Source organism: Sparus aurata, chromosome 5, assembly GCF_900880675.1.
Source record: "Sparus aurata chromosome 5, fSpaAur1.1, whole genome shotgun sequence".
NCBI lineage: Eukaryota > Metazoa > Chordata > Actinopteri > Spariformes > Sparidae > Sparus > Sparus aurata.
Window position 1 is genome coordinate 34754541 of NC_044191.1, and position 143274 is coordinate 34897814.

Sequence of the window (143274 nt, forward strand, 5' to 3'; positions counted from 1 at the left end):
AATGAAACTGGTTCTCTGCATTTAACCCCATCAAGGTGACTTATCTATGAGTGATGAGGGTCTTTAGACTGTTTCCAAGTATAGAATGTTTTCAGTTTTCAGTCACAGCTTTGTTCGAGTTTAACGGTTTAGGTTAAGGATTGGCTTTAGGATTGTGTGTTAGATTGGCCCCAAAACATAGCTATTTTATGAATTAGGAATTCTTACACATTCAAAGCTCCTTTTTGGTGTCACACAGGACACCAACAGCATTGATCACAAAGGAAACTGATAAAATCATCACTGTTTAAAGCTACAAGAGACGAGACACCAAATGCAGACATCCATCCAGGGTGAAGATCCAAGTTTTTGGAGAGATCCATTGTTGAGACGCTAGCTAACTGAGCTAACTGAGCTAACTAGACGTTGCGTGCACTTTTTCTTAAAGGGACAGTGTGTAATATATCAAGTATTTAGCGCCATCTAGCTGTGAGGTTCTACACTGCAACACTCCTTTGCTCACCGCTCCCGTTCTGAAGACGTTGGAGACGTTCCAGAAGCTACGGTGGCCCTGACGGACAAGAAACTCATTTTCAAAATATGGACTCTTTCCCAACAGCGTTGAGTATTTCTACTGATTAAAGTAATGAGGTAAAGATGTAGTTAGTTATTGTTATTGTTAGTGACGAGCGCTTTCGCTGAGCTCCCTCTCAGTTCCGCAGTCAAGCTAGCTCTGAGCGAAAACGCGTTTAGCCTTACTACATAGTACCACATAGTGCTTTGTGTCCCTCTCGGCAGTCCATAGTTTTTTTAAAACCTGAAAGACATGGCGGCCTCCATAGAGCTTGCCCGTGCTATGTATATTCAGATCAGGAGGATAAGTCAGATTGTTGGCAGAGGTAATTGTACACCGATGAGGACTTACTTATGAACGAAGACGTTGATTTGAGTTAATAGATTACTTAAATCGTGACGCACTGTCCCTTTAAGTAACCGGGTCGTGATTTCTGGACACTGCTGTTGAGTTTGTTGAACATTATATTAGAGAGAAGGCCGACATCTCTACGGATGATATTTTCAAGTCTCTGGACGGATTAATAACTACAGATAAGAAGAAACTTTCTTTTATTTTGGAACTTCTTTTAGTCGCTTGTTTTAATTCTAAACACTTCTCCTTCTATCCGCTCATTGCACAAAGGATCCGAACTGCCGAGGTCCTGAGCTCTGTTCTTATTAATGAAAAGCAGCTGAACTCAGTTAAATCAATCACGTTAATGAATCGTCGATTTTACACAAAACAACCTAATTTCAAGGGCAGATTTTGCCTTTTTTGCACAATAACGTTAGAAAAAGCTCTTTGAAACTGAGAGTGATAGAAGAACACTGCAGTGAGAGTCTTTGCTTTTTCTTTTTTTTTAAAAAAGAAAAATAATTACTAACCCTGTTAGAAGTTCTGCCCTCTATGAAAGTGATTATGAAAAGCAGAGATAACAGGGTTTCTGGGTGAGGTTGCCAGGAAATTACATGTGATGAATTATTTTATCTATTTCCACAGTTCAAGCACAGATTGAGGGACAGACTTCAACTCACAACTGATTTTGTACACAGAGAAACGTTTCCTCTGATGGAAGACGCCTTCTTCACAAATATACACGATGTGAGCACAAAGGATGTCAGTTGTGTCCATGTTGGAAGCAAACCAGTCAGATACACTGCAGAGGCACACGGCAAACACGTTTTAAGAGTGTGTGTGTGCTGTGTGTGTTTGCTTTGTGTGTGTGTGTGTGTGCAGTGTGTGTGCAGTGTGTGTGCTGTGTGTGTGTGCTGTTGGTGGTGAAGGGGGAATGCAAACTAAAGTGCTGCTGGTTAAATTTCAAAGAAAGGCTCATTTAAAAAGTAAGAGAAGCGTGTCTGAAATGGAAAGTCTCATTCTGATGCGTTTTATTTCTGATCATTTGAAAGTGTAAAACAGTTTCTAAACAAATGCCTTCACAGATTAGAGCTGAGAGGCCCCCTTGGCAGAATTTATTACCAAGGGCCCTCGTCAGCCTTCACCACTTCTTCGAGCTCTTATTAATTCAACACGCACCTTTTGAAGAGGGGATCAGGCCGATACAGGCGAGAGTTGGTGCCGCAGGCTCAGTGCTGACTCTGGATTCTGAAGTGGCAGCTGCAGGTTACAGCCTCCGTTACAGCACTCGCTGTTAGATTAATAACTAGCTTAGTGGCTGCTTTGCAAGAAAAACTGGAGCAACACAACACAAACAAGGCAATTTTGCAGCAGCTTTGGTCTGCAAATGAAAATTCTTCCAGGAGGCAAACACACGAAGAGGACAAGAGGCTAAATCAACTTCACTGTCTCCCAATTGTCTGACTCACGAGCAGCGCCAAAGATCTGAATTTGTATTGATCCACCAACAGCCCTGAAACCAGCCCGTCTATAATCAGCGGGCTATGAAACAGACAGGTTGTTTGTCTGTTCGTGTTTATGCACAGATCAGAATTTTCAGCAGCTCAAAACTCATAATGATCCTCTCCAAGATAATTGACTGCTTTAATATAATCACATCTAATTCGTCTGGTCCAAACAGCATACGTGAGTCCATTAAGATGCTAAAATATATCACATTCAATTAGAGGAACAGCAATTGATGCTTCCACTCTGCAGTGGAAGTACGTGTTTCCTTAAAGGAAGAGTTGGAAGTTTTGGGAAATATGGTCTCCAGAGTAAGACGTGGAGGTCCGTACCACTCACATGTTGGTACAGTGAATATGAAGCTGAATCAAGAGGCAGGTTAGCTTAGCATAACATCTGGAAACATGGGAAGCAACTTGTTTGTGTCTGCAACAGAATCAACCAGCACTTAAGTTCACTAATTAACACATGATATTGTTTTTCATTAAGGATGGACGTCTAAATGAGTTTCGTTTCTGGAGCTTCACAGCAAAACAACGTTGCAGCATTATCCTAAACAACCAAAGAAAAAAATCTCCAAAACTACATTAAAACGTTGCTGAATTATCTATTAGCACTTCCTGTTTGCAGTGAACCTGTGGATGTACAGACAACTACCACTGGATCACTGTGGTACTGAAGAAAACTTAAAAACAGGATTTTTCTTAGGCAGGTTCTGCACATGTGAGAAGCGTCTTTTTTTAGGATTTCTAAGCAGATTAATGGAGTCATCATCTCCTCCCTCCATGCTGATAGAAAGTCAGGTGACGTTTCAAAGTCCACAAAACATTTCTGGAGACTTGTTGAAAACAAAAAATGGAAAACAACCAAAAAGAAACATATAGAATGGCTGCATACAGCTCATCGGTTTAATCCAAGTCTCCAGAAGCCCTGAGATCCCAAATTAGCTTTTGTGCACCGATCTCACCGCCTGTAGAGCGCTGTGCTAATTTACTGCTAATGATATCATATCCTACAGCTACAGCTTCAAATTAAAAGCATCTACCTGGTGAAACAGGAGTTGGCTTTTATTTTGAAGTATGCTAATCACAGAAAATGCTTTGCAGTTGGTACTAAAGATGCGTCAGTCCAGATATCATCCAGCAAAGAATGAAGCATTCACTATCAGTTGAATATGTTTTTAATTGTAGTCATACGTTAAAAAAGTCATACATTGATCCAGCTACATGTGTCATAGAAAAAAAGCAGCAATAAAAATACAAATTCTGTGCTATTTACATTTTAAATACAGTTTTAGCATAATCAGTGTAAGAATGACTGAATCCTGAGATGATGATGTGTCGCAGTGCATCATGAAAGTCAGCCAGGTGAACATCGTGTGTCCTGAGCTGACGTGAGATTTAATGTGTTGAATACCAGCACCAGCACTCCCATTATTGTCCGATTTAATTCTATTGCACCATTTGTCACATACAAACTTTTACCAGCTTAGTCAACAGAATAAGGCGTTGGGACTGTATGTTTCTGTATGTTGTAGATTTATACGTTTAATGTGTATCCGAGCATGAAATCACTTGATATTTCTTACGAAGCATCAGGATGTTTTCCAGGTATTTAAAGCCAAAACACGACGTAGGAATGAGGATATAAATAAGAAGGTAACGTCTGCACACTCACTGCCACAGAGGTTTAATAAAGGTGCTTCGATTCCACTTGGATCAAACAGTTTCAGCTGTTTGAGCAATCTAACCTGATCAAGATCCAAGCCGGACTGAACATTAAACATAACGAACACATCGGTGGATTTACAGAAACGTACATTGCCAACACCTATTCTAGAGATTGGGTTGTACCACACGAGGCTGTTCTTTACAAAGAGTCTTGTTTTCTTCAGAAGGCGTAGTTTTATATAAAAGAAAAACACTATCAGGCGCTCTGACTGTAGTTACACAGGGTATCCGTATTCATGGTCATACTGGAGGGCAACAGATTTGTCCCCGACAGGAGAGGACATGTTACTCCCCCCTGTGTAGACGGCACTGCGACCCGACGCCCTGGCGTTGGGCATGTGGTTCCTCACGGAGCTGTACTGCACCCCGGGGTGGGTCCGGTACCCCATCACTGAACGGAAACTGGAGTTTCTGCTGGTGGGTCTGCTCTGTGGGGCCTGGGCGTCCTCCCTGAGGAAACAAGTCACACTCGTCTCAAACACATGCTTATTTCATGGATGTCAGAAAATCCTCTCCAGCTCTCAAACCTTATTATATACCTTATTTCATTGGCGACCTCCTTCTGATATTTGCGCTTGTGGCAGCAGCAGATGAGGAGCCAGATGAGGAGCAGGAGGAGGAGCAGCAGCAGGAGGGCGCCGATCACCGCTCCAGCTATGACACCCGCCTTGTTGGTAGCTGAAGGAGAGGACATGGCTCAGCTTTAATTCTTTGTAGTCATGAATTCCAGGTTTAAGAGGCTTACATGTGGTTTTACGACTCTCAGACTAGAGCAAATATTTGGCAAGGTAAGGTTCCTTTAGGGCAGAAAAGTGTTAAATACTTAAGAGTAAAAATGAGATGATAATATCACGGACTTACGGTTATATGCACGCAGTGCATATTTACACTGAGCTTTGCCGACAGCGTTTTTCGCCTCACAAACATAACTCCCAACGTTGCTGTCGGTGTGGTTCTTTATCAAAAGCTCCCCCGTCTGTGGGTCTTAATGAAAGAAGACAACGTTCAGTACAAATACGGCATCATGAATGTATAATAGAAAAGCCTTTTTGTCCGCCGAGTTGCTTCTTCACCTTGGACAGCAGTGGATGGTATTGAACCTCCGGTCTCTCTCATCCAGACATAGCTGAGAGGAGAGGATCCCTGAGAGGATTTGCAGCGGAGGGAGACCGGGCCACCCTTCTCCTCGCCTCCCTCCACCCAACACTTGGGCGCTGTCGGGGGAACTAGTGAAGAAAATAAATAAAAACAATTCTTAGAGTCACGCCTCAGTGGAGAGGGTGTGAAAGGAGAACAATCTCAATTTGGCTGCAGAGGAGGGTGTGTTCACCGACTGAGAGCAGAGCAGAGAGACTCTCTACATTCCATGTGAATGAGAGCAGCTTTTACAAGAAGAAGGAGACGGCTGTGAAAATGAACAGGTAAAACCGGTAGAAAAGTCTTCCTCACCCATCACTACCAGAGTGAGTTTTCTTGTGTCAACACCCGGCGCCTTCTTGACTTTACACTGGTATGTTGCTGTGTCTGAGACCCTCACATCAGAGATAGCGATGGAGGCATCGCCCAGCTTGGGGTCCCCTGTGAACTTCAGCCGGTTGGAGATGCTGGGATCGCCGTATCGGTGCGTCTGACCTCCAGTGAACGATAAGATCTGAGATGCAGAGATGGCGGTGAGTGATGTCACTTCGTCAAAGCAGGTTTTTCAACCAACAGAGCCCAGAGGGAAAAGATGTCCCCCTCTCTAACATGTTTATCAGGTCTGTCCTCAAACCTACCAGTGTGTCTTTCTGTGTCATGTCCGGGCTGACGTTGGACCACTCGATGTCTAGCTCTCCTGTATCTTCAGGGCTGGGTGTGTAGGTGCATGCAAGGTTCACCGTCTCCCCCCGGGCCTTCTGAGTAGTCTGTGGCCCCGAGGATGCCACCGTCATCGCTTCCGTCACATCTGAGGGGTTAGAAAAATTCAAATTTGTCTCACTCATCCGAGAATTCAGACACTAATTTACTTCTTTACTGAAGTAAAAGTACAAATACCACACTGTGACAATACTCCACCACAAGTCCTGCATTCAAAAAAGAATGATCAGCAAAAATGTGTTTGGATCAATACTACTGCTGCATTTAACTGCTTTATATACTGCTGGCTCATTTAATCGACAGCAATGCATCATATTCTGTAAGATCACGATGTGTTTGCAGCACAGCTGTTCTGTGACAACCACGTTTCTCTAAAAGGTTTTATGTCAGGAGAACAGCCTGTATTCAGCTAATCCAGGAGGCTTCTTAAGTCTTTATTTAGTTTAAAGGAGCGCTATATAACAATTTGTAGCAATTTGCAAGTAATAATCACTTTTTTATTGGCCATATGTGAGCGGATTATAAGGTGATGTGAAAATGAGACCTTCCCCGTCTCTCTCGGTTACTGCTGAGTGTGGGTTTCTTCGAGAAAAACTCGGGTCAGATCTTCAGCAATTTATCCCCTTTCTCAAGTGCCGCTAACGGAGACCAACAGCGGCTAACATTAGTTTAGATTCTGCAATTATAAACTAACGCTCGCCTTCCAACACCACACAGAAGTTCCACAGAGACCTTTTAATAAGGAGAGTTCACTCAACACATAATCCTTCAGTTCCTCACAAACATTCAAAAGCAATGAATCTGGAGATGCATGCCTTTCACTGGACACTGAGGCTGTAGAAGTAGAGAGCATAAAATGTAAATGCAGCCCGCCTCTCCCTCCCAATGCTTCAATTAAAGAAGCCTGGTTATTGGCCTCACACTTCTAAGTATGATGCAATAGTTGCCCGACTACCATCAGTTCTGGAAGCGCCCCTGCAGCGCCGTAGAGCAAGAAAACTCAGAAAAGACGGAGGGTGGTTGGACGGGTCACAACAACGTAGAGCTAGATATCAACGTTGAAACTTTTATGGCACAGACGGAATCCTGTCTTGTTATTCGATACCAAATTTGAATACCTGAGGAGTTAATCTCATCAGCGTCAGTACACAGATAAGCGTGCAGCATGCTGGTTGTGCCCAGATCTGATAGTGCTGGTGACCGGCTGCCTCGAGGCATGCAGGAAGAAGAATAGGTCACGCCCAGAGGCAGGGCTCACCACATGTATGTGTGATGTAATCTTGTGTAGAAAACAGATATCATTCAACAGTATCGGTCAGCAACCGTATCAAAGTAAACTTATTGAAAATGTTTACAATACCCAGCCCTGCACCCAGGAATCCTGAGTATGTCCAGGTGCCAGGATTTCATTTGTTTGCTTTTGTCACACAAGTAGGATAATTTATAAGATAATTTGTCATGTACAAGCCGTGACTGAACTAGATACAAATATTAGCGTTGGTATTTTAACTTCTTCTCTCTAACCGCACCACAACTGTTTTACGTCACGGCTAAAAGTCATTATGTGTGCAGTGTTTGTCCACAAGCTTTATTTTGAAAGTCTGACTGGACGTTGCATAGTTATTATTGCTAACTTGAGCCCTTCACCTGCAGAACTGACACTAGAGGGGTCGAGCGTCATAGTTGGAAGCTTAAGGCCACTGACCAAGCTCTCGTATTTGACACACCCACGATGGACAATTTACAAAAACAGGATTAAAATTAATGCTGCAAATCCATGAATATCGCCTCTTGGGGGTTGGGTGTGTTAAGCTAGTAGCGCTAATGTAGCCTGGAGCTGCTAACCACAGCAGAGATGAAGGGCGGCTCACTTCTTTCTGACTCCAGCCCACCAATTCTTTTTCTGTTTTCAGACTTGCAGTCTTCAGCCCCAAGCGACAATTTATCAGACTTCATGCAGCTCCCTCTGGAGCCACAAAACACTTTATACAAGTACTTGCACCAAGACCTGTAAACAGACTATGATGTGTAAAATTGGTGCAGTTCTCCAAAAAGTATACTCCTTGACTTAATGCACTTTGTCCACCACTGATTTCATCCTACAATCCTTCTCCCTCCGATTTTCATAATCATCCATCCGGACCAAAAGACAAACAGAAAGAAAAGACAGAACTCTCTCTCTCTCTCTCAAACACATTAATATCTTTTCCTCTTAATAACATTCAAGCTCTGGGCCGGAGCTGGTAAACAGTCTCCGAGAGGAGTAGGTGCTGATCTGAGACTAATTGGCCTCTTAAGCCAAACGGAGGAGGATTTAGAGCCGGAATAAAAGTGAAAGAGGTATTTTTGTGAAAATGAGTTACGTATTAATTTAAAAACTCTTGAGGCTCATTAGTTGTCAGGAATATATTAGTAAATGATGATGAAAACTGAATGGATGAGCAAACATGAAAAATGCACTTGACAAGTGGCAGTTAAAAGCTGCCTCTGAGTTGACACACACCCTGCTGACTCACTGTTTATGGCCACGGATTTTAATTAATGCTGATAGCTTGACGTTTGTAGAAGGAACACAACGCGATTATTATCATCACGTGAAAAGGCTTTTTTTTTCAACAAATCCATCCAATTTAGTTATTCTTGTAACGCTGTCATTCAATTTCTCTGCAGCAATCTGGAGCGAATTTCTTTTCACCATTTCCACATTAAGATGTTAAACATTCACTAAATATCTTAATGGAGCCTATTGATTCGAATCAGCCTCTCTTTTGACAGCACTCATCATTAAATTCACTATAGCACTCAGAAAGCACTTCAATTCCACTGCGACAAAACAAACATGTCGGAGGTTTTAATGAAAGCATTTAAATGGCAGATGTGATGTATTGAGTCCGACAAAACCTCAAATTAGTCACTCAAATGTTTACAACGCTAGAGCCCTCTTTGGATAAATGCTGCAAAGGGATGGTGTGTTTTTTATGAAGAGCGCAGTCACTAAGCTTTACACAAATAGCTGCAGTCATTCAAATCCTGAACTTCCTCGTCTGCACTTACAATAACAGCTCAGATATCACTTCCCGCTCAAAAAGGTGTCATTTGTATAAAATGGACAGAATTCAAAGGGTATCTGTGAAACTGTAGGTGGGCAGCATTAGCATTTTTCCTGCCTCTAAAAAGATACTCCCTTGCTATCTTTAGCTATCGTTCACAAGAAGGCTTTCATTGCAAGCTCGGAGGATGACGTAGAGAGTCGTTGTAGTCAAAGCGGCTCAGCAAACACTGCAGACTGGGACTGAACACAGTCTCCGAGACCGACGGACCTCAGGTTTGAGACGGGGGATACAGTATGGAGGCGATTTACAACAGCTCTGATGAGAAGTTTGGATTTTGACAGTCGGGGATGGGAGAGGCATGAAGCGGCAGAGGAGAGAGAGAGAGAGAGAGAGAGAGAGAGAGTGTCGGACATCAGCATTGGGTGAAAACGGCGTGTAGAGTTGGAATATTTTCACATCTTTCTCTGTGAACTGAGGATTTATTTGGACCAAACCAGGAGTGATTGTGGAGACAAACCAACACTGTTTGTGATTTGTTTTATTTTGCTTACGTCAAGTGTTTGTTACGATGAGTTAACGAGGCTATTAAGCGCTTCTTAGTTCAGAAAAAGAGAGAGACTTGACTTCAGATGGTTTGGTGAGGAAAATACTGTGAAAATATTTCCTTTCGTGACATTTTGTGAGTTTTCTAAAAAGTTGTTTTACTAAGTAGTGTCTCACTGCTTTTACATCTTCCAGCTGAAACTACAGAAGCCATCAGATTGTCACCTCTTGAGGTACAAAGTGGTATCACGAGACAAGAAAGACACAGAACATGGACATCTTCCACATAGCGTAACACTGTTCCCCTTCCCCTTCTATCTTCCCCTTTTGTGCTTATTAGTTTACATCTGTTCTGTATGTACAATGCTTGCTTTCCCTCTGCTGCATGCATTCAGTTTGACTGTACTTCTGTTTTGTGTTGTTTGTGTAATATAACAGACAGCTTAGATGGAGGCCAGGAACTAATTCCTCCACTGGGGACAATAAAGGCTGTCAGGGTCATACTTTTAAAAATGCACAAACCAGTTTGACCATGAACACGGGAAGAGAAAAAAAAAAGGAAACTATGAATGTTATGCAGTGCATCTTCCAGCCACCCTCATTATATGTACATGGTTGATTTATTGTCTGCAATGCAATTCATCTAGTGGTATTACTGCCGGATCATCAGCTAAGAGCATGTCAGACTGCCCAGCGTGTAGTATGAATCACAATCAGACCAGAAGAAAACACTTGTACTGTTAGACGTCATATATTCTCCACTCTCTGGGATCATAATATTGAAGCCTGCTTGTAAACACGACAGTCGGCGGATGAAAAAGGACATTCAGGAACATGTCAGTTGTATTTACTTCGGCTGCACAATCTCAAGAGAAGGAAAAAATATCAGACTCACCTGTATTGAGCTGAGTGGTTAACAGAAACAACAGAGCCACCTTTAGCCCCACTCTCCTGAACACAGGCTCCATTAAAAACCCTGAGAGAAACACACAGCGAGGAAATGATTCAGAGAACGTCGACTATCTTTGAACGCTTACATACTGTCTCTAATTTAATTTAATGGAAATGGAAAGACCTCAGCTGTACTCTTGTCCTCTACCTCTCTTTAACAGTTGTTGTTTATCTTAAATCGAATGTTCACCTTGGGACGACGAAAGAATTGCTGCTTATTTTTTATTTCTACCACTGAGGTCCAGAATGAATGTGGATATAAATGTAAACAAGCAGAGGCAAAGAAAGAAAAGCTCTCACTCTTCGGTACAATCAAACAGAGAGGAATCGAAGAGCTCTGACATACCTTAAAGTTAAAGAATAATCCAAAGTAAAAGTGCGTCCTCTCAGGCTCGGCAGTGCGTCAGGACTGCTGAGCTTATTTTGCTCTCAGGTGAAACTCAGCAGCAGTTACGATGACCACACCCACTCAGTCCATAGTGCACCTGCAGGCCACACCTAGAGCCAGACACATTTCAACACTTGTCAGAACACCTTCTTCTTTTCTTAGTTTCCGTTCAATTATTTAACATCATAATACACAAATAAGATTCAGAATCCAGGAAAAAGAGTTTGGTGTCAGTCGTGCTGTCGGCATTTGTTTTCTATGCAAAGATTTTTGGACAGTGGCTCATGACAGAGATTAATGATTACCAGAAACTGCTGAGTAGCTCAACAAATATGTTGCTGCACCACTTTTAAAAAGAGACCATATGTAAGACATGACGAGATATTTAGTTTAAAACATTCAGAAAAACAGAATGTGCAGAAACAACAATGTTGACATTATTTATTTACCTTTTCTTTTCTTCTTCTATTCGTACAGATCAACAGACCATTTACTTTATGCCCTTATAACAGTCATTTAAATGATCATATTCTTTTTCTTTATTCTCTCTTTAGATAGTACAGTATCAGGTGGTGTTCATATTTAAATAATGTTTTGAAACGTAAGAGTATGACAGAAGGGCATTTTACAAACACAGTTTGAGTTTCCTTACCTGCAAAACCCACCAGGACACGTGTTGGACGCCTGCAGGTAGGCAAGGTGAAGATAAAAATAAATAATTACCGTGAGAATCGACATCCAGCCTTTGATTATGATGATTCAAATGGAATGCTCATTTCAATAATTGTTTTTAATATTTATTCATATCTAGACTTGCAAAATTGGAACCGTACATCATCTGAATTCAAATTTCTCTTTTACTGAGCTCAGATGACCTTAATTTCCTTGTTGACTCAGCACAAAACATGATTTATTCAAACTCAACCGAAGCGATTAAAACTCACCGAAACAGGCTTGATTTATCTTTCCACAATCACCTCTGGTTTGGTCCTTCTTTCATTTAGTTTAACAACTGAAGTAGAGCTAGTACAGCTACAGTGCAGATTTTGGGTGTGAAAAACATCTTTTTTACTCGGTTTATAATCTCGGGGGCTTCGTGAGATTTGGTTTTCACCAGATGAGCTGTACGGAGGAAAACAAATCTCCAGCTACTTCAGGAGAAAGCTGCAACGTTTTTTTTTTACTGTGAAGCTCCAGAAATGTTTTGTGGACTACGAAACTTCCCCTGACTTTCCATCAGCATGGAGGGAGGAGAAATAGACGGAATTTTTCATTCTTGGGTGAACTCTTCTTTTATGTTTGAACAGGTCTTCCCCGACACACCCGTGCGACACACCTATAAAAACATTCTTGTTGTTGTTGACAGACGGTGGCACAGGACGTGTTGATTTGTACTTCGTTGCCAAGACAGTGACGGCGGTGCAAGCTGTGGAGCAACTACAGCATCTGTTGTGGTTCTCAGGCAGTAAATAAAGCCTTTATTAAATCATCAGTAATTTGAAACTGTGTGAGCTGCTGTATGTGAACCAGCCGACAGTATCACAGCTTCCTATCAGCTGTAAATGATTTACCAAAATGAAGAGTTATTACGGTTTATGTAATCCGTTCTAATGCACCAAGTCTCACTGTGGCTGATGATCCAAAAAATGAAAAGAAAGACATTTTCAATGAAGTTGGATGGGCAGCGAAATGACTCCATATTGATCGTATGAGAGTCTACAGTATGTGATGTGAGCACGGAGCATGACGCTGGCCATTAGGAAACTTAAGTGCTGGGTTAATGCAATCCTGCCAATAACGTTCATTAAGGAGATGAACAAATTAGTGACGCTCAGCATGAAACATGATCAGAAAGCAAATTTGAAATCCGCCCAAAACCCCCTTCTCTGTTGTTGCACGCTGTGTGTTTGCAAGCCGTACACCTGGGCTTCACGCAGCGACTGTGAGTGACACCTGATCTATAAAGCTGCGCAGGAAAGTGTTTGTGAGTGATCCTGAAAATGTCAGGGTGTGTGTGAAGCTATGCCGTGTGGCTGTTTAACCAGCAGGTGGTTAATTGCCCCACTCCCTCCCTCTAGTGATAGAGGAGGTTCTGGCACCGGAGCGCCGCGCTGAACAGACTGTGTGACAGGACAAGGCGGGACCAAAACAGCCAGCACCGGGACAGACCACCATTAACACTGCAGTAGAGAGAGTGTGAACAAGCATGATGAATACACTTGTGACCAGAGCGGCCTTTTTGTCACTCAGCGATTTCTTAATTATCCGACTTAACTTTGAGGGGAGGAAGCTAAACTCTCCTGCTATAAGGCAGGCACTTTCTCTAACCCTGTCTATTTTCCTAGAATTGGCAAAGGTAGTCTAATCACACCACAGGGTAGCAAACAAACCACCTTGACAGATGTCCAAATTACAAGTAAACAGCCGAGCATGGGAGGCAAACAAATGACCAAAGAAGGGAGGGGAGAGGCTCCAGAAAGGCTGGGCTTGCCAGCAGCCATACTGAAATAGCACAGCAGCGTGAGTCACGGCGTGTCAATGTCAGGGAGCCAGTTGGGCACATATATTCGTCTTTTTAAGGTGGAACACCACTGGGACAAGGATGGCGCTTCTGGCAGAGGGAGGCAGTCACTCAGCCCCTCAAAGAGCTACGTGAGCAGAATACAGCCAGCAACGCCATATTCATGACCCCTGATTCTCTGCAATTAAACGACCGCTCTGACAGTGAAATTGATTTTTTTGCCTCCTTTACAACAATCAGTTGTTATTCACAGATGTCCTGCCCATCATAAACACGCAGCCTGGATGTTGTTGCTTACAGCACACAGTAATGAGAACATATATGGCAAGTGTTGCCGGTCATCGTCCAGTTCTGACTGTTGTCTTGTTATACTGTGAAACTGGTAATATTAGTTTCTCTCTCCAAGCAGGGTGCATTTTTTCGGCTGCCGCTGCCCTGCATGCTTCCATGTGTCATGCTGCAGAATAAATAATAAAAAGGGGCAACCGCAAAGATTCCTCCCAGCTTCTATGATTCTTTATCTCAGTGAGTAACCCACTGGAGGAAAGGGCACATCTACCATCAAAGCATGCATGAGCGATGTTGGACACAGCAGGACAAAAATCTCATTTGGTTGCATCCCCTGTCTCATCCTCGAGTATTAATGACATTAAAACTCATGCACCTGAAGGCGGTATTATCATGACTGTACACAGGAATGCATGATATGGATTTTTTCAGTCGATACCGAAACAGATAAGTTATAATTCAACAGTTTTGTGCCTCAAAAAGAAGTTGATAACCTGTAGTTTATTCACACCTGAGGCAGAGAAAGGCTCAGATGTGGTGAGCAAAGATGGATGATTTAATATTTCTCATCTCTGATAAGATTTGTTGTTTTAAAACTTCTAGACTTTCTCCCTCCGCTCTGAGCTCCTGCAGAGAACATGTGGAGAATCGCTGACTTTAAGGTTCAAACAGCCACCGACTGTAGCAGAGGTTGTAAACGCGGTGCTTGTTAAGTCAATGAACGCCGTTTGGCTTCATATTACTGCTTCTATTAACGATGACATTTTTACCAGTGCTAGGGCTGCAAAATATTGGAAAATGCTAACACTGTAAAAAAAATAATAATAATAATTGCAATAAATATATATATTGGTATGTCAGAAAACACAGAACATTTCTGCAGATGACTTGAAGAGCTATATTGTGCCTCTGAGTGTGTGTTTTCCCTGAACTAATGTTGGATACAATTTTGAAAGTATTCAATTTTTTGGGGTAAACATTGAAGGTTTAGAGATCGATCAAAACTTTTGTGCATCTGTTGATTACCGTACTTGCTCCTGGCAGACAAAAAGAAAAGCTTTATTATCTCGGCTTGAATCATGTCTGATTTTAGTGGATCAGAACACATTGGGTGTGGAGTTAATCGGCATGGACGGATGTCCTGCAACAGATGAGCTGAGAGTTGTTTTTAGTCGAGCAGTTTGCTGAAAATGCCTTTACAACGTAGCAATGCATTTTATTAGGGACGCGTGATATGGATTTTTTTCAGCCGATAAAATAACCGATAACCTGACTCTCATAGCTGTGAGAAGATTTTCTCTTATTGTGTCGTGTTCTTCTTGTAAAAAAAGACGTGATGACGTGTATGTCTCATGTCTACAATGTGTGGCTCTACACAGCTGCAGCAGTTCGACGTTATGAGCATGACATCAGCGTGTTTGTTGTTCTTCTTCCCTGTTTTTACTGGCTGCTCACAAAACAACTCCAAAAAGTGAATACCACCACCTACTGTGTGGAGATGCTGCACTTGTTAAGTCATAAAACTATTAATTACCCATAACCGATAGCGTAAATTTTCCATTATTGGGACAATAATTTATCCGTCCAATATTTATCCTGCATCCCTACAGTGCAACTTATCAACTGCCAAGACTGCTTTACTTGACATTGCACTTCCTGCCATGTGAAATACTTGTGCCAAAAAATATCAATTCAACAATATCAGGCTGACATATATCATGCATCCTGTTTTCCTTTTTCTCCATTCACATAATTGACAGAGTATATAAGAGCAGACACAGACAAAAAGGGGGAGATTACCTCTAGCCCAAAAATACAACATCCCACACTGCGCAGGCTGAAATGTGTGACGGGTGAGCAGGGTCACTACATCCAACGGGCACCGAGGTCACAAATCATACTTTTTTGGTCCAGAAAATCACATCCACTGTGAATCTCTGTCCCAATGTGGACAATCATGGAGAGGGGTGTCGGTACATCTAACCAAGAATGTGTGCCAAAACCTTATCCTGCGCATGCAGAAAAAAGACTTCCTGAGGACGGAAATTAAAACAGATGCAAGAACCAGAAAAGCTTGAAGGTCCTGTTTCACTGACAGCAGGCTGCTTCTCATGACTGCTTCAACTTCTAACCTTCAAACATGAAAAGGCAGAAATTCTGCATATGAAATAGGAGAGTAAATGGGAATTTATCTTGTATTTAATACTCCATCCCTCCCTCGGTTCACAAGCTGCCCACCCACATATCCCCCTGCACACTCTCACACACACACACACAGAGCCTAGAGCAATATGAGCATGGTGGACCCCATAATCCAATAAGTTGTGCTTCTTGTGCTAAACCCAGTGAAGTCTGGCACACACAGAGAGTCCATGGAGAGTGCGGTCCCTTAAGCCTCGCTAGCAGGAGCGAGATGGAGACTGTATTCTCTGAAAAAGAACCGTCAGATCTCTCTCCCCCTCTCCGCTTCTACGATTGCTCAGATTCCCCACACACACACAGGGGAGTTGTGATGTAAAGATGTATTTAATGCCTTATTCTCTTTTTAGGACAATATGAATTAAGAGAAATATTCCTTTTCGTAACAGCCTGGTTCATCAAATACAAAGATGACTGCACTTTTATTGTCTGTTTTTTCGTCAGTCAATAAAAAAAACCCAAACAAACGTTCATTTGGAGAGGAATAATTTCTGCAGGACCGACGCTCAGTCGAATAAATTCGCATACGTTCTTGGCCAAGCTTGAAAGCAAACATAATAATTCATAGAGTAACGGCAATTTCCATCAAAACCCTCACAATAGTTTATGGGGGAAAATTTGCATTCTTTTGATGCTCTTTGTCTTTGTTGTCTGTCGCAGCAACAAATTAGTGAACTCTGTCGTAGTCACACAATTAAAGTGAACGCCGGGCAGTAACACTAACATGACACTGTGTTGCAAACAGGAGACACAGTCAGTTTAATTAAAGACAACACTCATGCTATCAGACAGTTAGGGAGGACACCCCATCCACTGTTGTCATAACAAGAAGCTGCATATCTGTACTCTCTTCTTAAATGTAACACAAACACACATTTAGGGAAAAAAGCTAACTCACTGTGGAGGTATAAAAACAAGTAACTTGGTCACTTGAGAGAAGAACATCATCAAGCTGTCTGTAGCTGACATTTTCATCAACGTATTGATCTGCTTCAGCTCCCACACCTTCTTTTTATTTGCTCCATTTCCAGGTTTGTCTCTCCTCCTCCTCCTCCTCCTCCTCCGCATGTTATTGCTGGCTTTAGAAAATAGAAGTATAAGTATTAGTCCTAATCGCTTCGCACAGCCTCGCAGGTTTGTGAGATTTTTTACTCCTTCGCACGTTCAAGGAAAGATCAAGGTTTCAGTTAAATTGATCACTCCGGTGAGATGGTTCACAGGTCTGGTGTTACCATCGAGTTATGTGATGAGCCAGTATCTCCCCGGCAGATTATCATGGCCGATATTCAGCATTTTCGATTATCCTTATCAGTGTTTTTGTGTTTGATTGCAGATAAAAAACATTTGAAAATGCAAAACTTTCTCTGCAGCAGCATCATTTCTCTTTCTTTGAGTCAACACTCAGCGGCCACAACGCTGTCTAATTGGTCACACGTCACAAGTACCAGCCAATCAATACTGAGTGATCGAACCTGCAAAGTAATTAGTGTCTAAAGTTAAGAGCAGAAGTAACAAGTAGCAGATAACTGAAATACTTCAGCAAAGTACTTGAGTAAACTGTATTCAAATTGTCACATTCATCACTGCTTATTCTAAATTTTGAGAAGATATTTATTTTTACTTACATATACATATACTGGTTCCACATAATATCCATCTCCTTGATTATTAATGATAAGCATTGGCCCTAAAATAAAAATAACTGTATCAGTCGATCCCTAATAGAGACACTCTACCTTTCTGCACATATTTGGATAAGCTGGACTCTCCCTGTCTTCATTCCATCCATGACTGAACATTTTTCATCCAACTATGTAATATTTATATATTTTGTTTGAAATATGAGCCAGAATAATTAAAGGGATATTCCGGTGTAAGTTTAATCCATGGTCTAACACACCGTGAAACTGTGTTAGACTCAGAAACGACCGCATGACAACAATACACTGCAATAAATGGGTCCAAATATAAAACCACCATCAAAAAGCCACAAATAATGCTCAGAACAGCACCAAACATTGGAAATTGGCTTCTTGGGTGGTGAGATTTGTTTATCTATTCCGACAAATCTGGCAATGATATCAAATGTTTGATGCCTCGAAATATGTGCTGGTACCCTGTTTGTACTGATGCTGAAGTTTGGTGCTGTTCTGAGAATTATTTGTGGCTTTTTGATGAGGATGCTAAAACTATGTTAGCTAGCGGTCTGCAAACTTGATTTCTTGAGAGGGAGTCTAACACAGTTTCACGGTGTGTTAGACTATGGATTAAACTTACACCGGAATATCCCTTTAACTTGTAACACCACAATAAGCCAATGTCACAGAAAACTGGACTGTAAAAGTGTAGCAGAGTTGGAGCAACATTAGCATGGAGTCACGTTTGTGTCACCTGGTGAATTTAAGTCCAAATTCACTCATCTTGGAGTTCTGTTCGGTCTCCACCAACTCCCAAAGGAAATACCCGGCTCTGTATCAGCTTAATGCTGCAACATATTCATCTTCATCTGTCTGCTTTTTATTTGTTTTTTGGAGCTTTATTACAGAAAACAGCTGCTCATTGCAGATGGAGTCGTGATTGACAAGACTGGATAAACTACACCAGAACAGTTAAAAGGGAATTTCGAATTATTTTTAAAACCTCTTTAAAAAACAGAGGAACTGCCAGCAAGAATACATTTCCAAAGTCACAGCTGAATATTTCACTGATTTTGACAGTCTAGATGAGACAACATCTGTAGCAGCTTACCTCTTGAGATTTCAAAGCAAGACTTCTCTTTGAACGAGACTTGTGTTCCTGGTTACAAAAACAATATTATTTAACAAAATGCTCTCCCTCTCTGAAGAAACTGCTTCAGCAACGTTGTCAGGCACGTAAAAAAAAAAACAACCTCAGCTCGTCAGCGACAAAAAAAAGCACTTTAAATGGACATACCTTTGACAGTTGTGCCAAAGGATTACGTTGAAGCCATTGCAGCTGTGCTGAGGTGATCTACTGGACCGATTCCAAAGCTTCTGGTGAGCATTAATCACTTACACACAATAACATGCAAATACAGGGTCCAGACTTAAAAATCCGGAGTTTCCCTTTAATGTGTCAGCCATTATTAAATCAAAACAATGAGCTGTAAGATACTAAAAGGCTTCATACAGCTGATGGGAATGAACTGCAGGTGATCATTCTCTCTGTGGCTTTGACATTGTGAGCGACCTTTCACATTAAACAAAATCATCTGATTCATTGTTTGTATAAAAATATTAATTAAACACATTATTATCCCGAGGCTAATCCTGACTGACTTTAAATCAAACTGCCAAGCCCAGACTATCTTGTTAAGAAGCAAGAATGAGCCCGAAGACATTAGAGTGACCTTACATAATACTCTGAAGGTCTGAAACTTCTCTCCCTCCCTCTCTCACACAGACACACTATCTCTCCAGATGAATGGCTGGTGTGGGTGGATTGGTCGCTCCGAACTGAACCGACTATTTGAACTGGAAAGAAAAGAGTTTTGACACAATTCTGGTAGGATAAAGAGAGAGAACTCGGACAGAAATACTTGATGCCTTTCATCTGTGATTCTGCTGAAGTGAACTGTGAACCTGAACCAGAGAAGTTCCCGCTTCCCTCCACTTAAGACGGACAGATGGTGAATAACACACAGCTCAGTAAGAACAAGGTGGGCAGGACCATCCCGTCTGTGTTAACTCCTCCACTGTTTGATGAATATTTAGAAACAATAGCACAAGTTTGGACAATAGGTGACACAAACAACAGAACTCTTTTTTAGTTTGCAAAATGTTCTTCTCAAAAGCACCATATACAAAATAACCACACAGATGCAGTGGCTGGTAGCTCCTTCACATTTCCTTTTATGTATTTAATGCTGATGTAGTATGATGACAGGTAATACATTCATCAACATTAGAGAAGAAAGTGCAGGTTTTGGATTAAGAGCCGTGGACTTTGAGACGATCACTGCCCACGGCATCCTTCAATCGTCCAACATGACCAGCAAGACAGCTCCACCAAACAATCCCAGGACATCTTTACAGAGACCTGTCTCCACCAAACAATCCCAGGACATCTTTACAGAGACCTGTCTCCACCACGTCCCAGGACATCTTTACAGAGACCTGTCTCCACAGCAACATCCCAGGACATCTTTACAGAGACCTGTCTCCACCACGTCCCAGGACATCTTTAACATCTTCACAGAGACCTGTCTCCACAGCAACATCCCAGGACATCTTTACAGAGACCTGTCTCCACCACGTCCCAGGACATCTTTAACATCTTCACAGAGACCTGTCTCCACAGCAACATCCCAGGACATCTTTACAGAGACCTGTCTCCACCTCAACGTCCCAGGACATCTTAACAGAGACCTGTCTCCACAGCAACATCCCAGAACATCTTCACAGAGACCTGTCTCCACCTCAACATCCCAGAACATCTTTACAGTGACCTGTCTCCACAGCAATATCCCAGAACATCTTTACAGAGACCTGTCTCCACCTCAACATCCCAGAACATCTTTATAGAGACCTGTCTCCACCAAACAATCCCAGGACATCTTTACAGAGACCTGTCTCCACCAAACAATCCCAAAACATCTTTACAGAGACCTGTCTCCACCTCAACATCCCAGAACATCTTTACAGAGACCTGTCTCCACCTCAACATCCCAGGACATCTTCACAGAGACCTGTCTCCACCTCAACGTCCCAGGACATCTTTACAGAGACCTGTCTCCACCTCAACGTCCCAGGACATCTTTACAGAGACCTGTCTCCACAGCAACATCCCAGAACATCTTCACAGAGACCTGTCTCCACCTCAACGTCCCAGGACATCTTTACAGAGACCTGTCTCCACCTCAACGTCCCAGGACATCTTCACAGAGACCTGTCTCCACCTCAACGTCCCAGGACATCTTTACAGAGACCTGTCTCCACAGCAACATCCCAGAACATCTTCACAGAGACCTGTCTCCACCTCAACATCCCAGAACATCTTCACAGAGACCTGTCTCCACAGCAACATCCCAGGACATCTTTAGAGATGTGCGATATTACAATATATATCGTAGTGCGATATAAAAATGTTTACCCTAGGATATAACCCTCTGTCGTTTATATCGTAATTTTAACATGTAGGCTACTTTTAGCTACATGTTTATCACTGTTGCTACACTAACATTAACATACACTACGGTTGTGATTTAATACAGCGTGTAAAGCACAACCCAACGTCGGAATGACCGTTGGATATCCAAATTTTGAGTTCAAAACAAGTTTATTGTATGAAGGCAAATGTAACTGCAGATACTGCTTTGTGGTAGCATTTTTACGTCACCCACAAGGACTCGATTACGGCAGCAGTCACTCGGGAGTAATCAGAGGCAAAGCAGCATGGCGGAAACAGAGGAGAGCGCAATGGAAGACGAAAATAACATTACTAGTAACGTAACATCAGACGTGGATACAGAAGCAGAAACCCAAGAAGCCGAGCCGAAAAGGGGGAACCGGAATTCCATCGTTTGGCTTTTGTTTGGGTTTAAAAAGTCAGACACCGACCAGACAACGTGAATCTGCAAAACATGCCGCCAACAAGTTGTTACAAGCGACTCGAACACATCTAATCTTTTCTGCCACTTAAAGACACGACATGAAAAACTGTACAGAGACAGCGAGAAGATGCGACAAAACACTAACGTTACCTCAAAACCACAAAGTGACGAAAAGAAAAAAAAACACACCAAACGAGCCCGAAAGCTTGGAATACTTTTTGTTTACAAATTCTTACTTGTATTGACAGTTTACATGGTTATCAATTATAGTGCCGAGATGTGACTGATTTATATATATATATATATATAAACACTAAATCAGAATATATATCGTTATCGGGATATAAAATTAGCTATATCAAGATACAACATTTTGTCCATATCGCACAGCACTAGAGACCTGTCTCCACCACAACATCCTAAAACATCTTCACAGACACTTGTTCATTTTTATGTGAAGATGCCAATCATATCACATCATCACCATCTTGTTGCTGCTCTTTACATAAACCCTGATGTAAATTCAATAAAATCTATGTATATAAATCACCGTATATATGTTCTTTGTTTGCATAGTATGAAGGAGTTTACAAAATTTCATGTCGTTATGCAACCCTGTGCTGTATAATGACAAATAAATCACCTTGAAATGAAATAATCATGTCTTAAAATAAAAACAGTCACAGGAAACTCATGAGAGACAAACAAACCATCTTTGCATCAATAATACATTTACATTTAGTTGTCAGTTGGAAAAAAAAAGTAGTCTTCTGTTAATAGATGTTGATGCTCTGAGGTTATATAAGACGATAAGTTTCTCATCAGAGACATTATTTTCTCTGGCCTGACACATCAGATTAAATTAGAGAAGTAAGCTGTGTATGTCTCGGATTTGTTCATGAGTGGGGATAAATAGAGCAGGCGGCTGTGAAAAGGACATGTGGTCTCATTTGTTATGTTGCAGTTGAAGCATTGTTCAAGTAAAGTTCAATACCCTGAGTGTGTATGTGGGACAGGGTACTGTATGCTCGTTGCATGGGTCAATCTTCATCAAGGCGTTTAATGACTTATTTAACGACTTGCTGGGCAAATTAGCTCATAGGATTTTATAAGGTTATAGACTTACTGAGATGTCTAGTTGTTTCTTTAAATCTTTAACTATTTATTCGCAATTTTTGTTTTGTTTTTAATGTTTTATTTCTAATGTATTTCCATGCCCCTGTGAAGCACCTTGGTACGTCTTGTGTCTGAATGCCGCTGCATAAATAAACTTGCCTTCAACCTGCAGTGTTGCATGAGGTATCTTATTGATAAATGTTTGATTCTCCATTTGAAGTTTCATCAATATAAATGTGATGCATTGTTATGATGCATTATACATTCATCCATATTGTCTATTAATGATTAAAACTACCCAAAAGTCATACTTGAGCAAAAGGAAAGCTATCGTGTTAAATATTATTTTGGTAAACACGAAAGTCACCCATAAAAATCGTAGTTGGGTGAAAAGTTTTTTATGTATGTATATACCGTCTACCAGTGGTTGATCAAATACTGATGTGGCAGATTATTTTTTTTTTATCCAATTATCATAAAATACTTACTATTTTGGCTCTGATGCATAATGAAATCTGCACGGTTACTGGTAGCTAAAAATATCAAATAAATGGGGAGTATGAATATAAAGAATCAGAAAATGGAAATACTCTACTTTTCACCAGGAATCAAGTCTTCTTCATTCCTCTAGAATGATAAGGGGGTGACCTTGTAAGGGAGTGCATTTTATCAAACAATCAAAGCAGGCCCTGCCTTGATTGATCGATTGAACAAAATGGTTGTGATTGTTGCAAGCAGAGCCTGTATGCTACAAGCAGTAACCTCCATCATTTATCCAAGAGCCCTTAAATCAGACTAATATGAAACACAGAGTAGTTTGTTTTTGTATCAAGCAGCAAAAATATACTGTCATGATGTCGGTTTGCGTTACTTGACACTGCACGGCCTGTGGTGCACCTTTTGTCATGCACACACGGCGATGAGATGCTGAAGTGGTAAACTATTCAGCCCTGACAAGTACTTCAAATTTGTACTTAGCACTGGAACATAATGGTGGGCTGCACTCCAAAAGCAAACGCCTATACTGTCATGTTGTTACGATGCAAAAATGTAACTAGAATCCTTCACTGACTGACATCCTGCTCAAAGTGTTGCTCAGCCTGCCGTGCTCAGATTATGATAATGAATAATTAACAATCCTAAACATCAAAAGAGCCTGTTCACCTCACAAAAAATGACACAAACGGAATTTATATTGCAACATTTTCACATTTATAAAACATTGTTGTTCATCCAAAACATCTACTGAGCCTAAATAAACCTTACTGCAGGCCACATTTGGCCCACTGGCCCCATTTTCGGCAGAACTGGTTTAAAGGATTAGTTTTCTGATATTTTATTTCTGTATGACAAACATGGGCACACGTTGATCCCACAACACTGCCGCCTATAACATGCACCAAATGTGTGGTGGAAATATTATTATCATAATTAATTATTTAACCTGATTTAAACAGTGTTCAACAGATAAACTACAGTGACCAGCTGTTTTGGGCCTTTTAAAAGATTCAGGTCTTCAGTTGGGACCAATAGCCTCGGGGCTAAAAACTACTAACAGGCGGTGATGTTGAAAAGTATTGGGAGACTTTTAAAGGCATTTGTTTACAATAATTTATAAACATCTTAAAAATGATATTGAATGAAAAGAAAATCTCCCTGATTTTTTCAACGGCTGTGAATAACAACTTTATACTGCTGTGGATGTGCACTTCAGTGCAACTGCTAATGTGTGAATTATTACATGAGCATGTTCTATTCATTCATTTCCCAGTTGTGCAATGTAAATGCACATTCTCTATGTTGTGTACAGATGATGGGATGTTAAACCTCTCTGACCAATTAGTGTCCCAGGCATGTCAAACGCACACATCTCAGATGAAAACTACCACTGCTGCTGAGTAATTTCAGCCCTCTTGCTGCTCTGCCATGCATGCATGAATTTCTACCATTCATGGAATAAAGCAGATAAATAAATAAAATCTGTTTAAAATGTTAAAATGTCTTTCTGGTCTAACCAGGCAAAGCAATTTACCACGACAACACTCGTTTCACATGACTACACAAATTATCATAACATTATAGATGCGACTGCATTAAGGAAAGTGTGCATGAATATTACTGTTATATATTTAAATTATCAAAAATTTACATGTTGCATAAGATATTAAAATGGAAATCATGCTAATTGTACCAAAATAAAATTATTCAATATATACCCTAACAGTGATGAATGCTATTATATTTTGAGAGCACTCTCTGAAGAACACAAAGAAAGTCTCATCAGCTAGCCTCTAATTAATTAGCTCACTATTTCTAGCTGCAGTAATCACTGCATTGATGAAGATCTGCAGAAGCCCACTTCTGTCCCTGAGAAGCACAATGCCAAAGGTATTTCAGGCTGACCCTTATTCATAAATGTCACGAGTTATAGATTAGACTGGGGAAATACAGAGCACTCATTACTTCATCCAATTAATGAGTTATTGAACTGGATGTAAATATAGCAGTAAGATGTGAAGAAGTAATTGTAATCTATAGACGACACATCATACAAGGAGCATTTCTCACTCTGGCTTGTTGTTTTGAAAGAGAAAAAGCTGGATGATAATCACAGTTATCAAATCTTCACTGCCACTCTCAACACAAGACACATCCTCATACAGAGCCTTACAATCAAATGTTCTGCTCTTAAACTTTCAAGTTCACAAAGCACTTCAACTTCATAGCAAAACAGCGTTAAAGCATACTAAGCCGAAATCTTCCCCGCAGCCACTAGACTGAAAGCATCAGCACACACAAGCTTGATCATGTGTTGGAGGTATTAATAACGTCTTTTCAAATCAAGTTTGGATCTCAAGGTGAAACGACATTCTCTATACCTTCAACACCCGCCGAAGCTTGTGTGTGCTGATGCTTTTAGCTTGGCAGCTACAGTGAAGATTACAGTTTAAGGAAGTGTGTAAATGACTTATTTTCAAATCAGTTTGGGATCCATGGGGTTCAGATTACACTGGACAAATTTCCTGTAAAACAAGTCTGCAGCTACTTCAGTTCCAACGCTGTTTTGCTGTGAAGTTCCAGAAATGTTTTGTTGACTACAAAACTTCACCTGACTTCCAAAATCAGCATGGGGGAAGTAGATAAAATGACTGAATTTTCTTTTTCCCATACCTGTTCCTCTAAAATGACAAGAGCAGGCAGTTTCAATGAGCTGTGGGATTGCAGGTCTGTAGCTACAGTGGTTGGGATGAATGATGATAGGGAGCCTTTGGACAGTCACACTGTGGACTTCAATCATGTCAATACAGGACTGTTTGTTAGCTGAGATGATTTGTCAACAAGTGAGCGTTCAGCTGTCCCATAGGCAAAACTGAGCAATACATTTCATTTCAATTTCAAAATGGCGCAGTGGAAGATGGAGGTAGGACCCAGATATTTGATTGTCAATCCCCAAAAAAGGCCAAATGACCAAACAGTACTGTAATGGCACTACTGTAAAATGTGATGTAAACCTACTTGTGCTGATGGATCTCTGCTCTAATTAGCAAACAAGCTCTGCTGAAAATGTGGGTTTTATTATTTATGCCATAGTGTGAGCTGTGCCAGACTGATGCTGATGTTGCCACAGTTCTTTGGTTGCCAGTAGAGGTCCAAAGATGACAAAGATTACTTAACACCACTTAACAAACAGCTGAGGAAGAATCTGCTGCAGAGACAGAGCCCTGCAGGCACAATCCCAGTTGACATGAGGTTCAACTTGTTAAAGGAAGTCAAACCTCAGTGATCCACCAGAAATCCACCATCCCTTTTTTTCCCCTATTCTGTAACAGCATTGGCTGTGTAGTCCCTGTGGTAATAAAGATGGGTTTTTATCTTTGTCAGGATGTTCAGAGCACTGTGGATGCCTCTGCATGCTTCTGCAGCACTAATGCCACCATCATTCATGCAGTAACAGAGAAGCCCACAGCGCTGAGCCTGAGGGAACTTCTGTCAAAAGGAGGTCTCAATGCAGAAAAAACGTAATAAGAGCAATACATCAGAGCGTTTATAATGGCAGTGTAAGTGGCTCTGCTGTTACATGCAGTACGTCGGAATAAATACATTTATAGGTGGCAATCAGAGAGGTTAAAGGAAACCCCGTACAGCACAGGCGCCAATTCATAGGGTTGCCAAGCTCATTATAAGTCGCTTAGTTGCTGGTGACGTTTTTTTGGGCCCGTCTCTCATTGCTTCCTTCGGCTTGCTCCCATATCTCCTGTCTCTCATATTAATAAAGCCAACAAACACCTAGTTTGTCCTGTTGTGGGATCCGTCTACAACCCTGTTCTCTCTGCCCCTTCCCTTCAACCATACAGCACAAAAACATGGCTGATATAATAATTCAAATAGCGAGATTAATGGAGTTTTTCAGCTATTATTAATGCAATGCCAGGCACGAAGTCAGTGATGTATGGGTAAAAAATATTTAAAGTTTGATCAAGGACTGGATTTGAAGTGGAGAGGAGGCTGGTTCAAAGGCACTCTGCAGATAATGCATGCGCAAAAGTGCAGATGTTCTTCAACATGACAGTTTACACAGATGACAATACTGTATTTAATATAGTGAGTGGAACGATGTTAATAAAATCCCTAGAGTTTGGTTTATAAAACTACTACTTTGTAAAGTAATACATATTGATATCCCCCCAACATGGGAGTCAAAAACATAGACGCTCACTGCAAACGGGTGTTTGAATGGAAAGTCTTTGAACTTTCAATCACTGACAGCAGCAGATATAACAGTTAAGTGCACTTAACACAAAAAGACAAGAAGAGTCGGCCCCCAACACATTTTTTCAAAGTCTACTGTTGAGCACAGATTAACTGAATTAAAGTGAAAAACTATAAATTGTATTTCCTGCACCAGTTGCACCGCCATACTGCTGTGATGTCATCTGTGTTTATGTCAGTGAACTCACACTAGGTGGATCTTGCCTGAGTTTCCGACAATGGAAAAAATGGAACGCACTAATAGTTCAACACATTTCTCATAATAGAAACGCCTTCATACATACAACCAGCAATATGGCTGACTGATATCTTACAAACAAAAAGCAAACAGCTGATCTGAGGTCATAGAATCTGCACAGCATGCCTGAAATTATGATAAATAAAATCTCTTACAGCACCTTGATAAATTCTCAGTAGTTAAGGGTCACCAATAAAGCTCAAACACAGGCCCACACATGCTTAAACAGAACCAAACACACATTCAACATGCCAAAGAGCAGGTACATGTGAAAGCCTACTTGCGCAGATGAGGTAAATAAAGTCCACATCCACTATTCGAGGAAATACGGTAAACTACTCCAGCCACAGAAAAGACTTTCAAAATAAAATAATTAGCTCTACAGTGACGGCAAAACGTATTTCTTCAACAACTAATCCTCAATCGTGTCACTGCTCATAACTAAGCACCACTGTTACCTCAAATATTAGATAATATGACATGTTATATTTGTAACGGCATGCTAACGCACAGGCACGCTAGCTAGCTAGACGTGAAAGGGCGCGATATGAGCCACAAAATACATTCAGGCAAACTTTGGCTATATATATGTATTTCCCACACACTTGACACAATCAAATTAAGGTGAGAAAGTAACTTTAAAGTCTATTAAATTAATTTAATAGCTACTTACATAATTCCAGTTTAGAGCAGGCGTAAAGACATGTAGCACAGCAAGCTAGCAAGCCGGACTTCAGCTAACGTCAAGGTTAGGAGATGGTATGGTCCGGTTTAGGGGTGTCTGAAACTAGACTGCTATATTTTTTCCGGCATAAATATGAGAGATGTTGTTGTTGGTATTTAAGAATAGAGGGTGGAATTGTATAAAAGTCTTTCCACTGCTCCAAGCTGTTATTTTAACTTATTTTGGGGTCCAAGTCTTAATTAAGGGAGACAGATCCCCCCCATCCCTTCTGGGTTTAAAGGTATAAATATGTGATGTGTTGTTCAAGAGTCGAAGTGTTTCTGCCTCTCAGTGATCAATCGGATTATATTTGATTTCAGCTCCACTTTATTTAAATCAGAAAAATGACAGTGGGAAGAATCTGACAGGATGTCTTCCTATGTCACATATTTTATTCATTATTATTATTATTATTATTTCCTTTTGTTCCAGTTTTGTCATGTCAGCATCGTGTCAGTCACAGAGGCAGCTGTCAAACCACTGTACTGTCTTTGAAATGTGTGTGTGTGTGTGTGTGTGTGTGTGTGTGTGAGTCGACCAAAGAAAGGACAGTTCTTTATTTCCTTCCACAGAGCTGTACGACTTTCCTTTTTCTACCTGTAAAGTGGATCCTCCATGGACACGAGCACACTCTCTTTAGTGATGTTTTATTACTCAGGAAACAGCAATATGACAAAGGTGCGCTGCTTATAAATCTTATACATTTAATTGTTGTTTGCCTTTTGGTTGATTTCCCCGGCGTGGGCAGCAGAGTCCGCAGAAGAATCGGGGGAAATAAATCATCGACACAATGAAACAATGAGGTAACATCTCTAAAGAAAGCATTATATTACTCTTACATCATTCAGTGTGTCATGTACAGCATGTTTTAGATACGAGATACAGACTTAATCTAAGTTCTAAATCTGTGGCTACAAATATAAACATAACATTAGGCTGTAAGTGTAGCAGACATTCTGTCAGAGGAAGTAAAAATGCTGCTAAAAAGGTCAAGCTGTTAACTGGGTTTACGCTGAAAATGATTTCCTGATGTTAATTAAATCAAAGCCAGCTCTGGGATCTGTTGTTATGGGTGAAGAAGTAACCCATAAAATGCACTATATCACTGTAGATTGTTGGAATAAATCTTTCCATTTTGGTTCATGTCATATCTAATACAGGATTTTACTATAAAGTGTTTTTGTCGTGAAAAACATTACAGGAATACAAAAAAGAAAAAGAAAATGCTTTTTAAAACGAATGCAGAGCACTCATTCTGTCTTCTCATTAAGCGACGCTGTATATGTTGAAGTTTCAAGTGGGTAATGAATTGGAAAGATGAATATGAATGTGCGAATATGTTATAGTACAAAATCATTTTCTTGGAAGCTATTTCAGAACTCTGTGTGGCGGCACTCTAAGTAATGTCTCCTTGTTGGAACAATGATGTTATTCAAAAGACAGTTTGCTCTTACAGCACACTGTAAGGTCTTTCTTACCATCGACGTGAACAAAGCAGCACAGAGCAATTTTACCTCCTTTGAAGGTCCACTGGGACAAGTGACAAAAGCTGCAAAGCATTAGTATTCAAATGAATTTTTCAGGTGACATACAGTGCACAAAAGGTGGAGTAACAAAGGAATCCTGTTTGGGGAGCGGAGGAGACAGTACAACTTTTCCCTGGACCAAACTGTGACCACTGTCTTTGAATGCTTTCATACTTGACTGACTCTATTTTCGGCTGACGCTAATTTTGAATTTAACAGCCTGGAACTCATTATTTTGACTAGCTAGCTCAAAGCTACTTGGACTACATGCGCATCCTTAAATTCATAAGAGGGTGAATGTGATTCTACTAGTTGTCGTTGCAGACAGAAAGAAAGAAAGAAAGAAAGAATGAAAGACCCTGTTCTGTCTACTGAGCTCATTTTGTCCTATTTAAGAGCTCTCTGGCTCAATGATCCTTGAAGAGATCCCTTCAAGTGGCTGGTAGGCTGTAAAGTACAAACATTACAGCGAGTGTTTTAATGAAATACGCTCACAGAGAGGAGCGATGAGCATTTATGGAACATGACAGACAGGAACTGTTCCCAATATGTGGGAAGTATGCTAATTATCTTTCTTGCTCCGAGTCAGATGAAACAATTGATACGACTCTCGTGTCTACGCCGCCTAAATCAAGCCAATAAAGTGTTGGTTGTTTTTTTGTCTGACAAGTTGCTTCCTGTTGCTGGGCGGTTTTCATGTCAGAGCATTTCACTTGTTTCAAGCTATTTTGTCCTTAATCCTCCTCAGAAGTTTTTATCGATGGTTATTATGCAACACAAGATTGTCTGATGAAACAACAACCGAATACAATACAGACTTTTTAATGAATAATAATCAGGAAAAGAGATAATGACTGCATTTTCATTTTTGGGTGAACAGTTCTCTCTCTCGTGTTACTCTCAGCAAAAAAAGTTTTAGACCTCTGAATTACTCATCTCCTAAATTGAAATCAAGCCGCAAGATAGAAAAAATATATATATATTTGAGGTCTACGGACAATAAAACCACAAGCAACAGTGTTGAAATGTCCTCTGCCTTTTTAAATCTCAGGCATAACCTTTGGCAAAGAGGAGCAGAGCGTTGCACACATGTTACCTTCAAATAGTTTCCCCCAGTGAGGGGTGGGAATCAAAATTTCATGCCTGTCAGTGAGAGCTGAACAAGTTACCCCTCAAAGTGAGTATTTACAGGAAGCATGGGGAAAACATGCTGTATTTCTGGATGTTTCCAGGCACGATGCTACTGAGTCTGTTTTTGGCCTCGCTGCTCGGAGGTACCGTGGTAAACTCAAAAAGACATTTTCTTTCAGTGTCTCGGCGCATTAGGCTGCGCTGCTGTTTCAGATTCTGCAGGTCGAGTGCGGTTCTGTTTGTGCATTGTTACACTAAGTCGATGCTGAGCTCCCCCCCAACATTTTTCATCCAAACAAACATCCCCAATAATGATCCGCAGACCAGAGTTCCCTAATCAGCATTCTCTCTTTTCTCAGCTGCACAACACGGAAAGATTACAAAACACGGGCAACTGCTTTTCATCAGTCACGATATGACAAATCAAACACTAATTACAATATCTGCCAAAATTAGATCAACAAATCATTTGTTCTGTACATATTACATTTTTCGTTCGGCCTCGCAGATTTTCCCATTGGCCACTGGAAGAAATTCATCATAAGAGCTGAAATATATGGATATGAATTCAGTTGGCAGCGAGCCTCCACGCCTGCCTGCAGGCTAAAGAAAGCCTGACTCATGTTTAGAAAGTGAATTATGGGAGATCATGAATTCTTATCTGAACAACCTTTGACCGGTGAGAAACTTTACACGCACAACACACGAGATGTGTGAACATGCTATCGGCTGACAACAAGGAGAAGGAGTTAAATTCACCTCAGCACAGGTCTGAGAACAGCAGCTGTGGGGAAAGACTGTAGTGAGGAATAGATTATTGCTTTCAGACGAGAGCTACACAGGAAGAAAAAAACACCTTTTTTTTTAAAGCAGTAGCACCAGCACTGCCTAATCCTCGCTGGCTTAACTCATGCACATATGTCCCCTGGCGTAGGTTAATTTTCTCTCCTCAGTGAGCAAGGCGGAAAAAATGAGGCAGGGAGAAAAGTAAAGGAGAGGAGAGGACAGGAAGAAGACAGACTGAGGTGGGCTGATATCTTCTTAATAGCGTAACTGCTTTGACCCGAAACACCTTCTGTCCCTCAGCAGCCTGCTTCTATTCTCCCTTTTTCCTTTCACCGCACACGAGGAGAGTAGAGTCGCAGAATTCATGTTTATATAAAAGGGAGACTCTTAAAGGGACAGTTCAGCCCCCAGAAAATGACAATTCAGTCATTATCTGCTCACTGAATAATGAAATTCTTGTGGTTCACGAAACATTTCGGGAGCTTCGCAGCACAACAGCGCTGCAGCATTCTCCTACACAACTGAAGAAGCACAAAACAACCAAAAATATACCTTTTTGTGATGTGAAATCTTCACTGTAGCTGCGAAGCTAGAAGCGTCAGCAGGCACCGCGTCTGACGTGTGTGCAGGACATCTTTTCAAATCAGTCTGGGGCTTCTGGAGACCGGACCAACTGTATCCAGCTATTTTCTTTTTGGTTGTTTGGTTGCAATCAAAATAAATGAATATGCATTTCTGTTGCAACTTCATGTTTGTTTAGATTGAATTCTCTTTTCGTTCTTTCAGTTTGTCGCCTCCCAGTGTGACAGTCAGGTCTTAAACCTGTAATTGGCAGAATGCTCCTGGTGACGGTCCACGAGCTCGTTCACGCACAAAGGTCGTAAATAAAAAACATTTCTAACCAATTTGGTTCCCTCGGCACGGGAGCGAGTGAGAATGATCATTTCTGTTTGAACATCTCCCTTTACTTTGTGTTATGTTATTGAGCATTAAATTTTAAACGTCAGCTGGTGAGTTGAAGTGCTGGTAGATTCTGTCAGCTTTGAGCAACACGAGCGTCCTGCTACATGTTTATCGTACAGATTCACCAGAGACTCAAGAGAATATTCCCTCTGAACACCAACATGAACGTGCTGCAGTGTGGAGGCACCAATTACAGTATTCAGTTCATCATAAGCACCACATATACATATATATGTATATATATTTATATATAATCTGCTGCAACTTCTTTAATGTCATCCAGCGTCTCTAGAATATCTTGTGTACTATGAAACTTCACCGACTTCCCATCAGCGTGTGGATGAGCAGATAACGACTCAGCTGTCATTTGTGGATGAAGCGTTTCAGGGACTTTCATATTGTCCTTCATCATCGTGGACGAGCACAGAAATGGCGTCGCCTGCTCCACATGCACGAGAAGCAAAAACCCGCAGGAGAAAAGTGGAGAATTGGCGTCTCCACGATGGCTCTGTTGGGTCCAGGGGACCGACGTGAGCCACCAACACCGAGTCGGACGCGTGTAACCCAGATACAAATCAATACCGCTGTCAATACCGTCGTGCCACGAGGGGATGGAAGAGACAAGAGCCAGAAAATGAGACGACATGATGGAAAATATGTCAGCTCCCGCTCGCACGCAGCAGCAAATCCAATTAAATGTATAACATCAGGAGCACAATGCCTGGATTTACAGAGAGGATTTCTCTCCATGTGAAGCTCCAGTCATCGATATTCTCATCACACACACACACACACACACACACACACACACACACACCTTCTCATCAGTTCTCAGTGTTTCTTTTAATTACACAGTCATAATCACATAGAATGCCTAGTACCCATACTGTCATGTCTTTACACAAACAATGCATAATCATAATGTAATAATCCATACAAAAGTCTTTATGAAAACCCACAGCATTATTTTTGACACACCAAGGCCTTCGTTAGACCTGACAGATTTTTTTTGTTTTGTTTTGTTTTTTTTTTTTGTTTTTTTACAGCTTTGAAAATATCAGTCCTGAGATAAGACTCGTGTGTTTTAAAGGAACAGTTCACCAAAAGTTTCAAATTCAGTCATCGTCTCCTCCCGCCTCGCTGTCTTGAGCCCTTTTTTTTCACGTCACGACCCGACTCGACAAAGTTAATGTAAGCTGCAGCCTGTCATACAGTCGTTGCCATAGTTACAGTAGTACAGATGTTTACCCTGATTACAGGCGTGTACAGCGTGGGCGATCGTTAAAGCTATATTGTCTCTTGAAAGCTCAGACTGACGTGAGCGAATCTGAACCGACCCTCGACATTGTTTTTAGTTTTTTTTATATATATATACATATATTTGGGGGGGGTGGTTTCGTAGCTTTATTGTGATAGTACAGCCAAAGGTAGACAGGAAATGAGATGAGGAAGAGGAGATGATGTGGAGCAAAAAAGGCCACAGGTCGGTTTTAAACCCCGGGCCACTGCTGTGAGGGCACAACCACCATCTGAGGAACCGGGCCATCTGCTTCTAATGTGTTCAGGTCGGGTGTCCGCGCTCTGCTCAGGAGCCATTTTGAGCATTTTAAAATGAGTCTCCAGCTACTTCAGTTGTTAAGGAGTTTTCTTTGTGTTGCTATTTTGTTTTCTGGACCACGAAACTTTGCTTTCCATCAGCGTGGAGGAGGAAAAGATGACTGAATGCTCTAAATTTCGCCTGAACTGTGCCCATAAGAACAGTTTGTTTGTTGGGTTTGTTCCACAATGAACTGAAATAACATCAATTAGCGCTGATCGTTTGATAAGAGACAGAAGCATCTGCAGGAGGGAGGATGAATTCATGCAACAGATCTCAGGACGAGATGCCCTCTCTGCGATTGTTCACATTTTTTATTTTGCAGAAGTGCTACTTCTAATTGCTGCACCATGAGCCGAGTGCAGGAACGGTTTGATGGGACCAATCTGTATCCGTGGGGAAGAAAAAGGAGCTGCGTCTCTTCCAACCAGCAGTCGGTAAACCAGGAAGATTCAGGCGATCGTCCCCACAAAACACGCTCACACACACACACACTCACAGACGCACACACATCCTATATTTGTCCACAAGCTACATGATAAAAAACAGAACTAGCATGTAAAAAGTGGCCTTGTTGGTTGGTTTGTTCTATGGCGATATAGTTAGACTAAGGTCAGCCTCTGTACAGAGCCGACGTCTACTGTAGCAGAGATCCAGTCGTTTGATTATACACAGCTAACCTGGCTGACCCCGCCGCTGTTCCCGTGTCAGTCCGGGTGATAATTCGCTCCAAATATACCTCCGCAATCCAGTCTTGTTTTCTGTGCACATAATTATATTATACGATGTCCCAAAGTGTTTCCCCCAGAGCTGCAGAATCCGTCACCTCACATTAGAGATAAAGCCACTTAATCTGCTGGAAAAACCATTTACCTCTGCTTCACAAATTGCAGTACTAGTCTCTTAAGGTGGACCTCAGACCTCGCACTCTATGGATCCTGATATGGTGCACGTGCACGGCCTCTCGTTCACCAAAGTGTCCATCGTCTCAGAGTTCGAGTGGTAGCTCAGATAGTACTCCTGCAGCTGGGAGTTAAGGTCCTGCTCCTGCTTGCGGGCCTTTTTCCTGCGTTTATGGTTGACTGAGTGCTGCTGCAGCTGCCTCATGGTGTTGGGGTAGCGCCTCCACGACACATAAATAACCAGAAGGATCAATGACACTGACAGGAACAGGGCTACGCTGCCTGCAATGATTTTATGGAAAGCCATATGTTCGAACTGTAGCTCGGGGGTAAATGATGTCGGGGGTTTAAGGGACACGGCTGATGTGGAGCTCACGGTCGTCGTCTTCCTGCCTGCTGCTGTGGGACGGACGGACAGAGGGGTTAATCCCTGCACAGGTGACTCGCTCTGAGCCAGGTGTGTGACCGCGGAGGGAGAGAGGTAATCTGTGATGTTCACAACCTGTGTTGATGTGAGAATGAAGAAGAGAGCAGTCGTTGATAACACATCTGACAGGTCGCCGCAGGTCGAGTGGTTCCTCACCACGTCCACCACTCTCTCGCCCTGCACAGACTTGGGGCTGCTGCAGATCATGCTGATGTCTTTGGGGTCTTTAAAGTTTCTGAGCCATCCCATGAGCGGGCAGATGCTGGGGCTGCAGTCCCAGGCGTTACCCGCCAGGCTGATGGCGGTGAGCGACGTCCACGCCGCCACAGCTTCCACAGGCACGCTGCTCAGCTTGTTGGATTCCAGGTTGAGCGTCTGTAAGTTCGGCATGCACTGGAACACCGCCGGGTCCAGGATCTGGATTTCATTCCCTGACAGGTCCAGTTTCTGTAGTTTCTGCCAGGTCCAAGGCACGCCCTGATTGATGGATCGGATGCGGTTCCACTGCAAATAAAGAGCCTGCAGGTTGGTGAGGCGCGGGAAAATGAAGAAGTTAATCCTGGAAAACTGGTTGTGCTCCAAGTGAAGTTCCTTCAGCTTGTACAGTCCTAAGAAGGTGGTGCGGGTGAGGCTCCGCAAGCGATTATAACCCAAGTCCAGGAACTCCAGGCTGCGGCACTCCAGAAAGGTACGAATGAGGATCTGTCTCAGTCCGTTAGATCGAAGGTGGAGGTTCTGAAGCTTTCGCAGCCCATAAAAATGTCCTGGCTGCAGAGACTGCAGCTTATTATAGGATAGGTCCAGGTTCCTCAGGTTTGGGATGGCTCTGAATGTTTTATTGTGCAGATGGGAGATTTTATTGGAGCTGAGGATCAGTTCTTTGAGCCTGCGCACACCGTGGAAGGCCAACGCATCTATATCGTTGATGGAGTTGTGGTCCAAGTAGAGCCAGATGAGCTGATTGAGATGAGCGAACTGGTACGGCAGCAGAACCAGCAGGTTGTTATAGCGCAGAGACAGACCCTGGCATCCCGTGGTGATGTTCGCCGGGATGTCTTGAAAGATGCCCGATTCGCAGTAAACAATCTTTCCTTCGCAGCGACAACTGGCGGGGCACATCCTCTCCCCCTCGCTGAGCAGCAGCAGAGCAGCCGCCTGCAGAAGAAGACACGATATCCTCCAGTCCAACATCCCAGAACCTGTTGGGGGCAGATAGGGAGACACAGGCAGTCAAAGAGGGGGAGTTTGTTTGAGAAAACTGCGTCCAAACAGAAGAGAAATGAATTCTTCAGACAGGAGATCATGTAGTGAGGAGCAGCTGGAGGTCTGAGACAGCAGACCTGCCTCATGAACAATTAATCACAGTCTGATGTTTTTCTACTTTTAAGATGTAAAAGCAAATATTCACTTAGAGAAAACACGCAGGGATAAAAGACACACAACGATTTCATTCATGCTTCATTAAAAGCAGATCTGATTTTTTTTTCTTCAGATGTGACAAATTCAGTTTAGAACTCATAAATCTGCCACAGCTGAGGAAATAAAAAAAGGAAGGAGAAACTGTGTTACTGAAAATGTGGAGCTCATCAAGACTTACCCATCGTCACTGAGGGAAGGAGTAATCCTCTGAAACAAGCGGATAAAGAGCACATTAAACTGCTCTCACGGGAGAAACATCGCAGCCTCACAGTCGCTCAGCATCACTCACGTCTTCTCAGATCAAGAGGAGAGGAAAAAAAATCACAGAAAAGGGACGCAAGTTGTCCGGCAGAGAGAGGACGAGCTGCACACTTCAGCCTGCTGTGTGCGCAATAACCCGTTTGAGCGCCAGTAGACTGATGCACAGCCTCCTCTCCATGCAGCCCCTCTCTCTCTCCATCCATCCTCTATGTCTCTCCCTCCCTCCCTCCCTCCCTCTCTCTCCCTCTCTCTCTGAGGCGGAGGCGTCTTTAAGCACACACATAAGCCTCTAATATAACACTTTATTTATCAGGCGTGCATAATCAGCTGTCAGTGGATTATCTGTCGGAGTGTGATGTCTTGTTTTCATTGTTGTGCTCGTGTAACATCTGTGTGTGTGTGTGTGTGTGTGTGTGTGTGTGTGTGTGTGTGTGTGCGTGTGTGTGTGTGTGTGTGTGCGTGTAATGTAAAGGACCTTTCAGCAGGGGGGCAACATGAATTATTAACAACAACAGAAAAGCCAAATAAATGTCTGACACGAAATCTTCTCCATTCACAGCAGACAAAACACATTTTTAATATTTGATTTATGTTGCAATCAGAGGAATAACAGATTACAAACATGGTCCTGTCATAAAACACTGACATTATGTATCCTTCCTTCAAAATAAGAGCGGCAGCATGATCCAAATCATTCAATCATCAATAATTAAAAAAGGAAGGAAAGGAAGGAAACCAGGAAGTCTGTTAATCAGGGGTTTTTGTTCCACATGTGTAGCTTGTTAAGATGATAATTATGTTTTATACTCAGCTGTTAATTGAATGTTCCTGTTAGATGCTGTGCAGAGGCGGATTCAGGATGTTTGAGGGCCCGGGGTGAAAATAATTTTTTTTAAAAAGGGCACCAGAGTGCAGAAAGTTCTGGTCACTTCACCACGTGTTGTTCACGCTAAAGGGCACTTAAATAAATCAATATGAAATATGTTTTTTTCTGCTGCTTTCAGAGGATTATAAACACAAATTGAAGATGAAGATGAAGACATAGCAGCTCAAATAATGTGTCCTTCCTTCAAAATAAGAGCGGTAGCATGATCCAAATCAGTAATGAGGGTTTTAGTTTCCTGTCTCTCGCTTGTAAAAATGATGAAGGTGACAACATCCATCTGCTGAGCTGTTCTAATATCTAATATCTTGTCTTCTTTCATGTTCCGTTTAAATCTGTGTGAAATGGGACAATGACTGCTGTGATGTGAGCTCAGCTGTATTTACGCGGCTCAGCAGGAGGCAACATGGCATTTATTTGTTTGATTACATTTTCCTGTGATGTCAAATGATGTGCGTTTAATCAGAGGCGACAACAGCGACTAAAGTAACATTCACTGTTCAGAATTAGAGGGCAGCACGATCCAGATCCTCCAGACATTCATTAACCATTTCAGGTATTCGTCAAACTGACAGGAAGTCTGGTAATTATGTTACATATTCAGCTGTTAATTCAATGTAATGTCTTGTTTTTATTCATTTTCTGTTCTCAGTGATGTTCTTCACCTGAGAGGGCACTTTATCATGTTTTATCTACCTGAGAGGGATCCAAGAGGGCACTTCGCTCTTTTTTGTCCAACATGGGGGCACCAGCGATGTTTTGTTACAGATTAAAGGGGCAATATGTAAGAATCGGACTTTGAAACAATCAAAAAGTTACCAGCAGAATGTGATGAAATAACAGTTTTGAAGTTGATGTTCTGCGTTGGAGAGATATCTGCTGACGTTAGCATGCTAACAAGAAAAACCTCTTTCTCCCAGCGGTCACAGCTCCTGCTAGCTCCGCTCCCTCCAGTCGTCTGGCTAGCTGCACTGCTAACTGAGCTAACAAGCTAACAATGGCTACAGTCATGGATGTATAAACAGAATACAGTTCCTCTGGCGTGTGAATTCAAGTAGATCCGCAGGGATGTAAGTTAAGATACCTTACTCATGGTATTTCTTAATTTAATTAAAAATAATATGTCAGTTGATGTTCTTTTGATCAAAGGCGTGGAACATGTCAGTGTGATGACATCCTGCTGGTGACACTGATGAGGACGATGATGACAGCGCAACTTAAAATAATATTCCCTCAAAATACGGAGGTGGCATAATTTATTTATGATGTGTTCATTTAAAATTGACAGGAAATTAAAGGGAGTCTGGTGATCAGGATTTTTGGCCGCAGTCTGTATTCTTGTTAAAATGATAATGACGGTGGTGATTTTCTCTTTAATGTCGTGTTTCTTGTTAAATGTATCGGACTAAAAATGGGTTTATGAATGCTGTGATGTAAATTAAGATACATTTTCCTCGTGTCATTTAATTTGCTCTTAATCTCAGGTCAGTTATAATAAACGGTGCTGAACATGACTCAAGATTCAAGACAAATGTAATCATAATAAACAAGAATAATGAATTGTTCCTTAGAATAAAATAAGAAAGGGATGTCAACACTTATATCTGCACAAATTAGAAAAATAAATTTACACACACAGCAGTCTGACGTATGATGAAGATAATGATGTTGCTTCAGAAAAAAGGGGTTCATGATCCTAATCCACTATTCATTCAAGATTAATTTCAACCATTCATTAGAAAAATAAATAACAGGAAGTGTGGTAATCAGGGTTTCTGGTCCTCATCAGCAGCTTGTTAAAGTGATAATTATAGAAACAGCTTAGGTGTGAAGACAAGCAGCAGCTCTGAACGGACCGAGTTCTGCAGATAAAGAGTTAACACCTGCTGGTGCCTGGAGATGCTGCTGAAGACGTGGCAACAGGAGGATTATTGGTATTCAAATTAATGGGCCTCATGAAGAGAGGAGACAGCAGCCGTAGGAGGGAGGTGAAGAAAAACACGGGAGATGAAGGAGAAACTGTCATTCTGTGGTCATTTCATGCTCATTTTTCACACGTTGCTTTGTCTGCTCTGAGCAGACATCCATCAGATGTTTACAGCTGTGTGGACGCTGAGTTTCTGACTGCTCAGCCTGGAGAGTCCGAGTTGTTCTGTGTGGTAACAGCAACCCCTTGTGCACGCAGAAAGAAATGTCCTGTTGAAAGAGCAGCTGATTGTGAGCTTCAAACTGGGAAGTTTCAGATCCTGTAGTTCAGCCGTGGGCAGGATGGCTGGAGCTCTGTCGAAGGTCCTCGGGTTCGACAGGGTTTTTATGTTGCACGCAGAGTTTCCTCCATGTTCTCAGGTTTCCTCTTTTAATTCTCAGCTCAGCGCCTTTAACCAAAACCCCGGCTTGGATCTGGAGTTCGTCCCCTGGCGCTGTAGGTCGACTGCTCACTGCACCCTCAGGACGGGTTAAATGCATCAAAACAGTTTCACTATGATGCTGTTGAAGGTTCTCAGTCAGGGTCGTGGTAATCCTCAGTGTTATATCGTGAACAACCTCTCCACAAACGAGTGGACGACACAGGAAGGCTCCTCGGGTCACGACTCTGCTGTCCACTCACCTGAAGGAGACAAATCGTATAAACATCTTGTCCAGAGAAGACAGATGGTTTGAAAGAGGAGTGAAAATATCCATCTGTCAAACTGAAAACGGAGGAGGTGGTCTAAGACATTACTGATAAAACACCTACAATCCTCTACTGAGTTCCCTCCCCAGACAGCTTAACAACCATTCACACCTGGGCTCACCTGGTCCTAGCAACCCACATGAAGGCCGGCCGGGTCTTGACCCACACATGTGGCCCTGACGACTCTGACACCAGAGCTCACACGTGTCTCTGACGAGGTCTGTGAGGTGAAACATCTTCAAGAAACTGAAACACCTCCAGTTGCCTACGATACAGCGCTTAGGATTTCACTATGTTGTGTGATCGTGTGTCACAAAGAGTCTTCTTCTAATAATAGTTCATCACAAGCAGAAGCTACTTCAGTAGAAGAACACAAACATTAATTGCAAAAGGTTGTAAAGATCCTTGTAGTACGTTTAAGAAAACACATCTAAAGATTGAACTGTGCTGTTATTCACACTTAATTTAATTAACATAAAACCTGTGGTGGAAACTAGTGTAAATATTACGAACCACATAATCAATCGATTAATGGACAAAACAATCAGCAGATTAATCCAAAAGGAAAATAAGCATCATCGTCCTCCAGCTGCCACAGTAAAATCCTGCTAGGAACATGTTTACTTTTACTGTAATACTGTAAGAATAGTACTTATTTACATGCACTGAATTACTTTCCACTGCTGACTGCAAAAACGCGACTACAGCCGAGAGAGAAACCAGCCTGCGGATCACTTGTGGTTAAAAGAAATGAGTTAATGAATTCACATCAGTGTTTGTCTTGGAGTGGTAATATTCCTCTTCAAACATGATTTCCTGCGACGCCTGTGGTGGATTGTACTGAGAGGAAGTGATTCTGTGAGATCTGCTCCACGAACAGCACAGGAGGGAGGAAATCTGGGAGGTAGTAGAGAGACAATGAGCCATTTTCTTAAGATAATACCTCTCAGAGTCCTGGCGGCACACTCGGCAGCTGAAACGTGGAACAAAATCTGCTTTTCAAACGCTGCCTCACACACGTCTCAGGAGATCACATGTCATTCAAGAAGAGTGGACATGAAAAAACGTGCTGCTCGGTAATGATGCTGCAGCTTTGCAACAGACGAACGCGGCACTGACTGTCAGTGATCAGGACGCTGCTGCACCAGAACCTATATGAAAATAACCAGCCCGATCTTTGAATAATCATCTCCAGAAGGGTGACAACTATTATCTTCTAACTGCCAATTACAGTCGACGTATAGAGAAGGAAAAGTGGATAATAATTCACACTTTGATGCACAATTATCCTGTTTCAAACCCATCCAGGAAGATTTGTCCAGTCCAGCTTCCATTAGGTTAAACTACACGACCTCTAGAAGGTTATAAAAAGTGGAACTTTGAATGCACGTGTTGTGTAGTATACATGTTAACTTACATGTTAAATGCCCGCTGTGCTGTGTACTATCTACACAACACACACTGAACTGTGTGAAGTTTCTCCTCATTCTTACTGATGAAACACATACGCAGACAGATGGCTACACAGATGGATGGATAGATTTATTCCTCCAGTCCGCCATCTTTCACTGACTTCTTACCCCTCTCACGAGTCATATTTTCTGAAGGTGAAGCCGTGTCAACAAATTAAAACCAGTGTTGATGCAAAACAGCAGATTATGGCCAGATCTTAAATTCTGAAAACTGCATTTTTGGTGCCCTAGGATAAGATAGGATAGGAAAACAAAAAGTTAAAATAGAATAGGATGGGAAAACGATAAGTTAAAGGGACATTCCGGTGTAAATTTAATCCATGGTCTAAATCACAGTGAAACTGTGTTAGACTCCCTCTCCAGAGATCAAGTTAGCAGACCGCTAATTTACGGAGTTTTATCAACCTAAGAAACGACCGCACGACAACAATACACTGCAGTAAATGGATCCAAATATAAACCGCCACCAAAAAGCCACAAATAATGCTCAGAACAGCACCAAACTTCAGCAACAGTACAAATAGGGTCTCAGCACATAGTCCGGGGCATCTAACCTCCGCTAGCTTAGCTGGATTTCTACTGAAAAGCTGACTAAATTTACCACTCTTCTGCAGCAGCTTCCTGTTGACGGGAAGTCCCGACGAGTCGATTACCGAGTGCAGTAGAGTTCCGCGGCTCATGGATGAAAATGTATGATTATGACTCCACGGAAAAGCAATCAAAGTTCATATGTGTCTTACCTGCCAGTTTATAACAGGGAAAAGAACAGAATTGAGCATTTCTAACCGCACTCGGTAATCGTCGCGTCGGGACTTCCCCGACCCGGAAGCTGATGGAGGAGAGTTGAAATCTGTTTTTAGCTTCACAATAGAAATCCAGCTAAGCTAGCGGAGGTTAGATGCCCCGGACTATGTGCTGAGACCCTATTTGTACTGTTGCTGAAGTTTGGTGCTGTTCTGAGCATTATTTGTGGCTTTTTGGTGGCGGTTTATATTTGGATCCATTTACTGCAGTGTATTGTTGTCGTGCGGTCGTTTCTGAGGTTGATAAAACTCCGTAAATTAGCGGTCTGCTAACTTGATCTCTCGAGAGGGAGTCTAACACAGTTTCACGGTGATTTAGACCATGGATTAAACTTACACCAGAATATCCCTTTAAATTAGGATAGGAAAATGATAAATTACCATAAGATAGGATAAGGAAAACAATAATATAAGACGTTAATTACAAGTGACTCAAAAATGTACAGTAGTTGAGTAAATGTACGTAGTTACATTCCATCACTGCGAGTGCAGTATAACATACAAACAGATTTAAAGCTTAATAAAAGGTGAAATATAGTGATACAGTACGACCTAGTGAACAGAACAGCCACAAGTCATGACTGAGTAAAAGTAAGATATCGTCACGAAAGATAAAAAGTACTTGAGTAAAAGTAACTGATATTAAAGCCTTAATTTCAGAAGTACAAGTAAAAGTAACTTATCCAACCATGTACATGTATGTATATATACATATATTTAAATTCCGCATCTTTAATTAAACAGAATCGCTACTTTTGCTCTGATGCGATCACATGATCGTCAAAGTAACGACTAACTGAAGGCATTAAATAAATGTTGTGGAGTAAAAAAGAACAACATTGGCCTCAGGTGAGTGCAACAGGTGCAGTCAGTTAGAAGGAGATATTCGCCTGTTTGCATCATGTTTTTCTGATACGTGGCAGCTGTTTCTCAGCAGTTTCTTATCTTTTAAATGTTTGAAATGTTCAATATTTTAATGCTATCAACATGGTACAACGACTTTAATTGAGAGCCTGAGGACCCATTAATTTACCGACAGTGTGAAGGGGTTTCAGAACATCATGCAAATACACGACTCCGAGTTAAACTCAGGTGCTTCATTAGATTTTCAGCTCATTAATTCTATTCGGCACGTAAAAAATAAAAAAAAACAAGGTGAAACAAACTGAACGGCAACATGATGAGTCGAACGGGAATAAAAAACGATGCTGAACGAGTGGAAGTTGAGTTATTTAGAAGATAAATTATAATTAAAAAAGAAAAAGACGTGTTGTTGTTGTTGTTTCTGTGTGATAACATCCGAGGGAGGCGACGCACTTCACAGAACCACAAATTAAAAAAGGGACGTTTAATGGAATTATAGTCGCCCGTAATTATAAGTGCGTGGCGATAAAAGATACGTAATGTCAGACAGTTTGAATGATGGGTGGATATAATCTCATTAAACTGCCCTTTTTTTTAAAACCTGATGACTCAAAGAAGAAAAGATTGTCAGTTTAGATTCTCAGGAAGTCTCAGATTTAATAACTCTTCCAATATAATATCACAGTTTATGTTTATCTATATTTAACAACAAGTATTCAGTAATTGTCCAACTAAACAAGGTGGAGCTGCTTTGCAAACAGTAACATGTTGTTCCTCTGCAGCAGGATTATGAAAGCGTGTCTGGAAGGTTGCGTCACTCTTCTGTGTGTTTACATTTGTGCACACACATCACATTCATGCCCTGCAGCGTACATACAGGAACAGGCTCTGACAGGAACACATCACCTGCAAATCACAAAACACACTTCTCCTCTCACCTGCAGTGCATCTAGATATATGTCTGCCTTCCCTCCAGTATAATAGAACTAGATAACACTCAGCATGCGAAGCTCAAAGTGCCAAAAAAACCACAATATCTCTCTACAGAAATCATGAGCCGGTTACTCGAGATAATCCACAGAGCTTGTTGTTGTTTTATTCACCGTGCAGGAGGAAGTGTGCATCTACGTAGGCTAGCTCGCTAAGCTACAGCTGAGACGAGGAGGACGACATCAGTGTTCATATCCCGTGCCGACAGGATCAGGAGCCTCGTGTCATTCCTATATCATCTCTAGTGTTGGGCAGCAACACATTACCCCGTCATACATCACTGTCAGTCATTCATTAGCCGTAACCACTTATCTTTTACGGCAGCTCTCTTCGACTAGCGGCACTTTAACGACCTCATTCTGGCTCTCTGTCTGCGTCTACGCACAAAAATACTATATTTTTTATTAAAAGGTCCAGACGAGGTGAAAGTTCAGACCTGTGGGACTTTACTTTTTTCAGATTATTCTTAAGAATCATTGAATATGCCTGATTTACAGGGTCGTAAACTGACACTGGACAAGTCGAGAGTTCATCACAAGGTCATTACAAGGACTACATCTTCAAAATCAGTAATATTACAACTACTAGATCAAGTAACACAGCTGTACTGTTTTGCCAAAACGCTGTTTGTTTGTCGTCCTCTGCAGGCGGACTTGTAACGGCGTGTATGCGCGGCACGTCCGGCTAAAGGTTAAAGGTTAAAGCTAAAAGATGGAGGATGAGGGAGCCAGTTTTTTCCAGTTTCCAGTTTTTTGTTCATTCATTTATATATTTTCTGATGTGAAGCACTTTCTAACTGTGTGTTTGAAGAAGAGCTTTAGATATAAAGTTTGACTCGCTCTCCGTCCGTCTCTGACCTGCCGCCCTCAGGGTTTGTTTGATATTCTGATTTAGAAATATATTTTTATTTCTGGATATAGGTCCTCGATCTCATCGCCACACACACACATCTGTGACTGTGTGATGCAGGATTTAAATGCAGAAGCCCATTATCACCATCTCCATAATGCATCACTAACAGATCCCCACAGACTTCAATGCAGAAGTCTGTTTTCTTATGCATGAGTGTGAAAAGGTAGGCGAGAGGTTTGAATCGTCATCATCCGTCGAACGTCTCTGAAGAGAGGAACGTTAACCTTTAAACCTGCCGCGTTTTAAAGCACCTTTTTTCCTCCCAAACCTCGTCGAGAACCGCGCAAAGAAAAAACAGTACTCTGAAAAAATAAAACAGAATCTGAAATGGGGTCAGAAGAACAACTTTTAAGTTTGCAATCTGAAAACTTCAGGAGTCCTCTCAGCAGCACTCTGAGTATCCTCCAACTTTAGAAATGGAGCATGCACGACACGATCGATTGAGCCGTTGTGAGATGAGGATCAATTTTAAGGACATCACTTCATACATATAATCAGAGCAGAGTCAATATTCAGCGTTGGGTATATTACCAGACAAAAAGACGGAGAAGTGTGTGCAGTGCTTTTCTTTTTTTGTGTGTGCCTCATTTGAAGTGGAGACGCAGCGGGGGATAAAGCGCCAGATGTTTCGGGACGAGCCCTCTGTCTCAGAAATGTTTACCTTCTGCTCGCTAGTTGTGTGTGTAATTCGCCGGATAATTGAAGTAACACATTTAGAAGTGAGGGTCAGAGAGTGAAGGGTTTCTTTGATGCTGTTTTGTGCTGATTATTTCACTTTTTTTAATGCGTTTCCACAGTGTGTTTCAGTGGGATTCATTATGCTTCAAGAAAGAAGCAGGTCCTTCCCTCGCTCTATTATTCAGGGCTCAGTCAGTCACAGACAGTCATTAAAGTTTCATAGGAAGCAATTTGGAGGCTGAGTTATTTGCAAAGCGAGGTGAGTGCATACGGTGGTGCCATACCTTTGTTTTACGGCTCTGGCTTCATGCTTTTCATGTCAACAGTCTGCTCTCTCGCCGGGTTTCGTTTTGACTCGAGGGAACTTTGTCGAGAGCTACACAGTCACAGAATCACAAGTCATTTTATCTGAAGAATGTTTTGACACCCGGCAGCTGTAAGATAAAAAGCAGGAAAACATAAGGGTGGAAAATATAAAAAAATACAGTTAACGCTGTGATATTCCTTCAAGTGTAAGGAGTTACACTATTAATATACCATGAAACTTAATTATTGATCCGTGCAAAAGCAAATAACCCCCCTGAAAAAGAAGCCGGATGAAATGTGAAAGTGGGTCATGTCAGATTTGTTCAACAGGCCAGATTTTAAGAGGACAACACAACAGATGAATGCACAGCAGCGTGATGTGGTACAACATGGGAACAAGACAGGAGAGTCTCCGGCTGCTCATTACTGTACATCAAAAATAGATCTGACTAAATATACAGATGGAAACGACTTTGAGCTGCGGATAAAGAGGAAACACACCAAGGGTGTAAACAGGAGCAGGTCCAGGAGAAGAACCTGAGCTCAAGATATCCAAAGATTTACTCAAACAATCATCACAACTCAACTCAACTCAACTTTATTTATAAAGTGCTTTAAGCAGCCATAGCTGGGACAAAGTGCTGTACATGAAAGAAATAGAATATAAAACATAACAACATAGGAGGGTTTGGGGTTAGAATTCTGACTTTTTTCCCAGAATTCTGAGATTAGTGTCAGAATTCTGACTTTAATCTCAGAATTCTGACTTTTTTCTCAAAATTCTGACTCTAATCTCAGAATTCTGAGATTAAAGTCAGAATTCTGAGATTAAAGTCAGAATTCTGAGATTTAAATCAGAATTCTGAGAAAAAAGTCAGAACTAAAAAAAAAATTTCACATGTGGCCCTAATCCTCTTCTGTAGAGACAAAAAAACAATAAAACAATAAAAATGTTAAAACAATAAAAACACTAAAACACTAAAACTAGAGCAGAGTCTCATGCTGGGTTGAAAGCCGAAGAATAAAAATGGGTTTTAAGATGAGTTTTAAAAATGGACAGTGAGGGGGCTTCTCTGATATGGAGCGGGAGGGCGTTCCAAAGTTTGGGACCGGCAATGGAAAAAGCTCTTTCCCCTCTGAGCTTCTGCTTAGACCTCGGTACCTCCAGGAGCAGCGGGGCAGGAGCGTAGGGATGGAGCAGCTCAGAGAGGGAAGGCGGGGCGAGACCATTTAAAGATTTAAAAACAAATAAAAGAACAGGCAGCCAGTGGAGGGAGGCCAGAATGGGAGTAACGTGCTCCAGTTTAGAGGCGAGCAGCAGCGTTCTGGACTAACTGGAGACGTGTGAGGGAGGACCGGCTGACTCCAAAGTAAAGTGCATTGCAGTAATCCAGCCGAGATGTAATGAAGGCATGGATTACTGTTTCAAAGTGCTTTTGTGCAAGAAAGGGCTTCACCTTTGCCAGCTGCCTCAGGTGAAAGAAGCTGAACTTCACTATTGCACCAATTTGCCGGTCCAGTTTAAAATCACTGTCCATCTTAAAACCCAAATTTGAGACTGTTGGCTTCATATAGTCAGCAGGGGGGTTCACTGGAGCCGCTCAGACCAAACATCATCACTTCTGTCTTCTTTTCATTAAATTTTAAAAAGTTCAGTGACATCCATGCTTTAATGTCTTCAAGACATAATAGAAGTGGTTTCAGACAGACGTTTTTTTTTTTTCTCAGCGGCACATAAATCTGACTGTCGTCAGCGTAAAAATGAAAGGAGATGCCATGTTTTCTCAGGATGGAACCCAGGGGAAGCAGATACAGAGAGAAGAGACGCGGGGAAATAACAGTTTTCACATCTATATATTGTGTTGCAGGGACTTCTATTGAAGTTAGCACACTAACGAGCTAGCACCCAGCCACGCTGTGCTTCCAGAGGTGGTATTCAGATATTAAAGTGAAACTCTCGCCAAAATGCAACCTAGGCTTTTTTTGTGAATGTACCTGAGTCAAACCTTCATGTAAAAGCATAATTACGATGAAAGAGGCACTTTTAAGATTTACTGTATTTTTGTTTTCGGGTCAAACTCATTTTCATTGGGAGTGCTACGGGCACTTTAGCGATAGCATCAAAATCTCTGTTTTTAAAACAGTAAGAAGTCTCGACACAACATGAAACTTTGCTGGTAGTATCACCAGGGTCTCTACACATGAACACGAGCATTGAGAACATTGTTTGTGTACACAGAGTTACTAAAAAGAAGGTTTCTGAACAACTCACGTTAGCAGTAGCTTGTTCCGCTCGCCGCCGTCCTGCCAGTGGAGAAGTGTCGATCTCAGAATGTGACGTAACCTGGAGGACAGTTAAGGTGGAACTACTGTCTTCCAGCAACAACTATCCACGCAAGATCTCACGTGACTTTTCCTGCTTTTGATTTTAGTATTGTTTCTTATATGAGGCTCCTTTTTCAACTTCAAGGTCAATATTGTTTTTCGCTAACGACAAAACAACGAATTATCCTGCAGTTATATGGAACTAAGCTTTAGGAGCGTTCCACCTTAACTGTCCTCCAGGTTACGTCACATTCTGAGATCGACACTTCTCCACTGGCAGGACGGCGGCGAGCGGAACAAGCTACTGCTAACGTGAGTTGTTCAGAAACCTTCTTTTTAGTAAACTCTGTGTACACAAACAATGTTCTCAATGCTCGTGTTCATGTGTAGAGACCCTGGTGATGCTACCAGCAAAGTTTCATGTTGTGTCGAGACTTCTTACTGTTTTAAAAACAGAGATTTTGATGCTATCGCTAAAGTGCCCGTAGCACTCCCATTGAAAATGAGTTTGACCCAAAAACTAAAATACGGTAAATCTTAAAAGTGCCTCTTTCATCATAATTATGCTTTTACATGAAGGTTTGACTCGGGTACATTCACAAAAAAAGCCTTTTGGAGAGAGTTTCACTTTAAACAACACCAACGTGCTAGCTGTGTGATTCCTCTGATGGTTATAAAGAAAAGACTGCTGTTTTTATATAGTTATTATTAATAACACCTGTGCTCAGGTCCAGTTACATATATCACATATTAAATCACATATAAACACATCGTCTACCTCACTGTGATCCAACCGTGCTGGTGTCGTGCAGCTTTTGTCGTCTCTTTAAAGGAGGCCACTAGCTAACAGCAGCTACAGTTAGCATCACAACAGTTCTTACATATCGCACCTTTAAAGAATAAAACAGGAGCTTTATATTATACATCTTATAGTCTCGCTCCGTTGTGTTGTGATTGGCAGGTTTATTATCCTATTTAACGTAACGTAAAGAAATTAGAAATGTTTCACACCACAGTAAAAAGGTTCGTACTTCATCTCTGAAGCAAACTGAGGTTCAGATAAATGTCCTGAATGGTTTAAAATGTTTGCACTTGAGATAGAAAGAAGAAATAAAACTTCATGTCAGTCAGGTCTGAGTTTTGGTTTGTGATACTTAAACTCACAGTAAGTCATTTCTGCCACTTGGTGTCTCTCAATCATAACAAAACAAAAAGTCTCACGGGAATCACGAGAGTTTATGTCTTCGTTGTTTAACAGCCGCCATGACTGATGATGTTCACAGACGAGGTGAAAACCAACAGTTAACTTGATTACAATCACAGATTTCTCAGGGTTTGAATGTTGTTGGAAACATTTATATAACGATGAACTTACAATTGAGAAAGTTGATTGATGGAAGACTTAATTAAAGAAGTAAGCACGGCCCAAAAAAAACTAAACTTTTCATTTTAAATACTAGAAAACCGAGGCAGAACTCCCACAGTCGTATTTTGATAAACTATATAAAACATTTAAAAAAAAAATATAACTAGACAAACATGTCGGTTATTGTCTATTTTGATGATCTGGTCTAATTAATGTTTGTGTATTTCTTAATCATTTGAGTCTGACACAGATTTAGTGAATGAAACACTCAGTTAACATCACAGTCGGTGTGAAAGCTTCGTCTCTGTGAGTGTGAAGTAGTTCAGTGAAGGATGCTGCTGTGCTCAGAGTATTGGCTACTGTAATTGCCATTATACCAGTCACCTTGGTGTGTGTGTGTGTGTGTGTGTGTGTGTGTGTGTGTGTGTGTGTGTGTGTGGTTGTGTGTAGTTCCCTGCTCCGTCCTTCAACTCCAGTTAGCGGATTGATCCAGCAGTGAAAATTAAATCAGGGACTGCTGCTGAAGTGCGAGATGCATCAGTTTTATTTTTGTGTTTCGATTTCTTTGTCTCAAACTATCTGCGATCGGCGGTCAAACGTTCGTTAATGTCCATCAGCGTTAATTACGTAACCCATTAAGCACAGGGGCAGAGGGAGCCATTAGAAGTGATGACTTTGACCTCGACTCAAAGTCTCATCACGAGGCCGGAGCACTTTGTTTACGCGTGAAGCAACGCCGTGTCGAAACGCAGCGATGACGAGAGAGAATTCAGTTTTACTGACGCAGATTCAAATTCATTTTAATGTTGTTTTTATATTTATCACCAAATAAATTAGATAAAAATAATCACTCTGCATTCTGAACCTGCAACACCTTCAGTCCTCCTCTCCTCTTTGCTTAAAGGGATATTCCGGTGTAAATTTAATCCATGGTCTAAATCACCGTGAAACTGTGTTAGACTCCCTCTGGAGAGATCAAGTTAGCAGACCGCTAATTTACGGAGTTTTATCAACCTCAGAAACGACGGCGACAACAATACACTGCAGTAAATGGATCCAAATATAAACCGCCACCAAAAAGCCACAAATAATGCTCAGAACAGCACCAAACTTCAGCAACAGTACAAATAGGGTCTCAGCACATAGTCCGGGGCATCTAACCTCCGCTAGCTTAGCTGGATTTCTACTGAAAAGCTGACTAAATTTACCACTCTTCTGCAGCAGCTTCCTGTTGACGGGAAGTCCCGACGAGTCGATTACCGAGTGCAGTAGAGTTCCGCGGCTCATGGATGAAAATGTATGATTATGACTCCATGGAAAAGCAATCAAAGTTCATATGTGTCTTACCTGCCAGTTTATAACAGTTATTATCGAGAGCGGACAGGGAAAAGAACGGAATTGAGCATTTCTAACCGCACTCGGTAATCATCGCGTCGGGACTTCCCCGACCCGGAAGCTGATGGAGGAGAGTTGAAATCTGTTTTTAGCTTCACAATAGAAATCCAGCTAAGCTAGCGGAGGTTAGATGCCCCGGACTATGTGCTGAGACCCTATTTGTACTGTTGCTGAAGTTTGGTGCTGTTCTGAGCATTATTTGTGGCTTTTTGGTGGCGGTTTATATTTGGATCCATTTACTGCAGTGTATTGTTGTCGTGCGGTCGTTTCTGAGGTTGATGAAACTCCGTAAATTAGCGGTCTGCTAACTTGATCTCTCGAGAGGGAGTCTAACACAATTTCACTGTGATTTAGACCATGGATTAAATTTACACCGGAATATCCCTTTAAGTTTAGGAAAAGATCATATTTGAACTCACGAGAACTACGTTAAGTCTCTGTAACTTGAGCACGTTAGTCATCTCACCGTCACTTACATCATTTATGTCATTTAACTTACTTATATAACAAAACTTAAATATAAATCACTCTCGACTCTCGTCACAGTCAGAGTACAACCCATGAAAACCTCCAACAACACCCGACTTGGACTTTTCTGGCTCTTTTACCTGCAGCGTTTTTAAAGACTTGGATAACGCTGGACGTCCTCAGCTACTTCAGTCGTTAAAGAGAGAAACGCTGCAACACTGTGCGTTCCGTCAGCCTGGAGGAGGAGATAATTACTGACTTTGTGTGAACTGCTCCTTTAAATTTCACACATGGGGCTTATTATACATCAGAAACTTCAAGAGAAATGTTTGAGTGTTTTATTGTATAAAGGCCGACGTCTGGATCCTGTAGACACAATATGAGACACTGAACATTATGTTTCCGGCTCGTTAGTGTTCCTCAGGTGACACAAACGGGCCCTTAACGAGCTGACCTTCTCACTGTAGGTCCTGCTGCCTGTGAAGCTCTAATTAAGAATCATATTTAAACTGCTGGGAGGTCTTCTGAGGTCAGCGGGGGGGCTCAGAGCAGGAGCAGCGTGATCAGACACAACACGGCTGCTGCTGATCCTGGGTCAGGTGACAGAACACGACATCGACGCTGTAAACTGCAGGAACAACAACAAAACTGACGTGGAATCAGATTTAATTACCTCTAAAAGTACTTTCTGTTACTCAGTTTCTGCCACTTTGTTTCAGTTCGCAGGTAATTATTGTACTTTTTTTTACTCCACTACATTTATTTGACAGCTTTAGTTACAAGTTACTTTACAGGTTTAGGATAATAATACAGAATATAACCAACCAGTAAACTATGATGGGATTTTATAGATTAAACTGTAAACTGATTAAACTGCAGCATACAAAAGTTCCTGATAATGCACCAGTTTAAATACTCTGATGATATATTTTACATACAGTTTTGTAAAAGTACCTAAAGTGAAAAGTACTTGAGTAAAATCAGCCAGAAGTAAATTATACTTACATTTATTCACATGTTTGTATATTTTGTATACGATATATATATATATGTTTAATGTTTCACTTTGGCTCTGATGCAGAAAGTAATCTGCAAAGTAACGAGTAACTAAAGCTGTCGAATAAATTAGGGAGTAAAACTACCAAGTTAGCGAGTAAAGAACACAATATTCGCCTACAAGTAATTGAGTACTTAGTTACTTAGTTACTTTAGTCCCATAACTACACCCATGCAGATCTAATACATAACGTCTCCTCTCCCCTCTCCTCCTTCCTGCTTCCTCTCCCCTCTCCTCTCTCCTCCTCCTCTCCCTCTCCTCTCCTCCTCTCCTCTCCTCTCTCCTGCCTCCTCTCCTCCTCCTGCTCCTCTCCTCTCTCTCCTCTCCTCTCTCTCTCTCTCTCCTCCTCTCCCCTCTCCTCTCCTCCCTCCTCTCCTCTCCCCTCCTCCCTCCTGCCTCCTCTCCTCCCTCCTGCTTCCTCTCCTCTCTCCTCTCCTCTCCCCTCTCTCCTCTCCTCCCTCCTCTGCCTCCTCTCCCTCCTCCTGCTTCCTCTCCTCTCTCCTCTCCTCCCTCCTCTCCTCTCTCCTCTCTCCTGCCTCCTCTCCTCCCTCCTGCTTCCCTCCTCTCTCCTCTCCCCTCTCTCCTGCCTTCTCTCCTCTCTCCTCCCCTCCTCTCCTCCCTCCTCTCCTCCTCCTCTCTCCTCTCCCCTCTCTCCTCTCTCCTCTCCTCCCTCCTCCTCCTTCCTCTCCTCTCTCCTCTCCTCTCTCCTCCCTCCTCCTCCTCTCCTCCTCTCCTCCTCTCTCCTGCCTCCTCTCCTCCTCCTGCCTCCTCTCCTCTCTCCTCTCTCCTCCTCCTCTCTCCCTCCTCTCCTCTCTCCCTCTCCTCCTCCTCCTCTCCTCCCTCCTGCTTCCTCCCTCCTGCCTCCTCTCCTCCTCCTCTCCTCTCTCCTGCCTCCTCTCCTCTCTCCTCTCCTCTCCTCTCCTCTCTCCTCCCTCCTCTCCTCCTCTCTCTCTTCCTCTCCTCTCTCTCTCCTCCTCTCCTTCCTCCTCTCCTCTCCTCCTCTTCTCCTCTCCTCTCTCCTGCTCTCCTCTCCTCTCTCCTGCCTCCTCTCCTCTCTCTCTCCCTCCTCTCCTCTCTCTCCTCCTCTCTCCTCCCTCCTCTCCTGCCTCCTCCTCCTCTCTCCTCTCCTCTCCTCCTCCTCTCCTCCCTCCTCTCTCCTCTGTGGCCAGCAGAGGGCGTCCTGTCCTGAGACGCGCCGCTGCGCTCAGTAATCCTCCTCCAGCTTCATTCCTGTTGCTACACAACTCATTTATTCTTGATGCCGCGGTCAGCAGCTCTGGTCCTCGGCACACTGCGCCTCCTCTGCTCCGCTCTCCACAGCTCCTCCAGGGAGGACAACTTGTCGGATTTCGAGGACAGTTTCTCCTCCTCTCATATTTCTCCACTTGCTCGGTTTTTCCGTCTCTTTTCCGCCACTTCACCTGCGTTTGAAATGTGTGTGAGAGGCTCCAGGAGCGCGCCGCTGTGAACGCTGTCATTCTGCCTCATCCAAGGGCTTTTTTTTTTTTTTAAATAAAGGTGGCGGTCTGACGTGGAGCCTCCAGCTGATGTTGCGCGGTAACACAGGAAACTACAGGCAAGAGGTTGATGCACACCTTCTGGAGCCGCTCACATCTCCGACAGGTGTGCGGCCGTGCGCAAAGCGGCTCCCGGGGAAGTGCGTATATTCCCCGTGAAGGCAGGCGGGCGTCCCCCCTGGTGCGTGTCCAGCTGTGAGTCTAAACATGTGGACCCGGGACGAGTGCACCGGAGAGCCCTGAGACATGAGGAGAAGCCGACACCGCGCAAACATGGGTACGTATGTTCGGACTGGAGCTCCGGTTCTGTGCGCAAAGTGTCTCTGCTGCATGAAGGATGACTGACTGCAGGCTGGAGGAAGGTTCGTCTCTCCACAACTGTTTGACAGTGAAGCCTGATGCATGTGGAGATTAATCACCTTTCAGTGTGTCCAGAGCATCACTGAGATTCATTAGCACAGTCAAAGTGTGTGTGTGTGTGTGTGTGTGTGTGTGTGAGGAACAGAGGGATGCAAATGAAGGAGGCTGTGAATAACCTCCTCTGTTGACACATCAGAGCTCAGTGTGGCTTCTCATGTTTGGCTCCAGCCTGTGTCTAATGCCCCTGGTGTGATTTCCTGTCACTTTCCCCCGTGTCTGCAGGACTCCTCGTGCTTTTCTTCCGATGGCTTGTGTTCACAGTGGTGGTGCCCGCCTGGCTACTCGCCGCTCCAAGCGCCATCCGTGAGCGTCCCTGCCCTCAGAGCTGCAGATGCGATGGGAAAATAATATACTGCGAGTCCAACGCTTTCCGTGACGTGCCAAGCAACGTGTCTGTGGGCACTCAGGGCCTCTCCCTGCGCTACAACAGCCTGGCCAACCTCAGAGCTCACCAGTTTGCAGGCCTGAGTCAACTGGTTTGGCTCTACCTCGACCACAATTACATCAGCGCTGTGGACGGAAAGGCTTTCCACGGGATCAGGAGGCTCAAAGAACTGATCCTGAGCTCCAACAAGATCACGCTGCTGAAGAACAACACTTTCCACGACGTTCCCAATTTACGCAATCTTGACCTTTCCTACAACAAACTGCAGGTTCTGCAGCCCAATCAGTTTGTGGGTCTGAGGAAACTCCTCAGTTTGCACTTGAGGTCGAACTCGTTAAAAACCGTCCCGATGAGAGTTTTCCTCGACTGTCGTAATCTGGAGTTTCTTGACATCGGCTACAACCGGCTGCGGAGCCTCACCAGGAATGCCTTCGCGGGACTCCTGAAGCTCATCGAGCTCCACCTGGAGCACAACCAGTTCTCGAAGATCAACTTTGGTCATTTCCCGCGCCTGACCAACCTCAGGGCGCTCTACCTGCAGTGGAACCGGATCCGACTGCTGACCCAGGGCCTGCCTTGGATGTGGACTTCCTTGCAGAAGCTGGACCTCTCAGGAAACGAGCTCCAAACGTTGGACCCGAGTACGTTTCAGTGCCTCCCCAATCTGCAGACTCTGAACCTGGACTCCAACAAACTGAGCAATGTGTCTCAGCAGACGGTGGAGGCTTGGATCTCCCTCACCACCATCAGTCTGGCTGGTAATCTGTGGTACTGTAACCCCAACATATGTCCCCTGGTGGACTGGATCCAGGCCTTTAAGGGGAACAAGGAGACCGCGATGATTTGTGCCGGCCCAAAGGAGGCGCAAGGAGAGAAAGTGACAGACGTAGTGGAGACTTACAACATCTGTACCGCCACACCGAGCCCCATCCCCTCAACCACGTCACCCCCCATCACTCCTGCGTTTCCACCTGAGCTGCTGCCGCTGTCCACGCAGTCTGTGGTGGATAAGGAGCTGATCTGGAACAGGACAGCCTCCCCCACGCCCTCCCTGGCCTCCCCCACCATCCCCCTGCCTGACACCGAGTATGTGTCCTTCCACAAGATCATAGCAGGTAGCGTGGCCCTCCTCTTATCCGTGGCCATAATTCTCCTGGTGATCTACGTGTCGTGGAGGCGCTACCCCAGCAGCATCAAACAGCTCCAGCAGCGCTCGGCGGTTAAAAAGCGCCAGAAAAAGGCTCGTGAGACCGAGCGCTCCCTTAACTCGCCGCTGCAAGAGTACTATGTGGACTACAAGCCGTCACACTCAGAGACTATGGATGTGCTGGTTAATGGGACTGGACCTTACACATACACCATCACAGGCTCCAGGGAATGCGAGGTATGACCGTTGCCCTCCAAAAATCCATTTCCACAGCGAGGCATGAGAGGTAAATTTTCTAACAACCTGCGGAGAAAAAGTCCCCGTGTTTTCTCCTGTGCTCTTGTCTGTGTGGGGATAAGGAAGCCAGAGGTCGGTGCACGGTGACTTGACTCTGTTCGGTTCCGTGTGATTACCCGGCTGTTGTTCTGACTCGTGCACTTTCATTGCTCAGATATGATTCCCATTAACTCAAACTGCAGCAGCAGCTCCTCTCCCCCCTCCTGATAACTCACACACTGTAAGATGCACGACAGACAAAGTGGGTTCATCCGTCATCTCTGACATAAAAGAGCTGCCTGATGAATCTTTGTATTATCATCCAGTCTGTTATTTATCCACAAATGGCCGGCTGTCCGCGCCGTAATGAGCAGAATGAATTGGATCAAGTCACTGTGCAGGTGGTCCGCTCCTATCCTGTGTGTTTGCTACGTCAGCTGTAGCAAACACACCAGTCATGTGAGTCTTGATGTGTGTGTGTGTGTGTGTGTCTGTGTGTGTGTGTTGCTGTTTTAAATATCTTAATATTTGCAATCAGTGCTGCACGTTCTCCATTTCTGCCTCCAGCGATTGTGCACTTAACATTTTACTCATTAGTTTAATTCGGGTTCAAGCGGTCGCCGAACAAAAACGGCCCGCAGCCAAACAAGAGATGAATTATACATTTGGGCTCAGTTTCTGTCCGGTTCTGTTGTGTTGGACTGCAGGAACAAAAAACTGCTCCTCTGCTACTGTATCTGCTTCTCACACATGTAGAGGAAATATTGGGCGACACAAGATGGAACCTGGACTCCTCCACATCACCGTGCAGCCGAGGAGTCGTGCTGATCCAAGCTGTCTGGCACCTGCTCCGCCAGATTTATCATTTCTGGATTTTTTTATATTAGAAATCAAACATATGCTTCTAATTATGTCACAGATTATATATGGCAGGACATTTTATCATCAATATTTGGATATCCTCAGTAGTGACTCATCAGCTCAATATCGTACAGCTTGATAATTACTTCCTGATTTATTTTGAAAAGCCACAGTGCGCGTTTAGATGTCTGTAGAGACTTTGGACTGGGAGATGAGATGCTCACCGTTTATTAAGACTTAATTAATGCAGGCGGACCTCCTGATTTATGATTCCTCAGGTCAGATTGATTATTTTTCCACCAAAAAGGTTGTTCTCCAAGGAAAGATGTGTGTCCTGTGATCTGTGATGCAATGAAAAATATGTTTTTAATCAGGAAAATATTGTTTCGGCAAGATATAAATCTTTTACTTGTCAAACTGGTTTCTTCTAAACGTTACCAGGTGAAAACTAAGCAGCTAAGCACAGCGCTGTCGTGCATCGATGCTGGAGAGGATGTAAGTTATGCTACAGATTAAACAACGTGTTGTTGGAGTTTAAAGAACATTACACCTTTTTTCAAAGATGTGAAATTTAAATGCGTCTCTGTTTTGGCTGCACGGCCACAAAAACAAAAACCTCCTCTGATGCAAGATGTGTCACCGAGCAGGTTTTTTGGGACGGGAGATGCAAAGAGCATCATCAGGATGGTGCAGTGCATTCTGGGTGTTGTAGGATTTCTACCGCAGCTCCTGTTTTCTCTGCTCATCTAGCAACTTCTATTTATTCTATTGTCATGTAAGGGCCGTCTTTCCAACAGTGAAATACTTCTGTAGTTGCATTTTGGAGAGTTTTCTTTGCAGGACATTTGGCTAACACCAGCTAAAGTTAGCCATCCCAGTTGTTCGGCCTTCTGGCTCGCGAGCTAGTCGTGACTTGTGATTAATGGCCGTCGCTGTGGAGGCAGAGAGGCCACAGGAAGTGGAGAGAGTTTTTAAGACGGTCTCTCTCTCTCTCTCTGTCTCTCTGTGTCACGTCAGCACTCCTGCTGATTCTCTGCATTGTGTTTGTAAAGTACAGTTATTACCACGTTGGCAGCCGACGAGTTGTCGACATGAATGTGGCTTTTTAATGTGAGTTTATCCCACCGTAAAAATGTTTGGATGAATCCTGCCAGTCTTTTAATAGACGCGTCAAACTGCCTCATTATTAGTGTGTTTCCTGGAGGAGGTCCACGCGCCGCCCGGCTGTACAGCACAGACGGCCTCCACAGAAAGACTAATCAATCCACTCCAGCTTGATTAGGCACTTTTTTTTTTGCCCCCTCTCTCTCCTTTTCCCTCCTAATGCTTCACATCCGTCATCCGTCCGGCAGCTGACTTTCTTTTTATACATATATATGCATTTGGCAGCATTTTTAAGTGTGATTACCAGAACATGTGGTGTTTGGGAAGATGCTGTGTTGCTGCTGTGGAGAGCTGGAGACATCTTCCATCTTCATTGCATCTGTCAGGTCGAGAACCAGGTTTTTATCTCAATCTGCCACACAGCTCATTTCCTATATTCTGCGTGGAGCCTATAAATCATTTGATAATATGTCTTAAGTCAGTTGATCGCACCGTGGCAGCACTCACACTCCTGTTGCGTCCTTCGCTGAGAGGCTGTCGCACCGATACGTTCATTGTTTTCCGTGATGTCACGTATACGAGCTACACGGGAAGCTACATCAGCTCTTTGTCAGATTATCTGCGGCGGAGCATTCCTCAAACGCGAGAGGAGCTGGAGGTGAGACGGTCGGCTTATCAATCTTGTAGCTTTCATGTGAGAATGTGGCACGGGAGCATTAAATGGCCGACCTAATGGGGCTTCTGCTAGCTAGAATAACTAATAGCCCATCAGAGGTAAGGAGCCGAGACTTCCCTCTGCTTTTGTTATTCCTCGCCCTCCACAGCTCAGGAGAGCAGCCCGAGCAGTTCAGATGTGATGGGATTGTGTGTGTGTGTGTGTGTGTGTGTGTGTGTGTGTGTGTGACGTTGGCCCAAACAGTAATGCATAGTAAGAAACACATTTCACAGCAGGGAGACTCCAACCACCAGATTTTCTGAATGCACCGGTGCATTCACACTCCTTCCAAACGGTTTCAATCGGCGGCATTATTTCATCTGAAAGAGTTTATTGTTTATTAAGTGTGTATCCTGCAGAACAAGAAGCTGTGCAGGGACAGAGTCGACGACTATTTGCATCACAATGCAGAGACGAGAGGACGTTTGTAGATTTATTTAAAGCTGGGGTCGGCAGGATTGGAGAAACCAGGGAGATCGTAACGATACGATTCAGGGACGATACATCTTAAATATGGAACGATTTGGTGCGATTCGATACGATACAATGCAGTCTGATAAAGTTCTTAACATTTGTTTAATGTCGACATTCATTTTCCATTATAAATTAAAATAAGCAATTCTATAAAAGAGGCATTGCTTACCTCACCATGTCTCCAAAGCCATCAGTCTCAACCACACTGTGAGGTCGTGATGACCTTGGACCTCGCCGAGTTGTGGCAGGAAAAAGTCTTTAATAGCCACGTTGTTGTCATGTGTGTTCTTGCCTTTGCTAGCTGTAACGTTACTAACGTTTTCAGATTTGTCATGCTGCTGCTGCACTTAATATCTGTTCTACAGAACTTACACATGGCCAGACTTTTGTCCAAATGTCCCTCCTTCTTATAAAATCCAAATCTCTTCCAAACTTTAGATTTCAGATTAGCTGGTGCGTTGTAAACAGTGTCAGAGTTGTCGGACATGTTGTTGTTGTTGTTGTGGTTTCTCCCTCGGATATGCTAACATTACTCTCACGAGAATTTCTCGTTGACCTTTAACCTTTTAGAGAGAGTTGAGAGACGCTCTGCAGAATCAGCAGCAAAGCTTCCGTCAACCGATACGTAACTTTAGAATCAGGCCATCAACCGGTTAATGGCACATTTATATCGATGAATCTTTACACCCCTAGTATAAAGTCCAACTCATGAACACACACTGCCTGACTCCACCAACACCTCCTGCCCTGGAGATCTGTGTTAACGCCTTTCCCATTGGAAGGAGACGAGTTTGCCGAACTGTTTTTTTAGGGTTTTCGTGTTTGTTCGTCATTATGAACTTGCATGAAACAGGAAACAGTAGAAAGCAGATGATCCAGACAAAGACTTCATCAAAAATATTTTAAATAAGGATGGAAGGAGCTAAAGAGTGAGACAACTGCTGCTCAGGCTACGAGGCTTCAGTCGTGACACGGACATCACAAACGGTGGTGACTCGTTTAAGATCTGTTTTTTACGCCGTCACTCTTTTAAACCGAACGTATTTGAGCCGCTTCAACATAAATGGATGGAAGAATTTTAATGTCGATGTGAAGTAAAAGCCAACACACATTCACACTGGAGACAAAAGTTTGTTGCAGGTTGTTTTTGTCCAGTCCAACTGTTGTGGCTCAGACCTGGCGATGATCTGGCGGTTGTGTGCTTTGTGCTAACTGAGCTAGCTGCTGAACGTCATTCGGACACTCGCGCTGACATTGTTGCACCACGAGCTCATTAACAGTCGAACAGAACCATCTCTGGCCGAGCCTTGTGGAAGATTCTGGTCCTGTGCAGTGAACTTGGGCAGAGCTCACGCAGAACAGAGGTTTATTAAAGGCCTGCAACAGCCATCAGATCTACTTCAGAACATCTGATTTATCGTTTGCTCTCCGGATGTTAAGAGATTTTCTTTTTCTTTCTTTTTTAATCCGAGCATCTTTACTAAAGCATAACGAGGCAAAAGATAAGAACAGTATGAACAAACAGTACCCATCCCCCTTTTTCTTCCCTGACAGTATAGAAAGTGAGAAAATGAAGATAAAGAAAAATAGAACAACAACAAACCGAGAATAAAAACTCACCCAGGGGCCGAAGCGGTCGGCTGGCTGGTTGTGTAGGTGCTTGTTTGAGGAGAACTGTCAGTCTGTCAGAATGTTAGAGGGTCCAAAACTCTGCAGAACCTTTTATTTCACCCTTTAAGGAAAATATTGTATCAGTGTTCAAACTCTGAGGCTTGAAGATGCTTCAGTCAGTCAAGTATTCTCAAACTATTCAGGCTGCAAATGAAAAAACATTTTTTTTTTTCTACTTAAAGTCATTTTAATATCATCTCCAAATATCATCCTTCCACAGATTGGTTCCCTCGTTCAAAATCTTAAATATTGATGTCAAAAAAAATCCCTCATACTTTCTGCAAATACTACGGGAAAAAAAGCTGCTTAAATAAGTTCTCATCCCGTTTTAATGGCACGCAGCAGAGAGAGTCAGGGAATAAAGATATCAGCTCTGCTCCAGGGTTCAAACTCACAGCTGGAGGCAGATTGTAAATGCCCCCGTCTGCACATTCCTCCAGCCGTCCAACGATAGTGAGCACTTAAGCTATTAGCTGCATTTTCAATTAGGAGAAAAAGCTTTGTAATTGAAGCCCGTTATCTTCTGCACATGCCCAGACCGACTCCACTCGGCTCAGCAGGGCGGCTGCAAACTCAAACGTGAATGTTGATGAACACTTTGAACCGAGCGGGTCACGTGATCTTCCCCTGGCGCGTTATTAAGAAAAAGCCCTCGCTCGCCACCTTCGTGCGTCACCTCGAGCCCTCAGATCGTCTCCCTGCAAAGTTCGCTCAGACAACATTAAGGTGGAAATCCCTCCGTCTTAACCAGAGGCCGTTCTTCTTCTGTTCTCGGGCAGCGTTTGCTCACATTAATAAGGTGAGGAGATCCTGCTCACAGATAATTAAAGTGGGCTGTGAGAGGGCAGATGAAGTGAGGAGACAGGAAGGTGTGCCTCGCCACCGCCGCCGCCACCGCCGCTGCTGCTGCATCTACCTGACTGGTACAAATGCTTCCTGCAAGAGTCGACTAAAATTAATTACATTATTCACTCATTTTTCAAGCTGACAGGGTCAGAAGCATTGTAATGTTAACACTCTGATGAGCAACCCAGTTTCTCAACCAACAATTTAGGCCAGCTCGAGCTTTAATCATGCAGGAAGTTGTTTCCAGTGCTGCGCCCCGCGTCGCCCTCCTGGTTATATTAAAATCTAATGGCTCCTATGCATCCGATCGGTGTTGACTCAGAGCAGATCCTGCAGCCGGTGGGAACATTTGATTCACCAAACATTTGTTTAAAGTTTAAGGCTCCAGAATATGAGCTCCGTCTTTAAGATGTCTGGAGTAAGAAACGAAGACGAGCAGCGATCAAAGTGTTTCTGCCTCGAGTTTCCAACGCGGCAGCTTGCAGCTCAGCTGTGCGTAGACGCACAGAAGGCGGGATTCCACCGCGTGACGGGATGTTTGACAGTTTTCAATATTTGTTGTTCACTCGCCAAATAAAAGTCATCCGCATGAGGGAAGGTAGCCTCCGAGAAAAGATGTCTTTTTTGTGACAACACACCGAGCTGAGTGACTAATTCATGTTTTAACTATATAATAAGAAATCGATATCACATGCCATTAATCCTCATTTCTCGTGGTCGTCTTTCCCGAAGATTACTGTAGCTGCATGAGTGGATGGCAATAGTCCATGGCACCACAGAAGAAGACTACTTAGCGTTGATCGTACCTGATGATTTTGTGAAAAATGGGCTCTGCTTAACTCCATTTAAACTCGGCTGCAGCAGAATGTGGAGAGAAACAGCCTTTTAAGTGGATTGGCTGGAACGGCTCTTACACAACATCATTTTTTAGTGTCACGTATCACTTCTCATTCTGTAAGTGGTGATATAAAAATATCACCGTGATGGATTTTTGTGCGAAATCAAAGCGCACACTGGGGACCTGTTGGAAATGTGACAGTTTTTTTTTGTTTTTGTTTGTTTTTTTTCTCTAATTTAAGTTTTAAATTCGTTTTGTTTTTTCTCTGCAGACACGTCAGATAAAACCAGAACAGCAGCAGGTTCAGTGTCTCTGATTCGTGTTTTAGAATCACAACTTAATCACCTGAATCGCTCCCAAAAGTACTTTTTCATCGCTCCAAAAACAACATGGCCGCTGCAGCGTACCTGACGTTCATCATGCAGGAAAACATGGTGGTTTACTTCAAAATAGCCAAGTTAGTTACATAAGTTATGCACGTGATGTAACTTATCAACGTTAGTAAGTTAAATTAACTCACTGCGGGATGTGAGCAGCCCTGTGTGACCCTGAAAAGGATAATCGGTTTCAGATAATGGATGGAAATCCCAATCACATCATCCTCAGAGTGGTTTACGATCTGCGCTCTGTCCTCAAACCCTCATTCGAGTGAAGAAACACTCACTGAAAATGATGGATGATGGTGGACATGAAGAAGAAGAGAGACGTTAATTTGAGTCCAGCGTGATTTGTTTTTGTGCTTTTATTTGTCGTCACCCTGATCCACCACGCTGTCGTCACCCGGGACAACCAGATGACTGACAGCTGTTGCGATGCAGCTGGAGAATCTCGCTCGTGAAACGCGATCAGTTGCACTTTTTTCTGCCGTCCGTCTCATCGACAGGTCTGATGAGGGGCGTAGCGAGGAGAAGGTCAAACAGACGCCTGATTGAGATTTAGAAAACGAGGATGCACGGCTCTATAAACCAGACAGAAACAATGACGCTGCATATTTCTGTTGCTGTGCGTCGTGGGGCTGCAGAGTTTTATGCATTTGGCCCTGAATGGAGCGTTGTGTCGTGCCAGCTCCGGCCCGTGGGCCTCACTCCGGACCGCCCGGCTCTATCCTGACTGCACACTAACCTCTAAAAGAGAGACTTTAAAATGCATCTGAAACTGGATTTATACCTTCGCTTTTTTCTGTGAATTCCTGCCGAGTGAAAACCTTGCAGGGGGAATCATTAACAGAAGTGCACATTATCAGAACTTAGACCCGTCTCTGGTGTGAAGCACCCCTGCTCGGTGCGTGGGGGGGAAGATCTCCTCCACACAAACACACTCTGGGATATGTGCGATTTCTGGCTTTTGACAGATGTTCCTCTCGGAGGTGTGATGTCTGCTCGGCTGAGGAGGTGGAATACATTGAGCACAGCGAGCAGCGGGGAGAGGCAGTCAGCGCAGTCATCCTCTGTAATCTAACACGGCTTGTTAAAACAAATACTGCAGTTCTGTTGTTTCACAGTAATTAATCTTAGCATCTCTTCTTTCATCCGATTGATGTCTTCATGATTTTATTACTCTCATTAGGACGTACTAATAGCACGTGTCCCCGCCTGCTAATAGCTTAATCTGGCACAAGCGGAAAATATGATGTTCTTCCTCCACGCTTCAACACCGTCAATATTGAATTCCGCTCTGCGTAAGCTGCTCTTATTTACAGAACGTATATGATGAAGTGCTGCTGGTGTCTGACTGATCAGCTCAGACTCTCGCAGGAGCTGCAGAAGTCCGACGGCTCATAGCTGCAGGCAGATATCTGAGAATACATTCAGCCAAATGAAAGTCGTTGTGTTGTTGAGCAGCAAACCTCCACTTTAAATTGAGGTCATCTTTGATTGACAGCATTATTAACTCTGAAATGCACTTGGTATTACACAATAACTCAGTCCTTCACTTAAGCCCAGGATCAAATTAACTTGTCTGTTATAAACAAATCAGGCGGCTCCGTCTGTGTCAGGACAATATTATACCGTAAAATGTTACAGAAGGAGATTTTAGAGGACCCAGTTTTACTCAGACTAATTTGGGTCCAAATGAAAAAGACCGCAGAGATAAATGAGGCTGATTCATCGTCTCCCCATCACGCTCGTCTCCAGCGGTCGTCCCCTCCTGCAGCCGCACACAAACCGCGATGAATAATTAAAGTGATATTAAACTTCCCTCTATTGTGTTTCAAGGCCGCTTTGTTCAGGCGGTGGAGAAGCAGCTAAAGCCAAATTTGTGTTAATTAGAAGTGTGTTTTGATCTGATGAGGATCTCACACCCCGTTACTGAAAACACATCCTGTCGACAATCAGCTGGACGCGTTACTGGAAAACAAAGGATTGAGCAGCGACGACGCAAATGAGCAGAAGAGTCGAAGCCCGACGGGCCGATCTGTTGGCAGGAGCAGAATCTAATAATCATAGTGATGTTTTTATCATCAGGAGACGAACTCCAGATCGTAACCAGTGTCCTGGTCAAGGACACTGAGTGGAGAGTTAGCCTAAGAGTTAGTCCATGTAAACTCACAACACATTATACCGGCAGGGAATCGAACCCAGGACCTTCAACCAAAACACCGGCTCCAGAGAAGACCTTTCACGTTTTTAGGCGAAGTGAGGGTTTTTTTCCCTGCACAGCTTCCCTGTGAGATACAAGAAATCCTTCACACTGGTCCGATTTGTAAGATCGACCCAGAGCATCAATAATTGGTGCAGCCAAAGCTGATGTCAGTGTTAATAATTCTGCAAGTACTTGGTCTAAAAACCAAAGATTTGGACGACCAGCTCCAGACGGGATCGACACTCTCTGGATCCACATAGTTTGGAACGAGAACCATGACTGTCAGCACCTCGTTGAGATGTTTCTGGTCCAAAATGTTGAAAGAACCGACCAAGATACTGAGAAATAGTCACGAGTCTCTGTGATCGACCGGGTCACACCTGCCTTTCCAACTTCTTGACTTGGCTTCCAAGTTCAGACTTTCCCTGGTTTTTCGGTGAAGTTTGACGAATCAAACTTTCAAACAATGCTAGGGGCTAATATTTAAAGAGAGTCGTGAAAATTGTGCAGTCACGGGACGCCAGAAAACCGTGTTGACAGGCGGCGGCGAGTGTGTCCGTTGTGTTTGTACAAGCTAGCCTGCATCACGCTTCCTCCTGCTTCCTGCTGTAATGTGAATACTGAAGCTACAGGTGTGCTGGAGCGAATTACGCACCCGAGGAAACAGAGGAACTCCCTCGTGAGGACGCGACAGATGTTTGATGATCTTCAGGTGAAAGTGAAGAAGCACTCAGCTGTATTTAACAGGCAGCTGATGATGAAACATCGCAGCATTATCTCCAAACGCCTGAAGCCTGAATGAATCATCGGAGACGCTTTCAGACGGATAGCAGATTGATTCGGCCACTTGTCTGATCTTGGTGTCTTAATGAGATTGGAGAGAGCCGGATGACAGATGTGAGTCGTGTTGACTCCACGCTAACGGTCATTTTTATAATTTTATGTATTCGTTTGAGTGTTAGAGTCGGTGAGAAGCCCCCCGACACCGGACCACAGCTATGTTAAGGTCGGGGTTGAAATCCCTCCTTCTTAAAAGAGACGAGGGAACAACTGACTGGAAACTATTCTGCGTCCTGATGTTGTGGTGTTTTGATTCACTGATCCTGTTGTTTTTCAGACAGTCTCAAGTGTAATATTGTCAGTTTTCCATTCTTATCTGAGTAATTAATACGATTGCCTTGAAGGAATTACTCCATCGAGCTGCGATCAAACTTCTCTGGGCTGATTCTTGCTGTGTGGAGATGAAATATCTCATCCACTGCAACATTTTCCACTCGGCCCGTATAACTTCAGGGGTGAACATCTACCTTTCGGTGCCGTACGCTCTGAAAGATTGGCTCCCAATTTCTCACTGGCATTCAACAATCCATCATAAAAGAGAAATGTATTATAGAAGAGGCCCGGAAAGCAATTTCTCCTCTGACAGCGGCCTCAACAGACCACAATGCAATGATATCCTGATACGCTGTGGTTTGAGTGACTTTTTTGACTTGCCGTGCCGTCTCCGCTTCATATACGAGCACAGAGAGGTGAACACAACAAGTTCACCTTGCAGTTGTCAGGAAAAAGGCATTCAGGGAAAAACGCAGGAGACGGTTAAAGGGATATTCCGGTGTAAGTTTAATCCATGGTCTAACACACCGTGAAACTGTGTTAGACTCCCTCTCCAGAGATCAAGTTAGCAGACCGCTAATTTACGGAGTTTTATCAACCTCAGAAACGACCGTACGACAACAATACACTGCAGTAAATGGATCCAAATATAAACCGCCACCAAAAAGCCACAAATAATGCTCAGAACAGCACCAAACTTCAGCAACAGTACAAATAGGGTCTCAGCACATAGTCCGGGGCATCTAACCTCCGCTAGCTTAGCTGGATTTCTACTGAAAAGCTGACTAAATTTACCACTCTTCTGCAGCAGCTTCCTGTTGACGGGAAGTCCCGACGAGTCGATTACCGAGTGCAGTAGAGTTCCGCGGCTCATGGATGAAAATGTCTGATTATGACTCCATGGAAAAGCAATCAAAGTTCATATGTGTCTTACCTGCCAGTTTATAACAGTTATTATCGAGAGCGGACAGGGAAAAGAACGGAATTGAGCATTTCTAACCGCACTCGGTAATCGTCGCGTCGGGACTTCCCGACCCGGAAGCTGATGGAGGAGAGTTGAAATCTGTTTTTAGCTTCGCAATAGAAATCCAGCTAAGCTAGCGGAGGTTAGATGCCCCGGACTATGTGCTGAGACCCTATTTGTACTGTTGCTGATGTTTGGTGCTGTTCTGAGCATTATTTGTGGCTTTTTGGTGGCGGTTTATATTTGGATCCATTTACTGCAGTGTATTGTTGTCGTGCGGTCGTTTCTGAGGTTGATAAAACTCCGTAAATTAGCAGTCTGCTAACTTGATCTCTCGAGAGGGAGTCTAACACAGTTTCACGGTGATTTAGACCATGGATTAAACTTACACCGGAATATCCCTTTAATGTGAAGCTGAAGCAGATTTGGCCGGTCCAGGGGAGCTGGGCACCCAGAACTCAAGCCACCTCGATGCTAAATCAGCGCTGGCATGCTGCGAGCCCCACAGATTGATGATAGATAACAGTGTAAGAGTATCCGAGGGTGGATTTTTCCATTAAGTCTTCAGTCTGAGTTACAGCCAGGGAACAAAAGAAACAGTTCCAATTGTCGGGGAGTCCAGACGAGAGTTTCCTCTTGAATTTCTGCAAACTTCACCTCCCTGAAAAAAATCAGATTCCCACATTGAGCGTCCTATTATTACAGCGTATCTATCAATCAGTAATCACTTGGCCTGGATTCCCTCAGTTTAAGCGTCTGCTCACTCAATCAGTGACACTCGGCAGCCGTAATGGGATTTGACGGCTTATCTGGCGCTTTATGAAAAGTCGTGTGCCGCAGACAGAACGAGTGATGTAACAGGAACCTATTAGACAAAACACGTCGGGCTGTTTTATGGTCACGGCAGCCACATTATTCTGTTCTCGTCAGTTTGAAGCAGTTGCTGCCTATTTATCCCTTCATTTTTTTATTATGATTCATTTAATTAGGGTTATTAAGCTAATCAGACGGAGATGCTGAAGTTGTGTCGGCTGTGTCACTTTCGCTTCGCTGTTGAAAGTGAGACTGAAGTGTCGACTTGGCACATCACCACGTGTCCTACTAAGTCGGAAGGACTGCAATTTGTTTCCGCGTCCTCCTCTGCATAACGACAGAACGCTCGCTTTTATCTTTCATCCCTCTCTCTCTCCGCTGGGAGGGAGTTTGATGTACTGGCGAAGTCTTATACCTCAAGAATAGTATTGTGATTTCCCCAGAAACTAAAAACCCCTTCATCATGTAGCTGCAACGTCTCCGTCTGTCTGATGGGACAAAGTGGTGAGTCAGTCCGCACAAACTGAGAGTGATGCAGCATCTCGGCCAGCTTCTGCTTCTTCTGCGTTATTATATAATGCTGTCAGGCAGCTGGATGTGCGGGGAGGAGATGTCCCCAGAATAAGCTTAACCTGGCACATTTCTGTTTCTTACTATCTGGCAGAGCTCTTACTGTTTTTTTCTTTTTTATAGTAGCCTGTTTATATTCACTGCTGACACAGAACCAGAACCCCGACCCAGCAGGAGGAAGTAGAACGAGAGTCAGACTTTATTCAGAGTGCAGGCAAACCACATTTTGTTTCTCCAAATGTGATCTTGAAAAACAGACAGTCATCAGATCTGGTTTGTGTGTCCACACATCACCAGCCTGTCTGCACCGGTTGCTGTGGCAACGATGTAGGCCTCGGTTGTCATCGGTGACACAAATGTTACTCAAGTTCGAGTGAAAGTACTCGGCTAGAAATGTACTGAGATCTTATCATCCGACTTACTTTTCACTTTGAACTAACAAAGATTTTAGCTCAGGCTGTTGGAAATGCTAATGAAGCTAATTAATCCAAACTTTAAGTACAGCTGAGACTAATTAGAGTGTTTTAAAAGAGCAGGTCACCCAGAAATGTTAATTTAGTCCTCCTCCTCTCCTCCTGATGATATAAAGTCCTCCTCTCCTCCTGATGATATAAAGTCCTCCTCTCCTCCTCCTGATGATATAAAGTCCTCCTCTCCTCCTCCTGATGATATAAAGTCCTCCTCCTCTCCTCCTGATGATATAAAGTCCTCCTCTCCTCCTCCTGATGATATAAAGTCCTCCTCTCCTCCTCCTGATGATATAAAGTCCTCCTCTCCTCCTCCTGATGATATAAAGTCCTCCTCTCCTCCCGATGATATAAAGTCATCCTCTCCTCCTCCTGATGATATAAAGTCCTCCTCTCCTCCTGATGATATAAAGTCATCCTCTCCTCCTCCTGATGATATAAAGTCCTCCTCTCCTCCTGATGATATAAAGTCCTCCTCTCCTCCTCCTGATGACGTAAAGTCCTCCTCTCCTCCTGATGATATAAAGTCCTCCTCTCCTCCTCCCGATGATATAAAGTCCTCCTCTCCTCCCTCCTGATGATATAAAGTCCTCCTCTCCTCCTCCCGATGATATAAAGTCCTCCTCTCCTCCTCCTGATGATATAAAGTCCTCCTCTCCTCCTCCTGATGATATAAAGTCCTCCTCTCCTCCCGATGATATAAAGTCCTCCTCTCCTTCTGATGATATAAAGTCCTCCTCTCCTCCTCCTGATGATATAAAGTCCTCCTCTCCTCCTCCTGATGATATAAAGTCCTCCTCTCCTCCTGATGATATAAAGTCCTCCTCTCCTCCTGATGATATAAAGTCCTCCTCTCCTCCTCCTGATGATATAAAGTGTTTCTCTCCTCCTGATGATATAAAGTCCTCTCCTCCTCCTGATGATATAAAGTCCTCCTCTCCTCCTCCTGATGATATAAAGTCCTCCTCTCCTCCTCCTGATGATATAAAGTCCTCCTCTCCTCCTCCTGATGATATAAAGTCCTCCTCTCCTCCTCCTGATGATATAAAGTCCTCTCCTCCTCCTGATGATATAAAGTCCTCCTCTCCTCCTCCTGATGATATAAAGTCCTCCTCTCCTCCTCCTGATGATATAAAGTCCTCCTCTCCTCCTCCTGATGATATAAAGTCCTCCTCTCCTCCTCCTGATGATATAAAGTCCTCCTCTCCTCCTCCTGATGATATAAAGTCCTCCTCTCCTCCCGATGATATAAAGTCATCCTCTCCTCCTCCTGATGATATAAAGTCCTCCTCTCCTCCTCCTGATGATATAAAGTCCTCCTCTCCTCCTCCTGATGATATAAAGTCCTCCTCTCCTCCTCCTGATGATATAAAGTCCTCCTCTCCTCCTCCTGATGATATAAAGTCCTCCTCTCCTCCTGATGATATAAAGTCCTCCTCTCCTCCTCCTGATGATATAAAGTCCTCCTCTCCTCCTCCTGATGATATAAAGTCCTCCTCTCCTCCCGATGATATAAAGTCATCCTCTCCTCCTCCTGATGATATAAAGTCCTCCTCTCCTCCTCCTGATGATATAAAGTCCTCCTCTCCTCCCGATGATATAAAGTCATCCTCTCCTCCTCCTGATGATATAAAGTCCTCCTCTCCTCCTCCTGATGATATAAAGTCCTCCTCTCCTCCTCCCGATGATATAAAGTCCTCCTCTCCTCCTCCCGATGATGTAAAGTCCTCCTCTCCTCCTCCCGATGATATAAAGTCCTCCTCTCCTCCTCCCGATGATATAAAGTCCTCCTCTCCTCCTCCCGATGATATAAAGTCCTCCTCTCTCCTATATATAAAGTCCTCCTCTCCTCCTGATGATATAAAGTCCTCCTCTCCTCCTGATGATATAAAGTCCTCCTCTCCTCCTCCCGATGATATAAGTCCTCCTCTCCTCCTCCCGATGATATAAAGTCCTCCTCTCCTCCTCCCGATGATATAAAGTCCTCCTCTCCTCCCCGATGATATAATGTCCTCCTCTCCTCCTCCCGATGATATAAAGTCCTCCTCTCCTCCTGATGATATAAAGTCCTCCTCTCCTCCTCCTGATGATATAAAGTCCTCCTCTCCTCCTCCCGATGATATAAAGTCCTCCTCTCCTCCTCCCGATGATATAAAGTCCTCCTCTCCTCCTCCTGATGATATAAAGTCCTCCTCTCCTCCTCCTGATGATATAAAGTCCTCCTCTCCTCCCTCCTGATGATATAAAGTCCTCCTCTCCTCCTCCTTATGATATAATGTCCTCCTCTCCTCCTCCTGATGATATAAAGTCCTCCTCTCCTCCTGATGATATAAAGTCCTCCTCTCCTCCTCCCGATGATATAAAGTCCTCCTCTCCTCCTGATGATATAAAGTCCTCCTCTCCTCCTCCTGATGATATAAAGTCCTCCTCTCTCCTCCTCCTGATGATATAAAGTCCTCCTCTCCTCCTGATGATATAAAGTCCTCCTCTCCTCCTGATGATATAAAGTCCTCCTCTCCTCCTGATGATGTAAAGTCCTCCTCTCCTCCTCCCGATGATATAAAGTCCTCCTCTCCTCCTGATGATATAAAGTCCTCCTCTCCTCCTCCCGATGATATAATGTCCTCCTCTCCTCCTCCCGATGATATAAAGTCCTCCTCTCCTCCTGATGATATAAAGTCCTCCTCTCCTCCTCCTGATGATATAATGTCCTCCTCTCCTCCTCCTGATGATATAATGTCCTCCTCTCCTCCTGATGATATAAAGTCCTCCTCTCCTCCTCCTGATGATATAAAGTCCTCCTCTCCTCCTCCCGATGATATAAAGTCCTCCTCTCCTCCTGATGATATAAAGTCCTCCTCTCCTCCTCCTGATGATATAAAGTCCTCCTCTCTCCTCCTCCTGATGATATAAAGTCCTCCTCTCCTCCTGATGATATAAAGTCCTCCTCTCCTCCTGATGATATAAAGTCCTCCTCTCCTCCTCCCGATGATATAAAGTCCTCCTCTCCTCCTGATGATATAAAGTCCTCCTCTCCTCCTCCCGATGATATAATGTCCTCCTCTCCTCCTCCCGATGATATAAAGTCCTCCTCTCCTCCTGATGATATAAAGTCCTCCTCTCCTCCTCCCGATGATATAAAGTCCTCCTCTCCTCCTGATGATATAAAGTCCTCCTCTCCTCCTCCTGATGATATAAAGTCCTCCTCTCCTCCTGACGATATAAAGTCCTCCTCTCCTCCTCCCGATGATATAAAGTCCTCCTCTCCTCCTCCTGATGATATAAAGTCCTCCTCTCCTCCTCCTGATGATATAAAGTCCTCCTCTCCTCCTCCTGATGATATAAAGTCCTCCTCTCCTCCTCCCGATGATATAAAGTCCTCCTCTCCTCCTGATGATATAAAGTCCTCCTCTCCTCCTCCTGATGATATAAAGTCCTCCTCTCCTCCTGACGATATAAAGTCCTCCTCTCCTCCTCCCGATGATATAAAGTCCTCCTCTCCTCCTCCTGATGATATAAAGTCCTCCTCTCCTCCTCCTGATGATATAAAGTCCTCCTCTCCTCCTCCTGATGATATAAAGTCCTCCTCTCCTCCTCCCGATGATATAAAGTCCTCCTCTCCTCCTGATGATATAAAGTCCTCCTCTCCTCCTCCCGATGATATAAAGTCCTCCTCTCCTCCTCCTGATGATATAAAGTCCTCCTCTCCTCCTCCTGATGATATAAAGTCCTCCTCTCCTCCTGATGATATAAAGTCCTCCTCTCCTCCTCCTGAGGATATAAAGTCCTCCTCTCCTCCTCCTGATGATATAAAGTCCTCCTCTCCTCCTCCTGATGATATAAAGTCCTCCTCTCCTCCTGATGATATAAAGTCCTCCTCTCCTCCTCCTGATGATATAAAGTCCTCCTCTCCTCCTCCTGATGATATAAAGTCCTCCTCTCCTCCTGATGATATAAAGTCCTCCTCTCCTCCTCCTGATGATTTAAAGTCCTCCTCTCCTCCTCCTGATGATATAAAGTCCTCCTCTCCTCCTGATGATATAAAGTCCTCCTCTCCTCATCCCGATGACAGCAGCTGGAGACTTGATTTGAAAACTGAAATACCTTCTACAAAATATTCTGCAAAACTCCATTTAAACGTTGCAGAATTATCTGTCAGCACTTCCTGTTAGCAGTGAACCTGTGGATGTACAGATAACTATCACTGCATCACTGTGATACTGAAGAAAACTTAAAAACATGACTTTTCTAAGGCAGGTTCTGCACATGTGATAGCGTCATTCCTCGTGTTTTTAATTGGTCAGTACTTTATTTAGCGTTTGCGTTTCGGCTTTGTCTTTTTATTTGTATTTTTTCAGATCTTTTGTTATTTAAAGCTCACTTCTTGTTCTTTACCCCGCCTGCCTCCTGAGCGTCGCGTGTTTGGGTCACACATCAGAACCATCAGGATGTAGTTTCACCCTGGAGACGTGAATGTTTCCACCACATGTCATAACGATGCATCAAACATTTGACGAGATCTGTCACTCAAAGTGTAAAGAAACCCCGACCTCGGGATTCATCTGCTGGGGACCTGAACGCCTACAGAAGAGTTTGAGTCAACACATTTAGTCTAATATTGAATCTTTGCTGGCGTGTATAATTTGTTGTGACATGCATTGTGCACAGGTGGAGGGAAGAGGAGGGATTCATCTCTGCGTTCTCCCTCCAGGTGCCAATCTAACCTTTTCAAATCAAACAAACGGGTCAGCCCTTTTGTTCTGGCAGAATATTTTTACTTGGCCTGTCAGAGAGGCGTGTAACACACTCTGATCAGCGAGGTGTCTCATCTGAAAAGCTTTCAGCTGTGAGTGAGTAGACATCCGGCCGATATTAACCAAAAAAAACTTTCCCTCAGCTGACAGATTCAGGCAGAATGACAGCATGATGTGGTCACTCACAGAAAAAGAAAAGACAACCGTGCGGTACAGTATGTGGGCTGGATCATCCTGTTCGGATCAAACAGCACCCGGATGATTTAAGGCTTTCTTTCCCCACCTACCATCCTCCATGTTTTTTTTTTACCCCAAACGTCCTCTTTGTTTCCTCCGTCAGTGGAAAACAAATAATCAGGCAGAAAAAGTAGGCAACCTGCAGCGAGGAGAGAAACACAGCGCGCTGCCACCTGCAGAATCTCAGATTGAAGCTTTTCTTGAGAGCTCTCCAGCACATTCGGACTTGTTCTGGTCAGGAAGAACAAATCTGTGGGATTGTAAGTGCAAGAAATCATAGCGGGGAGCTGGAAGGAGCAGACGGATCGGCCGCTCTCTCCTGCCATTACACTCGCCAATCAAATTAACTCCAGAGTGACATATTGAGATGAAACGTCCATTTTGGTTTTTAATGTTGGTCGATGGCCAAGATTATATTGAGATTCTGCAGAGCCGGGTGTGGAGGGAGCTTGTTATGGAGGCCAAATGATCGTCGAGGCACGTCATCCATCTTCTCCCTCCGATGCACAGAAACAAATCAGCCTGAAGTTATCACGACATCCATTCTGAAGATCTCACGCTGATGACATCTCTCTCGGTAGAAGCGTCTGGGCTTTATCACTGAACTGGTTTCAGTGTGGTTTTGTTTAGACGGCTGTGAAAGCTGTCAGTCATCCTGTGCTGTGGACGAAACAACAAGGTGCAGGCAGGAGTGACACGGGCAGCAAGCCATCGTCAGGCCATCGCCAGGTCCGCAGATTTAGACAGAAGGCGGTCTGTTCTTGTTCACCAGTTTGCCGCGTTGGAGGGTACACTTTTCGATGTGCCAGCCTCTGCGTGAGATGGGCGGAGGTGTCGATGACCTGCACTGTTGTGCGACGGGAGTTTTAAAACCAGGAAACAGCTGATCACAGCAGTCAGTCCATCATTTCATCCGCGGACGTCAAGATGAGCAACTGGACAGCCGCTGAGATCCAGGAGATGCTAGCGTCTCCTCGGTCTCTGTAGCTGTCTTCGTTGTCCGCTTGTTGTTGCTACTTTCAAATTAAAAGCCCCCCGCTAAGAACCCAGTTCTAAACTCAATGTAAAGCTCTTATTTTGAAGACTAATTGGACCTGCTCACTGTTCACGCCCAACTTCGTGCTTCACGTCACGTCACATGTTTACGCCTACCACAGTGGCGGCCAAGTGGCGGCTTTTTGGAAAAGAAGGAATATTACACCTCCCTTTTAGAAAGACAAGTCGGCACATTGCAGCTTTTACCTTGCTGCTAATGTGCCACCTTTTCTATCTAAAAGGAGCTACTGATTTGACTCTGAGCAGCGCCCTCTAGTGGTCATCGAAGCCGACATGAAGGGCTGTGGAAGGTTGTGGACAGTGACAGTTGTATCGTTTAAAAACAGACGTATCTCATTTAATTATGAGTCTGAAGTTGTTGATCCTCGACCTCCTGCTGCTGCTGCAGAAGAAGGATGTGAGGAGAAGCTTGAGTCGGTCTGTCGCTCGTTCGTTGATCAGCTGCAGTCCCCTGCAGGAGAAAAGTCCTGGATCAAGGTCCAGTTTGTTAGACTGTTGGTGAGGACTCTCAGGCATCTGGGTCGGGTCGTGGTGAATCTCTAAGTGCTATACGGAGGAAACTGGACTTGATTAAGTCTCCTGAAGATCTTCTACGATCTGACTTGAAGGATCATGAAGGTGATTAAAGACGTTATCTTGCACAGAAACATATGCTTGTTTTTATCTGCCCAGATTCTGAGTTTCTCCTCTACCAATCACTACAGTCTCTTATATTTTTATGTAACAGTGTTTTTTAGTTGTCAGTCTGTTTGTGGAGCGTTTTGTTCTCTGTGTACAAAATGTCAAACCCTTCTTACAAAACAACTTCTCTTCACAAAGAGAAGACGTTCGACAACCTCGGAGCAGGAAAGACTTTTCAAACGACCATTTTTACGTTCTGTCTCTTCTTTTTATTGTCAATTTGGTATAAAAATGGTCAAATTGAAGTCTAATAATACTGATAAAGCTCATAATCAAAACATAAATATAGACATCAGAGGCGTCAGCGTCTTCCAGGTTCCCTGTGGATCTGTTCAGCTTCATGTTTAAAGCTCCTGGTTCGATTGTCACGCTCTCCTCTTTTATTTAAGCCTTCCAAAACGACCCGTTAAGCTGTTTTCCTGTTTGCAGCTGATGAATGAACGGGTTGTGACCAGACAGATAATAACGCTGTGTTCTCTGGTCTCTCTGATCTGTCGGGTCGACACTCATTGTTGTGTAGAAAATGGAGGAGCCTCTCCAACCAGCAGGCGGCTGCTGCGTCTGAACAAACCCTCGAATGTGTTCATGGCAACAGATTCTTTTCAGCCCATCAGCCGCAGCTGCTGGCAGACGTGGCTCTGATCCAGCTCCCTGAGCGAGGTCAGGGCCCGGGGTGACATAACTGCACGGTTAATGTCGGGAAAAGCCTCATTTGGTGACAATTACAACTACTTTCTCGTGGACATGAAGGTCAGCGACAACATCTGTGTTTACATGGAAAGCTTACATTACACTAATAATCAGAATATCATGAATGAAAGTGCCTCGTTTAAGCACGTCAGAGCGAGAGAGCGATCCGGTCTGATGGAGACGGGCGGTGTTAACCTGATAATCCAAAATATATTGGAGAATATATTAATTCTGATTGTTTCTCTGAGGTCGGATTAAATATGTTCTCTCGTGTGGGCACAACATCAGGTGGCGTCGCTTCCAGGCGTGACGGGAGCTGTTCTGCTACTGATTAAACTTTTCTGTTGGAGATTTTAAAAGATTGAACAGCTAAAGGTCACAGTGGTCCGGGCCAGATTGTGAGAGGCTAACAGTCTTCATCTGTTATATTTCCCGGGAAGATTTGATGTCTCACAGCAGGAGGAAACATCCTGATTAAATGCTTTTCAGGGATGTAACGTGCACATTTAATGGATTCATTTATTTAGTGTCCATGTGAACAATGATTGCAGATTGAACTCTGCGCTCTGCTTTTTGTTCGGGGTAAAAGAGGATCTCGCTGAGGTCGGTCGAGGGTACACACGGAGAGGAGAAAGTATTCACACACATTCACACTCTGTGTTTTAGATCCAACGTGTCGGTCCATGTTGGATCCTTCAGTTCAGACTGATGCATATCTTGGACGACCCTCCGTACGAGTCACGCTACAGGTGCACCTAGTCAGTCGTCTCGGGCTCATTAAGCCGATTACCAGCAGAACAATACGACTCCACAGCACCGACTCACACACTCACACGTCTTCATACACACAGTGTTAGTCTGCACGCTGGAAATGAGGCCGACTGATAAACAGACGGCGCTTCAACGTCTGTAAGCGTCACAACACCAGATCGTGTTGAAGGAGACTTGGTGGTGATTTCCAGCTGTGATTGTGGTGACAAAAAGTGGATATTTTTGATGAAGAGTTTCGAACACTTCCTGCCTTATTTGTGCCGGGAAAAAAAAAAAAGCAGGTTTTTGTGATGAGCAGCCGGGACACCTGCTGCGTCTGTGGCGACAGAAACTGGGGGTTTGATGAGAAGCTGTGACGTCTTCCGGTGAATTTGTGGCGACAAAAACAGGGTTTTAACGAGTTTCCTCTCCCTGACCGGAGTGTTTTTTGTGCCTTAACCTGGCTGTTGCATACTCAAAGAAAAATGGGGAATTGAAGTAAAGGTTAGTCCACGTTTGAGAAACATCATGTCGTGTTGATGCAGGTGTTTCTCAGGGGTCTCCCTCATGGACTGCATGTGATATTTTATATTTGATTGGATGTAACTGTGATGTAAGGTGGCCTTGGGACTGGAGGGATACTCCGTGTTCTGCAGAGCATTCCCGACACAGATAAATCAGTGGGTGAGATTATCCCCAGAGCCTGGCAGGAGAGGCATTTCATCAATTGGAGATCAGGACTTGGTATTGATCTGGCGGCGCGTGCCGTGCATGTTTGACATTACTGAAACCTCCCTGTTTTTCGGTGACTCCGGGCTCTCAGTCAATCCCCATTTCCATCCAGGACAGAGGTGTGAGCTCGCTGCGGCGGCAGAAATGAGAGGTCGTGCACTTCTGCTGCTCCTGAGGTGGTGTTTTCTTCTTCTTCTTCTTCTTCTTCTTCTTCTTCTTCCACCCACCTGTCACACTGTTTGTTTTTGCTGTGTTAGTTTAACCGTGTTGCAGAGACGCCGTCTTCAAAATGCACTGGATTTCTTTTTTAACCAACCTGGTGTTTGTCCTGGAAAAGCAAATGTTTCATTTTCTATTAAAGCAGCTTAATTCAGGCTGTAATATCTTCCTAAAATATTAGAGGAGCAGCTATTTTCCCCTGAAGAGCTTTTTATTGCCCACAGTGCATTTTTTTAGTGGTAATGTTTTTCCAACCACAGTGACACAGCAGCACAGTGAGTAAAATATCTCTGTTGTTGCTGCGTCGTAACGTTTCGGTGCCACGGCACACTTGAAGCAGACGATAACGGGGCGTCAGTGAGCAGAAAACAAGGCGGCTGATACGATTCGTCGTCATGAGCCGCGGCGTTTACTTCAATCTGCGATACGTCAGGCCACAAGTCATCGAGACGCACGTTCACACGCTCTGCTGAAGTCACGCATGGCTTCACACACACACACACACACACACACTGATGCAAACATTCATCACCACAGAGCTGTGTGAGGCGAACATGTGTGGCACTTACATCCGACGGCAAAGTGAGGGCAGCGAGTTCTTTCTCTCATCGTGGAAATGATGGATAAATCCTTCGTCGTGTGGTGTTTGTCAGCAGTTTGAGAGGCAGCCGGTGGCTTTCTTCCAATTCGGTGACAATTACTGCAACAGATACTGGAAACCATGACGAGGGCCCTAAAGCTGCGTGTGTGTGTGGGGGGGGAAAGAGGCGAGCTGACACCCCGTCATGTTCCTGTTAATGTACTTGAAAGATGCTGAATGGAGAGATTTTACAGTCTCATGAATTTCTCTGGTGGTTAACTGTGTGTTTTTCTATTACTACTGGTTACACTCGTCTCCCAGTCATTACAGAAGCTCCAGTAAGATTACAGTAAGAGCAGCGAGGGTGCCGCTTCATGCTGGAGTACATTAAGCGATAATAACTATAATTTTGCATAATCCACTGGATTTAAAGGGGCAGGCTGTAAGATATGGACATAATTTGTATGTAAAACGTTCGAATAAATGAACATTATGAGCAGAGTGTGAAGAAACAACAGTGTGCATGTGCTGTGCTGCAGAGTTAGCATGCTAACCAGCTAGCTCCTAACACCACTCAGTACCTGCAGAGGTGATGATGGTTTAGATAGAAATACCTCAGTGCACCTTTAACCTCCTCGTTAACTCATTGTCAAACATGCTTCATTCAAACTGCACGGAAACTGAATCAAACTCACCAGAACAGTCACCAGAACAGTCAGCTCTGGTTCGGTCCAAATGAATCCTCAGGTCACAGATAAAGGTGTGAAGATATTCTGACTCTACACAAGGATTTTACCTGCTGAGGATGTCGACTCAGCCTCTCCTGTCCAACAGAAGAAGGCAGCTTTGTTTGGCGTTCCTCTGAGGCCTCAAGCGGGTTTTTGTTTTGTCCTTTGCTCAGTTTCCTGCCTCCACACCTGCCCTGCATCACCTTTATAAGCCCCACCCACTTCCCAGTGTTCTCCTTCTCATTCCTCTCACCTGTGTTTCTCCTCCTCTCTCCACCTGCACCTCGTCCTCTCATTAGTTCAGTTTGTATTGAAGTCAGTCATCTGTTGTGTTTCTACCTGTCCTGCATTTGGCTCCACCCTCTTCTACTCTAGTTTTGGAGTTATAATAACTTTGCTACTTACAGAAGTTTCTGTCGCGTCACTTACCTGATGTTGTCTATGTAAATAGCTGGAATGCTGCTCTTGTTTTGATGGGAATGAGAGCGTTCTGCATAGTCATAGTTCTGTTCAGATTAGCTGTAAATCGCCTCTGTACTGTCTTCAAACTGACCTCGGTCGGTCTCATGGGCTGTGCTCGGTCCCAGTCGTGTTAACTGGGTCCAATCAGCTAATAGCTCCGCGGCTAACTGAGCTGAGCTAGTCGCGACCGCCAAAGATACCAGCAGTTAGCGGTTGTGCTGCCCCCTACAGTTTTAGAGCTGCCTGTTGATTCTTTTTACACATTACACCTTTAATTATGTCCTAAACTCATGACCAGCTACAAGGACAAGAAAAACTTGAAATCAGGGAAAAGTAAATCCTAGAGTTGAACTTACTGGCATCTCAAAATTACCTCCATTAATCACGGCTTACGCGGAGGTTGAAAACCGCCGGCTCTATTTACAGGAATCAGCGGTGCGGGTTATCGAGCTCCTGAGAAAGCCTCAGCCGACCCTGGCTTCACGGCGGAGCAGCCACAGGACACTGGGCTCCGTTCAGACCAGTGAACTTCTCACCCTGTTATGCAAAGCGAGCCGAGCCGCTGTGTGAAGGAATCTCATTTGGCTGCTGGAGTCGGTAATAACGACGTCTCGGGCTCATAGCTGAGGGCTGGAACAGCGATCAGCCAGTGAATCTGGAGCTTTGCTCCTCAGCCCGGCTATTTCTTTAAGTATTAACCAAGTCATTCTAGTTGCCTTAACAACCGCGTACCTCTCGCTTCTCTGCAACAGAGCCTGCTTTTATTACAAGAGGAGAGAAATGTAAAGGAAATCTGTGGATTGTGAGACATTTTATTGTTGAGCCACTTTCACTTTGGTGTCGATGTCTGATTCAGTTTCTGTAGAGATTCAAGAGAATCAGCAACAAAAAGGGATTCAGCAAGGACGGGATGAATGTTGCTGGGATGATATTTTGTATTCTAATAGTGAAATAAACTGTGGCCTCTTCATATCTGAAAATAACCGTGAAAAAGAGAAGAAACCAATCTGATGTGAGTCAGACAGCTGCAGAGCTCCGACGAGCGCTGTCACCGTTTTATTGATGTCACGTTCACCGACTTCTTTCTGTACTCTGACGAGTCGTCGATCAATCAAACTTTATTATATATCACCTGTCAAACAAATCAAAATGCAATTCAGACAGATGAAACAGAAAACAACAATAGATTGAGAGACACAAACAGCACACCACCCGAAATAAAATGAGCATTTAGAATGATAAAAGATGAAGGATTTAAGACAAGCAGTAAAAATATAGAATATTACACATCTGCTTTGTAAAAATAATAATGTTTTGAGGATGAATAAATAAATAAAAGTAAAAACATTAAAAGCAATTATATGTCATCTGGTGTTTCCAAGAAGCGGCTAATGAAACGCACCGGTAGTGTAATTTTTAGACACTTTAATGCCAAAATATTACACTTTTAAATCTGCAGGAGTGTTTTTATGACCACTGGGGGGAAAACAACTTAAAATCTCACATGACGACACAATGAAAATACTCCATCGTTCACTTATTGATCATTTACTGTCACACCTGCACTTAAGAAATGTAGTTTACAGATGTTTTTGGGAGACATGTTGTGGTGTAAGGACCTGTCGTCATGATGATGTCATCGATACGGTGTCATGTAGGACTGATCCACAGTCCTGTTGACTCACTTCTTATCGGCTGTAACAGAAACCCAGCAGTTGCCTGTGACGAGCACTAATTGAGATCCCAGTCGGATGTGAATCATCGTCACGTCGTCGCTGACAGATGAACGGTTACAAAACTGATATTCTGCAGCGACAAGATGTAACACGGAGCGTCGAGGAACTGTGAGCAGAGCGGAGCTCAATGTTAGAGATTCTTTACTCAGCTCCTCATTTTAATGTCTGAGGATCACAGTCTGATATATTTTTAATTGCAGGCTCAGTCGTATGAAACACAAACGGACCTGTAGCTTCTGTAACGTCGCCTGTGACGAGACGACGAGACGAACATCTCTTCTTGTGATTCAAGAATGTTAATTAAAGCGGCTCGGAGGATCAGAATTCATCATTCCAGTCACACAGACTGAACACAGTACTTATCGGCTCGGTTGTGTTAAACCTGAAGTAACTGGCACCGACTAACCAGTGAGGAGACTGTGCTTCCCTTCAGCGCCTGCAGGTGAACACGGCTGCTGGAGGTTCTGGGGATGTAAACGGGACAGCCTGGAACATGTTTTAACCTCCGGAGCGCTCGTTAGCCAGCCAGAACAGCCCAAGGGTTACAAACATGTCGTGATTGTCTGCCAGATTCTCACAGCAACAAGATGGTGACGTAGAGACGTGTTAAAGTAGTTTAGGTTGCTGCTTCCTGAAAGCTTGCAGCTCTCCAGTACGTCTGTGATTGATTGTTCTGTGGCGGCGCTGTTTTTTTGTCACAGTTTGCAGATGATTGCTGATGAGGACCCGAACGCACCACACACTCAGGAAGCTGCTGGCTGAAAACTGAAGCAAGCGACAAAACTAACAAAAAACAGGGAGAGGTGAATCCACCAGGAAACAAAGACATGTAGGAAACCCAAAGTTCAGACCAGAAGCTCTGACAGACAGGTGAAGGAGACGGACAGGTGAAACTGATCCGGACACACGTTTCTGTTCGCAGATTATTTTAATCTCACTGTGTTTAAACAGAGCGCTGTGTTGAAGCAGCAGGGTGGTTACGGCACATCTGACAGATGACTTTTACATTCTGCTCCCACACACACACAAAAAAAAGATTTCACCTCCACCGCTGGACTCATCCCTGTGATCATCCGCCTGTTTGTGAACAGGTTTGTGTGGGTATTACTGCACCTCCACCTGTGTTTGACTCACTGTCTGATCAGTGCAGATAAGAACATTAACAGGAGAGCAAACAGCGGAGCTTCATCCACCGAACTGGCTCTCCACTTTGTTCTCCCTCAGCCGGCCACATGCAGCTGTTAGTGTTCATCGTTATATAAACAGACGTCACGCTGAATATTAACAAACTGCGTTCTTGTTTTTCAGCGATGCACGACAACATGCATGATTCTCATAGACGCACAAAAACACCCACACCGAGCCAGGTGAGCCAGAAATCACTCGTACTGTAGGTGTGAGTCTGTGTGTGTGTGTGTGTGTGTGTGTGTGTGTGTGCAGTAAACCCTGAGGCCCGTCCACTGGGACCGGCTCCAGCCATTGGACACGGATGAGACTTAGACCGCGGTACAATGAAAACAGATGTTTACTGTCATTGTGGAACGGTTCTACTGTCCAAGCGCATTTGCATGTTGAGAAGTGAAGTACAGAAATAAGTGGGAGCAGCGCCGGCAGCTGAATATAACGTCTTTGACGGAGATAAATGCGTCTGAATACATCCTGAATGGCTTTATAAGGATTCAGGTGATTTTGTGAGCGTCATTAGAAAAGAAAGCTCAGTTTGTCCTCCGCCTAACGAGGCTGTAATGACAGCCGTCCTCCTCTGACGGTGTCCATCACCTCCTGTCGTCCACGCTGACTCACACAGCTCCGTCCTGAAAGTGAGAAACGCTCCGTGAGACAATCTGTGGACGTCTTGGATTCATCGAACAGTGTTGACGGTGAATCCTTCCTTCCTCACCGGGTTTATATCTTCAGCAAACAAAGAGAAGGCAGCAGAGAAGAAGCTCACAGCCGTCTGCACTCACCTTCTTCAGGTGATGGTGGATCACATCATGAAGACGACTTTTCGTGAAACAAGTAGAATAAATAAATGACATAAAACGAATGGTTGTGTTCTGTTTGTTTCGTGACACTGGGCTGATGTTTATTAGCTGTAAATAAATGTGAGAATTTGTTGAAATAATCTGAGGAGAAGAGATGTGCGAGTTTTACTTCCACCTCCTGCGTTTTGGAGACTGTGACATTTGATTTATTTGTGTTTTATTATGTTGTTTTAATTTTTGGTTCAGTAAGCCGACAATAACTGCAAAGAACTTAGAAGTCATATAGATGTAGGATTCCTGTAAGTCTAACAGAAGCAACTGCACTTTACTTCTTTTTCTTTTTGGAGCGATGTCGAGCAGAAATTCCTGCCATTCTGCTCGCGTCCTTCGGTTGAGACATTTGAGTGGAAAACAAATATTTCGGCCTCGTTGTGGTTCTGGAGGTTTTAAGTCATTCGATCACCGCAGAAAAATCAATTCTTTTTTAGAGACGGTGAATGTTGCTACAAAATGTCACGGCGTTCCGTCTCACAGTGGACCAACTCGCCCACTCGGCCGTCCTTGGACCCTCGCTCGTGTTAAGGCAAAAATCAAATCATCTCCACTTCTTCTTCTGTGTTTCTATAACAACAATTTCCAGCTTGTGTCTGCGCTGCTTCTGGGAGAAAAAAAAAGTCCTGTTGAGAACAAAACGTTTCATTATTGACAAAAACAATTAACAAAGTCTGTGCACAGCTCGGACGATGTAATCCTGCTGTGACTCCACTGAGGAAGTGTTTCTACACGGACACGAGACTCTGATCCCGTCACCTCAGAGAAGATGAGTCAGTTCACATCTTTTGTACTCTTCACCTTTGCTGATTACACTGTAGCTCGGTGAGCTGCCAAGACCACATGGCTAATTAGTCTTCCCGAGGTGATTCACATCAAGGACGGACACATGCCAACTGAGTAAACCTGTGATGAGGTGGGATTGAGCCTTGAAGCTTTCAGAATTGTTTTCAGAGTGCAAAATGTCAGATTCTCTGTCAGAGGAATGTTTGAATTCTCAGAGTCCTGGACGACGGACGGGACTTTCTTCATCATGAGGCACGTCCTGGGAGTAATGGTGCGAGGAGAATCATTCTGAGAATCTGAAGGTTTGAATTATCTGACCCGAAAACAAGAATCTCTGTTTATAGAAAAATATACATCTACTTTTTTTATGCATCATTTTCATCACGCCTGCAGACAAAACACTGGTGGAGTCGTCTTCTGCTTCCACAGTCCACGTCTCCGCTCAGGTACACTTCTGATCCCTTCAGCTCTTTCTTCGCCTTCGCAGTGCGTTTTTTACGCTTTCTGTTCACAAACCTTATTATTGCGGCTGGTTTGTGCTGCTTACTTCTCTCTGAGGGGGACTCTGACACGCCTCGCTGTTGTTGTTGTTGTGCACTTCAATCCTTTTAGACTGAAGAAAGGCACCTGTTGCTCTCCGGCGTTGGCGTCCAGCTCGATGCGTTCCCCCGCCGTCCTCCGTGTTCACCTGCCTGCTTACAGGGATGTTTTTCATCCCCGCGTGCTGCTCAGAAATCAGCCAGACCGGCTCTGCACAAAGTGGATTCTTTTCTCCTTCTCTGTGTTTTCTAACCTCAAGACTTTGACCTCTTTCACCAAGTCCAATATCTTTTCTTTGCTGAGAGTCTCTTCTACTCCTCATGCAGCTGCTGATACAGTTTATGATTTTCTTTCATTTTGGCTGTTTTAATACATATTGTAAACATTTGACCAACCTCAGCTCATATACTTTGTCTATAATCAGTGGCGTGAACAGACTTTTTCAAGGGCAGGGGCGAAAAGAAGGGCACTTTAGCATGCGTTTTTGCTCCTAAGAGGGCACTTTAGCATGCGTTTTTGCTCCTAAGAGGGCACTTTAGCGCACGTTTTTGCCACCCAAGAGGGCACTTTAGCGCACGTTTTGGCTCCTAAGAGGGCACTTTAGCGTGCGTTTTTGCCACCCAAGGGGGCAGTTTATCATGTTTTAACCAGCCATGGGGGGAGTTTAGTGTTTTTTGCAACCCAAGAGGGCACTTTAGCGCACGTTTTGGCTCCTAAGAGGGCACTTTAGTGTGTGTTTTGGCCCCCCAAGAGGGCAGTTTATCATGTTTTAACCAGCCATGGGGGCAGTTTAGTGTTTTTTGCCACCCAAGAGGGCACATATGCATGCGTTTTGGCTCCCAAGAGGGCACTTTAGCGCATGTTTTTGTCACCGAGGAGGGCACTTTAGCGCAAGTTTTTGCCACCCAAGAGGGCACTGTAGCCCATGTTTTGGCACTCAGGAGGGCATTTTAGTGTGCGTTTTTGCCACCCAAGAGGCCAGTTTATCATGTTTTAACCAGCCATGGGGGCAGTTTAGTGTTTTTTGCAACCCAAGAGGGCACTTTAGCGCATGTTTTGGCACTCACAAGGGCATTTTAGCGCGTTTTTGCCACCCAAGAGGGCAGTTTATCATGTTTTAACCAGCCATGGGGGCAGTTTAGTGTTTTTTGCAAACCAAGAGGGCACTTAAGCACGCATTTTGGCTCCTAAGAGGGCACTTTAGCGTGCGTTTTGGCTCCCAGGAGGGCACTTTAAACACGCGTTTTTCAACAATTGGGCCACGAGGGGACCCCTTGTGCACACCATTGTCTATAACACACATTTTTTGTACTAAATGTGTTGTCTGCGTTGGTCTTCTTCATGATGATTCACGGCTTTGTTAGTTAGCGAGCTTTATCAGTCGGCGTTGTTTCTCAGCCCGTCTTCCAGATGTTAGCACCAAAAATCCAGGCAGTGTTAAAGAAGCAGGAGATCTCTGATGTAGATCGTCTTGAAGCTCTGTGATCCAAATCAGTACTCAGTCGCGAAGAAAACCTTCAAAAGCAAACAGTGAGAGTGGAGAGAAGGCACGTGTGTTACTGAAGGTTTGGCTTGTTGCACACCAGATAGATGTAATCTTGTTCTGCATGTCTGGACAGAAATATTCAGCCCGGCGCCTCGGCTCACTACACTCACTATTCCACCACTTCAAACTTTTTTTGAACTAATTTCTGACGTGGAATCACATCAGTGGGACGCTACAGGTACGCTGTTATTTTCAGACTCACACTGGGGAGATACGACATTTATTAAAGCGCTGCCGCCCAAAAAAACCCTCCTGAACACTGGGGAAATTATTGAATCCTGTCAGCTTTGAATAGTTGATGGATGCTTGATGATATTCCGCTTCTCATCATTGACGCTGCGTCCTGTGATGTAAAGGTTGTCTTCTCTCATACATGTGCTCATCGCTTCTATCAGGTATATTTCCCCCCCGGAAACATTGATCAGCAACAGAACGCGGCTTCTTTATCTCACCAACTGAAGGATTTATATTTCTACATATTCCTCTATTAATTGCTCCGGCAGGCTGAAGAGTCCTTCTCATCTGAGAGGCTCACTGAGGTGAACTTTGTTGTTATCGTATCAGGAATCCTCTGGAAACTAACGTGTCTCCTTCAGCTGTCATTGTGTCGCCGCTATATTTAGTAACTCCAGCAGCGGCTGTGAACGCAGCCCATCACAGGTTACACCTCCATGTGAACGGCTTCATTGTCCCCTCTCCTCTCGACGAGGTGAGGACGGGGCGCCCGTCTCCAAGTGTTTTATTTCAGATGATTAAATGTAGTGAAGCTTCACTAATTCTTCCACTGATGAATCCAGATTTGATCATCTCGTGTGGCTTTAAGACAAGAATATGCAAACAGTCGTACAGTTAAACGTGCCGCTCCAGCAGAACGTGTCCCGGATCGTCTCCTGCAGTCATTTAGACAATTGTATTTCAATCTGTTCTTAATGTGCGTCGAGTGATTCTACATCTGCTTTTCTCGGTCCGAAATCCCCATCCGCTTGTAATTTGATTGCTCAGGATGCATGACAACACAAATGGAGTCAACATTGAACTGTGTAGATGGCAGAACCAGTTTACTTCTCAGTCGATACGCTTTTTTTTTTCACAATCAACAGTGTGTCGAGTGAGAGGACGACAGAATAATTAAGAGTTGCACATTTGGAAAGGTCGAGGGTCGTCACAATCAATACGTTTCTGTCCGTGTGAGTGTTCACGATGTTTGATATCAATCCAGCTGTTATTTCTGAGAACAGGGGGTCAGTCAGGGACAAAGATGATCAATGTTTGCAGAAAGAGCTAACTGTAAATAGTAAATCATTCGCTGAGAGATTCATCTTGTTGTATCTACGTCTGATAGAACAACATCTCTCTAACTTTCTGTTAATCACACAGAAAATGTTCTCTCCTCGATGATCGACGTCGACCTCTGCTCACTGTCTTTGAGATTAGCTTTTAACTAATCCCAGATGATTGCACGCGTCCACGAGGTCCATGTAGGAAGTGCTGCAATGCATTCTGGTAGCTCTGCATTGTGTTTCTTTTGATTTTCCTAACTTTTTATTCGGGCTTCTTGATGCAAATCAGAGGCTTCAGACACGACGAGCCGCTTCTGAAAACTCCTGAAAAACATTGTCGGGTTTAAATAAATCTGCAGCTGCTCGGCTACTTCCTCGTCTAAAATGTCCTCAAAAACACGATCCGCTGAGCTATTTTTGCAATATAAGAGAAAAAAATACTGCTGTGGACACGCAGCTTCAGGCTTGTCACAGTCGGTGGTCGGACACACTCGGACCAGCCTTCTTCAAAGTAGAAGTAAACTCATGTTTCTCCAGTTTAGTGAGAGAAAACACACAGCGCTCTGCAGACGCTGAGCAGCTTCTCGTGTACAGAGCGGCTCACCGGGCGTCACTGCTGTCGTCTCTTTTCAGTTTAAAGCATTTTCATTCCACGTTCTGCAATATTCACTCAGTATTCTGTGTTTTTAAATCAACTTGTTTCATTTCTAAATCATGTACCACCACACACACACACACACACACACGCCACAGATACACAATCGTTTTTATTTCCAGGTTCATGATGTTTGAGATAAACACACAAATGGCTCCCCAGCTGTCCAATTAGGTTTCTCCCTGTCTGTCTCTCTGTTATAAGATTTCCTAAACTCAGGTATTTTAATAAAACGTTTAATGAAAAAGAATCACAAGCTCTGCCTTCATCTCCCGCGTCATCGCTCCCTTATTTCCGCAGCTATTTATACCCTCCAATTTCCTGTTTTTATCCTCTTTTAACGTCTTTACCGGGGTTCAGCGGCGTGCAGTAAACACCGCAGAGCCCCTTGTTGCTTGGGTACATACAAACCATCTCATTGCCCCATAAAATGAGATCTGCGCCCCCCTTGTTTGCACCGAGGTCCTGTGGCTGCATCGCGCCCACAATGGGAGAAAACGTCCACAAGGCTGGCAGAACTCGTCCACGGGCAGGAGGTTCAATTACTTCAGTTGTCATGGAGCAATAAATGACAAATTAAGTGGCTGGCACCGAACACTGCTTGAAGGAGGCTGCATCAGAATACTAATGTCAGCTGTGTCTGTCAGCGGGTAAAGAGAAGAAACCAAAAAAAAAAAAGCCTGAAGTTTTGGGAGAAGCAAAACAGAGAAGTTTTGTTTTGCAGCAGGATGTGTTCTCTCCTCCTTGACCTCGATTCAGAATAATTAGGCCTGTTGGTGCATGAACGATAGTACAGCCATGTTTAAATTGCTATTTTAAAGAACACCTTCTCGTTATTTATAGATGTAATAAAGAGCTGCGTGTTGTTCCGTCAGATTAAGGCCTCTGACTGTTTTTTTTTAATTCTTCCCAGCGGTTCAGGATCTTTTGCTAAGACAGACTGGAGCAGGCGTTGTAATCCTGTAATTAGCAGAGTATGCACACAGAATGTAGACTCGGGCTAATGAAAGCACTCTGTCGTGACAATTTTCATCATCTTAAAAAGCTGAAATTCTTCTTCCACACCAGCAACCCTGCGAGGCTTTAATGCTCGTTACACAAAAATGGAGAATTCTGCTCCTTAACCAGATATATTTAGTCGGACCTGATGGTGGCGACACGGGAAACACCATGTTCCTACTTCACTGAGATGCAGACTCAGAAGATGTAATATGTAATATTTCCACGAGTGCTTGTTATTATAACTTCCAGGAGAGAGTGAGAAAGTGAGAAGGGAAGATGGAGAACGAGACAAACTTACTTACTTAAAATATTATCGCCTTTGTTGAGGATCATTTGTGCTCATTCGCCCCCAAAACGGCAAGATTACTTCACTGTAAACATCCAGTAAATTAGCGAACAACAGGATCGAGGATGTGTGCATCCGTTTGTGTTCAGGTGAAGCTCTGACTGACTTCAGCACTCAGCAGAGACTCTGGTTCTTCCCCTCCAGCTCCAGTCAGCAGTCGACGTTACAGAACAGAAGTCAGGCTGATCAACAGGAGTGAAGAGAAATCACATTTTTAATCCCACAAATTAAAAAGTCATCTCTAAACTCTCCTCCTGTCTCAGAATCTGATGTGACTCCGGATATTAACTCCTCCAGACGGTCTGGATCTGCACCACACACTCATATCTGTGTCTTCGTTTTGATCGAGATCATAAAACAGAGGAACGTCTTTATCTTCCTCGACTGAGTGAAACTGACTAAACTTGGCAGGGATTTTGTAAATACAGCCGCTTGAAATGGAGCTGAAGAGGACTGCTGATCTCCACCCACACCTCCCGACCTCCCTCACCCGCCTGATTAGATCAGGAGGAGGAAGGGAACGGGAGAATAAATAGAATAAAATAACGAAGGCCTCGACCACAAATATAAACAGATATCTTGCAAACACACTCCTCCTCCCGCGTTAACTCTGACTCACAAGTGATCAAATGCAGTTTTATATGATGAGAGGGGTTTGAACCGTCGCCACACATCACATTTAATTGGACAAATGTATGTTCGCTGCAGAGCTCGAGATACATCTTCAGTAGCTCGCAAGGTTTTTATGAGAGGGGAGGCGAGATTCAGAGATACGTTTGACTTATTTAGTAACAGGAGTTAAATGATAAACTCCAGATTTATGAACATTTAGTTTGGATGTGTTGTCTGTGACTGTTTTCAGCATTTTCTGATGTTTATAGACCAAACGACTAATCGATGAATTGAGCAAACGAGCGACAGATTAATCAGCAGTGGCATGATTCGCTAGTCGCCTTCAGCCTTTTGTCGTTAACAGACTGTAAAACCAAAACAAAGAGCTGACAGGAAACCGCAGACTCGCTTTTGGTCGGTAATCATGAGCGACTTGTCAGGTGTCGCAAAAACTGCAAGCTGAGACGCTCAGGACGCAGGGAGGACTGAGGATGAAATACGAGCTTTGATAAAAAGCCGAAAACCAAAAGCGAGAAACAAAAAGGGCAACCACAGGAAGACACGTGAACAGGCTGCAGGGAACAAAACAGACGGACACGGACTGAATACTGAAGCGCTGATTGACAGACGTCTGAGCACAGGAGAAGGAGCAACACTCCTGACACATGAGGGCAAAACGTCCAAACAACACCGGAAATAAGAGAACCACAAACTGAAACACGACACAACTACTACAACAGTCAATCTACAGCCAGACAACTGGGCAGACTTCAGGCCGGACCGACACATCAGCAAACCGGTTCTGCCGTCCCTGCAGGGCGGCTAATGTGAGATGGAGTTAATGTGATTGCTGAGAATAGCAGATTAACAGTCAACCGTTAATCTGCTTTTTGCTCATTTTGATCTAAATAATCAAACTGAAGCCTGTAATCGTTCTCTGACGAGCTCCTGCAGGGCTTAAAGAGCAGATGCAGGGTTGTGCTTCAGTCCTAAATCACAGCAGGACACGAGCAGACCTCCCCGACATCTTCTCCACCGCCGACCCTTCATCATGTCAGTGAATTTTAAACGCGTGTTGTTGAGAAAACATTGAGGTTGCTGACCTCCACTCCCCTGCTCCCTTCATTCCCCCCGCTTGTTTTTCCCTACGTGATTTATTACTGTACATTCTGCCGGGTACATTGCACCCTGTGCAGCAGACAGACAGTGTAACTGAGTCATGCTGCAGCAGTTTTGTCAGGGTAACAAAACGTTTTTGCACCGGGACTGTGAACTTCCATCCCCCTCCTTCAAGGTGACCTCCAGGGAGAGATCCTGTCAGGTCGGACAAGGTGACAGCTGAGCACCTGAAGAGCCGCCGCCGCTGATTCTGCAGTGAAATGAGAGGCAGGCGTCACGCGGATGAGTTTCATTCATCTTAATAAAGTTGACCATCAAGCTGATGTGGCTGCAGAGCTGTTAGTTAGACGGAGCGAGGAGAGGAGGGAGGCAGACGGGGCCATGGGAGAGGCTTCTCTGCTGTAAACACAATGTTCTGTTCCAGCTCCAGAACTGAACCCGTCTACCTGTTGGCAACACCCTGCCAGAAAAAAAAAGCTCATTTTGTAGAAACTGCTGTGAAGCACATTTTAATTTGGCTCCCTAATGCCTGGCAGTACAATTATTCTTTAAAGTAAAAAATCTGTCACACGTTCACATAAATAAACCTGTTTCTGCTCGTCTTCGTCGCTGGCTGACACTCTGCAGCACGACGGTGATTCAAAGGCAGGTCTCTTCACGCAGGCTGCTACATCCCCCGATATAAACACCCACCGTCTCTGAGGTCTTTTCGGATGAGATATCTTCTGCCACACGGGGGAATGATGCATTTTATGTTGCCAGCAGTGTGTCTGTAATAAATACCGAGTAGTTAGCACAAGCGCTGAACAAACAAGGACAATGGTGCCACCCACAGATGTTCAGATCTCATCAAGTTCAAGCGGAAACACCGCCGGTGAAAACATTGTTGTTGTTCTTATCGCTGTGAGATATTCTGAATGCAGATTCCTCCGAAAGGATTCATTTGTGTTGAATGGTGTGTTTTAAGGAATAGCTCATTTTCCACACTGCATGCTGTCACCAGCCGGCCGCTGAGCAGGATGACAGTGTGGATGTAAAGGTCAGTGTGTGCAGAAAAGCTGAATAAAAGTCATAATGTATAAATAAATCGACTTCACTGAACACTGATGGTCAGTTGTTGTAAAGCTGCTGTAGCGCTGCAGGCTGTAGTGTCTGTAGGAACAGGAGCAGTAGTTTGGCTGATATTTTAAAAAAAGTACAAGAGTTCTAACAAAAGTGGATCCAAGCAGCTTCTCCTGACAGAAGAGAACATTGTGATGTCTGAACGGTTTGTGTAGCTCAAAGAATGATTCAGCAGTCATCCTAATTAGTGTAGGCTGTCTGCTGACAGTCGGCTTCTTTTCTTCTTCTTTTTCTTCTTCCTCTTCTTCCTCTTCTTCGTGGCACTTTCCAGGCGAGCAGAGCTCCTTTATTTCACTACCACATCAGACTGCTTCCTGATGAAATGGACTGTGATCTGTTATATCGCTGTCTGTTCTGCAGTAATCCTTTCAAACCTGCTTAAGGTGTGACTTACTTTCACTGTAGCTTTATTGTATTTAATGCTACTGGTCAGGAACTGAGATTACTATTTTTGCCAGACACAGGGGACCAGATGACACCGGTGGTTTTTTTCATGCGAGAGCGATGTTATTCAAAAAAAAGGAGCACATCAAGCTGAACCTGATGCAACCGGCTGCTCCCTCTGATCTCACAGAAAGGACCAACACGTCTGTAGAAGGAGAGCGATTTTTAAGGAAGCAGTTAGTCTCTGACCTTGGTGACTAGCTACTTCACAGTAAAAGCCTTTCAGGTGCTCACCACAAGTGGCAGGGGGGGGAAAGTGTATCAGGCATGAAGAGCAGGTGCACAAAGTGTTCAGGTTGCATTAACAGCAGAGCAAACGGGCAGAAACATCGGCGGTGCAGCTGCACATGGACGGACCTGTGAGGGGCAGAGGTGGGAAGAGGATCTGAAAACTGACACTGAGCTGAAGGAGAGACGCCTCACCGCTCAGTCACATGTTACCTCACCAGATATCAGATGTGCAAATTCAGATTTTTCAAAATATAAGTGCTCAAAATTCTGCACGTCACCTCAGAGAGAAAGAGCATAATCATACTCTTAACAAAATGACATGTTAAGAAGATAAGACAATGTTTACACAAAAATACAATCTGGAAAAATTTCATAATAATAATATGTCCATCTGTGCAGCAAAAACAGGTCAGATTAAATGAGTTAAAGCTGCAGGTCGAACATAAAAAGCTTCAGTATAGTAATACATCAGCTGCCTCTAAAGAGCCACTAAATGCAGCATTTACTGTTAAAGAGGACGACCAAGACCAGACACGAGAGCCGGCGAGGCTCAAGTGCTGGAAAAGTAAAACAATATGCATCAAAAAGGTCTCTTCATTAAAACGCTTAAATCAAATTAAATGCTCTGAGCTTAGTGAGGCTTGATGTTCCCTCGGTCTCAGCAGAGGGAATCTTTTTATTTAACTTAAATAAAAGCTGCTTCTTAAAGTTCTTCGCTTGTGTTCTGGCTCTCTGTGGACTGAGAATGAGGCCAGTGGAGCGAACGGGCCGCCTGCAGCGCCGTGTTGTGCATCTCAGATACCAGAAGATCAAACGTGAGCGACCTCCTTTTATTACCGACAGGCGGAGGATCGCTGAAGATCCACGACCCGGTCCACCTCCGCCCTCAGTGTGTGTGTGTGTGTGTGTGTGTGTGTGTTGATGGATGTTGTAAAGATATTTGTGATGTAGGAGGACTTATTTGGTTGATAACACTCTTTATAAAAGAGAAAAAGCTTTGACCAAAAGATGGATGATGCGTTTTGGATCTACAATAAATAATTGGACAGATGTGGCTTTCTAGGGCCGACACTGATTATTGGAAATCAAGGAGAATAGAAAACAAGATCTGGAACTGAAAATCTTTGTGCCGGAATTTAGCACAATTCATTCATGAAGTGTTTTTTGGGATCTCAGGGCTTTTCGGTGACTCGGGTGTCACCAGACGACGTGTGTGGAGCATCTTTTGCTTCTTTCGGTTGTGTTTTCCATTTTAAAACACGTCTCCAGCTCCTTCTATTGTTTTAGGAGATGCTGTGAAACTTCTTCTCCACTTTCCATCTGACTACATAATAACTGAATTTATATTCTTGGGCAAACTGTTTCTATAAGGTGTGCTGTATATCAGGTAAATGTGTCGCCATATTAAAATAAATCTTGCATACGAGCGCCGTGGAGACAGTTTGAGACTCTTCAAAGTGGGGCAACACGTTCCATCAACATCAGTCCTTTTATTTTGGCGGGGAAGAATGACAGGGTAATGCATGGCTCCACGCAGCAGCTATTGTGTCACAGCTCTGGCCGCGTGCCATTTCATCTCAGCTGAATATTATCCTTCTGCAGTATTCACATCTCATCACCACAGATGAATCTTCTCCGGGGCCGCGGCCTTCAGCATCATCTCGATCCCTTCCAGTGCGGATCCTTCCCTCTGTGGAAATATCACGGGAGGACAACAGCTGGCTGCGGTTCATCTCTTGTCGCCTCACATTTTCAGCCACATCAATATTGGACAAGCCTGGTCAAGTTCAGAGGCTGTTTGAGACTGTAGCACTTAAACAGATGGCCGTCCTCTCGGCTTCTCTGTAAGGAAGAAGACAAACAGACGGGGGGATAAACTAAATCTGATTTATTTTTTATTCTTTCGTTCATGATGTTCGTTCTCTTGAATAGTTTGGGGATTTTTTTTTTTTGCAATCAGTGATTTCCTCGCAATATATGCCGAGCAATCACGAGGGTAGAGATCAAATGTAGAGCAGGACAATTACATGTGTGTGTGTGCATGTGTGTGCATATGTGTGTGTGTGTGTTCTGGTCAATATCAGGAAAGATTTAATATCAGAGTGGAAACTAAAAGGGATATTCACGTAATGAAAGAGCATATAAAATATCATGTTGCACGCACACACATGCAGCCTTCCGCAGCATTCAGACATACAGCCTATTCTTTAGAGTTATCACCATGGAAACTGGACAGGAGTTAGAAGCCTGTACTCTGGCGGATGGAGCGATGGCACAACAGCATGCTGGATCGTCCTCTGTGACATCAACATGAAGTGGAGTACAATCTTAATCTGTCATCTGAAATGTTAAATGCTCAGATTGTTTTAGCTGCTGTTGCCTTTTTTCCCGCTTTGCCTCGTTCGCCGCTTTAACACATGCGACGCCGATAAGAGTATAATGGAAATCCCCTTATTTCAATATTCGGTTATACATCATCAGCCAAACTGGTTTGTCGTGTTGCCTCGGTCCTGAGCCCTCAGATGGATTAAAGGTATTACTGAACCTCTGTCATGCTCCACAAAGTCAGCCGTTTTCAGAATGGTCTGAAACGTCCCCTGCAGACAGGTTTTACTGTAGGTGGTAAAAAGATTCTGGGATTTAATTAATAATTTGCATCTGAAATGGACTTTCCTCCGTGTGAACGATGCATGTGTGTTACCTGGAAAGTGTAGCTCGTAGTGATGGACCCACAGAAACGTTTTTTACAGCCCACATCTTCACTGTGTCTGCGTGCAGCAGGCTGATTAATGTGGCTAACCTTCAATACGCGCTTAAAGTTTGCAGATTTTTCACTTTTGCAGTTAAATTTTGAGCAGGTTGGTGGGGAATCAGAGAACACCTCCTTCTGTTAGTGACCGATGTTAATAACGGGATGACACTGGAGGTGGCGCTGCAGAAGGAGAGAATCGCAGGGAACGTGGCGGATAGCACGGCGAGCGGCGTGGAGAGACAGCTGGAGGTCTTAAAGTGAAACTCTCGCCAAAAAGCAACCAAGGCTTTATTTGGGATTGAATATGAGTCAAACCTTAAGATTTACCGTAGTTTCGGTTTTGGGCACGTTAATTTTGAACGGGAGTGCATGGGGCAAGACATGCTAGCATCAAAATCGCTATTTTTAGAACACTAAGAAGGCTCGACACAACATGAAACTTTGCTCATAGTATCACCAGGGTCTCTACACATGAACAAGAGCATTGAGAACATTGTTTGTGTACACAGAGTTTACTAAAAAGAAGGTTTTTGAACTACTCACGCTGGCTGCTGTGCTCCTGCGCATCGCCGTCAGGCAGACAAAAAAACGAAACTACGGTAAATCCTAAAAGTGCCTCTTTCGTCGTAATTATGCTTTCACACGAAGGTTTGACTCATATTCAATCCCAAATAAAGCCTCGGTTGCTTTTTGGCGAGAGTTTCGCTTTAAGTTGCGTTCAGACCAAATGCGACAGACGCGAATACAATCGCTTGAGACGCTTGTATCGCGCCGCTTGATCATTTTGGACTGTTCGCGCTTGAAAAAAAGACAACGCGCTTGCCCGCTCATTTTTGAACCGGTATTTCTCAACCCGCTCTCTTTCCACACCGTCGTGTCTGGGTTCATGAAGTCCTCCGGAGACGCACAGAGCTGGGGGAATTTCACTGTCTCCTCCAGGAGCTCCGTCTGGATGATGACCGGTTCCAGCGGTACCTCAGGCTGACCGGAGCCCAGTTCGAGGACCTGTTAGCTCGGGTCGGTGCCCACACACAGCTACAATTAGCTTCTCCTCCATGTTGGTCTGAGTGTAAACAACTGTACGTGAGTGACGTCGTCGGCTTGAACTCGTCGCTGATTGGATGTCGCAGCGTGATGCCGCCTGAAAAGTTCGATATTTTCAACTTTATTCGCGTCGCTTCAGATTCTCCAGACGCTTCATTCACGCCGCTGCTGCTGCCACCTGAATCCCGTGTCATCGCACCATTTACATTGATTTGTAGAGTTGCCGCTCAATTCGCGTCTATCGCGTTCTGTCTGAACGCCCCTTAAGGTGTGGGGACATGTTTGATTTGGTGTTGAATGCAACAGTGAGGGAACAAAAACAGTGGACAGAGAAGTTACTGTCTGCAGGCGCTGCTTGACTCGAGCCGCCTTCCTGAGTGGAAACACTTCAAACATGAGAACACATCTGCATCACAACCACCCAGAAAACAGAAGCCACCAGAAATGTAAAAGTAAATTTGTTGGTAAGAAGCAAAAACAAAGAGGAATGTAATCTCCATGCACAAACAAAGATGCACTGACCCGAACCAAAACCACGATTCAGATACTGAAGTACGCATCGACCCGTGGACTAAAGTAATCGTTGTGTCCGTCGTTGGCAGCTAGCTGGGAACCACCAGAGAGAGAGATGTGTCCCTCAGGAGCCGGTGAGACCAAAGCGGAGCTAAAAATAAAGAATGTCTTGTCACACTGAAAGCAAACGAGGTGGAACCAAGTGCAGGAGACGGCAGGCAGATCAGGTTTATTCCACAATAAACCACGAGAGCAGGTTAAGTGACCAGCAGCAACAGACAGCTCAACAAAGACTGGAAGTAGTGACTGGATTTAAATACTAAGGAGGGGATGAGGTGCAGGTGGAGAGAGGTGGAGAAACACAGGTGAGGGGAACAGGGCGGGGCTAATGAGGCTGATGAAAGACAGCTGATGAGGGAAGGAGAAGGAGAACAGATAAAGACAGGAAGTGGAAAGTCACAGCGAGACCCGTGAGGACACGCCTACAAATCTACGATAACAAAACCAAAAGCCTCGTAAGACTGTGAGCGCTGATGCTGTGAGGATGAACTGGTGACAAGTTAAGCTCAGATCACATCGCAGGATTTGAACCCTGATCTCCTACTTGTCACAGATCAGAGGTAGATCATAACCCACTCATGATCACCGTGTGAGACACTGTTCAAAGACGCCATCCTGTCTGCTAAATATCTGCTCGAGTCGCAGACGGATCGACGCGCCTCTCCCTCTCCGCTCTGCTGTCGTACGCAGCAGCTCTGTGAACTCTTATCACGTAGATATATCTGTACGGCGTGGGCACGACGACAGCGATACACACCAGCTTCTCAGTGTTTGTAACCGCGTCGTCCTCGCTGAACCACAATATGAGCAGATATAATCCTCGCTGCTCGCGCTTCCTAATCCGTCCTCTCACACACGTCCTCTTTCTTTCTTCTTCCTCGTCTCCTTTTGCAAATCAGCGCCGAAAACAATTTGGTTCTCCTTCCTGTGTGACATCTCTGACGCCTCCTCTCGCTCAAATCGCAACCACGACAACTGCAAGACTCCCGATTACAAGACAGGAAGTCGGCTGGTTGTGAGAGGATGTGTTTACAGCTTGTTCAGCGTGCAAACAATCAAGTTAATGCAGGTTTAAGTTCTTTGGATTTGTGCTTTGGTTTGAGGCTGAAGGAGAGTTGAGCCAATCAAACTCAACATTGGCTGCTGCTTCATCCTTTCCCTCCTCAACCACACCGCTCATTTCCCAATTTTGGATTTCATATTTCCCATAACTGTCAAAGTAGGACAAAAGTTTCAAAACCAGAACCAGACTGGAAAGCATCCTTCAACCGCAACTTCAGAATGATTCAGATGCAGAACTTCCTTCTTTTTCTTCTTCTTCTAAATATAGGCCTGGAGAGGAAATGTAACCGGGGAACAGTTCGCACTTGACTAATTAGAGTACCTGCGCTAGGTGCTGTTCAGGTATTTGTCACAGTCTTCCTTAATTAGCACACAGCTTGTTAGCTTGACTGCCAACACAACAAAAAAGAAAAGAGTGGAAGGAAACCAGAAAAGTTGCGGTGAAAAGGCCGGCGGGAGGATTACAGCAGCCTGACGAAGCCCCCACAGCTGAGTTTAGGTTTATCCCAACCCCATCCTAATCCTAAACCCCGTCCCCGATCCTCGCTCTATTTTTTTACCTTTAATCCTCAAATTAACCCCAAACTTGCACTGATCCTTTGCACATAATGTTTAGTTATGAACTGCCAAACACAATCACTTTAATTGGACAATTTAAATAAGCCGTGTGGCGCAAATTAGCATATCCGTGATGCACAGGAGCTCCTGCGTATCGGCAGCGTTCCCTCAGAAGTCTCCAACTCTACACCGTCTGTAAAATCTTCCCATCGCACAAACACACCGCCAAACTTTCCCTGAATCAGTCAGCCACACAATCAGTGAGCATTCAGTCTGAACCGAGGTGATTGTATCATTACCATATCCATTAAACACGTCTGTCTGTCTACTCTTTCATATCTTTTTCTGAAACCTATACTTCTTAAATTATCTGTGATGTGCAACATTAGCTCAGGATCTCATCTGGACCAAAGTAAGGCTGATAAACTCCAGAGATCCATTAGAGGATGAAATAGATTGAAACGGGCACACTGAGTTCCTTTAAGTCTTTTCTTTTCAGTGTGACTGAGTTTATCTCTGGGAGAAACTTCTCTCATTGTGGTGAGAAAGTCAAAAAATAAGTCCAGGAAATACCTCAGATGGCTTTATATATCTTCTACTATGATTTGTTTATGCAACTATTTATATTAACCTAATTAGAGACAGCAGAGAAATCTACAGACACAACACTGACATGTTCACCCTCGAGTCATGAGACTTGCTTATTTATCAGCAGCAATATTAGCAGAGCAGTTCAGAGTCATGTTTATTTTAATTCTGTTTCTGGTTTCTACTCGCTCCTGAGGGAAACGTTCGACTCTTTAGCTCTTGATTTGTCACAACCATCGGCAGCTAGACTCTGACAGCTTCTGTCTGCAGTTTCGTGATGAGAAAAAGTTTTTACTGGAGAAAGTTTGTCTTTGAGTGGGACGAGAATAAACCAAACGTGAATAGTCCAAAGAACCAGAACAACGAACAATGAACAGATGCTGAAAAGCTCCGTCGAGCTGAAGGGACCTGCAGAGGTGGCTGATAATTGAATTTATATATTTTTACGAGTATTATTTGATAATAATATGGAGTATATCGTAGATAGTAGATTGCCACACACCCCTCTCCCGGCAAATTTTGGTTTCTTCCAAATGTTGCAATGAGACGAGTCATACTGAGGATGTTAGAAGAGTTTTAATCCCTTTTCACAAACCTGCGACAGTAAAATGCAGTTAATGTTAAACACTTAATTGTATCTGAGCATTTAGAGACGGGAAGACTTTGTTTGCTTTGCAAGATAGTCGAATAGTTCCAACTCAAGTTAGGAGATATTCATAAATTGTTCAGTCTTCTGGCTTCAGATAAAAAAACAACTTAAAGTAACGTAACATGATATGATGTAACGTGACGTAAAGTGATGTAACGTAACATAATGTGACGTAAAGTAACAAAGTGACGTGAAGTAAAGTGATGTAACGTAACATAATGTGATGTGGCCTAACATAAAGTGATGTGACGTAAAGTAACGCAACGTGGCGGAACAAAGTGATATTAAGTGATGTAACGTAACATAATGTGACGTTAAAATAACGCGACGTGACGTAACAAAGTGACGTTATGTGATGTAACGTAACATAAAGTGACGTAAAGTAACGCAACATGGCAGAACAAAGTGATATTAAGTGATGTAACGTAACATAATGTGACGTAAAATAACGCAACGTGACATAACAAAGCGGCGTTATGTGATGTAACGTAACATAATGTGACGTAAAGTAACGTGATGTGGCGTAACATAAAGTGATGTGACGTAAAGTGATGTGACGTAAAGTGACGTAAAGTAATATAAAAAAATATAACGTGTTTAAGTGGTTCATGCAAAAACCTGCAGCTTATAGAATTAGAGTTAACCAACTATTAATTAAAGTAGATAAAAGGTAATATTGTCAGTGGTATTGAAAAGCAGTAATACAGAAGTAATATGGATCAGCGTGATCAATCACATGATGTTAAACATTAAGTTGTATATGATGTAATGATGTGAAATGATGAAGTCAAGTCTGGTTCCTTCAGTCTGTGGCTTTATTCTCTAACATTCAAACAAATAGTCGTGTGATTCATTATAGATATTAAAGTATTGATTACAGTGATTACAGTATGAACGAGTGTGGTTTAACAGCACAGATGAATTCACCGACAGTCAGGAGTTTGTACAGTTAGTGCAATGTTTTCTGATCATTAACTGTGAAAATTACCAAAATATTGTTGTTAATTTTCATAGTTGAGTCTTTGTTGGACAATTAACATATAATTATATCCGTCCCTTCGAAGCAGATTTGGTTTAATGTCCCATTAGATGGAGCCCTGTTCGTTCCCAGTGATGCTTGAAACCCCAAAAAGTTTGACTTTCTGAGTTTAAACTTGTCTGAATCTTCCGTGTCGTGCGGCCAACAGAGCGTGCAAACTTTAATAGAGATACATTTATTTAATCTTGCAGCTCTTCTAGACTTTCCAGACTTTATTGGACCTGTGTCTTGTCTTATATCGTGACAACTGTTGCTGTATGATCCACACCGCCTCTTGTACACATGTGATCCTTCTCTCATGATCTCATGGGGAAGCAGACGTAAACAAAATGGAGACTAGCGTGGTGCAACAACCTGCTGCAGTGAGAAATAAACAAAAGCAGAAGGTCAGCGCAGGTTTTGTTTCCTCCAGAGAGAACTGGAGGTGACATTTTGAGTTTCTGTCAACAGAAGTGTGTTAGCTAACGTTATCCTCAAGGGCTTGAACATGAACCGTTGCTTGGCAGCACATCAGCAGCTCTGGGATGCGTTACCAAAATATTGTGGTTAATTTTCAAAGTTGAGTCTTTGTTGGACAATTCAAGGCCAAAAAACACATAATGATATCCGTCCCTTGGAAGCAGAGTTGGTTTAATGTCACCAAATCAAATAAAAACTCTGTTGATTCACAGATAACAAAAAGAGAGCGAAGAGAAATCCGTACGTTCCATGTTGTACATCATGTCAGTGGAACATCTGGCATTCTGTCAAATTAGATTATCTCCATGTCTGAACGCAGAAGATTTATTTCTCTTGTCGTGAAGATTATCAAGGACAGAAACATTCAGACCTTCAGTACGATGCATGTCACAGAGCTCTTCTGCTTGACATGTGCGTGTAACGTGAATTAACTGTGAAGCTTTATAAATAAATGTGAAAGAGCGACAAAAGCATGATGATGCCGTCGCAGCTACGAGTAAACAACGGTGACCTTCCAAACCATGTATTTTTCGTTTTTTCCGGATTGAGGCATTTAATGACTGTTTTGACAAGCAGCCTCAGCACATAGTCACTCTGTGTGTGTGTGTGTGTGTGTGTGTGCACTCAGGAATGTGTGTGGGAGTGTAAAGAGAAAAACAGTCAGCGAGGGAGAATGAAACCAAACACAGTAGCTCACATTTTACTGTACGTGCCTCCCGTTGAATCAGGATTAATCTATGCGTCCATATTTCTTGGCGTCCATATTCAGGGCACTTATATCTCTATACATCAGGAGAGACTCCATAGCAACTCATAAATTGTCCGTCCAGTAAATAACAGTAAATCTCGGCGTGCTCTGCCAACATTGATGAGCAGAAAATGGGATGAGCAGCATTAGAAGGAGATAAATCCCCACATCTGAAGGATTATGGTTATTTTGACAAATGCGAAGCGCTTTTCAAATAGAAATGTAATTACATGGTGAATATTAAAGTCAGCAGAAGATCATCTTTCTGGAATTCCAGCACATGCAGTGTTGAGACTATATACAACTTACGGATGTCAATTATTTTCCTCTGCTGGCCTCACAAGGACACCGCTCGTGGTCCGCTGTCTGTGATTTATTAAATATTGTGTTTCACTGTGCAGACGTCCTATCGTCTCAAGAACATCTAAGGGACGCCCATCATGCAACCTGGACTCAGTGTCGGAGGTGGAGCCCCGTTCGTTCCTATTAAAGCAGCTCAGTGATGCTTGAAACCCCAAAAAGTTCGACTTTCTGAGTTTAAACTTGTCTGAATCTTCCGTGTCGTGCGGCCAACAGAGCGTGCAAACTTTAATAGAGATACATTTATTTAATCTTGCAGCTCTTCCAGATTTTATTGGACCTGTGTCTTGTTTTATATCTGGTGCCGCTGTATGATCCACACCGCCTCTTGTCCACATGTGATCCTTCTCACATGATCTCATGGGGAAGCAGACGTAAACAAAAGGGAGACTAGCGTGGTGCAACAACCTGCTGCAGCGAGAAATAAACAACAGCAGAAGGTCAGCGCAGGTTTTGTTTCCTCCAGAGAGAACTGGAGGTGACATTTTACGTTTCTGTCAACAGTCCTGTGTTAGCTAACGTTAGCCTCAAGGGCTTGAATGTGAACCGTTGCTAGGCAGCACATCAGCAGCTCCGGGTCGCCTCCGACATCAGATCATCCTGATTTTAAATCATCAAAAATATCTGACACGATCAGGCTGTGAGCCGTTCAGGAGGCTCAGTGGACTCCTCAAGTTACCAGATCATCTGTGTTTTGAAAAGGCCCTGCAGCAGTCAGATAAATGTCAAGCTGCTGTCGTTTCTGTGTACTTTCACGGGTTTGTCTCTGTTTCCCACCTGCTCTGCATTTCCTTCATCAGCCCGGCCGTGTTCGCAGTGTTGTTCCCGGCCTATCAGCTCCGGTCCTGCTCTCTCGCTTCCCCCTCTCATTACCCTCACCTGTGTTTCTCCGCCTCTCTCCACCTGCGACGCATCACCTCATTATTTCAGTCTGTATTTAAGTCCGGTCTTTGTGTTTGCCCGAGCCTGCTGTTCACTCATCCTCTTCCTGTGGCTTATGTGCCGTCTCTTGCCGTCGGGTCCACCTTCTTCTGCTGGCGGCATGTCGGAAACATCCGGTCGTGTCTTGGAAGGGTTGTCCTGTTTTCAACCTCTGTATCTCTGTTCAGACGGACACGAGTGCTGGAAATGTAATAATCATGAACGAGCTTGAGCCTCACAACTCTCATAATACTGAACATGGACACGACACAATATGTGAATGTGTTTTTCTCCCACAGTTTGCTCTCAGTTAATTAAGTTTACTGGCTGATTGTTTTTTCAGCGTCGTGTCCGTGTCAATCACCCCGAAGTCATTTTTCAATTTATCCCCTCTGAGCAACAATCAGGGCCGGGGGGTCCGCGGCCATTAGCATGCCATTCAGCATCTCCATGAGTGTGTAGCCTAATAGACAGCGATGATAATGGAGGCTTGTCTGGGCTCTCTCGCCGCAGCGTTGACCACTGAGTGAATTATCCAGCTGACAGAGAGCAGCAGCACAGCTTCGGAGGCGGAGGATGTTGTTAATATGCCAATGAGAGCTCATGCCTCCCGTGCCAGTCTGCGGCACGCTGGCATGGTGCAGCTGCCTATAACCTAATTGGGAATCATTTAGCAGCAGCTTGACCTACATTCAGAGCAGAGCGGAGGGGGGACCACCTATGTGGATGTTTTTTTATTAGCGATCCAAAGCTAATAGCTCGGGAGTCGGAGTGAATTGCCGCGTGTTGTGTCACAAGAGTGTGTGTCATTGTTCCCTTCAGCGGAGGGTTTAATTGAATCTTTGTTATAAAACACTGGATTTGCCAGAGAGCTCGTTGCATGTGACAAGTGAAAGTTTCAGATATTAAAGGAGCGTTTTTTGACATCGCATGAGGAATCTCGAGAGGATAAATTAGAGCGGGAGAAAAATCAAATCAAGATACAATCTGACACATTTACTGAGGGATTATTTTAAAACTTCAGTCGGTAATCTCCCTCTTCATATCAGGGTTAATGCTTTTTTTTATAAAGAGATTTGATTTGTGCCGTTATTGAAAGTGACATCTTCACTTCACTCACTCCTACGCTCACTACATCAGAAGACTCATCATATAAAATGATCAAAACCACATAGAAAATAATAATAAATGAATAAATCTTGATATCAAAAAACGTTCATGACATTAAGCCCTCATTTAATCAGGTTAATACGACTGCAGTCACAGATCTCTTTAAAAAGGGAACAAGGTGGCCTCGAAATATTGATAAACATCAAATTTGGAGATGATTAAATATTTATTTCTTGCAGTTTTAATACACGAGTAGCTGTGGTCTTGACAGCGAGTTGTAGGGCTGCAGTTATTTCCTGCAGGTCCGATGTGTCTGCAGCGCTGCAGAGATGCTCTGGTCCACACAGCTTCTTCTCCACATGTAATAAAAGATGTATTTTGGGGGGCAGAAGCCGAAAGAAACACCACATCATCATGAGTTCACTAGTTTTTCAATGACACTGAATTATATCGTCAATATCTGTCAAAATAGCAGCTCGAGTGTCGCGCCCACATGCTTCTGCCTCTTTCAGACGTAAAAATTAACTTAAATGCTTTTGTTGTCAAAATACAGTGTGCAAGCCGTCCTATATTTATCTTTTAATACAAATCTGAAGTTGTTTGCTCTCAAAGTTGGCTCAGATTTTCCCGTGTTATAGAAAATGGTATCGAATATCGATTTTATTCAAGAAATTCCAGCATCAGAGAAGACAGAAAAACAGAAAACTTGGACTTAATGGATTTCACAAAAGCTAAAAGTTGTTCAGTCGTACAATATTCTGATGTTTCAGTTCAGTCTGTAGATGTCTGTGGACTGTTCCGTCCACATTTCATGTTTGAAAGAGATGAACAGTAAACAGAAAGTCTCTCAGCAGCAGCTTTGTAAATAAAAACACGCCAGTGTACCAAAAGCAAAGCATCGATACTCAGTGATGAGTAAGAGAACGGCAGTCTGTAGTGAAACTCTCCATCCAGCGAGTGAAGACGATGAGCAGAGACATTCAGATACAACACATCTCCATAATCAATAACAGACGAGGCAGGTTTATTTACACGGCAGCGTTCAGACACGCGGCGGCTCCGAGACGCGAGGAGACGTTAAAGTACGACGTCAGGACATCAAGCAAACGTTGGAAGTGCATTTAAAAGACAACAAAGCAAAAACAGTCAGAGATAACAAACGCTCACGGATTAAAGAGAATTATGAATCCTCTTATTTGGAAGAAACAACAAAGCAGAAAGCTGAAAACTTGTTTCTGTGTTAAAGTCTTTTTAATAACATGCTGGAGACGATAATCTGACTGTGAAGTAAGTCTCGTTTCATCTGCGTTCAGCACGAGCTGCAGCACCACCGTCACGTCTGCACGGTAAATATGAAGCTACAACAACAGTTACAGTTGCTTAGATTAGCTTAGCTTATTTTAGCTTAGCTTAGCTTATTTTAGCTTAGCTTAGAATAAAGACTGACAACGGGGGGAAATACTAGCTGGGATTTATCCAACAGTTAAGCTGCTCGCTTCAACCAAGGAGGATACGATTTCCCTCCGTTGTCCGTCTGGTTGTTGTCTGTCAGGTCGGGTCTCAGCACAGAACAGAACCCGGTTAAGGTTCCAGACGAAGGGACGGGTCCAGGAGACAGGACAGAATGACGTATGGATCCTGCTGATAGAGATCAGATGTACTCGTCTGGGAGCGAGCACAGTCTGATGCAGTTTGAAGTTATGTTGGGAAATAACGGAAGGTTTAATTTAGATTCACACAGGGCTGTTAATTTAGTTATTTAATTAACAGTGATTAAAGGAGAGTGTTGGGCCTCAGTGGAGGTTTGCACTCGACTGGGAGCCTTTCGAGTTTATTCATTTATATTCAAACATGCATTAATGCATCAGTTTATATGTTGAGAGGTTTGTGTTTATGAGTATTTGTCATGCTGTTGTCTAAACGACTGTATATTTAAATCATCGTCTATTTGATTGTTGTATTTCTCTGTCATCACCACCAAAGTTACCCTTTACATCATTTTTAATTCATTTTGTTTGATTTGATTGTTGGTGTTGATATGTTTTGCAGTGTTGGGTCCGGTATTTTGTGCCACACTCTGCAGTGTTGGACAGAAAAAGGCCACCAGAGCTGCTGGTGAATAATTTGTCGTGTTGCCTGGGGTGAGGATTTCAGTGCTCATGTTTTGCTGAGGGCAGACTCAAAAGTGCATGAAAACCACACTCTCACGTCTCACGTCGCCCGGGAAATGTCTGCCTGCCTCTGCACCCGAGCTCGCCTGACTCAACTCGCCATGTTTATGTCATTTATATGACACGTATGAGTTTGTTTCATCACTTCATGTGTTATCAGCGCCCGGACAACTAAACTGTGATGAAACAACTTAAAGGGATATTCCAGTGTAAGTTTAATCCATGGTCTAACACACAGTGAAACTGTGTTAGACTCCCTCTCGAGAGATCAAGTTAGCAGAATTAGCTAATTTAGCTAATTTACGGAGTTTTATCAACCTCAGAAACGACTGCACGACAACAATACACTGCAGTAAATGGATCCAAATATAAACCGCCACCAAAAAGCCACAAATAATGCTCAGAACAGCACCAAACTTCAGCACCAGTACAAATAGGGTCTCAGCACATAGTCCGGGGCATCTAACCTCCGCTAGCTTAGCTGGATTTCTACTGAAAAGCTGACTAAATTTACCACTCTTCTGCAGCAGCTTCCTGTAGACGGGAAGTCCCGACAAGTCGATTACCGAGTGCAGTAGAGTTCCGCGGCTCATGGATGAAAATGTATGATTATAACTCCATGGAAAAGCAATCAAAGTTCATATGTGTCTTACCTGCCAGTTTATAACAGTTATTATCGAGAGCGGACAGGGAAAAGAACGGAATTGAGCATTTCTAACTGCACTCGGTAATCGTCGCGTCGGGACTTCCCCGACCCGGAAGCTGATGGAGGAGAGTTGAAGTCTGTTTTTAGCTTCACAATAGAAATCCAGCTAAGCTAGCGGAGGTTAGATGCCCCGGACTATGTGCTGAGACCCTATTTGTACTGTTGCTGAAGTTTGGTGCTGTTCTGAGCATTATTTGTGGCTTTTTGGTGGCGGTTTATATTTGGATCCATTTACTGCAGTGTGTTGTTGTCGTGCGGTCGTTTCTGAGGTTGATAAAACTCCGTAAATTAGCGGTCTGCTAACTTGATCTCTCGAGAGGGAGTCTAACACAGTTTCACGGTGATTTAGACCATGGATTAAATTTACACCGGAATATCCCTTTAAGAAAACAACAAAGCTCTCTTTTGTTTGTGCTAATAGCTCGTTCCCACACGAAGCTTAAAACAAGTCCAGATCATTTCTAACAGTTTGGACTCGGGAGGTTTCCGCTGATCAACAATGAGTCATTGGAGCTGAGAGGAAGATGCAGATTAGCAGATATGTATCATAACCTCAGTAGGATACACGTGTAATTGAGTACACCACCTGTAATAGAGGTGTAGTTTCCACAGGTAGCAGCCGGTGTTCAAGGACAATCTTCATTTTAAATTGACTTCAGGGTAAACAGCAATAGTTTAAACCGTTAACATAACGTGAAGACAAGATCGGGCCGATGCCAGATGCTCGCTTTATTTCCTTGGCCAGCAGCCAGCGACTCTCTGAATAACGACTCACTCTTCTCAGGAGGAAGCGAAGCTATTCTGAGGTAGCTATTGTAATCAAGGGATTTTGAATTCTTCTTATATTTCTGCGGTTGTGTCATGCACAGCTGGTTTGGAGAGGCCTTTCCTGGGCTGTTAGAGTTGAGGTGGGATGGTGATGGCGCCTCAGGCTGTGTGTATGCAGCGATCGGCTCTAAGCGGCTCTGCTGGCAGCTCTCCAAGCGATGCTAGCCAATGAGTCACCTCTCTGAGAGCTGCGACCATAACAGCCAGCGTTTCCTCAATATTCCTGATTAAACCTGAGCGCTCGCTCTGCCTGCTTGGCCAGAGAGGCTTTCATTCTATTCTTCTGTGCTAAGACGTGAAACTGATCCTGTTTTTGTTTGCTGCTTCAGAGATGCCGATATTAAAACCTGATCTGATTCATGGAGAGCCGAGAGAAGGCGGCGACGGAGCAGCTTTAAAATGCAAGACGGTGTTTTTGTTGACCTGCTGCAGAATATGCAAAAACATTTATTCAGATGAAATGACTCTCACCTGAATCAAGACTTCATTACCTCTCCAAAGAGAGCTGACATTAACTTAATTGACTTTGTTTTGCTATTTTAAATGTTGTGTTGAAGTAATTAGGAAGTGTTCTTATCCAGAGAGCCCATCAGTGGATCAGAAAAGCTGTTTAGTGGTTCCACCTCAAAAGAAATAAACAAGGCGCAATAATTTACCGGCTAATTGAAAGACATTATGAAGCTGTAGGAATTAAAAATGTTGCTAAAATGCAACACGAGATTGTTTAATGGCGTTTCTGTCATAATTCCTCAGACTGCTACAGAATAATGAATAAATAATAAAGACGCAGAAAGCAGAAGCTGCTCTGGTGGTTCAGCAGAGGATTCACAGGATATTGATCTACTGGTTTCTCCTGATTTATCCAAAACGTAGAAAATTTGGAAACGTAAAATCTGCAGAGCTGATGACGTTCACATGAGCCTCAGCTGGACTTTGTGTTCAGAGCTAATTAGAAAATGTTATTAACTTACAAGCTAACCTAAGATGTTGAACACGGTGAACTTTAAACCAGCTGCACATGTTTGTTTTGTCATTGTCGAGTGAGTATCGACTCGGCTCTCCTCCCGAAAGCCTGCAGGATCACTGGATTGGATTTTGGCTAATGTTAAAGCTAATGTTAGCCTACAAACAGACGACATCACGGTCACATGACTTCAACGTCACCATCACTAAGGGTCTTACTGCACGATTACTATCCAGGTTTTCTGTAAACTGATCGATGTACAAGTTGTAAAGTCAGAGTTAGAACAGTGTGTAACTAAAGTGGGCCTGTAAAGACGGACTAGTGAGTAGATGAGTCTCCGTTTAATGTCCCTGACGACCTCTGTAGTCTCAGTCAGACACTTGTTAGCAACCGCTAACTGTTTTTAACACATGAAGAGCTTCAGAATTCACATGTGAAGTGACAAAACATGGAAATACCTCATTTTAGACATCTAACTGTAAACCCAACGACACGAGGGAGCCAGACGTACAGATCAAAACAGTCCACAATCACAATCACGTTGCTGCAGTCTGCACAGTGAACGACATCCTCTCTTGTCATTTTTAACATGTTAGCATGGTAGCATTAGCATCCAACTCAGAGCACTGCACTAGCATGTGTTGAGACGGACTGCAAACCTCTGCATTATAGAAAATCCTTCACTTGATTGAGGTCAATCTGGCAGAGCAGCAGGGTGCCGACGCAGCGGAGGGTCGTCCATCCGCAAAATACTGATCGCACCCACACGGCACATAATCTGCAGGATCGTCACCACAACTAGATCATAATATAATGGATGTTCGACAAACTGCACGCCTTTCCCACAGGTCTTAAATATTCTATATGAGCGTGAGCCAGCAGACATGACTTTACATTCATACTGTAAGTGTGAGATCCCAGTTTCCACCGCTTCACACTTTCACTACCCACGACTGTTTAACTGCCGTCTCACTCCCACTTTAATTAATTCACAGAATTAATTAGGACGGCATATAACAACTATTTTCATAATCAATTAGTTTCAACAAGCGAAGCTTATTCTCGTCTCCTCGTGCTCTTTCAGGCAGCTTGGCGAAGGCGAGTGCAGCCGGGGCCAGTTCAGTTAAAACACAGAGAGAAATAATGAAAGTACATCTGATCAGATATTTGCTCGAAGTTTCTGTTGTGAAGGAATAAAAGAGGATTCATTGTAGGCGGTCTCCCACTAACCACATTAAATATCTTTCATCTTCTGCAGCTTTGTGTCTTGTCCTGACAGACAAATGTAAGACTGCAGGATGGAAAGAAACAAATGTAATGGACAGAAATACCTTCTGTCTGTTTTCTCTCCATGTTGTGATGGATTCATGTGGCCAGGCCCCGGATGTCCACGGCATTAATACAGGATTAAGTTAGAAACGTCTGATCGTGCTGTTTTTCTACAATGAGACGGCTTCTTGTTCTTAAGGTAAAAACTGTGACAACATTGGAAGTTCAGTCATTATCTACAGACTGCGCGTGAAGTTTTGAACTCGGCAAAATAATTCTGGAGCTTCACATCAAAACCACTTTGCTGTCCTCAGTTCCTCAGAAGCGACGAGACCCCAAATTGATCTGAATAGATGTTTTTTCCACCCTTGACGTGCAGTCGAGGTCGTGCACCCTCCTCAGACGTGGTTAATGCTACAGCTACAAGATTTGCGCCTACAAAAGGATGTAAATCACGATCAATTTGTGATCTTTGGGGTGTGGATGAGACATCTAGGGACCTCATTTCAGTGACGACTAGTGGCGAGGTTAGCCCTGTTTTGGGTGGTGCCTTAGCCCATCCTATCGTTTCGTCCACAAATCGTATCGGGCTCCAGACTGCGAGCAGGTGAATCTGGGAGTTAGAATGACAGCTGGCAGGCCAATGTGTGTGAGATGGGCAGGGAATGGCACTGTAAGTGGCTAATGTGTGGAGGGGGAGGGTCCGAAAGTTGTACCGAACGCTGAAGGAGAAGTTTTCACTTTCAGCGAACAATGGCGAAACGAACTCCGTGGCCAGTTTCCACTGGATACGTCTCTGCTGCGTTGCGTCTCCAAAATAAGTGCCAAAATAACAAACTACATCCGGTTACTTATCAAAATAAAACACTCCATGTTGACACCAGCACACAAATCTCAAAAAAGAGACAAACACAAGCTCTTCTAGTAATCCTTCATTCGGGAACACTTTGTGTTGTTTTTTATAACACACACCTATAACTGCGGCACTGCAAAACCGGATCGGAGCACTATATTATAGACAGACAGCTGTGGTCAATTGAGCCTTCTCCTCAGTTTACATTAACTAATTTTTGGAGAAAAGTTGATCATTGTTCATCCATAATGCTTATAACGTTTTTTCAAATCAGTTTGGAATCTCTGGGACTTTAACTTCACCTGACGAGCTGTATGAAGCCATTTTCTGTGTTTTTAAGGTTATTTTTTACGTTTTAAAACAAGTCTCCAGCTACTTTAGTTAAGGAGAACGCTGTGATTTGATTTATCAACGGAGGGAACAGAACAGAACTTGACAACACCGAGCGCTCTCCATCGAGTGAATCCCCGTCTGTTCACTCCTGTGTTAGCTCAGTTTCTCTCACATTGTTCAGCCATCACCTGGGGATAGTTACCGGGGAAAACAAGGTCACGTACTTCCTCTAAGTCGTATTTCATCCCCGGATTTTTGTGGGAAGAGTTGAGCCTGGTGTCAGACTGAATATCGCAGTGACAGTGAGGTTTATAAGAAGCTGTTCCATCAGTAGTTCCTCCAGAACGATGAGTAAAAAAAAAGCTGAAAAAAAGTTGTCTATCACCAGCCCGACAATAAATCATTTGCCACATGTAATAGTATAAAAAGGTACAAATCCCAGTGAAATGGAAAATGTAAATTTCTGCTTCACTTCGACTTTATTACATTTAAGAGAGAAAAGCAGCAGATATTCCACCGTCAGCGCTCGATGAAAAGATACTGAGGGAGGCCTTACTAAAAATTAAAGACCCAATGAAACAGGAATTAGAATTTATTTCATGGTAAGCGGCTCCGTGTGAATAAAAATGTCGGCCTTAGTTAGTGAGCCGCGAGCTGAGGGGGCTCTCTGTGTGAGGCGCAGTCGCTCTTCAGGCGAGGAGCTGGAAACACGCAGAAAGTGACTTAAGTGTTTGAGGAGGAGGCAATAAAATCACAGAATGAGGTGGTTGTTTTTAACAAACGTTAACACCAAACCTGCTGTGGGGGATCGACTGTGTGTGTGTGTGTGTGTGTGTCTATACACTTCATCTGCCTCCTGATTGGGAGCATACAAATCTGTTAGACCCAAACATTTGCATACGTGCATACATTTTGGAAAATTGAAATATATGCGTCGGAGATTCATCCAAAGTCCAAGCCTGGCCTCGAGCAGCGGAATGAGCTCCACATCGGCACAATCTGGAGCCTCTGCTGCGTCGTTCTGTCAGATTTATGGATAATGTGAGCGTTCGGGTTTAGAAGAAGGTCTGATTCTAAAACAGTAAATTGCCGTCACAGACAAAAACGTTGACGTTGATGCATTATTCGCCGCAGACTGAGCGTAATGATAAAAAATGAGCCGCTGCTTGTGTCAGGTTCTCTGAGAGGGATTAAATCAATCGGCACAGTGACGGTGAGCAGCGCAACAAAAAAAAATAATACCCCGACACAACAAACAGGCAGTCGCTCTCACAGTTTAACTATTTTATGTTCCTGACTGACACAGATCCTTCAGAAACACTAAATGTTACGCAGACTCTTCACTGTTTAAACTCTCTTTATGCAATCTGAACTATTCATAGTGTTTATCGTGAGAGAACCTTCACAGCGAACGCCTCTTACCTTTCTAAAAGATCTATTTGTTCATGTGTTTGCAGATCTGACAAAAAGAAAGAGAAGACTTTTTACGGTCTCGGTTACTGCGGCTGGGTTTATTTTATGGCACCTTTTGGATCTGAGCCGGGATAAACTGGCAACGTGGAAGTTTCACAGAGGAGCTGCTGCAGAGACAAAGGTTGCGACTGCTCTGCCAACTATCACTGTACACACAGAGAGAGAGAGAGAGCCCACCAACCAAATCTATATTGACTTCACCACTTACATGTTTGACTTCTTACTATTGCGATAATTGGAGAAAACAAGACCAGCGTGTAGCCTTTCCCCCTGATAATTTGTGCAGAGAACTCCCAGATCCGGGCGGCCCCAGTACACTCATTTGCTCATTTTGCATTCGGAGCGTTGTTGTTCATGAATTTTTTATCAAGTCCTCCGAAGTAAAGCGAGCAAAGTTCAGCCGCTGGATTTGACAATAGAGCGTTTTTTTCAGCTAATCTTCCCATCACAGCAAAGAGCAAAACGGAGCCGGACGGTTTCCCTGATAGGAAGACGTGACCTTCTGTAAGCTGTGATTGTGGAGTTAAGGGTCTGAATGGTGATAGCGCCGTGAAGCCTGACCTCATCAGAGAGAGTGATGAAATACATCTCTGCATCAAATCAAGCCGTTTGTGATCCAGTAAAACAACAACAGGTTTGAGGCTTCACAGTCATAGCAGCTCGTATGCTACGTTCAACAAGCTGTTAGCTCTTTGACTGAAATAAATACCACAAGCATGTTAATACGAGCAACATAGCCGACAGTTACTGCTGTGGGTGTGTGCTTTGTGCTAACCGGGTTAGCCGCTAAACACTGTTGCTGCTGCAGCGATCCTGTTCTTTGACTTTTTTTTGGGAGCGCCAACCCTGAAATGACTCGTTTCACTTTCATAATCTGAGTGTTTTGGTCCAGTAACATTAGGAAAAGTCTAGAAGAGCACAGTTATATAATTCGTATTCCCTGTTTTAGCATCATGCGCCACTGAGCAACGGTTCTCTGCCTCCAATGCTGTATCCAGATTGTAATTGTTGGATCCGTGCTGTGTGCTTTGTGCTACTTGCTAACGCGCTAATGTACGAAAACACAACTAAAACATGATCATAATGAACGTAAACAAAGAACATGGCTATTGTTGATACTCAGCATGTTAGTCCAACAATCTCTGCTGTTGTTGTGCGACTGGCTCACTTCTAGCTTTGGCAAAGTATTTATTTATTTACCTCGTATTCAAAACAGGCTGATAGCTGTGACACATGGAAGAGGGTTTATAAATCCACCAGTCTGACATTCTGCCCAGGATTCTGTCTTAATATTAAATTCTTAAAATCTTTTTTATATTGTTTCCGACAAGAAGTGGCACTTTTTTCACTGTGTTGTTGTTTTGCACGTCAGTACAATGACAGTAAAGTATCTCTGAATCATGAATAGCCTGTTAATAAAACTTTAACTGTTTGTATTCTACATGAACATGTTTTTAATGCTGTGAGCTAAGCTAATCAAATAAATTACCAGGCAACAACTTGAACACAACACACCTCAGTGTGATGTCTGATCATTACAGATAATAACCTTGAACTTAGAAAGCGTAGCTGAGAACCAACGATGAATGTGAGCGTCGCAAAATGGTCAAATTATCTTACATTATCGCAATTATGGCGTCACTGATCGTACAGACGATGAATTAAAGGCCTGCAAACATTTGATTTATTGATTTCTGTTTGAATGTCATGAGATTTTCTACGAATATGCCAAGAAGTGCTTCAGAACAACCTTCCAACTCGACCTTTATCAGCCATTCATCACGCTGCATCAGCCTGTGAGAGCTAATGAAGATTGTGCAGAATATCTCTCCGTGTGGATGCTGAAGTTGACTGAAGTGCATTGGAGTGCTGCATGTGCGTCATCCCACATGAATGTTTTCTTCACACCGTGTTACTGTTGCTTGCTGCATTTTGAAGACGCATGAGTGCATCCGTATCTTGCGCGACGGCATTAATAGTCATCAGAATGTTAATATCAATATCGCACAGACCACGACGCGGCTTTATGCCTTTTAATTGACATAATTCAGACCACACTAGCACATAAAACTAAGAGAGGTCTTTGAATCAGCAAAGTGCTTGTAATGTAATAAGCACTCTCTTCTAAATGGAGCCTTGACTCCATTTAAAAGAGGGCAGAAAATATGTGTGCACTCTTGCTTAAGGCTTTCATCTTGCATATAAATCACTCCGGCTGAAAGTGGGTGTTTGAGCGCCACAGATTTGAGGTCTTGGGGCGAACACACTATAGCAGCAGCCAAGGCTGCATTAATGGCAGCGCTGTGCCACGACTGCATGAAGTAAATTAAGCCAATTCCAAATATTCTGAGTGAATCAAATGTTGGGGGGGTTTTTTGGACTGATTTAAAAGGTTCAAGTGTGCTTCTGTTCTTCTCTCCTCTCCCTCCTCTGCTTCCTGCTTGTGTCTAGATTCCGCGGCAGCTGAGTGCTCTGGCGTTGTACAGGTGTGAGCCGTCGGTTCTGGATTACTGCCATGCCCACCTGTCACTGCGCCTCGACATGGGCATGGAGCCCCCAACTCAGGCGCCGAGAGCTCCGGGGCCGGCCAAATACCACCCGGGGCTAATGGCCGCCCTCCCCTCTGAGCCTGTGCTGCCCTGCCCCCAGACCCACTCCTTTCACCAGTGAGCTGGAGGACACTGTGAGGCTCCGTGTCCAAATTACTGTACTGTATGTCTGCCGCACAGAACCGGTGGAGCACTCGGATGAAAAAGGAGGCTATGTTGGAGGAAACTGGGTCTGGTAAAGAAGCAAAAGAGACAATTAATCTGCTGCAGAGCGTCCTGGAGCCAGGGTAATGAAAATGAAAATATTTCTCGGTGGAAATAAAAAGGGGGTGCAGCAGTATTGATTAGCGAGCTTCTGACCTACCTGACCCACAGTGTCCTCAATTAGAGAAGGAGGCTGAACAGCAGCATGACTCTCCAGGTTCTGCTCGGCCTCCCCAAGAGTGTTAAGGATAATAATTTAAAGATGTTCTTTTTTTAATCTTATTAAACATTTTTCCTCGACTTCTCCTCATCTGAGGCGCCTCTCTGCTGCGTCAGGTGAATTAATCAAATGCAAGATGCTATAAACAGAGCAGGAGAACAGCATGATAAGCAACTGAGTGGCAGAACAAGTGGAGGATCAGCCGAGCTAAAAGGTTTTCTGCTGCTTTTTTTTTTTCAATCACGCTATCAGTCGGAGGTTTTCTCTCTAGCTCGAGTCCCGCCAGAAGTTTCCATCCCAAGAAACGAGTCCCACCAAATGAAAATTACCAACGACGAGAGAAACAAGTCAGAAAATAAGTAATTGTCGTATAAAATGTACAGCTTACACATCTCGCCGGCAGTAAGTATAATTTAAATGGTGACTTTTGATTTCCTGGATGATTTGTGATGTTTATCACGTAATTAATTTAACGGCGCTGCAGAGATAAACACATGAAGAATAAACAGATCTCACTGGGAGTTGAGACACTCACTTTTCACCATCCATTGAAATCTCTCCTGTACTTAATGGTTTCTGTTTTTAACCGTGTTCTTCAACAACTTATCGGACTGTGCACTCATATATCTACATGTGTGTGCTTTTTACAAGATGTTACATTATAATATATGGTAAATAAAACTGTGGTAAATGACCAGTGAAGGTGTCATTCATCAGTGTGAGTGGTATCGACCCAAACAACTGTCTGCTGTGTTTAGAAGAAGCTGCGTAGGTGGACGAGAGTGAAAAAGCGCTGAAGGCAAGTCTGGTTTTAACCTTAGGGATCGAGACCCTGAAGGCAACACTGTTTCTTCTTCTGCTGCTTCATTACTGTGTGTCCGATATCGTGACGCCACAGTCGGCCGTCTGAACTCTAAAAGACCTTCATGTGACTTCCAGGAGAGAAAAAAAAAACCTTGTGCATGAAACAAAACCCAATTAAGATCCTGGATAATAATAGACAGCAGCTCCGTGTTGTACTGTGAAAAATAGTGAAAGCTAAATGTGGTATAATTGGAACGTTTGTCAGCTGGGAATATACCGTTAGAGCAGCAGTCGTCAAATCATATTTCAGCAGCGAGGTGCACAGCGAGGCTGTCGAGCTTCAGTGTTGAAACGCGGCGCTGGAGGAGAAAATACTGTGAATGTAAAGAGTCGGGAGGGTCGAGTCTCTCCGCTCCGTCTGTCCAACAACACAAACACAAGAGCAGAAGTGTGAGAACTGGATTCAACTGTCTTCATCTGCTCCTTGTTTTTGGACGGCGAGGTCGACAAACAGAGTTCATCTAACCGCAGTGAACTTCATGTCAAACCCTTTAGCATCCACATGAGGAGGGTCGTGGTCGGAGTCACGACTGGATCAACAACATTTCACCAACAATAAAGCGAAACTCTCCAAAATGCAACCTAGGCTTTTTTTGTGAATGTACCCGAGTCAAACCTTCATATAAAAGCAGAATTAAGGCATTTTTAAGATTTACTGCATTTTAGTTTTCGGGTCAAACTCATTTTCAATGGGAGTGCTACGGGCACTTTTACGATAGCATCAAAATCTCTCTGTTTAAAACAGTAAGAAGTCTCGAAACAACATGAAACTTTGCTGGTAGTATCACCAGGGTCTCTACACATGAACACGAGCATTGAGAACATTGTTTGTGTACACAGAGTTTACTAAAAAGAAGCTTTTTGAACAACTCACGTTAGCAGTAGCTTGTTCCGCTCGCCGCCGTCCTGCCAGTGGAGAAGTGTCGATCTCAGAATGTGACGTAACCTGGAGGACAGTTAAGGTGGAACTACTGTCTTCCTGCAACAACTATCCACGCGAGATCTCACGTGACTTTTCCTGCTTTTGATTTTAGTATTGTTTCTTATATGAGGCTCCTTTTTCAACTTCAAGGTCAATTTTGTTTTTCGCTAACGACAAAACAGCAAATTATCCTGCATTTATATGGAACTAAGCTTTAGGAGCGTTCCACCTTAACTGTCCTCCAGGTTACGTCACATTCTGAGATCGACACTTCTCCACTGGCAGGACGGCGGCGAGCGGAACAAGCTACTGCTAACGTGAGTTGTTCAAAAACCTTCTTTTTAGTAAACTCTGTGTACACAAACAATGTTCTCAATGCTCGTGTTCATGTGTAGAGACCCTGGTGATGCTACCAGCAAAGTTTCATGTTGTGTCGAGACTTCTTACTGTTTTAAAAATAGAGATTTTGATGCTATCGTAAAAGTGCCCGTAGCACTCCCATTGAAAAGGGGGAAAAAAAAGGTTGTTCAGGTTGAAATGGAACCTTTCAAAACGTTAAACACATGCTTTAAAGAATAATCTCTCTAATATCTGTTTTTCTGTCTTTTTCATTGTCCCGAGTTTCAAACTGTGACATTGTGAAAACAGGATCCTTCAGCTGGAATTACGGTGCCGGAGCAACATAATTACGATGTTGTAGGAACGACACGGCGACATCAGATCGTGCAAAGTGGTCGATTGTTTTGCATTCCATTAGTAAACTACATGTTCTGAGGTCACAGGTCACGGAGACAACATCGATTTGCAGCTGGTGAGGATGATGAGTTTTTTTATCTGGCACGTAGCCTCGATGTTTTAGTACGACATCATGTAGGCCATGTTTTACGATTGCCATCAAATGAATGTTTACGGATATTTGTCATTTAAAAAAGTCAGCCAGAGACACTGTTTTCATCAGCATGAGCATGTAGGTCAAGTCTGAACACAGCTTATCACGACTTATATTTACATGTCATGTTAGGGAGGGGCAACTATCATGGCCGAAAAAGAGGAAGTGAGGAGAAACAGTATGAGGAGCAAAAAGTCTTCACAGGGACGAGGATGATGATGATCAGCTGGATAAAATCTCAGGAGATAAATGTCCAGTGTGAAACCAAAAGACAACGCAGACTTCTTTTCTCTTAACGTGTACACACAATTAAAATAGGAGTGTTTGTAATTGAAGTCGTCAACGTTTTCCTGAACCTAACCAAACTGCAAACGTGCAACAGAAGCCTGGTGTGCTGCGACGGTCATGTTGTTTTGGGAATTTGCCATTTTTGGAGTCATTCAAGAAGTAAATGGTTAAACATTTTGGCTCAAATCTGCCGGTAACAGATGAAGTTTCAGCTGCGAATATTAAAGGGATATTCCGGTGTAAATTTAATCCATGGTCTAAATCACCGTGAAACTGTGTTAGACTCCCTCTCGAGAGATCAAGTTAGCAGACCGCTAATTTACGGAGTTTTATCAACCTCAGAAACGACCGCACGACAACAATACACTGCAGTAAATGGATCCAAATATAAACCGCCACCAAAAAGCCACAAATAATGCTCAGAACAGCACCAAACTTCAGCAACAGTACAAATAGGGTCTCAGCACATAGTCCGGGGCATCTAACCTAGCTTAGCTGGATTTCTACTGAAAAGCTGACTAAATATACCACTCTTCTGCAGCAGCTTCCTGTTGACGGGAAGTCCAGACGAGTCGATTACCGAGTGCAGTAGAGTTCCGCGGCTCATGGATGAAAATGTATGATTATGACTCCATGGAAAAGCAATCAAAGTTCATATGTGTCTTACCTGCCAGTTTATAACAGTTATTATCGAGAGCGGACAGGGAAAAGAACGGAATTGAGCATTTCTAACCGCACTCGGTAATCGTCGCGTCGGGACTTCCCCGACCCGGAAGCTGATGGAGGAGAGTTGAAATCTGTTTTTAGCTTCACAATAGAAATCCAGCTCAGCTAGCGGAGGTTAGATGCCCCGGACTATGTGCTGAGACCCTATTTGTACTGTTGCTGAAGTTTGGTGCTGTTCTGAGCATTATTTGTGGCTTTTTGGTGGCGGTTTATATTTGGATCCATTTACTGCAGTGTATTGTTGTCGTGCGGTCGTTTCTGAGGTTGATAAAACTCTGTAAATTAGCGGTCTGCTAACTTGATCTCTCGAGAGGGAGTCTAACACAGTTTCACGGTGATTTAGACCATAGATTAAATTTACACCGGAATATCCCTTTAAGGAGTAATCATTTTGGTTAAAATCTGCCGGTAACAGTTGAAGTTTCAGCTGCGAATATTAACAGAAACGAGACGCTTTTTATGTGTAAAACTCTGAAATCAAGAAATATATAAATCGAAGTGGTAAGTTGTGTCTGATATCACTGTACAGTTCTGTGTGAGAATGGAGAGCTTTGTTTATGTTTTGTGACATGAAATTAAAGACTGTATTTTTTATATATGTGTATATTTACATGTGTTTTTTAGTTTTTTGGGGAAAGGGAACATCATAGGAATGTACAGTATCTGTTAGATTCAAAGATTAAAGCTGATTATATAAACACAGTCTTCTGACATCGTGGTCGCAGGTGAGTGATGCGTTGATTGACTGCACACTTTTCTACGATTCCTCAGCAGCAGACATCTTGTAAACGCTCCACCTGGTGCTTTTTCTTCAGTGCCGAGGATATATCTGCTTATGACGTGTGACAGATTCACGCCGCCGGAGGATTTACCGCTCTGCGGCCGCATGCGCGAAACAGTTTAACGACGCTGATAGATCGCATGTACTGCACTCACTTCAAGAGTCGGAGGAGCGTTTGGTGAGAGGAATCAGGACGGGGAGGAGCGGAAACGCTGAGGAACGGCAGCAAGACTTACGAGTTCACATGCATTTACACCAACAGGCCGATGACTCATGATGCTTCACTTGATAAGCACTTGTGGGGAACGACTGTCTCTAACAGCATTAGCACACAAACTTGGAAAATAATTATCACCCAGAGCACGTCTCGAATCCGCTGTGTGACTCACAGAAACACCAGAGAAGCTGGAGATATTCCCATCATGGAGGGCTGCTCGCTGATTTTACAGGTGGCAGGATGATCTGGGGTGGTGGGAAAACCTTGAAATGATTCACAAAAATATATAACTGTTGACAATTTAGTGGCGGCTCAGGCATGTCGGAGGGTCACTGGGGAAAATCACTTTTTAAAGCACCGTGTCGAAGCCTGCAGCGTGCAGAACAACAGGCTCGCTGCTCTTTTATTTATATCCAGTTCTATCACAGGCTTAATTTGCAGAGATGAAAAGTGTCAAGGTAACGGCAAGAGATGTTTTGTTTGGCTTGTTATTCACTTGACATTTTATCTGTTTGGACAACACACCGGCCTTTCTGACAATCTGTTGGCACTTTTTCTCAGAAAAGTAGACACAAGCTATTTCCTCGCTCCTCAGAGCTGTCAGCGTCAGCCAGGAAGTGTTACACTTTATATTTTCCGGGCTTAAAAAATCCTCTCATCCCTCATTCTGTTCCATTGATTTCATCCAGTGATCTTATTTATTCGTGGGATTCGGGGGGACGCCACCGAGGGAGCCGTCTACATTTACAAGACTCATAAAAGCACAATAAAGTGTCGAGGTGTAAAAAGTCCTGATGGCTTCTCCCATTTTTCTGTGTTTCTTAACGCCTGTGTGATTCAGAAACAAGTAACTGTGCACACTTGCTTACTTAAATCATCCAAAATCCAATAAAAATCAGAGCCAGATGTTTTTCGCTCTTGGCGGAGTCGAACTGATAATATTCCTCCCGTGGTCGCAGCGCGGTCGGCGTAAACACACAACAAGTGGGAATATTTACCTTCTCTAAAACTAACAGATGTACGGCTCGTCTCAGGCTCGCAGGGTGAAAGGTAGATGTGCTTTCATGTTGGGCTGCACTTCAGGCAGCGGTGTTTTTATATGGAAACATGCGGCTTTGTCTCACCCACGAGTTCCCGGCGTATTTGAAGTATTTCGATTTAAGTTTGAGCTCAAAGTTTCTGTCTGTCCGTCTGTCTGTCCGTCCGTCTGTCTGTCTGTCTTCGTCGGCCGGCGCGCTGCCCTGTCATTTTAGAGTTGTGTTGCCACTGCTGGCGGGCAGGGCAGCTGTGAAAGCTCTTGATTTCCCCTGAGAGCTCCACCGCTGCTCTGCCCACACTTTAAGATTACCTTTACCATCTCGCAGGCTCGCTGTGACACGGTGGCGCTGCAAAGTTTATTTTTAAACTGCCTCCTGAATCACAAGGCCATCCACTGCTTTCCTGATGCATCTCAGGGTCAAAAGGTGTGCAGCCACTCATTAATTCTTCCAAACACTCGACTGTTTGTCTTGTTTTAAGTTGATTCACTCACACGTCTGTAACTCCCACATTGTCATTCAGTTACATAATCCTCCCATTTAGAAATGCAATCATCCGAGTGTGGGACGATATTTAGCAGCGTGATGAGAAGGGACATCTATCCCTGTAGGACCCAGTGATCTGCTCAGGCTCACTGTTCAGGGACGGTACAGAAAGATAACAGTGGTGTTTCACCGTTAAAGTTAAATGTGTACAACTGTGTAAACACACAATACTGTCAGATCCTGCTGTGACCGACGGGAGGAGAGCTCAGAGATTTAAAAAGGTGATTTATCCTCAGTCCTGTTGATCAGCCCGACTGCAGCAGTGATCCGGACCTGACCTCCAGGTTCTGTTCTGCTGACCGGAGCTGGAGGGGAAATGGACTTCAATTCATGGACGTAACACTGAAGAACCAGAGTTTCTGCTGAGTGCTGAGTTCAGTCGGAGGTTGACCTGAATCCAATCACACACACACACACACACTCATATCCTTCAGCATCTTATCATATATTGATGGTTGGTGGCGGCGACCTCTGGAGGAAGTGAAGAGAAGTCCTATCGAGTGGGAAAAGTCCAGTAGGAAGGAGGTCCGGATGGATGGCTGGTCGAAACAAGAATCCAGATAGCTGCTGTTCGTATCCACTGAAACCAAAAGTCAAAGGTGAGTCGTTTAACTTACTCACTTATATTATAGTTATTTTAACTTAATAACAGCCGAAACCCAACAAACTGCGACCGTACGACAAAGTTCTGCTGCAGTACTGTATGTTGTTCAGAGAGTCACTGGCAGTCGACCCGTTCAGTGGTTCAGGTTGGAGGAAAAGCAATCCGGCTGTTTGGTGGAGAGAAACTACTCGTAATCAATAATGAACACAAATGAACCTGCAATCAGTGTCGCTCCAGATCAGCGTGATAACCGAGAACGGTCCGCAGAAAGCAACCGAGGCTTTATTTGAGATTGAATATGAGTCAAACCTTCGTGTAAAAGCATAATTACGAAAAAGGCACTTTTAAGATTTACCGTAGTTTTGTTTTTGGGCAAGCTAATTTAATGAACACGAGCATTGAGAATATTATTTGTGTACGCAGATTTTACTAAAAAGAAGGTTTTTGAACTACTCACCGTTGGAGCTAGATCTCCAGCGCGCCGCCGTCAAAGCACAAGAAGTCTCGATCCCCGAGTACGACCAAACAAGCAGGAGAGTAATGGTGGACCTCCTTCCTGTTAGGTCACAGTCGGGGATCAACACTTTTTGTCTGCCATGACGGCAGCTGAGGTGCTACTGCTAACATGAAAAACCTTCTTTTTAGTAAACTCTGTGTACACAAACAATGTTCTCAATGCTCGTGTTCATGTGTAGAGACCCTGGTGATGCTACGAGCAAAGTTTCATGTTGTGTCGAGACTTCTTACTGTTTTAAATATAGAGATTTTGATGCTATCGCTAATTTGCCCATAGCACTCCCATTGAAAATGAGTTTGACCCGAAAACGAAACTACAGCAAATCTGAAAAGAGCCTCTTTCGTCGTAATTATGCTTTTACACGAAGGTTTGACTCAAATTCAATTACAAATAAAGCCTTGGTTGCTTTTTAGCGAGAGTTTCACTTTAAGAGATTTTAAAGCAGAATTCTTACATTTAATCTCTTTAGTACCTGAGTTTCACCTCTAACGTGAGCCGCAGTGAGCACATGAAGAAGAAACCCCCGACACAGACTGAGCTGCTGTCCTTGAGGAAGAAGTTTAACCCACTTCAGCTGCCGGAGACGAGCTGACAGCCTGTCAGACGCTCACAGTCGAGTTTAAGGAGAGACTGCAGGAAAAAGGAAATGACTAACGCTTTAAACACAGAGTGTGTTTTTCATCAGACTCAAACAATACACACTGACATCCTCTTAAAAAACCTCCCATCATTAGCACCTAATCCAGCACAGGCTGGGAATAAAAAAAGGGGCGGTGGGCGACCGACTGCGTGTAGGCTGGTTCACAATGAGACTGTAAATATCACAGAAGGAAGGAGGTGAGGCTTACACTGGGTTTGTTTTGTATTCACAGTAATTTAGCTTCTGTGATACTTGCAGCAGCCCTGCCTACATGCAGTTTCTGTTTTCCAGCCTGCTCTGGATCGTGTCCTGATGAGAGGAGGTTATTCAAGAGGATCTGAGTCCTCGGGCTCGTCTCGTTTCTTTATTTTGTTCCCTCCTCATCTCCTCCTCGCTCCTTTTGTTCTTCTGTCAGAGACCCGGGAATGGTTCTCAGCGGGGGCCAGAGTTGAGGATGTCTCAATTTTCCTTGAATGCTTCTTCAGGAGAGAGGAGTCTGGCTGGAGCGAGGACGCACATGTGTCTCCTTTGTGGGAAGTCAGCCGAATTAAAAGTAAACATATAAGTTATAAGTTCATCTCGTGCTCCGCTCAGACGGGTGACGCCGCCGAGCCACGCGTCGCATTTAATTGACGTTGCTTTGAGGCGACGGCTCTGAAGCGCGGGCGTCTCATTTAGTTAAATGCGTGTTTCCTCGTCTCCTCTCGTGTTCCCTTCCTGCGTCCTCTCCTCACCTCTCACAGGGGAGAGACTTGAGGAGGCGAGGAGAGAACAGACACAGAAATCAGAAGTGTGGTTTGACTCTGAAGACACACCTGACTCTGACACGCTCATCTTTTATAGAGAAAAAGGTTTCTGTTCTGAGTCAGGCTGCTCCGGTCGTGTCGGCTTCCTGACAGTCCACATTTGAAATCCTGCTCTCCTGAGAAACTCTGACCCGACCTTGAACGGCGATGACGCCCTCTTTTTCTCCCTCCCCCTCCTCCTAATCGTTCTGCCACAGTCCCTCCCTCATTGTCATCTAATAACGCAGAAACAAAATCCTAATAGAAAAAACATATTCATCACTTGAAATAATAAGAAGCAATTCGCATGTGGCTGTCAGCTTTGCTGGATGAAGGTTTTTTAATATCTAAATCCAATATGTGATTCCACAGATTTCCTGCGCAGAATGAGGCTTCGGTGAAACGACGACAGGGAGAAGACATGTTGAGGCGATAATAACACGGTTCAAGCAGGATGAGTCTTGAGTGAAAGCACATTTGGTGTCTGTGCTGAAAGGAAATTCACGGCTTCCTTTAAAAACCTGTTACAAAACAATGAAATTAAGTTTAAAAACGCCACAGCTGTTCCAGACGCCGTCTCTGCTCTCGAGGAGGAGCCTGAGCGACGGGGTGATGCATTGTCAATAGCTGCTGTTTAAATAGTTTCAGAATCCATCTCCCTCAATGCCACGTTCAGTGTGGAAAATGCAAATCAATTATGGTAAACAGAGACGCGGTTAAGCCGGTATTGTGCTGTGTGGTTTGTATTTAAGGCTGAATGCCACTCACTTTATCAGACACATGCTCCCTGCAGGATTACAGCGGCACTGTGTGCTATATAATGTGAGAAGTCTCCATCCTGCTCCATCGGCGGTTAATCTAGTTTCACATTTGGAGCGGCTGCAGTTGAGATGAAAGGCCGTCGGATCGGCTCGCTCAAGGATTTCCACTAAATTCATTCCTTACCGGAGGCGTCGACGCTGACTCACCGATCTGACTTTGTTAAAACGCAGCATTAAGGTAAAAAACAGAGTTGTTCGCAGCCTTGTGATACCTGCAAGTTTGACTTCAAGTTATTTGTTTCACTTAGCGAGTATCGGCGCGAGTTAGCGTCTCTACAGGTGTCCTCATGTTCACACAGAGAGTTTAAGATTCTACAGAGTGATTAAAAAGGCTTTCAGTAGTGAAAACCACAACAAAGAAATATGGAAATACAATAAAATACAAACACCACACCGCGACTACACACATAAATGAATAAATTAACATCCTTTTCTCATTGTTTGTGTCAATTAAATGGTGCATATTACACAAATTAGAAGCTCAGAACGAAGAGCGGGTCGTGTGGTGATTGGAAGGTCGCTGGTTTGAATCCTGGCTCGCCCAGTCTGAGCTGAACTGCATGTCGAAGTGTCCTTGAGGAAGATACTGAACCCCAAATTGCTCCTGATGAGCAGTCGGCACCGTGCATGGAGCCATCAGTGTGTGAGTCCATTTACCATGTGTTTGTAATTTATGATTGAATAAATCAATATTCTGACGAACACAGCAGTTGTTCCCATTTGGTTGTTTTCTCCTCAGGTTTAAATATGTGACACCAGACAGTTTAATGATACTTCAAATGACATTTCTACGCCGCCACATGAGTTCAAGTTGCAAAGTGATAAAGAATCTTACATCAGCATGTCAGTCATGTAAGATATAAAAGACTCTGAAGAACAGCTTTGTGTCTAAAAGCCGACAGAGCCGAGGATTTTATATTAATTCTGCTCGATGTTAAATTCAGCTGCAAACTCTTGAACTCTCGCTGACGTGAAGCGAGTCATCGAACGACGTCGGGGACATCTGTGGCCGGATTTGTGCAAGGTGTCCCATGCTGTTGCCACAAGTCGCCACTCGAAATCACTGACGGGCTGTTCAGCAAAGCAAATCGCTGCACGAGAAGAGAAACAGAAACAGAAACAGAAAGGGAAAGCTCCTTGAACCTGTCTTCACCAGGGCTGTTTCTATGTCCAGATCTGAGTCTCCAGACTGGCGCCACCTGGTGGTACGGAGAGTTATGTAGGGCAGTTGGCTGTATCCCAATTCAGCGTCTGCATCCTTCAGAGGAGCATTTAAAGGCCAATTACGTCACAACACCGTGCGAAGGTTGTCCCAATTCGAAGGCTCCTCCAGATGCTCCTTCTTCTCCCTGTTTCTGGAGGATGCACCGCGATCCTCCGCGGCCTCACATGTCCCAAGATTCTTTGCGGGCCCGAAAAAGAAGAAAGAAAGACAGAAAATGTCGACATCGTGTGGCGTAGATCGTCACAAATCCTGGCGTAAGGGTAAAAATTCTGGTGACGCAACCAGGAAATGCTCCAAAGGCTAGACCATCACATTTAACAACGGCTGACGTGGCAAAGGCCGGGTCCTCCGAAGGATGCAGACCCTGAATTGGGACACAGCCATAGTGGTGTGTTCAAGTGCAGCGTTTTGGCCGGGACACAAGAAGCAACAACAGTCGCTCTCTGTCGCTGCTGGTTCTGTGACGTCGGGTGTGTTCAGGCCCTGAAGTGTCATCATTCCTCAAAAGACAAAAAAAGTAAGTGAATAAAAAGGGAGACACCTGTAGCATGCTGCTAACGCTCGCTGACGTCTCCTCAATAAAAGGAATAGGTCAGCCCCATAACTCAGCGTGTGAAGAGGCCAGGAATAACCTGTACAGACATAAACGGGAACGCTCAGCACAATCAGTCATTATTGTCCCCGTTACATGTTTAACGAGTGCTTGTCTTTGTCTTCATGGATTTCTGTACGCTGATTAATAAAAGATCGTTACGTTTCTGTTAGCCTTCCTTTGCATAATAATTACACCGGTCACCTCGCGCTGCTCACAGCACAGATTGAGTTTTTTGCTGGGAGTGAAAAGGTTGCTAGGCAATCCATTGAGATCTAAGAAAAGGTCCGTATGAGATGTGCAGAAGACAGAGCCGGCAGTTGCTGGGTAAATTGCGAGCAGACAATCAAAGTCGAGTCGCGCTGAGCTGGAAAACAGAACCGAGCCGCTTTACTTCAAAACTGCTGCAGCCGGCGGATGATATCAACGCTCTGAATTCATCTGTGATTGATTATTTTCTTGTTGGCTTAACAATTAATCAGGATATTACACTGCTCTCATGCAGTATGTGTGACTGGTGCTGGCTGAGGATGTGGATGTGAGCGAGCTGCTTTGATTTTGAGTGGGACGAGTGAAGGAGGAGGAATAATTGGGTTCACATTCAGTGAGTGACTGAGTGACTCCCTCCCTCACCCATCCTCTCTCATGAGAACCTGAGGGAAGGAAGAAAAAAAAACTACCCAGAATAAATAATGGGCTGTTGATGAAACAGCACAAATGTCTTACAACCGACCAAGTTCACCCACTGACACGGCACGACGGGGCAGATTGAATTTAACTGCCTTTCAGCTTAATACACAGGTGTGTCTGTGTGCCCTGCAGAGTGCAGGGAGGGGGGATTTATGGCCGGGAAGACTGTAGCTGTCATGTCCCTGCAGCAGCACCACCACTGCTCAGCATCTCTGCCAAGGCGCAGTTTACTCTGCCAGCACTGCCCTTGCATCCCAATGAGCTGCGTGCAGGAAACAGCTAATGTTACAGCCTCTCATCATGTATCCAGGGATATGAGCTCAATTAACTCAACATAAGCGCTGTCAATGGGGATCAAAACAGATACAAGCCCGGCATTCAGCTGTGTCCATAATTACTCTTTACGTAACAAACTGAGCTGCAAAAAAATAAAATATAAAAGGCAGAATTGGACCCGTGTGATTGATGGCTCTGATGTTGAATTTCTTTGTTTCACACCTCACATTTTTTTGCCTGTAATCCATCTTTTAGTGTCTGCATGCACCAGCTGGGGGCACGAAGGGGTGAGCCGGGGAATAAAACCAAGAGGATGCTCCATCAATTTTAGCCCGCTACACTGATTTACATCTCGGTGGCAGAGGGCGATTCATGACTTGCGGAAATCCAGCATTTTTTTTTTTCCAACCCCCCTGCGTTTCCACATGACTGAGAATACAATATGGCAGATCTAATCAAGAACGTCAAAGAAAAGTGCGACTGGAAGGATCACGTTTAATCAGAACGCTTGTATATTTAATCAGAAATGAATTAGAGTAGCGAAGGCTCGTTAGGTAGCAGGAGGATCTGAGCTGAGCTGATGAGGGTCAGAGGAGCGGCAGCATGCAGGGCTCTCTGTGACTGGCAGGGTTTCACTCTGGAGTTATCATTTCAGGTGACACACACACACACACACCTGGCAGGAAATCCATTAGAGGGATCCGAGGTGGGTGCGCTCCACTCGTGTCGCTGTGATCGTATCGCTGTGAGCCGGTCGATGAAACGCTTTTGACGCTTTGAAATCAGTTCCATTTATATGTTCTTTGTGTATTCATAACAGGTCGATGACACATTTCATAACTCATTCAGAGATGAATAATGGATTTCCAGCATTCGTTCTTTACAGATTCATTTTTACTGTCATGTTGTTAACATTAGCGGAGGGGCTGCGCAGCACAGTTCACCATGAAAGGATCTGGATATAAAGCTAATAAATAAAAGAGGGAGGTCGTATTTACGTTGGCGCCCTCGTAATGATAAAGCTGGTACACACAATTACTGTTCTTTCATAGAGGGATGATAAGCCTGCACTCAATGTGTAAAAGGAATAGTTCACTCAAAACATGTGAGTCAGTATCTCCTCCTCCTCCTCACGCTGATGGAAAGTTGTGAACCACAAAACATTTCTGGAGCTTCGCAGCGTTCGACTAAAAACCTGAATGAGCCGGGGACAAAAAGAAAAAGAAAAGCATAAACTGTGTCCATACAGCTTCTATCAGGATCGCAGACTGATTTAAAAGATGTTATTTACACCCTGAAATCTTCAACGTAGCTGCTAAGCTAAACGTGTTAGTGTGCATCTGAAGAGCAAAGTCTTTCCTCAGTACCTTTGTTTCCTTTTCTGTTACATTCTTTGTTTATATTTACGTGTCTCACATACAGTGATTGCACCAATTGTTGAAAAACGCGCGCTAAAGTGCCTTCTTGGGAGCCAAAAAAGCGTGCCAAAGTGCCCTCTTGGTTGGCAAAACACACTAAACTGCCCTCTTGGCGGGTTAAAACATGACAAACTGTCCTCTTGGGTGGCAAAGACGTACACTAAAGTGCCCTCTTTTGAGCCAAAACAAACGCTAAAGTACCCTCTTGGGAGCCAAAACACACAAGTGCCCTCTTGGGAGCCAAAACACACATTAAAGTGCCCTCTTTTGAGCCAAAACACTAGCTAAAGTGCCCTCTCTTGAGCCAAAACACACGCTAAAGTGCCCTCCTTTGAGCCAAAACACACGCTAAAGTGCTCTCTTGGGAGCCAAAACACGCACTAAAGTGCCCTCGTTTGAGCCAAAACACACACTAAAGTGCCCTCTTGGGAGCCAAAACACACGCTAAAGTGCCCTCGTTTGAGCCAAAACACACGCTAAAGTGCCCTCTTGGGAGCCAAAACACACGCTAAAGTGCCCTCTTGGGAGCCAAAACACACGCTAAAGTGCCCTCTTGGGAGCCAAAACGTGCGCTAAAGTGCCCTTCTTTTCGCCCCTGCCCTTCAAAAAGTCTGTGCACGCCACTGTTCACATGTATATTTCTATATATTTATGAGCATATGCATCTTATTCCTGCTGTTTCTGTACCTACTCCCTTGCTTTATACCTCTACTGCCTGCTTCATGATATTATTCATGATTTGTTTCTTGATTTATTTCATTTACTCACTAACAAAACTATTTCTGTTGAGAAGTCTCTCTCGGTATCAGAGTGTACTTACTGCAACCAGCGTGCCAGTAAACATCTTGAATCTTGAATCTCGATGTTCAAGTGAGCGTGCGTGTGCTCAACAAGAACCTGTAATCTAAGTGTTTACCTGCTAACTGGAAGCAGGCAGAGCTCTGCTGAAGTCTCTGTAACAGAGAACATTTCTTTTTAGCTCTTTGATCTCATATTATCAGCAGCTACAGTGAAGATTTTAGCTTTACAAAGGGTGAAAATAACGTCTTTTCAAATCAGTTTGGGGTCTCAGGGGCCCTCTGGAGACTTGGATTACAACAGAAGCGTTGATTAGGAGAATGCTACGACGCTGTTTTGCTGTGAAGCTCCAGAAATGTTTCATGGACTACCAAACCTCACCCGTCTTTCCATCAACACGAGAAAAAATAATTAGTTTTGACTGACTGAATGTGTGTAGCCAGAAACCACAGTTTGATTGGAGAACACGAGGCTGTTCTAACTATGTTTTCTCACTAAATTAATCTCCAGCTAATGTCCTGTTGTCTTTATTAGGTTGTACAATTAATTCAAAATCATTTAAAACATATGAAAAGGTTTGTAAACGAGCAAACGCCGGAGGAAATTAGGCTTTTAATTGCTGTCTTGCCATTACAGCTGTTGGTTTATATTTCTTCAGCGCCGTCGCAGGAATACAAATGTAGTGATGAGCTCTGGAGTGTGAACCAGCCTTCCTTTTAAAGAGACTGTTTAATACTTGTTTCCTCATCCATCTCGTGGAGTCTCGGAGCATGTTGTCTGTGTGTGAGGCCGATGGGGCCGTCGTGTGCTGCGATGAACTGATTTATTAAATTGTTTGCCTCACAGCAGCCACAAATATCCCCCGTATTACAGGCGAGCTGGAGACTGTTGACTGGTGCATCGGTGCCGCAAAATGATAAATTACATCACGAGCAGCCAGGAGACACACACACACACACACACACAGGAACAAAAACACTGCAGACACACACACTGCTGTACGAACGGGACTTTAAGAGTGTCTGATGTAATATTCTCACAAACACAGGGGACAATTTTGTCATTAATGCAATTTAGTTTTACTAACGATGCTTCAGCACTTGTACTTAAAAGCGACATTTATTTATTGCAGCTGTTTTTCTACTATAACATGAATGAAGGATGTAAATACTTCTTTAATTAACACAAGTGCAGAACCTGGTGTTCAGCACAGATTATCTCGTATGTGACGCTAATCTCAAACATGTTTGATATCCACAATTTAAAAATCTGGATGGTACTCGGTACTTTCAGCGAGACTATTGACAGCAACTTAAAATGTCACCTCCAGTTCTCTCTGAAGCACAGAAACCCTGTGTTGATGTTGTGGTTAACACAATAGAGACCCAAACACACAAGACACACAAAGACAGGCAGGTTGCAAAAATGTCCAACATCCAGAAAATCCCAAAATCCCAAAATACAAGCCACAAAACTCAAAAATTGAAGAGAAATATAAAAACTAAACAAAGTACAAAGCAGAATCTCTGAGAACACAGCAAGGAATCCAAAAAGACATGAGGATCAACACAAAGACACCGGGAACAAAACAGATGACCTGACAAAGACAGAAGGAAACACAAGGATGTAAATACACGAGAGAGGGAAGAAAAGAAGTGAAGACAACATGACGGGAAACAGAAAACACCTCAGCTGAAGACTAAAGCCATGACAGTCGGCCGCGTCGTCTACATCTACGTCAGTCTACATTCTGTTTATGTCTGCTTCCCCACGGGATCACCTGAGAGGGATCTCAAGTCTGCAGAGTCCTGAAGCCAGACCGCTGAAGCCACGCCCCCCCTGCTGCTGCACGGAGCGATGTTTATCCAAAATGTACCAATATTGAACATGCCGAGTGTCCAAATCACACCAAATTCAACACTGCACTTCTGTCGGTCCTCAGAAACAAACCTGCCAAGTGTGAAGTCCATCGAATGAACGGTTCTCCAGATCTGTGAATAACAGACAGACAGACAGAGAGTCTTTGCCTTATATTGAAGTTAGATTTGCCAAATTAGGGGGTCAGAAGCTCCTCCATTGTTTTCTTTGCGTTGCATTGTGGGACAATTATGTCCGTCAACAGCACATCCAAAAGTCAGGATTAGGTTTTAGTGTTATTGTGGTTTGAGTTAACTAAATCCTTTTCCAGGGAAAACACTTCCACCCCTGCTCAGATGTTTCGTGTTGTGTCAATTTGGGTCACACTCTGTGTCCGTGTTTTGGTTCTGGCCTCTTCACATCTGGGACCCATTAACACCAACACAGGATTACATGAGATGGAGCATTAATCTTTAAAATGGTATTTGGCCCTGCACTTGTTTTCATGATTCAATTTCAGGAAGGATTAAAATGTTGTAGTCACTGACACTTTTAGACACGAAACTGTCATCTGTAGCTCGCCACATGGACCCGTCACTACTGGAGACTCTAATGACTCAAATGATGACGGTGAAACGGGTCGTGTCTCCGGGTTCTGACGCTCCAAAAAATGCATCCACCCTTTTACAGCTGCTTCTTTCATAATGTAAGCTTACGGGAAAAAAGTATTCTTGGGCTGCAAGGCGTCACGTTGGTGCTGTATTTACACGGTTCTGCCATTACGAAAATTTGCTTCAAACCTCGACCCACTTCCTGGGCGCTTAGTGGTGAACAGCTGCTGTTAGCAAGTTCTGTCGCCAGGAGTGTGAAGACAGGGGATCCAGTACGGAGACTCTGAGAGGGTCGGACATCAGCAGCAGCAGGTGACGACGGAATATGTTCACATCTTACTCTGCGAACTGAGGATTTATTTGGACCGAACCGGACGTGACTGTGGAGACAAACCAACACTGTTCGGGTCAGTTTTGTTTAGTTTGAATGAAGTGTGTTCTACGATGAGTTAACAAGGTGATTAAACTCATCTTTAAGAAGAGAAACTTGAATTCAGACGTGAAATGTTGTATGTTTCTGTTTAGTAAGAATAACAGCTGTGAAAATGTTTCCTTTATTGACATTTTACAAGTTTCTTATGTTTACTTATTACACCAAATAGTGAACTCTGTACTCACTAGGCAGGAGGGCTAGCTGGTTAGCATGCTAACTTTAGTAGACATCTCTGCACAGCACATGGACGTCGGTGTCGTGACGTTAATACTGTCGCTTCTTCACACTTTAATATTAATGTTTTAAGCCAAAAATTCAGGCCATAACTTACAAATTGTTATTTCAACATACTTCACATATTTGTTATTAATCATTAGTTCATAACAAGCAATAATGAAGTGTTTAATTTGAATTAAACCCTCTGTTAGAATCAAAGAAAGAGCGCCACCTACGGAGAGCCAGACTTTGCCAGCAGACGTGGATGTGCGGAGCATAAACACGACGAGGACTGAGCTTCAAAGATGTTGCAGAATCTGAAGGATTACCGCTGTGTGTCGGCAGCGAACCCAATAACTGTGAAACGCTTTGATGTTTGTTCAGGTGGCTGTTAAAACACTGCGCTGCTCTCTCTCCGCTCGGGCTTCTCTGCCAGCGTGGAGCTGAAAAAGTTGGCTGTGTAATTGAACTTTTCACCGAAACTTCAGGAAACATTTCTCCGAAATATGAACACAAAAATCAAACGGTCTGCTCCAAAGTGCTCTAAGAGAAAATGCTTTTTAGAAGACAAATCTTGATTATGCAAGTTGTTTACCAGATTTTCTTTCCTGTCTAGACACACAGCAGTACATCTTATTTTCTACAATTTCACAGCTGTTAAAGAAACATTACGTAAGAAGATTTAGATCATTTTAATGGGACAGTGACTTGTAACTGGGTTAAAAGGTGTCTCTGTCTCAGCCGCTCCACCCGGCTTACAGTTCATTCTGTGATACGTAACATCAGAACACACTGCACTGTGGGTAAACTGGACTTTTGGATTTGCACAGTTTCCTGGAAACAACCTGTAATTACCAGGTGGTGTAACCATGAGTTAGCGCTGTGAGCTGACTGTGCACGGGGCACCGTCGGGCGGTGTTTTGGCCCGCTGGGAGGGGGAGGAGGGTTTCAGGTCAGGGACTGGAATTGGAACCAGAACTGGAGTCGAGTGAGCAGGTAATGAAACTGAACTCAGCAGCAAAGAGAAAAAGAGACGAGTAAATCTCAGACTGGCTTTTTAGTCTTTTAGACAGCTCTGTAAATAAAAAGCTGCAGACGGCTGCTTGCTAAGTTTAATGTCTGGTGTTGTTGTTGCACGCAGGTTTTCTTCAGTCTCCAGGAGCACAGATACGTCTGAGGTTGACATGATGACATAACTAAAGCTGGCATATCATGTCCACATTATATGCTCATTAGCCACCTTCCACATCAGGAGGTGAAGGAGAAGGTGATGGTGTTATCACCGACCGAGTCGCACCACTTGATAATCTGAAGGACACCTGCAGATATTTTTCCAGCAGGTTTCCATCGCGACAGAAAAGGATCTTTGTTCTCGGGAAGTCATAACGAAAGATCAGAACATCATTTGTACAGAAACCCTGGCATCACACATAAATACAAACCCCTGCAACATTTTCTTTGAAGGTTCTCAAGTTTGGGCGACCAGAAAACTACCGACCGGCCTCCAGCACAACACACACACAGGCGTCCACTCCGTTAAGGAATATGCATTCTCGTCTCAGGATGTAAATTGTCAGTCTCTTTGAGCGCTGTTGCACGGTGTCATCCCGTATCTATTAAAAACTGTTCCTACACAGGCTGCAGAGAACCTCTCACACCTGTCAGCGCCAGAGATCACCCACACAATCTCTGCGTTTGTCTGTCTGCCCCGAGTAACAGCTCATCAGCTGCCAGGCTCTGTGGACGACTACACCTCACACACACACACACACCTTACACACACCTTACACACACGCACAGATTCACCGCCTCCACTGCCACCCAGACCTGTGCACATCCATCATAATTATGCACAGCAGGAATTTCAAATAGCTCCTCGTACTTCAGAGCAGAGGAACATTGCACCAATTTCCCCTCCACATTATACAGCGCAAACAAAACAAGGAGCAGCAAGAACGAGAAAAAAAAAATCTATTTCAGTTATTTCTGTTTACCGACTATATGACTTCTTGGAAATGCTTCAGTTAATTCAGCAGAAATCTGAAACAAACATCTCTTCGTGCTTCTTGTGGCTCTTTTTCATCCAGCACATGAAAAAAGTTGGCTGCACAGAAAATGTGAGAGTAGCCGGAGGCTAAATGGAGTTACTATGCAAACCCATCCGAACCCGTGCAGGATGTTTCACCTTTTCTGTGACATTTTTCACTCATCTAAAGGACGAATTCCAGCTGTGCCTTCCTGCCAGCGTCGAATCCACTTTCTCAAATGCATCTGAGGGCTGAGCTGACCTATGGGCAGGGTACATAAATCTCCACCGGTGCCACGCCGGCGTTGTGTGGCCTCTCACGGGTTTATGAGGGTAAAAGGTAAAGAAAAAAGAAAGAGGAAAGAGGCGGATGCAGAAAGAGAAGAGATGGAGAGCGGAGGAAGGATGTTGTGGTGGATCTGCATTGCTGTGCAGGAAAAACAGGCTCTCTGTTCTGAAGCCAGCGAGTCTGTTTCTGTTTAACAATTTCTTTCCGAATCCATTTACTTAATTATATCCCCTTGAAGTAATATCATTTGGAACGAAAACGAACAAATGATTTGATTTACAGGCTTCACAGACCGCCGTCTCCAGCTGTGTGAGGACGCTGCTGCTTTCTGTGTGTGTGTGTGTGTGCGGTCGCACATGTGTCCTCTTTATAGTTCATGTGTGTCGTCTGTGGCCTTGAATAATATACAGGGCCGTTTGGTGCAGAGGCTAACAGGATGAGGCGCGTCGTGTCGACTAAATGCAGCTCTGTGAAATTAAATCAGCTGTTTGTGAGCAGCGGTTACAGTTCTGCGGGTGACAGATCTGGTCAAGAGGCCTCACACACACAGAAAGATGGGATTATATTCCTTCAGATTGGATTATTCGCTATTAAATTTACTGCTAATCCTTTTTTTTTTTTTTCCAAGCATTGCATGACATGTAAGATTCAGTAATCAAGAAGGTCTCCATTCAGGTCAGATCATTCTCTTCTACATTGCAGTCAAGCTTCATGTGATAAAAGGAAAAATGCACACTGGATGTCACCTTAGAGACGGAGGAGGAAGGAAAGATGAGAATCGTAAATCGCAAATCATAAAGTTTTAACTCCTTCAAAGTGGAAGGTTGGATGAAACTCGGGGGAGATTAAGTGAGATTAAAAATGCTTAATACCTGGCAGCTCATCATTGGGCAGCTTTCCATGAAGCAGTGACACGAAAGGTGACTTTGACACAAAGAGGAGAGCGCTGGATGACACTCTGCCGGATGGGAGAGAGCTCCTTTTTTACAATATCAGTGCAAAAACTGCTAATAAGCTGCAAAGAGCTGCTGTCACTGAGCTGCTCTCCTACAAGGGTCCTGGAATCTTTGTTGATACATTATTTGGTTTATTAATACTCATTCTGTGATGTCATCTTTCCAATTTAAAAGATATTCTGATTTATTATCATTTAATAATAAAGGGTAACTCCATCAATTTAACACATCAGAGTGTGTTTACAGGTCCTGGGGAGAAGACAACAGCGGTAAGAAGCCTTTTGTTTAATCTGATAGACTGCCTCCAGTGATGTCACGTGGTGGATTAGTTGCATTGTGGGAAATGTAGGCCACACGTATTGAAAACTTGTCGGAGAGAAGAGACATCTGTTAAAGGGATATTCTGGTTTAATCCATGGTCTAAATCACTGTGAAACTGTGTTAGACTCCCTCTCCAGAGATCAAGTTAGCAGACCGCTAATTTAGTGAGTTTTATCAACCTCAGAAACGACCGCACGACAACAATACACTGCAGTAAATGGATCCAAATATAAACCGCCACCAAAAAGCCACAAATAATGCTCAGAACAGCACCAAACTTCAGCAACGGTACAAATAGGGTCTCAGCACATAGTCCGGGGCATCTAACCTCCGCTAGCTTAGCTGGATTTCTATTGTGAAGCTAAAAACAGATTTCAACTCTCCTCCATCAGCTTCCGGGTCGGGGAAGTCCCGACGCGACGATTACCGAGTGCGGTTAGAAATGCTCAATTCCGTTCTTTTCCCTGTCCGCTCTCGATAATAACTGTTATAAACTGGCAGGTAAGACACATATGAACTTTGATTGCTTTTCCATGGAGTCATAATCATACATTTTCATCCATGAGCCGCGGAACTCTACTGCACTCGGTAATCGACTCGTCGGGACTTCCCGTCAACAGGAAGCTGCTGCAGAAGAGTGGTAAATTTAGTCAGCTTTTCAGTAGAAATCCAGCTAAGCTAGTGGAGGTTAGATGCCCCGGACTATGTGCTGAGACCCTATTTGTACTGTTGCTGAAGTTTGGTGCTGTTCTGAGCATTATTTGTGGCTTTTTGGTGGCGGTTTATATTTGGATCCATTTACTGCAGTGTATTGTTGTCGTGTGGTCGTTTCTGAGGTTGATAAAACTCACTAAATTAGCGGTATGCTAACTTGATCTCTCGAGAGGGAGTCTAACACAGTTTCACAGTGTGTTAGACCATGGATTAAACTTACACCGGAATATCCCTTTAAAGACCAAACACTCATAACATGTAAGGAGTTGTTCAAAACGTATTTACCGCACTTCACCTGCCATAAAAAACAAATTGTGGTCGCGACCTGACAGCAAACGTCCACATGAGTCAAAAACCTGCCGCCTACATTACCCACAATGCAACTCAGCCATCATAACTGAACTGAACTGAACCGCAAACAAACTTCAGTGTGTGAAACTGGTGGAGTCGCCCTTTAAACTTGGAATTGTTTTTATTAAAGCAGTTATTACTCCGCGTGGACGAAGTCATTCTTTATTTTTGTTTGTTTTATAAATGTCGATTGGAAACTATAATAGCAGCGATACATTAGAGCTGTCAGCGATCAGAGGGCACTTCCACACTCTGTAACGCCGACTCTATATCTTAAAGTTTCATTGACTCGGCTGCAGCCGGTCCATGTTCAATTTCCCCCCCCCACACAGTAATGTTCCCCCTGAAATTAAATGGGTTTGTGAAATTGCGAATATAGGAAACCACTTTGGAGAGATAAAATTATTTTGGTACAGTGAGAGCAAAGTGTGTATCCTCTTTCTAAGTGATTTCAGGGGGTACAAAAATCAATAGCTCTCTCGTTGCATTCCTGCCAAGTTGATGGAGGTGGTGGAGTACAGGTGCAAAGATAGATCGGGTCGGAAATCAATCAAATCCGAAACATTCCATTTGAAAGGCGAGAAATGTAGGGCACTGGAGTGAGCAGGAGTCAATTTTGGAGCTCAGAAGGTTCAGTCATGTTGGAAAAAGCAGACAGCGTGCCGTCTGAGAGGGAGAGAAAGTTCATTTTCAAGTGTCACAGGTTCAATTACTCTAAACCGGAGTCATGTCACCGGCCGCTTCCCTCAAACTCCACAAAATGATGTGTGTGTTAATGACTCGCCTGTAGAAAATGTAAAAATTAAAGCATCTTTTTAAGACTATAATACATTTAATCTTGCTTAATCTACTTAACTGGTTGGGTAGGTATTACAGTGCTTGAGGAGTGTGTAATTTAACATCCCCCTGCACTTAAACTGTCTTGAGTGGAAACGGAAGCCTTTTCTTTTAATCTGACGAGTCGTGTTTCCTTCCTCTCCCCCCGCCTCCATGTTTGTTTTGATGCGTTTCAGATGAGAATGATGGCGTACGGCGGGGCTGATTCCCTCCATCACAGGACGCGACCTTTCAGGTGGTTTTGAGGGGGGAAAAAAGATCAACACTTACCTGTGAAATGTCACAGAAACCATCCTGGATGAAGTCTGTGTGATTGAGAGAAAAACAAAACAGAGACCAAAGAAAACAAAGTGTGTGAAGCAGCAGAGAGGTGGAGAGTCGCAGGGTGACGTCTCATGTGTGTGTTCATGTGCAAACACTGACTCACTGCACAGTGTTTCAGGCTTTTAAGACAGATTCTGAGGATATAATCTAGTCAGACCCCGGAGGCATCATGAAACTTTTATTTCTGTGTCTCCTTCATGTAATCTCGGGAGAAAACGCACTTTTGATTTTGTGTATTGAGCTTCCTGCGCTGCTCTTTGTTTTAAAGGAGACACAAAGACGTCTGGGTTTCTGATAAAACAGTGCAGGTTCATAATATTCACAGGAGTTTTTCTGACATTAATCCAAATCATATACATTTATAATACACCCGGAACTCATTATTACTCCTTTAATAGATCCAAGACACAAACAAACAACCATCGTGGGAATAAAACTGCTGCAGGGTTTAATTCAGCAGCTGATTTAGATTTAGTCCTCGTCTTTAGTCAAGTTTAGCCATTTTTATCCTTCGTGGTTCGAATCAAAATGTTTTCTTTCTTTGATCTCATTCAGTTGGAGCCTCGACACGATCGGCAGCTCCACGTTTCAGAGACGGTTTGATCAGTTTGTTGTGATCACAGCAGTCGTACTGAGACATCGTACACTAATATCTAAACTAAACTGACGTGTCATGCTGTTGTCATTCACTCACCATCGGTTTATTACGGCATCACTGAGACGCTGAGAATCTGCACACGTCAGGATACAACAAATGAGATGCACCCCGTCCGTCTGACAGAAAACCAATCAAACATTTGATATGAAACTAACGACCGTATATATAAATATGTAAAACCACTGCTGCCATTTGGGCTGCTACTTCATTTGGATCCAGATTCTGGTGCTGGAGCCTCAGAATCGAGCTTACAGCCCATTTTTATTGCATCAAATATCAAATTAAAACCAAAATGATCAACTGACGGAAACTATCTTTGTGAAAAATCCTATTTGACTTTGATTTTGTGTTGTTGTTGTTGTTGTTGTTGTTGTGGCGCGTGTCACACTAATGTCAAAGCAGCAGTTCTACTTCAGACTGGTTCACCGGGTTTGGGACAGGACTTGATCCTGTTTGGTTTCAAAACACCTGGTTCTGGTGCCACAATCACGGCTGAAAAGGTGAAAGTCCCAACATACTATCAATAAGAAACGTGTTATCATTTCAAACATGGACTATAATACGTATTGAACCTTTAACTGTGGTTTGCGACACATATAATGCCAATATTTTACTTCTAAAACAAGAAATACTGTTTAAAAAAGGGTGTGTTTGCATGAATTACTCTAAATGAAATTATTAAAGTTGTTTGGACAATTTCCTTCAACTTAAAATAGAGGAATAAATCTGCGGGCGCTCTGCAGCAGATGTCGGGCTCCGGCTCTTATCTCCCCGAGGTCAGAGGAGCCGGGCAGGTACGTACATGACAAGTACGAATAGGTGTTTGTGTGAGTGGCTATAATCGCACCGATAGGAGCCATTACCTGTCCTTCCCAGGTGAGATTATCGAGGCAATGGTGTTGAACTAATGACCAGAACATTGAGCCCGGACCGCTGAGAGGGGCTCGGCGTCTG

At 43.7% G+C, this 143274-nt stretch overlaps 3 protein-coding genes across 5 annotated transcripts; 1 reads left to right on the forward strand and 2 right to left on the reverse strand.

The window, feature by feature from the left end:
- Positions 1–3557: 3557 nt before the first annotated feature.
- Positions 3558–28384, reverse strand: vsig8b (V-set and immunoglobulin domain containing 8b). The gene is made up of 10 exons (XM_030416553.1): positions 28295–28384; positions 11570–11601; positions 10876–11027; positions 10474–10554; positions 5901–6070; positions 5575–5776; positions 5199–5351; positions 4987–5109; positions 4665–4803; positions 3558–4575 (listed from the first exon to the last, which is right to left on the reverse strand). Exons 4-10 carry the CDS (start codon positions 10544–10546, stop codon positions 4341–4343), a joined length of 1095 nt encoding a protein of 364 aa, XP_030272413.1. The 5' UTR covers positions 10547–10554; positions 10876–11027; positions 11570–11601; positions 28295–28384; the 3' UTR covers positions 3558–4340.
- Positions 28385–33575: 5191 nt separating this feature from the next.
- lrrtm4l2 (leucine rich repeat transmembrane neuronal 4 like 2) lies at positions 33576–37559 on the reverse strand. The gene is made up of 2 exons (XM_030416552.1): positions 37275–37559; positions 33576–36876 (listed from the first exon to the last, which is right to left on the reverse strand). The coding sequence occupies exons 1-2, from the start codon at positions 37327–37329 to the stop codon at positions 35264–35266; spliced, it is 1668 nt and encodes a 555-aa protein (XP_030272412.1). The 5' UTR covers positions 37330–37559; the 3' UTR covers positions 33576–35263.
- Positions 37560–54750: 17191 nt separating this feature from the next.
- Positions 54751–118788, forward strand: LOC115581462 (leucine-rich repeat transmembrane neuronal protein 4). Of its 3 annotated transcripts, none has more exons than XM_030416549.1 (3): positions 54751–55344; positions 55710–57256; positions 117570–118788. In XM_030416549.1, the coding sequence occupies exons 1-3, from the start codon at positions 55314–55316 to the stop codon at positions 117786–117788; spliced, it is 1797 nt and encodes a 598-aa protein (XP_030272409.1). In that variant the 5' UTR covers positions 54751–55313; the 3' UTR covers positions 117789–118788. The 3 variants fall into 3 exon arrangements, with proteins under 3 accessions (XP_030272409.1, XP_030272410.1, XP_030272411.1); XM_030416550.1 differs by having other exon boundaries at positions 54752–55344; positions 55710–57305; positions 117570–117698; XM_030416551.1 differs by lacking the exon at positions 117570–118788 and adding an exon at positions 84248–84844 and having other exon boundaries at positions 54752–55344; positions 55710–57305.
- The last annotated feature ends 24486 nt before the right edge of the window (positions 118789–143274 follow it).

What these genes read in the sequence shown, in the direction of transcription:
- vsig8b (XM_030416553.1), bottom strand. Translation starts at nt 10,546, where the DNA reads ATGGAGCCTGTGTTCAGGAGAGTGGGGCTAAAGGTGGCTCTGTTGTTT. An exon ending in ACTCACTCTGGTAGTGATGG is followed by an intron (nt 5,352 to 5,574) that starts GTGAGGAAGACT and finishes TTTCTTCACTAG; the next exon opens with TTCCCCCGACAGCGCCCAAG. An exon ending in GAGGTCGCCAATGAAATAAG is followed by an intron (nt 4,576 to 4,664) that starts GTATATAATAAG and finishes TTGTTTCCTCAG; the next exon opens with GGAGGACGCCCAGGCCCCAC.
- LOC115581462 (XM_030416549.1), top strand. Translation starts at nt 55,314, where the DNA reads ATGAGGAGAAGCCGACACCGCGCAAACATGG. An exon ending in CCGACACCGCGCAAACATGG is followed by an intron (nt 55,345 to 55,709) that starts GTACGTATGTTC and finishes CCGTGTCTGCAG; the next exon opens with GACTCCTCGTGCTTTTCTTC. An exon ending in CAGGCTCCAGGGAATGCGAG is followed by an intron (nt 57,257 to 117,569) that starts GTATGACCGTTG and finishes GCTTGTGTCTAG; the next exon opens with ATTCCGCGGCAGCTGAGTGC.
- lrrtm4l2 (XM_030416552.1), bottom strand. Translation starts at nt 37,329, where the DNA reads ATGTGCTCTTTATCCGCTTGTTTCAGAGGATTACTCCTTCCCTCAGTG. An exon ending in CCTTCCCTCAGTGACGATGG is followed by an intron (nt 36,877 to 37,274) that starts GTAAGTCTTGAT and finishes TGCCCCCAACAG; the next exon opens with GTTCTGGGATGTTGGACTGG.